Genomic DNA, 144,179 nt, shown 5'->3' with positions numbered 1-144,179 from the left:
GGATTTTCAATTATAAACGGGAACAAATTAGAGGCCGCATATAAACACACTCACCATGACGCTGTAAGGACAGAGATAGACTTTGTTAGCAAAGACAATAAAAGACAAATTAATCAAAATGAGAACAGAGTAAATTTTTCTCTTTGTCAGTCCTGTTCTGCCCTCTGTAAGTAGGACACCAGTGTTGGGGCAGGCAGGGCTGGCTCTCTGTGTCTGACCCCAACTCCTACACTTCAGTCCAGCTTGTATCACGGGGTCTGTGCTCATGAAGTCATGGTTTTAGCTGAAAGCAGTTAAAGAAGATGATGAAGGTAAGGATAAAGCAAGGCGAACACATTAAATATCATAGGACATGAATATCTTCGGACAGCAAAACTGAAGGGATTGATTTTTACTTTTGCTGTAGTGGGGCATGGGGGTGCAGACTGGGCAGATGAGCATGACAGGGGATCTGTCATTTGGACTATTCATTAGCAAGTATATAGACAATGCCACTTTGTGTCCTCATCTCCACACACACAACCCAAAGTTTGGACTGTGAGTGGAGGATGACTAACGTGAACAAGGACAGATGCGCTTTCAGACTTGAACTAATGACTGAGGAAAAGAAGAAAGAATTAAAGCCAGGATTATAGTTTAGCAAACAGACATGAATGCCTTGGAAGAATGCTCTTGCAGATGTCACACCGAAATGCAATGAGGAAAGGTACAAACATTGCATTTTGGCATTTTCCCCAGAAAATTCTGCAAAAAACCTCCTGCAGCTGAATGAAGGAAAGGAGTTCCACAAGAGCAGTGATACTCCATATCTTGACAGCACAATCTTGGCAGACTGCACTGGGAGAAAGCTAGGTCTCAATGAAGCTTCATTTGCTTAGGGTCTTGGAGCTGGTCCCCTATTCCAGCTGTGGGAACTTCAGGATGCATCATACTGACGAGCTCCTGGGAGGAGCTGTTCTCCTACACAGCTCACAGCCCCAGCCAGCCGAGATGCTCTCAGCAGCACCTTCTCATATGCTGATAAACCCTGGCCTGTGTAGTACTTGTCTGCTCTGCTCAGAGCTGGCCCAGTGTCTCAGCTCAGCCAGAAAGTGGTAGGTGATGGAAGGAGGGTGGAAGAGAGAGCTATGGTAGATGAGAATGACTTTTACATGGTCTGATAGTGGTTGGACAATGGAGAATGCTTTAAACTAAAAGAATAGAGATTTACCTTGGATGTTAGGAAGAAATACTTTACACAGAAAGGGTGATCTGACACTGGCACAGGCTGCCCAGAGAAGGCTGTGAATACCCCATTCCTGGAGGCATTCAAGGCCAGGTTGACTGTACAGCCTGATCATGGCAGGGGGTGGGAGCTGGGTGGACCTTAAGATCCCTACCAACTTGAGTCCTTCTGTGATTCTACAAGTCCATGTCTGATAGCTTATTGCACATGCACCCTTTTTTTTTCTTTTTGGTAATGTTTAGTGTAAATTTCCTCCTTACTTTCTTGCTTAATGTGTTTAAAATCTTTCAATGAATGACCAAAACCTAATCTCTGTCTGCTTTCCTACAGTTTCTCTTCTTGCTCTCTCATTTGAACAAGAGAAATCAGTTGTCTTTGCAGTATGGAAAGCCACAAAGGCTGGTTTTACTTTGTGTAAAATAATATTTGGATCTCAAATGTGAACAGGTCTGTGTTTTGGTTCTAGGCTGTGTAAACGTACAGAGCATTCTAAAACTCAGGTCCCTCTCCAGCATGCTCTCCAGAGCATGGCACAGAAGCCTGCCCAGGTTTGTGTTTAGCTGGTAGTGAGAAATGAGTGCCAGCTGTAAACTGCTGCAAACCTTAGAGAAAGAACATGAAACTCTTGTCAGAAGCTACATTTCTAAACCAGCTGAGTATTTCAGTATTCTACCAAGAGCAATCTGCTTGCATAGCATCATCCTTAGGAAAGTACATCCCTCATGACTCAGCTCTGCAACTTGCTGGGGGATTGAAAAGTTAATTTCTGAAAGGCAAAGCCAGCAGCACCATGGTGTGTGGTTTGATCAGAGAAAGCGAGGTCTGAGCTGTAGCCACAGCCATGCACTGAGGCATGAGGGCAGGAGGGCAGGAAGCAGCTGAGAAGTAGTCATGGTGGCTCCTGCCACCTTACAGGCGGCAGGAGTTTTGCCATATGCCTGGGTTTTCCTGGAGAAATACCAATTGATAATGTAAATGGGAGCTGCATTCAGCTATTCTGAGAGTGAAACTGATTAAAGCTGTGAGAATTTGGGCAGCAAATAGCAATTCTTCATAATTAAATATTGGGTTATAAGAACAGAGTTCACTGACATTTCCCTTAAGAGGGTTTCTCAGTTCTAGGATAGTGGTCTCAGCTCATACATACAGCTCAAAACAGGCAGAACACTGGGAAGACGCAAGTCAGAGGGAACAATTTGAATGGAGGCCTCTTCCAAAAGGGCACACTGACCACCACTCAGATGGTCAGGCTCATCCCTGAGCTTGCAATTTCTGAAAGATTCTACTTGAAATCTAACGTGAGGAGGTCTGATGACATGTTTCATTAAAAGGAATTTCTTATCCAGAAAATATATGACTTTAAATATTACATATTTTAAAAGATTCTCTGAGGTTCTTCTACCATCAAAGGCTCACAATTGTGTATGATTGTGCAATCACCAAAAAGTGCTTCCATGATCTTAGGTTCATTGCAGATCAGCTCCCTTGGTTTTAACTTTTGACTAAGATTATTCTTATTTTCAACAAAAACATTCCCAAGAAGTTTTCTCAAGGTAGATCTCCCCCCTTCACCCCTTCCATTCATCTGAATATCTGACTGCAGCAGAAATGCTAAGTCAGGGCTTGAACCAGTGGTTGAACACCTGGTGGGAAGGCAGGGCCAACCCAAAGGAGCTCAGGTGCAAGCAATGCTTCTGAGTGACTGGAAGGGGTGCAGCCAGGATCCTTCCCTTCCCAGACCTCATTTAAGAATTGGCAGTGGACACAAGGGTATTTTGCTTGAGATTCCTGTGTATCAGATGCCTTTCAAAGGTAAGGGTTTTTTGGGTTTGTTTGTTTTTCTCCTTTGTTTCTGCATGTATAGCTGCTGTATTTGGGCTGGTCCTTATCTGTTGCAGCCAAAGACTTTACCACCTTGCTATTATGGCTGTACTTCCATCACATTGTACCATTATGCTGACTTTCTGCTGCCTATTTCCAAAGGAAAGCCAAAGACCCTCAGATTGATTAAGATCTGTTAATCAAAAATGGCAGATAGCAAGTCTAATAATTAGACTTGCTATCACATTATTAAAAGAGGCATTAGAGAAGCAGGTATGCTTCTCTCACATGGGCACTTTCTTATTACATTGACATATTGTGATTTTTCTTTTTCCAACTAAAAGGGATTAAGAGTTGCACCAATATTTGCAGGAACAAAATAGGTGGTAGTAACAATTGGAGACAGAAAATGGTCAGCTCAGAGGCCCATCAGCATGCTAAAAGAGCCTTGCATCATGACAGAGACTGCTTTTGGAGAAGTTTTGCTGTTACCTCCCTCTTGTCTTTTGTTCCTCTTATGCAAGTATGGCAGAGGCAACGCAGCATTTCTAATGCTGGTTTTGATGTTATTTATATGGAAACCTTTGCTGTTCTCAGTTATCATACAAATGGATGAGTGTTGCTTTCCCTCTGCTGTGCTGATACTGTACTTATAGCCATGCAGCCTACTATTGCCAGCATATTGGGCAAGGCATGTGTGGAAGTGATATTTATTTTCACCTTAGAAATGAATGTACACCATCTCCAAGAGCAATCAGTGATGTAGAAAGAAAAAAATTGAGTTCTTTCACTCAAGGTATTGCAGGAAATTAATTCCAAGTGAGCACTCAATTCTAGCTCCCAGAGATATACACACCTATACTGATTAATGTATAGCAATCTATCTGCCTAAACCCCAGCATCTGCTTGGAAGTTCAGCAAGGAACTGCTCTTATTACAAGAGGCTGTTACTCTGGGCATTCTCAGAACTGTATCGAACTGTATCAGCATTTCTATAATCACATTTGCACTCATTGTTGCGGAAGAAATGAAGTATTTATTTCTGAAAAGGAGAAATACGTTTTGGCATGCCCAGTGAATATTGAAGTGATACAATCTGTTACAATGCAAAAGTGAGACTGCCTTCAGGTTCTGGGAAAATGTGACTGATAAATAGACAGCAAACACACTGGAAGGGCTGTCTACTGTGGTCAGGTCTGAGGGAGCTCAGGAGAGAGCATATTGACTTCTGTTTTATTGTACAGTAGCTAGCTGAAAGAAATACTCTTAATACTTTGTTGCGTGTTTTTAACAAATAGATTAATATTTCACTCATGCATGTTAGATTCATATGTATTTGCTAATTACAGTGAAATGGACAGAAATGCAACTTTAGAAATACGTATTTAAGTTTTTCAAAGAATGCAGACTCTCAAATGAAGGAGCTTTGGAGGTACTTCAAGTCACATAACAGTGTTGCAGCCAACAGGTTTAATAGAAACTTCATGACAGAAAGAGCATCAGTATGTTTAGCTCAGGCTCTCCTACAAGACTTATTGCAGAGAAGTGGCACTTTGCTAATACTACTGCACAGCCATCTGTGGACTTAGAAAATTATGCATACGAAGAATTCCCTACTGAGAGCTCAGGGATGAACGTGCCTTCCTGCCATTTGCTGCATGTAGATACAAAAATGATAGAACTCCTGTATGAGATTGCTGTAATCAGCCACCTACACATAAGACACAAAACAAAGAAAACCTGAACACAAGCCAATACCTGTCTTGCCAAGGTCCTGCCTACAAACACTTTAATATATGAGTTGTCTGTGTATGAAAAATAGACTTGCTTCAGGCTTTCTGACTGAGAATCAAGGCAGCTTATCTCAAGGTATGAAGGATCTAATTAATTATAGACAATGGACACTACGAATTCATTTTGGTCCTTTTCTCGGCGATGAATAAATGATATATTTCTCAACCCCTAACAGATCTCTGAAATGGACATATAGGTAACTTAAGCCAGTGGATGGCTCCTGAACCTCAACCACATATTATTTCTATGAGCAAGGCAAAGTATTTCCTCAGAGCTATAAACCTTTTAAACTGGAGAGTGGCTACTGCCTAGATAATAATAAGAAGGATTTTCTATGGTCTGTTGTGACTTATCAGATGAAAATACAAAGTTCATCCAATATCTAGGATCATTTTTCTTTTTAAAATTATGACACAGTTACATATCTTTTGTTCTTATGGATACTATGGAAACAGACTGAGCTTAGTGCAGAACTATTGGAAAATTTCTGTCTGATCTCTAGAGAACAACAGCAGATCAGTGGGTTCAAGAAACATGAAAAAGTAACATTTCTCCAGGTGAAGGAAATCAAGCCTTCTGTAAAGGTGGCATAAAGGACTTTCCTAAGGACAAAAAAGTCTTTACAAGATAATGTGAGGATTCAATAAGTTACTTCACAACAGCATTCTATATACTTTCAGGGAATCTTTGTATGACTGGTCTTTTTTAAAATTCATTTCAGAATATTTCATATATTTATCGAGTGCATTAAAGTTTATTTAGTGGCAAAACAAACAAAAGCTGGCAATGAGTCATCACAAAGAAGCAAAGATTAATGATGAGAACCTGTGCAAATAGCACAAATATGAGAAGCTGCTGAATGATAACATAATAGAAAAAATAGATGAGTTGGTTTGTTCCTAATATGAAGGTAGCAAGGATAAGCTATAAAATCAATGCCAAACTGTGTTCAGCAGGCGGTGAAGATTCTTATCTCTGTTCCATAGTGTTTTTGTTAGAGAGGTTGTGAGGTCAACAAGGACTTGCATGACCTTGGATGTGTAACAGGAAAGGGTCTCTGCTAAGGAGAACTTTCAGTAACAGGTACTGGATATCAGTGCTGCCCCAGGTATTAAGAGTGATTATATTACCTACAATGCATGTAAATTATCTGTAACAGCTAACTATAGGTATGTATAACACTGTACTGAACAGGCATGAGATGTGCATTCTCATTCAATCAGTAATTTGCCATTAAAAAGTCAAAAGAATGGGATGCATAAACACAAGAACATCCTCACATCGGAAATATACTTTCTGGATTCTGCCACTGAAGGGAGCAGCATATTAACAGATGAAGGTGGATTCTCAAAATCTCACTGGAAAGGCTTTTTTAGCTTGCTCTGTGCAGAGCCTCTTGGCTCAGATAGACAAGGACTGGGAAGCCCAAAATTAGCTACCCAGAAGCAGACACTAGAGAATGTTGCTATTTATTATTTTAGGAGCAAAGTGGCATTCAGGATTCTTGGAGCAAGAAGTAAAGCTACTTGCAAGATTCAAATACTGTGCCTGAAGTTAAACCTGGAGAAGGAAGGGAATAAGAAGCAGACAGCCGTAGAGCTGCAGCCACAGCCAAATCAGCATAAAAAGTAAAGAGGCACAACTGCAGAATGGAAAGACTTTCTAGAAAAGCTGAAGGAAAAAGTCTAGTCTGGCATTAATGTCTTCACTGCAGAACTGTTAGAGTTGAACTGGCTGCAAGAGGCACTTCACATGTTCAAGAGATGCAATCAGCATGAAGCATAATGTGTAATGTCACTGTTTCTCACCTCTTGAGTGCTAACATAAAGCCAACAGCCTGTTGGAGAAATGGCATCAATGTTATGGTAAGGTTTAATTACTAACAAAGTGCAAGACATTTAAAAGGACAATTTTTTTATTTTATTTTTTTTCCCCATAATAAAAAGTGAACAGGTGGAGCAGCACTCAAGAAAAAACAAACCTGCTATGACTGGGAAAATCCCTGCTTAGAATTCTTGTATAAAGCTACTTTTGAGTCACTCAGGATGCAAGTCCAAGCCTCACGCAATCAACAAAATGGTTACAAGCTATTTAAAAATTCCGTGTGGAAAATGAAACCAACAAGAAGGAAAACACCAGGAACAAGTGTCGTCAACACACTGGTGAATGGGAAATTGCAAATACAAGCAATGGATGTGGGCTTAGTTGAGAGAAATGTGCTTTTATTGATCTGTTTCTCTAGAGAAATAGGAGGAGGAAGAGAATAACATCAGTGCTAAGATAGAAAGAAATGGAAGAGTTCTTCCCAAAGAAACTCAAGGTATCAGAACTGTACACAAGAAGAATCAGATCTCCAAGATGGGAAATAGGTTTGATTTGATTAGCAGTATAATCAGCCCATGTATTTAGGGTGATGACTTAGTGCAAATGATGTGCTGTGGGAATTAAAGTGAGAAATCAAACTGCTTTCAGCTGTAGGTATGACACAATAGTAATCAAGAAGCATTTGTCATTAAGGTCCTTCATGACTGTAAAATCTTCAGTTAAACTTAAGAGTTATTTATGACTTTTTCCTTCAAAGTAGAGTCTGCAGAACTAAAAGTGTGCTCCAGGAACTAGAGATGGAGTGGTTGAGGTCTTGAGTAGACAAAACACTTGCTTGATGTTTACTTTGTCTTTCAATTCTAATCTTTGCAATAAGTCTGCATACAGTTTTTCTGAAGAGGAGTTTTTCTGCCCAGCAGGCACTGACAACAAATTCTTAAAATATGTTCTGTGTTTGATTACAGAATACTTCAAACTCACTGCTATCAGTAACCCAGATACCATTTTCTATAAAATTGCGGAGTTGGATTACTAATCTGGTAATCAAGTATGGCTTGTCTTTGGTTGCTCTATTTATGAGTCTGTTAAAGTTGCATTCTCTAAGTTTTTGGTGGCTTTTTTTTTTTTTTTTTTTTTTTTTTTTAAATGTAGAGTAGTCAGAGGTGGTATTGTCTTCCCATACTTCCATAAACCTTACAGAGATTTTCTCTTACAATCCATGATATTTAGCTGCATGGTAATCAAAACTATTGCTACTTCTACTCTCCATATATATTCTTTTGCTGCACTCACATCAGTACTGAAGTACTCCAAGTATTGACATTCTGGTGTACTTAACCTATAGTGAGTATTTGCTTTTGCAATCTCTCTTCTAAAAAAACAAGCAGCCATTTTTCTTTTTCTTCTCAACTAATTATTCATGTCTTCTTAGTTTGATAGAGAAGGGAATTTATGTCTATAGTGGACCCAACATGTGTGAGAACATCATTCAATCTTAAACCACATCAATTCTATCATTTTTCCAGATGTGCTGGTATAGAGAAGAATAAGTCTTACAAATGAAGTTATACAGAAGGTTGCTGTGTTCTGCTGTGATCTTATAGAGCAAACTTTCAAAGTGGCATACTTAGAATGCCAAACAAATAAAACCCACTATGCAGCTTATGTTATGTTCCAGGTTTTCTTCATTGACTGTGTGAATGCCAAACACAGTGCATCTTTAAAACCAGAAAAAAACTGTCCAGCTAAAGAAAAAGTAGATATAGAATTCCTTATAACAAAAAGATAATGACAAAAGAGCCACAAAAAATACACTTTGGTAGACAGCACAGTAAAATAAAACTGAATTAAACAATAATCAACACGTGTCAAAGCTGCCTAGAATGTCTCACAGGAAATGAGAGCAGCTCAGTTTAAACATTTCTGTCAAGGGCACAGAAGGACGCATCTAGGATACATTTGACTGTTGTCAGAGCCTTCATCTTTGGTCCAATGATCCTCCTGACATCCTATTGATATGCTCAGACTACAGTCCAGGCATGCCTCAGAAAGATGACATAGTGCTGTTTGTGTGTAGCTCTTTAGTCTCACAGCAAATACCAGGGAGATCCAGACTATCCCTCTTCCTGTCACCCTTCTGTCAGAAAGTGGGCTCTTTTCTTCAACCCTGTCCTCAAGCTATGCAGATATTCAGATATGATACTGCAGGATTATGGAGGGCATCAGACAGAGACAACTATCTTACTGACTCATTCATTAGAGCTTAAATTTGGACATGGGGACAAGTCTACTGCTACTTGGTGACATAAATGAAAATGACTCATCTGTCTATGTGGCAATGAACTGAATAGCTAATAGACACCAGGAAGCAGAACACGGAGTACAAGTTCCTCACTAGAGGAGTGGAAGGCCCAACTTCTCTCATTACACAGTATGTGCCAGATGAATTCTGTTGCAATGTGGTCCAGTTATGCCTCTGCTCCTTGAATAAAAATCAATCTTAAAGCAAATAGCTCAGTGCTCAAACATTGTATTTGGAAGAGACAAATACCAATGCTAGTTTCAGAGCACAAGGATTGGATCGTGACCATTGGTTGTTATCATTATTTATTGAAAGCAGCTCCTCATCAGTTCTTGAGTTCTTATAAACTAACTTTCTGGTACGCATCCAAACCACTCTGATTACATTTCTTAATAAAAAATCAATCAAAGCAAATACAGAGAGGAAATTCTCCTCTTAGCAGCTTGAAAAGAACAGAAAAATTACAAAAACTCAAATGGATCTAACAGCTGAGAAGTGTGTTAAGAACAGAACAGATAAGGGAGTATTTTCAATATAAAAACAAACATGAGTTTGCAATTCTACACACTGCACATATAAAATAAATGATTAAAGACTCTAGAGCCTGATAAAGTGATCTCTTCCAAACATCTAAGCTGGATGCCCTTCTTTCCAAAAAATTTCTCATCTGAACATTTGTCAGTGAATGAACTGCAATTTACCTTCTTAGATTGTGTGTCTGCATAAGCCTAAATTTAATATGGTTCAGATTATTGTTCTAGCACTTTACTACACGTTCCCCTTATCTTGTTCTTTAACATCCAAATGTATTTTTTGAAGTTCCTTTCACCTTTAAATCATCAGTCTAATGCTAATATATTCCCATGACTATGCTGAGGTCATTACTGTATATTTTAATAACAATATTCACTGTACATTCTTTGTAAAAGGTCATTAGGCTACTTTGTGAGTATGGGGACAGATGATTGAGTGATGAAGTATTTAAAAATGATTTATGCTATTAAGCATTTTTTGTCTTTTTGATTTCTTTTGTTAAATGCTCTTAGTTTCCATTGCAACTTCTTGAGCAGTTTTCAGAGCTTTGTAGAAATCTGAAACAAATGCATGTTCCATAGCCCTACTGCTGGATCACATCCATTGTTGCATGCCAGATAATGCTCAGAGCATTTCCTTTTCTGAGCCTGGTTTTTGGAGAATTGGACTTCTTTTTCAGTAAAAACAGTACAAAAAGTTGAGGAATTCCTTTACTCATTCCAAGTTCACTCTATGCACCACATTTGATTCTGATCCAATTAATTTAACTACATATATTTAAGAATGATTGCACCAGTGTGCTGACTATTGCCTCTGTACTTTACTTCTGTGATATGGTTCCGACACTTGTAAACTCTTTTCAGGTTTTTTTTTGTTTTTTTTTTAATCTTTTCTCAGATACAAGGCAGAAAAATTTTTCTTTTGAGAGCGTAAAAGCCTTTAAAGAGTGAGAAAGAGTATTCAGTCACAATGCTTTGGTTCCTAAACTAAAAAAGAATCAACGAAATATTTTCTCAGTTTAAAAGATTATTTGGGTAACTTCTCTTCCCAAAAGAAACACTAGAAAAAAATGATAATTTCCAAATATTTACTTCAGCACAGCCATATATCATGCAGTGTATCCATGAGTCTACCTTATCACTTTAGCAGCAAATTATGCTTCCAGAACTAGTATTACAAGCAACAATTCTCAAAGTCATATTTTTTTCTTATTTTGCATTTATTTTGACTTGATTTCTATAAGCGGGACTTGTCACTCTGGTTCCTTATAATTATTAGAGATTCCAGCCACCTGCAAATAGTCAGCTACAACTTTGCCTTGATCTATCTTACACAAAAGTAAGATGATTAGCATTTTAAAATTACATATTAGTGAGATTTTAATGCTGTTAAATATGAATATAAAGCATAATTAATATATGTCAAAGCACAGTGGCTGTCAAATATGTGACTGTTCCTTGCTTCTAGTAGAAATTATCAGGTTTATGTGTTGTAATTAGTGTTAATACTATTAATTACAGCAGAGTAGTAAAGCATACATTGAGGCAAAAAGAAAAAAAATAAAATTGGAGTTGATGTAAGGACATGTGCAAATTTATCAAAGCTGAAGAAGATAAAATTATACAATGTCTCTTTGGAGAAGGTTCTTTATACCTGGGCACGTTATGATTTGAACATGACTCCTGGAAACTGGAGTTCTAAGAACCTGTTGGTTTTTGTTTTTTTTAATCACCTATTAGTAAATCAAAAGTCTCCATTCCTACAATAAAGCAGTGGAAAAGATTGTCATTTTTTAGTCCAAGGGCAATTTAATTCAAGAATCATTAATGATGAATTTTATTTACTTACTAAAAGAATTTTTTTTAGCACATTGTAAAAGAAAGGTGGCCTTTTAAAAATGAAGGTGCCATGGGTTGTACTCTCATCATCAAAGAAATAATTTCAGCTGATATTATTTTTTTATATTAAGTTTTTATTGCTAGCTATATCCCCTGTTTCTCATGAGGTTTTGGAAAAGTTAAAGATGTTGGTGATGCTTTCTTTTGCCCATTGTGAGAAGAAAGGAGGAGGTTAACCTGGAATGAACAGAGAAAAGCTTTTCATCAGAAACACTGTTGTACTCTATCATCATAGAACGAGAATTGCAGATTTATTTCAGCCTTTCAGAATGACAGTGAACTCTCTTTCCCGGGGACTCTGTCACTAGGTTTCCTTCTGTGCAACCAAGAACTCTTTCAGACTTGGCAGTCTTGTTCAGTTCCCCTTTGGCTGCCATTTTAGACTTCCAGCTTTGCAAAGGGTTATGTCGTGAATGCTGAAGGTTGGCTCCACACCACATGGCAGCTTTCTCTCTGAAAGCAATTTGAGCTCCTGAGACAAAATAAGAGGAAACTTTCTAATGCTGCAAAGTGTACATAATCCAATAGAAATTAATATCATTGGAACATTTTTAATTGGCTTTAATTCCCTAGATCACATCATAGAAAGACTGTAAGGATAATCTTATGAACTCTTTTGACATCCTTGGGTGAAATGTTCTATTACAGAGTTACGCTAATTGAAACTTGGACAAAATGTCCTTGTACTGCTACACAAACATTGAGAGGAACATGGTTTTGACAAGATTCTTACTTAATCCCTTGATGACTTCCTCTCCTGACTCAAACCTACCTGTAAAAACAGATGACAGTTACACATGAGACATATTAGGAATACAGCTTTTCCCCCAAAAAAATGGAATTTAGGTCTCCAAGTGTATGTCACAGCCAGATCTATATTCTCTCTTCACCTCCAGTTACTCTCCCTATTAGCCTTCAGACCTCACTCATGCTCATGAACTTCCATATTTTTGAAGAAATGTTAATTTGTTCATCCAGTAATTTCTTTGCTTCTGAGGCATCTCATTCACAGTGATCCTCTTTCCCTGCAGTGTGTACAACAGTGAACCCTGACGTAATTCTTGGTCATTTCAGACACTTCTGTCACAGGGGTGTGGTATGGGGAGGTAATCTCTTTGCAGGGATTTAGTGGAAAGACTAGGAGGAATGTAGGCACTTAATTCTTAGCTCCTCTCAACAACACTATTTATCTCGATTTTACTGATGAAGTTAAGGCAAAGAAGTCCTTCAATGAGGTTTATGAGGTGACACTGTCTGTCAGCATAATCTTCCTTCATTCACTGGCCAATTCTCCTGTACAGCAGGAAAGAAGAGGTTTCGCAACATTAAGTTTAATGCAGAATTACTGTTCCAGTGAAGTATGGAAGTTTTAGGAGCATTGTCCTTTACTTATTTCTTTCAGGGCTTGCTCACTCTGGATTACCTCTTAACCACGAAGCATCAAAAAGCTGACCATCTCCAGCTCAGCCATGCATCATGTAGGAGAGTATCAGGGCATGGCATCGACCCATATCTTCTATGTCCCTTGAGATTCAGTATAAAAAAAAAAAAAAAAAAAAAAAAAAGCAAGTAAGAGCAAACAACAGATATGGAATAAGAAATGGGTGCAAATTTCTACATCGGTTTTGTTCCTGTCACTGTTTTCAGCTGAAATTTGTAGCTATCTGCCCCTTCATCCCTACCTGTAGGCAATCAGCAGGACTTCTTTTGCTGAAAGACCTTTGGGTTTCTGTTAAAAGCATCCTAGGAAACAGTATAATAGCATCCAGCATATGGAAACTACCTTTCTTTGCACGGGAAATTGAGTCATAGCAGCGTTAATAGATAAAGCAACTTATTGCCAATAGTAGAATTCCACTTACCCTGCAGAATTGAAAGAAAACTGATGAGCTGGACATTTCTAGGAAGAATTGTTTGGAGATTGCCATTTGGAGACATCTGCAGAGGTGCTCAGTTACATGTATGCCTCCAAAGATATCTCAAATAACACTAAAGACTTCAATTAAAATAAACATTGGAATGCTGTAGAAAGTCTAGACAGGAAGAAGCGGTGAATAGAAAGGTAAGATAGCAAAACCAGGTACAAGGCCAGCATATTAACTGTGCAGAGAATAAGAAACTTTTCTGAATATTAAATTGCATTGCTTTCCTGCTACCAGGTTAGGGGGTCATGCAGTGTGCAGTGTGATGGAGAAATGGGGAAGAAAATAGCAGGTGTAAAGCATGTTTCAAACCATCTGAAAACACAGAGCCTGAGAGTAACTCTCTGCACTGATTTTGATTTTCTTGGCTGCAGGCTTATTTAGCATCCAAGGAAATACAGAGATTGCACTAGATATAGCTAAATGAAGCACAGCAGAGAAAGTACTGCAGCTCCTGATCCAGACCTATGATAAACTGATTAAATTAATTAAGGATGGAAACAATACTCATAATCTGATCATTGCATTTTAAACTTGAAAGAGAAAACTGCGCCTTGGGGAAGAGAGTGTAGCACCAACGAAGAATACAATAAGCTTCAAGGCACCATCTTGCCACGTTACATCTAAAACTACCACCTGAGAGGCTATGTTGCATGCTAAATGGTTGTCTTTGTAAACTCCATACACAGGAGGCTCGTCTTTGATACTATCACAAGGCAATTTTTGACAAAATAAATCAAGATCCAAGAGGTAGTGTTTAAAGGGAGTCTGAGTACATGGAGAAAGTGTACATAACCATTTTTCCAATAAGAGAAAGATGAAATGGAGCAGGGAGATCTCCTCCCACCGTCTATTAGCATGGGCTACATCTGTGCTGGACTCAAAGGCTTCTCTGCCTACAGCCTTGAAAATTTTAGCCCACTCACAATGGTTTGTTGTTGAGATTCTTTATTTGACTACTTTTAGTTGGAATGGACATATCCTGCTGATGGGCTTCACACTGAACAAAATCAGGTCATGTTTCTGTCCTTGATTTTAAATAGCAGCTGATTTACAACTGTTCTGTTTCAGGAGTGCTGTTGTTTTGGTGGTGGACTAGATTCCCTGTGAGACCTCTGCAGTGGATTGCAGTTTTTCCCTCCATCCTACTTGTTGTAGGGCTTATCAGACAGGAGTAGGGATTTAATTAAGGTTTAATTAACCACAGATATAATATTGGCAAGAATACCTCAGCAGCTAGTCTGAAAACATTCATTTTCTAAGCTATATAAAAGACAATCTGATTGATTTTGCATGACCAGGTTCAAGGCTGACTGAATCAGATCTAGCTATTTTTTCATTTTTGTGTCATAATCTCCTGGGTCAGCAATTATAATAAGGAATTGCATTCTCTGACTCAGACTGAAAATAGCAGGCAAATCTTCATCTACTCAAGCACTTGCGAGAAGATGAGAGTAAGTCAGGTTGATGGTGGGATGTGAACTGTTTTGCTGGAATACAAAATTAAAACTTCCATTCCAAGCTGGACTCCAGCTGGTGAAAAGAATAAATAAGGAGTGGGTATAACATCGTAATATATCAACATGGAGTCTTGCTCAGGTGTCACAATGGCATGTTGACATTTAATAGTAATTAGATAATAAATAGTTGAAACACTAGCTGTTATGATAGCTTTCATTGCAGAAAGATTTTTGCGACGCAATTTGTTTCATTTAACAAAGTTCAGAGAACTGAAAAAACAAAAGCCAACACAATTATTTCCTCTTCATTTTAGCATGTAGTTCAAGTACAGGTGCCAAGGAAAACAAGTAATTTAAATCCAATGTAGACAAATGTATAACTTCAACTGTGTTCAAGTTACAGTTTTATCACTGGCAGCAGCTCTAGAGGCACAATGTTATAATCTGCCTGAAATGTGTACACGTTATTTTAATAGGCAATGTGAGGCCCAGCTACTCAGGAAGGCGTAGGACTCATCTCCATGATACGTGGATGGATGAAAGCTGCTCTCCCAGCAGGGCAAAGCCAGTAGTGCTCTGTGGAGTAGTTTGGGTCACATTTCAGTCCCTTTTATTAGTAGTTGTTTATTTGGGATGGTTCAACTCAACCAAAAAGCAGCAAAGTGAAGTAGGATGGTAATATTCAAGATAAGTTTTACTATTACTGTAACAAATTTATTTTAAATCAGTATTCAGAATTTTTTCTTGAACTAGAAAACTTAATTTTCTGAAAAATGTTTAACTGGTGTGTCAAAATGTTTTATGGATTCCCACTTAAAAAAATGGCAACAGTGGCTAGTGTCAAGACTTGTCTCCACACACATAAAAGCCATTTTTCCCCTTATGTGGTAAGCATTGTTAACTTTTTATTGTGTTGTTCAGTGGTAGAGAAGGCAAGAAATTGAAATGCCCAAATCAAGCAGAGGAACACTTTGTTTTACTAGGGCACAGAAGAAAACTACTAGTCTCCAGTATTTAAGTAGTACAAATCTGGTAGGAAGAGCAGTTGTAGTCTCCCATTACTCACTTTGCCAGAAGTGCCATCTGTTTGCCAACAGATAATTCAGGCAGCAAACCCAAGGTTCCCAATGAGCCTAGGACCCACTGGGTGCTGCGGCTGATGAGCAGTGGGCAACAGCTTTCTGGCTTCTCTGTTGTCAGCAACTGCGAAATTGCGAGACCCCCCCGCGGGGTCTGATGTGCTAAGCTCCCTCCCTGCTCTAATGATTGATGTGTGATGTGGGCCCCTAGGGGCGTAGACGAAGTAATTAGGCTATATAAGGTAGTTAATACGTGTAATAAACGCCATTTTACTGCTCATCATATTGGTGTCACCTCAGTAATTGGCCAAGCTGCGGTCTCCTGGGAAAGCGGAACGGGCGCGTACTGCAACACTTCTCATTCCACCTCCATGAATTTCAGAACGTGGAAGAGATGTTCACATTCCAGGTGTACACTGCCTAGGCCTGCTCTAATGATTTAGGATTTGATCTTGAATGGTTACAATTAAATGTTTTCCACTGGAAGGTGGCTTTCAACTGACAGCAATGAAGCATTAACATGAAGGTTAAAAAATATTCTTAGAATTTTGTGGTATAAACCAAAATTCTAGACAGAATAAATTTCACTTGCAATATAAAAAAAAACATCCAGGAAGCAACTTTAAAATAAGACCCAGTAACAAATTAAGTGCAGTGTCTAAAATAAGTTCTACTTTCCATTAAGTCTATGTTATTTCATCTTCCCTATTTGTCAGTTTTACAATGCCAAGAATTTATTTGGTATAAAAAAAATGCCAACATTTTTGTACTCCCCAGTGATACGCAGAAATCTGGCTGGATACAACAGAAGCAATACATTTCAAAATAACAAATTTATGCTTCCTAAGATGAATTGTATGAGACCTCTGGGGGAATATAAGCATCCAGTTCTCTGAATTTACTGTAAGCTGTCAGAAATCCTGCCCTTTCACTTTATGTAAATAACTGCTACCAAGATCACATAGTAGGTTTCCTATCATCACAAAAGGACAAAAATTGCTCTTTGGAGAGCCCAGCATTTTTGAACCATTTGGCAAAAGAGGGAAAAAAAAAAAAAAAAAAAAAATCCTGTGAAAGGCAGGTACCTGCAAGTTGAGTTATTCTGCTTCAGAGCAATAAGCAGCTCTTTCCTGTATGCTTCTCTGCCTCCTATAATGTGGCATCAAATATTCCTCCACCTCGAGCCTCCAAAACCACCTTCCCATGTATGTCCCACATAGTTCACAATTTGGAATCCTTAACTAAGATCTGTAAAAAAGAATCACATCAGCAAGGCTTTTCAGATATGGAATTAAATCTGTTTTGCACATTACTACAGACAGCAAGCAGTTGGCTCTTGTGGGAGCTAGTTTCTCACTGCTGCCTGTATGGTAAAGCACCTGTGAAGATAAAACACTGCAACCGAGCCAGGTGCATAGACATCTTTTACCTTCCTCTGCAAACAGCTGCTGGATGGAAATGCTTCCTGTAGTGGGAGCAGCTTTCCACGACTTGGAAAATTGTGTCTTAACAGACCAGGGAAGCTAATCTCTAGCATTTCTTTGTGCTAATTAGTTTCCTCTTACATTCCCTTTCCTTAAAACAATTCTGTGGAAAGAAGCAAGCCAGAACAACGTCATACAGCCACAGATGTATTTTGTATTCTACTGCATTGCAACACAGCTTAATGCGCTGGCAAGAAGCCTCAGTCAACAGTGAACTTAAAGGGAATTTCTCTGTGAGAAAGAGTCCCTCTTACGTAGACTCATTTCCTTTAGTTCAGCTTTACATAAAACCAGTGTTTTATGGAGACTGAGGTTTAATGGAGATGTGGAAACATTAATAATCTCTATCATTTCCAACTAAAATACCTCACATACGTGCGTTATAATGGTATCTTCTGAGAGATTATGCTGAACCATGGGAATCTTTTGAGAACACAGTGACATATGACGAGAAGACCCTTGATTCAGAGATTTCTCAGAAAGCTTACAAGCACAGGATTTAAAAGACATTTCCAGAAAATAACCACATTGCAAAAGGTACTAATACCTCTAAGATAAAAAAATGAAGAAAAAAAATACAGATGGACTCTATACAGCTAAGAAATAATGAGACAGACTACGGAACAATCTCAGGAATTTCCCAGTCTGTGCATGAAGTTGGACTTCTCTTTGAAGGCTTGAAACCTGATTTTATTTCATTTGAAAATGCACATGTTGGGAAAAATTATAATTAACATTCGTAAAGTTTTCTCCTGAAGTAAGACATATGCAGTACCAAACTTCATCTTCTTCATAACTGACAGTTGCATTCTATTTTGTGGAAGAGATACTTTGTGTGGACTACTGTTTTCCAGATCAACTCATCAGTCCATTTGTATGGACTTCAAGAAAATTGTATGCTGATGTTTTCATTGCCCAGAAACAACAGACTTCAGTAGGCCAGATGGGAATATATATAGTAAAGCACTAATGCAGCATAGATGCAGAGGGTATTGATGTTCTGAGTGTTGACAAAAGGTCCTCACAGAGAGCCAGGACTCCTCAGTGGTTGTAGAACCTGCATCAGTGATTTTTTTGTGGGTTTTTTTTTTTTTTTTTTTTTTTAAAGTTTCTAATTAAACTGGAAATTAGCCTCTTAAAAACTGCTAGAGGAAGTATTAAAAATTGGAACTATATTACCTAATACATAAAATGCTATTGAAAAATCTAGTCTTTTATTAACAGACATGTTTAGTCAAATGGGCAAAAGCTACAGAGTGCACTCTGCAGTCAAAGAAATGAGCTGAATTAACTTTCTTCCAGGTGCTAAGACAGAAAAAGGCCATAGGCAGATATTATGCAAACGCATTCCTACACAGGAGGCACTCGGATGTGCAGGATGCATGATTTTCTAGATAAATGAATGGTTTGCCTTAAGACATACAATGTTCTTTTCTGGCTTACTATTTCTAAGATGCCTCAGTTGGTATCCATCACGAACTATCAAGGATGTTCACCATAATCCACTGTCTGACCCCTATACCACATGAATGAAGATGAGAATGAGAATAATTAAGACTTTGCTTATCAGTCAAGAAGAAATTTCTCCAGGATGTAATCAAAACAGAATATTAAGGGATCTTGGATTCCACCTGTTTAATGAATTCTGATGAGTTTACAACTATGATAATACTCCAGTATAAACAATCTGCTTTGGTTCGTCTTCAAAGTTTCCATCACACCTAATCTGTTGTTTTGTAGTATAGCTAAATAGAAAGTAGCTGCTCAGATTCCAGGAAGAATTTATCTAATCAAGCAAGCTGGGAATTAAATGTGGTTCCTAGCCACTAGAGCAGTGACTTCAGATACCATTCTAGTCCCTAATAAGGACAATGTTCCCAGGAAAGAACTCACTACATTTGAATAAGGGCCACAGCTGATGCTGCTCGTGGTTACATGACAATGGGAATCGGTTTGAATTTATTTCTAATGTTGCTACATGAAAACATTTCTCTTTTTAGGCTACCTCTGCTAGCCAAGCTTACCTTCTAACATTCACATAAAGCAGTTTGTAGATTTAGAAAGAAATGTTGTCACTTTAGTAAGACTTTCTTGGGTGATGAATACATACAATTAGAGACGTCAGTGAGGAAACAGAGCATTACAGAGCATTTTGTACTCACAGATCTGTAGTATAGGTCCTTGTTTCTTATTCCTAAATAACTGTACTCATCCTTCTTGCTGTCCATCATCTTTTAATCTTTTGATTGACTTACTAAACACAGAGTTCTTCAAAACTTTTTGAAGGATGAAATTTTGTTACTACCAAGACCTTCTCTTTATAAACCACAGTATAACACATCTATTCAGTGGTTACTGAAAAAATCATTTCACTTTTGATGGTCTTAGCATTCCAAGATTCTGAGCATCCAGCTCTTTTAGTTATACTTTCAGGGCTTAGAATTTTTCATTATTTATTTATTTTGAGGGGGGAAAAACCCACAGCCTAGGTGTTTACTCTTAAACAGACACTAACAAGAAGACAGCACAGAATCATAAGGGTGCTTTAACCCTGCTATTGGATTTTCCCCACTTGGCAATAAAGTTGAAGACTTTCTGAGGTATAAAATAGAAACTTGAGTAATTATTTCAAAGGCTCATTAAAGCAGACAACCAGAAAGGACTGTTTTCCAGATACTTTCAAACTGCTTATCCAGCTCAGTATGGAGGAAATTATTAAGCTCAGTAGCTTTTTCATCCTGCCGGCTGTGGTACAATTTTGAACTCTGGAAATAATCAAGTCTAATTGCCTTTCAGAAATATGTTTTGGCATTCAAACTGCTTCATTGTGTGAACTCTCTTCCGTGTCCCACAGATGCTAGAATCAATTCGAGAATAATCTCTGGGAGAGTGCAGTTCAAATGAGACAGCTGCTGAGTGCACAATCATCTCAACACATTTGGTCAAAGATAACATGCATTACCAAACAGTAAGCATAATGAAAAGTATTTCCTTGATCTAAGTTTTGATCAGTGCACCTTTAAAAAGCTAGAAAACACAGATGATTACTTAAAAAAAAAAATAAATCCATATCTCAGAATAGAAGAAAAGTGTAGGAAAACCATTACATGACAACTCATGACAATAACCATTCAAGCAGGAAGTTATTTGACCCAAGAAGGGAGTTATCAGCCTTTAAGGTAATAAAGAATAGGCAAGTGCAGCTAGTCTAGCTCTAACATGAACTCATGGGAAGTCTTGCATTAGGATTTCTTGTTTCTTGATCTGTTCAAATTTTGTTCAGAAAAACTTGCTCTGTCTTCATGCCTAAAAAAAGCATACCTTCTAGCAGCAGAGTAGTGCTGTTATTTCCCCACTGCTCTGTGCTGTTACTGCATCTGAAGGAAGTTCTCTTGCCTGCTCCCAGTCCAGTATGAGTATTTAGTGAGAGAACTGTTACAGACTGGTTAAAAGCTAATAGCTAATATCAAAAAGAAGAGCTTTTTAACTTAAATCTATTTGTCTGCTTTGTTCATTGCATAGCCAACATGAAGGTATGTATTAACGAAAAAAAGACAGAAAGAAAAGAGAGAAAGAAAGACAGATAAAAAGAAAAGCAGGCTGGTAGCAGCCATGGCTGATCTGTAACAAAGAGGAGAAGCAAACAGTAATGATGGCTTAAGGCAATATGTTATATTTAGAAGGTAATTTCATTTAAGTAAAGGTAGCTTGGACACATTTGGAGAAGTAGATGCGTCTCTTCAGTGGAGACACAAGTGAGTCAGAGAGCAAACACTAAATCCAAGCAAGATTAGACTGGAAATATAGAGTGACTAGCAGCATTCAAGGTACACTGAAATGACTTACAGGCAAGAACCCTCCAGTACTTACAGATACAAAACATACATGTGTTCCTTTTCTAAAACATGGGCTCCAGTTGAAGCATGTCAAAGAGTTAACACATGTGTTGCTGAAGCACACTACACAAGCTACACTAGTCCAGGTCAGCAAGACAGTCCCTGGCAGAGTAGCTGAGACAGCTTTGCTTGTGGGTGGATATCAGAGCTCACCCCAGAAGGGCCATGGATAAATAGTCCATCCTGCAATTATATATAGCTTCCAGTAGAATATCACAGCAAACAAACAAACAAACCAACAACTACTTTTGCCTTGAAAACACAAATGTTACTCTTCAGATTAATTCTACCTGTAAGAAAAACATTTCTTTACAACAAGCAAGTTGTATATGCATTTGTATGCCTCTGAAATTGATAACTAAAGATGTAATTATTTATCTGATTCTGGCTAGAAGGAATTGTAAATTACAAGTCTTCATAATGAGACTTCACAGTTTCTGAAAGAACCTAAAATATTATGAAAATTAATACCTTGCAGGAGGAAGTCTGAATTGTAATTTTTTGGTTCACTGCTCACTGTGAAGAAATCACAACAGAAGAAACAAAAATTTTTCTTTTACAATTGAAAGAAATACTAGAAAAGACTGGCTATTAAGACTCATTACATTTGTTCATTTTTATGAGCTCATATACACCATACCATCCTTCAGTCAAAAAATTCATTCCAATTATCAGCTGTCCAAGGCCATATTGTCCAACACTGGTGCATACATTAGCTTTGTAGCTACAAAAGTTATGGTGAGGTTGCTAGAGCAGTTAATTTTCAGCAGATTACACAAGTCAGCTGATCTAAATGCACAATAACTTGAAGTAGTATGACTTGAACATTAGCATCTGTATACCACATCTTGATTCATGAAAAACATGCATTCACTATAACTTCTATAGAAAAAAGCAGCATGGTCCCTCATAAGTCAAATGCATCTTGACATATCCGGAGAATAAAAATATCCCAAATCATTCCTTATTTTAAGTATTATTTTTCTAGTGAAAAATGTATCCATTAAAGCTTATGTATTTTGAAGAAAATACTTGACTTCAGTAAAGTAACAATCAAACAGAAGTTTTTGAGATCAAACATATGAATTTTGACATTTCCAAAACCAAAAATGCAGCTCCTTTTTGAACAGTTATTTGGTATAAGCCATACTACAATTACAACTTAATGTCTATGTAGAAACATGCTAGAAATGTCAAGCATCACATTGTGTCATTGTTGTTTGAGACCAACCCATTTATTTCCTCTCTCTCAGTTCTGGAAAACCTATCCCCAAAATGACAAAGGTATTGTCATTGAAATTGTCCCTCCTGATAATGAAGTCATTTCTGCTTTCTCAGATACCAGTGTGGGAGATTTTACCCTATGCTGGTCTGGACATTTTATGAACAATTTTCCACCTGGGTAGTAGTTCTGCTCCCCTAACCCACCCCATGTGCCATCCCAGATTCCAGTCTAAGTGAGCTTTTACCACACATTCTGGGCTCTCCATAGCCATAAGTCTCCTTTCATTTGGTTTCTTGTACACAGTTGACCCATCCACTTGATAATTTGTTCCTGTTTTGGCAAGACAGTAAAGAAGCTCTTGGTGCTCAGTCAGCATCTATGGATCTGTCATAACGCACCTGGCTTATGGGCTGAACACAGAAGAAGAGTTGAGGAGGAGAATAGTATTCAATGAAAAATTGCAGTCTACCAGGATCACTAAATCAGTGTTGTAAAACCACGCTTATTTTTGTGCCTCAACAAATGATAATCGCTTTTCTCTTGAGCACTCCTGACTATTTCATCATCTTATCATTTTGCTAATGGGTTTATGGATATTGCATAGGGCTGAGTCAGCTGTGGCCACACTGCTGATGTCAAGAATTACTCACGGTTTTTACTGAGATGTCTGACAGAGGATTCTCTTACACATCACTAGCTTCTCCTCAACAAATGAGGCAATTAACAGTTCCCTAATTAGACCCCAACCAGCAGTGGGTTCACAACTAGCGCTGATCAGAGACAATTGGATCTTTTCAGCTTGCTTGCTGAAGAGCAAGTCCACCTCTGCATACTTGAGTTTTAATAAAATGTACTTTTCTAAGACTCTTATTATTACTATTAATAATATTATAGTCAAGAAAGTTACAGCACAGTTATCATTTAAATCCTTTAAAAACCAGAGTGAGACTTTGGGAAAAGGCAGTAATAAAATACTCCAAGCATGCCTTATTAGCAAACTTTCATTTGAACAACTTCACCTTTTTTTTTTTTTTTAAAAAAAAAAAAAACAAAAAAAACAAAACAAAACTGAAATCTTCAGATATGGAGGCACAAACAATTAGCCTCTTGTAGTTTAAAGACAGTGTACACACTGCTCAAGCAATATGGAAGAAATATTTGTTTCAAGAGTTCCAACTATCTTCCTTAACCACAGACAATTCAGGTTATTTGATAAAAAAATAAATATAAAAATGGATGTAGTATTTCTGAATTTGATTCTATTTTTCCCTGTGACATTCTAAATGGGTCAGAACAAGTAATTCTAGCCTACATGCCTTAGCTTCTTGCATCCACAGAACACCTGCCAGATAATGCCAACGATATTCCAGTAACGCACTACTCAGACATATAGTAGAACTTAATCATATGGTAAAGCCATAAGCCAAGCCCCCTATTCAGGCAAAAACAAAACTTGGTAAGCACTAAAAACACTTATTTTAATTTTGTATGATTTTTGTTTGCAATTGTCTCTAAAGCCGAAGCTGAAAGCAGCTAGTAGACAGCTGAACATAGTCCAGACTGAAGTACAAAGTTTGGCAATAATTCGTCATTTATTTCTTCTGCTAGTACTGATGGAAGAAGTACTCCCAGGGAAAAAAAAAAAAGTTGTGAGTAGTTTTTCTCTCAATTCCCTCAACCCCTGAATAACCCTACCTACAAACTGCTGCATCAGTCCTAGACATAAACATTCAGCAGGCAAACCACTTAGCTTTGCATACAGTCCTGTTGCAAAAGAAATGCAATCACAGCACAGTCATCACATAATCACATTTCTACCTATGACACATCACTATTCTGAGCTGCTGAGGAAGCCCAAAAGAAGCTTGGCAACACAGTAAACTTAGCATCTCCAGCATTACACAAAATTACTTACTACCAGGGCTGCTTTGAGCCTTGCACCTTTCCCCTGCAGAGCTCCTGTTCCAAGCAAATGAGAAACCATGTGGCTCTTTCCATCTATTTAATTTACTTGCTGTTAGCTTATAATGGCTTGCTAATAGCCCTTACCCTGGAAGTGATTAGCACATTGATTAGAAAGTAAATAAGCTCAGTAATCATGAACGTGGGCCATGATGCTCAAAGAAAAAGCAGGGACTATTCTATAGACTGATAGAACACAGTTGCTCACCCACCCCAAGCTCCCAACAGCTACAATATATTTTAAATGGTTTCTCACTTGAATCACATGAATATATTTTTTGTCCTTCAAAGAATAAAAATCAGCTCTTATTCCCGCATGGTGTTTCTACAACATCTTAGATCTATAGGAAGATGTTTCTACACTGCTATCATCAATTTAGATGCTGACAGAAAACAAAAGCACTAGCAAAATGGTTTTCCAATACCTTTTATTCTCTGTTGCTGAAACTTAACGCTCTGAGTATGAATGTTACCCATAAGGTAGCCTAGACAGCAGATATTTTGAATGCATAGCTGCTGTAAATGGCCATGATGGATGATTTTTTAGGGCCTGTTTCCCCTATTTGTTCTTTGTATATGTCATACATTTAGAGCTTTTCTTACCCAGAGATACTCTTACTGTAGAAAAAATGTCTAAGTCAAACTTGACTTCAAATTTATCAACAGCCACAAGATTGTAATAGAGAAATCTGTCAAATTTGAAATATTTTTTTATTAGTAGGAAGTGGGAAGAGCAGCAAAATGGGCAAATTCTGCCAAATTAATGAAAAGTTACTATACTCCAGTGACTGACAAAAATATGTATTAATTCTGCTGAATATAATATTTCTGACTTTGTGTGAAGATACATCGATCCTAATTATGAACACTTTTTTTTTCCCATTAAAACTCTGGGGTTTAATCATATGACTAGCAATTCTATATAACTTTATTGGTATTGTTATATGTACACCACATAGCACGTATTTGAATAAAACCTGGGCTCTGAAGTCTTTAGACATTCAAGTCAGAAAACCCAGTCTTTGTCATACTCTTCTGTGTAGCTACCAGAACTGAAAGTTATTGGTACATACATCAAATTGAAATGAGGTCTATATATAAGGGTGGAATTTTCTATCTTATTTTCATACCTGATTATAAACCTTATGACAAGGTGGATATTTGTAAGTAATTGTGCCATTGATGCTTCTGCTAGTGAGCTGGCTGCAGTCAAATGGAATGGTGCTGGAGAAGGCAATTCTGCCCTTATCTCCACCACCTTCTTCCAGATCTGGGAGGTATTTTTTTCTGTTGAAGAAATGTAGTGGCCAGTCTGACAAAATAATTCCTGAACACTTATTTAGGTATTCAGGTATATATGAAATACATATTCTTTTCTAGATCATCTAAGGACAACATTGTTTGTCCTTATGCATGGAAGACTGAATGTAAGAAGCACAGTGCAATGGTTCTGTCAATGACAGGAGAGAGGTTTGCAACCTTGGCTGTAAACAGAAACAAGCAATAAACCAGCCACGAATCTTGAATCTATTGGACAGTAACTGCATGGCCATTTAAAGCCAGACAATGATCACAGAAATCCAATATTTAGATGATTCAAATAATGCATCTGTTCATACCTCCAATATGTACAGTGTACTAAATGTTCACAGACAAAATAATTGCTTTTGCAGCAAGTAGTGGTAAAAAATTTCTTTATTCACCAGAGATTGGGAGATTAGCTACTCATAGAAGCATTAAGATTGAAAAAGAGCTCTGGGATCATCTAGTCTAACCATCAGCCTATCTGCACCATTCTCACTAATCCTTGTTCCTCACTTCTTTCATTTAAGTTTCCATTTGCTTCCTCTGCCTGTAGTTTAACAGCACTTAGTACTTTGGTAGTTCCACACTCTCTTGACTGTTTGGATTTGTTTCCATAAGCACATGTACTTTCTTCTTCATAAACGCAATTATTCTTGTCTTGCTCTTCCACAGTACTAAAATAAAAAAAAAATTATGGTTGCTTTTAATTCTCTCTTAACCATTTACAAAACCATAGCAAAAAACTAATAATGGAATCTAATCACTTATGCAACTGCAAGCTCAATTTTTGCACTCTTTTAAAATTGCAAAACTAAATTTGTTTTGAGTCACGAACAATAATATCAGAAACACTTTTGAATTGCTGGAAAGACAGCTGTGCACATGCCAGCCTACATACTGCTGAACAAGTAGGTCAAGGTACATGCATATATGCAGTCCTATTATGCAATATGCTGTGCTCAGGATTTACTCCCAGAGCCTCCTTTGCCATACGGAGACATTGCTGCTGCACTCCCTCTTCTGCGTTCCACTCCCTGTAAGGCAGACTGTAGCACCTAGCTAATAATTTTTAGTTGTGGGTGACAGAAACACAAGGGAGAACAGCACTACACTAGTGCAAATTTGAAGATCTGCATACAACTGCGAATGTAGCCCATAGCGAGTATATTGAAAGTAAAGGTGGCCTAATTTGGTGCTACATAACAAACAAAAAGCTTAGCAGTCTGATTTGCCCCACACACCAGTGAGCCACCATTCAGTGATAAACCTAACAGATATAGTTCAGTAAAGTCATATACCAGAATTGACAGTAGAGTCATGTGTTATGGATTATTTATTTATTCTCTGTGAGGAAATCTGCTGTCTTAAAGCCAGTGTTGCTTCATGATGTTAGAAATATTGGCTGCTGAATTAATTTTTCATCTGTGAATTTACCTGATGTAATGAAGTGTGGATGCTTATTATTTGTCAGCACAATGACTTATATATAATCGTTACTAAGAAAGCTGCTGGGTATCTCAGATTAAACTTTTTGAAACAGACAGAGGAAGCCACTAGCAGAAACCAGGTGACAAGTGGAGTGTTTGAACTGAAGCCATGAACGTTGTCAGCAAACTGTTACATGTTTGATAAAGTGTCCAGACTGGAAATATAATTTGAAATCTCATAAAAAAGCTGTAATTCCCTGTGAAACTGTCCCCAATGGATTTCTTCCAGTGACACAAATGAAACACGATAGGAGGCAAATATTAAACATAAGATCTAAGTGGACCATGCCAATGCAACCTCAAATGTGACTGACGCTTCTCTTACTACATTGCAATGATTTCACCCCAGTTCTGTGTTGGCAAACTAATTGTTTCTGCCCTTCAGCAATGTGGAAAAGGATAGACATTGCTATGAAGTATGAAAGATGGATTAAAATGTTACGTTTTCTTTTGGCTCAATCTGCTCATGGACTTATTAATCTTTGACAAAACCTCTGTGTCTTTGTCCACTCAGAAAAGCTCTCTGATTTTGTGTGTCGCTAGAAGATAAAATAGGATGCTCTTCAGAAATTTAACATAGGATTTTGTACACTAAAGCAAAAAATCATTAATATTCCAGTGCACTGTGCAGACAAGTTATTCCAGACTTTTCGAACTAAAAGTCAATAGTTCGGAGACAACCTGATTTCTAGTGGAAAAAAAGAGTTATTTTGGAAAGGAAGAACAGGTTCTAGCAGAAACTGAGATATTTGATAGAGCATAACAACAAGCCTGCGTCTTTAATATAATGGAGAAAATGCCAAATGTATTAGCAAATATTAGAGACCTCTGAAGGAAAGAATAATATTTATGTATTTATTTTCAGGTGACCAGTGCTCAAATAATTCAAAATGAATGGTTTCATTGATTCCTATATTTCTTCTCAAGCATTTTTAAGAGCCAGCTAGCAATAAGGAATGCTAAACAATGATCTTTTCATTTTAAACATATTTTCATTTCCACTAGAGCTTTTCCAGGTGGTCAGCTTCTATTTAAATTATACTTCTTTTTACATGGAAGAAAGCAGTCTGAGAAGGAAAAGTGGCTTTTATCAATGAAATGAGTGAGCTGGACACTTCACTCCTCTTGTTCTTCTGAAGTCAGTGGCTGGGGCTCTTTTCCTCTACTGGAGGAACTTGGAGCTCATTCCCCAAGTGGTGCTCTTCCCTTCAGCTAGAATCCAGTGATGCTTCCCAACACCACCGAGATTATTCCATCATTTCTTACACTCCTTATCCTGCAAATTGTGGTTCAGGTTAATTTGCATAAATCAATTCCATTCTCAGGACACATTTATGAATTCATTTACATAGCTGACAACTGCATTTCAGTGAGAGATTCATAGCGTGGCTTTTGGTCTCCTGCTAATTGAGGTTAGAAAAGTATTACTGATGTAAAAGTAATAATAGTATCCTGCAATTCCGTACAGACCTATTAATGATTGAGCTCTGGGAAGAAAGCAATCGTTTCATGTTCCCTTCTTAAATGTCATTTAAAATCCCCATTAGTATTCCATGAAATACAGCCCTATCCATCAGTGTGTTATGGTCTCTCTGTCAGAGTTTCAACTCTTTTGCTGTATGTTCACAGTATACACAATTTGATTTAACTCTAAGTTTGTGCTCCCCAGAGTTTAAGCTGTTAAAAGACTGAAGATGAACAGTCATGCTCTTTTTAGAAACCTGGCTAGAACTTTCTGCTATGACAGTTCACATGTGATACTTTTGAAAGTTGGTGCCTTTCTATACGAAAACTTTAAAGAAACTCAAAGACAAGTTGTACCAAGTCATAATGAACACCTCAGTTTATAGTTGGCAAAAGTGCATCAGAGTGGATCTTATTCTCATTTTAAATTGTCTATGATATTCACATCCATTGCACTCTGTGAGTATCCAGCAAAGATGCAATGTCTTCTGACAGTTCTGCCAGATTCTTTTTGAGAATTCCAATAGGCAGAACACCTGAGCATCACAGCTCTCTTTGCAATCTCATACAGCATCAAATCCTTCCTCTTGTAACTGTATGGGTCATATACAAGGCTTTAAGCCTATCTCAGCCTCTCCACATGTTTTCTTCCTGCCTAAGTAGGTCTTTCTTTCCCTTTCCTATCTTGTTTCCTCAGCAGATGAGACTTGCCTCACTGTATGGGGAGGATATCTATATCCCAGTCAGACTTCCTCCAAAGAAAAATGTCTTTCTTTTTATATTAATATATATATATATATTCTGAATCTGTGAAAGCCTGGTGGGTATTGAATATGTCTGAATTATTTGATAGGGAACTTTGCTCCATAAGACTAGGACAGATTATCATGCATTTATTTAGCCCACAGAAAGTCAAAACCTTGAAGAGACTGAGAGGAAAGCTCTTTTTATGTAGCTGCCCAGTGACATGAGTGAACTTGCAAACTTGTCTCCACGTTCTGAAGCTTAGTCATAAAATCAGAAAATCCAAGGCAGGTCCACCATAACATATAGCTTCTTTTATCGAGATGCAAAATGTTTTTAATGGAAAAGTTTTTCCATTTTATTCTACAAAAATGAATAAATTGATTCATTTTAAAATATTAATATATTTTTTATTGTTTTTGCTTTTTTTTTTTTCTTTAACATTTTTAATTCACTGCTAATGTTTGGCAGAATATATAATGCTCAAAATGATTTATGTTACAGGACTCAAAAGGTTTATAAGATGGCAGGGAGAGGTATCATTGCCTTTATATGTGATTTTCAAGGTAGACCATATCATATGACTGAATTGTAATGCAAAAAAACAAAGTCCTCTCCACTGACTTTGGGGGAGGTATCATATCCTAGTGTATAATTTACATGATGGATCAGGTCATTTGATTCTATTGTAATGCAGATAGCAGATGTTATTCCATGGAATTTTAATAATACTTTCCCAAGGCACTCTGCATTTCACAATCTTAGAGCACGTTATTAAAAATGATTAAATAAGCCTCTTTATGGCTTTGGCAAGAAATCCACATTTTAGTGGATTTGGGAAAAGAGAGGAACAGAGATGTTAGAGATTTGGCTCCATTTCATTAATTTGTTTTGCACGTTTAAAGTCCACTCTCCATCCTGCACTTCACTTCACAGGCACACTTTCTGCACTGACATCTGCACTGCGCGCTGCAAGTGATATAAGAAAACACTGCCTAGGTAGCAGGCTGAATGCCTAACTCCCTGGGACCATGTCTGGAGCACAGAGGCAGAACTAGATCCAGCCCTGCCCACTTAGCAGGTCACTAAGATTTCTCTCTGAAATTTGGCTCAGGATATCCTTCCTGTCTTTCAGGTTTCCTTTGATTCATAAAGCATGACTCAGATCTGGCAGTGGTAGATTCAGCGTGTCATGTACACAAGTGTGTTGTACATGAACATGTACAGCACAGGCAGGACACATCAGACTTGCATCAGGACTGCATACCCACAGCAGCTCCAGTGCTCTGTGCTCCAACCTTTGGCACTGGAAGAGCTAATCTACAAGTGCTGAGCACATTGCAGGCACTACAACCAAGTGCTTCAGACCTGCTGTCATTGCTCTCTGCTTTTGCTGTCCTTTCTAGACTTCTTTCTAGCATTAATTAGTTAAGAACTGGAATCTGTAGAAAGAGCTTGAAGCAATGTGGAGTCACTCACATTGCAGTTGGTCACGATTTGTCCAGACACAGAAAATTTCATCTCCTAAAGCAGAACCATCCAGAATCATCTGCACCCTTACTGTGGTCAATGATGATCCATGAAGGAGGAATGTGGTCTGCAGTTTATAGCACTGAGTGGTCTGCACAGCAGACAGTGGTCTAGACTTCTCAGCAAGGAGCCTTCAGAGGAACTCCTGAAACCAGATCCATGACCACAAATCCTGCAAAAAACAAGTATGCTCTGGAACCCTAGGAGAATACTTTGTTTATACAGAAGACGGGAGAATGCCTGGTCATGGGCATACAGACCTGTATTCTGAGGTGTCCCTTCTGAATACCACCAAGTCTGTAATGTTTCCCCTTAACGTTAGCTTTGTGTCACAGCTTTTGTGCCTCTTCCAAAGAAGTGCCTTAAGGAAAAGAGAACTCCCTGTCATCTTACCTGTGGCACTGCTCAGGTCTCACATGCACAGCCAAAAAACTTGCAGCAGGTCTGCTTCTTCAAGTTGTTCCGTAAAGCTAGTGGGATCATACTGAGGTGTATACCAGCAACACACCTGAACCTGATTCACCCCTACAATCCTGAACAGAGATGCTGGGAAGACTCAGCACAAGCACAAGATCCCTCTGTTCCACCTTCCAGTCTGCTCCCGTACAGTGGTTGGAAATGGCTGGGAATACGTAGGTAATCTTCTCAGTGAATATGCATGTGAGTGCAGAAGCCAAGAGGTCAAAAGCAAATGATGCTCTCATGTGGGCAGTGAGGTGAGTCATGGAGATGGCACGATGCAGAACGAGAGCTAGAGGTTGTTACTGGGTTAGGCTATTTAAAGAACCTGCTGTGTAAATGCATATGAAGTCCTTCAGGCTGCAGTGTCCCATTGAGAAAGTCTCTGGAGCATCCCAAAATGAAAGTGCATGTACAACTTCCGAGATTACAGACAAGTTCCCATAGACAAATGCATTATATCCTGATCTTAGAAGATTTCATTCTAGGTAATGCCAGCCACCCCAAAGCATATTTTACTATAAGAAGACATTAAGGTAGTCAGGCTAAGCACTAACAAAATTCATCTATGTTAGAATATACTGGTTAAATTTTGGTGTGAAATTATATTATATTAGAGATGCTAAAACAGAGTGCTCTAGGGAAATACCATAAATGTCAGCAGAGGATCATGAAGATAGATAACATGATTACTAAGGCATAGCCATTAAATATGCACTCAATGCATCACTGAAATGACAGCATTTATTCTTAATAGAGGAGATTATCCTAATAATCTTATTTAAAGGAAAATGTTCTTTATAAATGAAGATTCATGAAATTCAGACATGCACATGTACATTTTCTTTTCCATCAGTGGGGTATATGAACTCAGTGTTCCTGTAGTAAATGAACATTTGCATTTTAACTCTGTGAGTTTCCCACAAAGGTACAATTGAAAGAATTATCATGTAGCATATGGATTCAACTCAAGAGCATCACTATGAGAAGAACTAGTCTGTGTATAACGTTATCTCCAGACTTCCAAATAATTCAGAGGAAAGTTGCTCTGTGTAAATCATCAACCTGATATTCTCCCCTCTTCTGGCATCTCAGGAAAGAGATTTGGGTCAGAGGGTTCAGTTGAATCATTAGATTTCCTCGGGAAAGGGTCTCAAAAATACCAAGTCATCTTTGCTTGGCTATGCAGAAACAAGGACAGCAATTGTATAAGGAGATGGTGATTATCTGAGTAGCAGGGAACAAAATGGTAACTGCTAGGGTGGATAAGCTGAAAAAAACCTCCTCAGCAGCACATAAAAGGTAAAGAAAATGGGCCGGATAAGATCACTGCTTAATTTGCCACAAGTCAAACAGCAGGATACAGCAGGCCAACTGACAGAGAGGAAAAATGTATGGGCAGCCTGCTGGGCTTTGAGCTGTTAGCCAGGACACAGTCCATGACAGCAGCGCTGGTGGGCCTTGAACCAGGGAGCAGCTTGCCCTTGGGCATGAACTGCTGGACCTCGAGACATCCACAGAAAGCTGCAGGCATGGTGCTTGAACTGTGGGTAAAGGGAACTGTGTGAACCTTTTTATCCTGTAGGCAGCCTTGCAGACCTTTTGCCTAACATGAATCCTAAGGGGAAAAAAAGATTCTTGTTATTGTCCAATTAAAAATTTTAGGTGTCTAGCTTGTAACAACTATACAGTGAGTGTTTGTATGTGGTGGGACACATTTGTAGATTGTTATTGAATTTTAACTTACTGATCATGCATTTATTTGCTTGTACAACTACGCTAATGATTTTGTTATTGTTATTTTCAAGTGAATAGAATTACTTCTGTTAGTGAAAATGCTGTGGAGGCAGAAATAGTTCTTCATGGTGTACCACAAAGCATGATCTATGTTTGCTTTTAACTAGATTTACAGAAAGTCATGAAAAGAACCTACAGCTTTCAATTCTGAAATAAAACAATCCTTTCTACACAGTAATTAATGTTCCCTTTTGCACTGTAGTTACTTCAGTTTTGATTCCATGCCATAAAACTTCTAAAATTGCCACTGGCTTCATTAAAAGCCACATAATGTTCTGAAATTTTCAATAAAATTAAGTGTTTTTTTTTCTTTCGAAATGCATTGATTCATCTTTATGGATTACAATGCTATATTCTCTTCCCATCTGTCAAATAATACAATTGTAGAAATTATCCAGTACTAGTTCTTGTGGCTTAACATAAAGCTATGCAGAAATCCACAGCTAAACTCCAAAAGAGCCACCACGGTGCAGGAAGGCTTAGTGTCCATTGACACCATGCTCCACTACAGGCGATCAGCTCTGCTGCTGTGCTCCTTGCAACATGCCAAGAAAACAAACCTTATAAAGGTGCTTCGAATGGATAATTTAATTGACATGGTCTTTCTGGAGAACAAGGGACTTGCAAGATCTTTTGCAGATTTATGTTCAGGCATTAGTCTCTCTAATTAGTCATCAAACTAATTGTTTTGTGCATGATTTGTTGACCTGTCAGAAAACTAATGAGAATTAAGGAAGTACATGATGTTTTTATTTTTCAAGTCACTCCACAGTGGCTAAGCAGAAAGCTAGCACAAAACTAGCTCAGAATCAGGAATCTTGATTTGCATTCTCACTTTTTCCTTTCTGGACAACAAAGCAACTAGGATGCCGACTCATTTGTCTTCAGAAGTGTGCTGCAGGAAAATGCTCTGCCCAGATACATGTCTGCAAAGCAGCTCTCCCCTCCCTGAAATTCACTGTGCTTAAAGTCTCTGCTTTTAATGAATTCTCTGCTTTGACTGGTAAAAACCTTTCCTACGTGTCTGAAAGGTCAAAACAAACAGAACTCAAATAATCAAATTATTACTTAATTGCATCTTATGAAGCATTGGAACTGTGTGCTCCAGTCATCCCATACATTTGTTTTACTGAAATGAAAAATATTACTTCCACTTCCACTTCTTATTTTAAATGTATTAGTGCTCTTCTTTAGACATTGCAGTTATTAATGTTCAAGCTACTGCAATGGCTTTGAATTCTTATCACTCATTCAGCTGATATTATTGCCCCGTCAATGCTGACATCAGAAATGGTACCTTAATATGAGAGAAAGAAGTCATGACTGGAATTATTCATAGATTGCACAGCACACACTGCTTGGGAGATAGAGAATCAGAGGAGCTGTGTTTTTTTTTTAATAAAAATTTATAACTCGATCCAAAGTCAATACAAAAATTCTCCACAACTTCAGTAAATTTTGATTCTAACCCTCTGTAATGAAATTTAGGAGGGAGACTATTAGTCGGGCCCACAGCCTTCCTTCTCTGCTCTGATGCAATTTAACAGCACTGACAAAAAATCTATAAAAATGCAGCAGAGGTGTGTGGGAACGTTCCCCACAGAATCAAACAAGAGATGGAGCAGTTTATACTAACAAAAAGTAATGAAAGGAAATAAGAAGAATCACAGTGTTTAGCAGAAACAAGTAAGTAAATAATAAACATATTTAAATGTTATTATCCACAAGGGAAGATAAAGCTCAGTACTTCCCAAACATAGCTCAAAATGAGGAGAAAGAAGCCTTCATTGTGAGTAAAGAAATGGGTCATGAAAGTGGAAAGTCTGCATTTTCTTCAAAAATCTTCAATTACAGCTGCTTTCTGCTGATGCTGCCTAACCTCTTGCTTCTCCTTCTCTCAGCTGTGTCACTGCTGAAGTGTCCAAATTGCCATTTTTTTGAGGACTCCCTGAGGATAATCTTCTGCTAGGATTGGGAAAAAAAAGAGAAATACTGAATTCAGTAACAAGAAAACAATGTGATATGGATTACAGCTTTGAATGTATATAATACACACAAAACTGGAGGCTTATACCAGAAAGAAATTGTAATCTTTGATGGAAACACATTAAGACCTGAAACAGCCTCGGTTCTTTTTGACAGTATTTAATAAAATGTTGAATCACTGTGATGGGTGAAACTGAGAGGTTTGTCTGTACTTGCAGTGATTTACTTATGTTCGCATAATTAAAGAATATCAATAATGAATGTACAAACTATTCTGCTTGATTCTCATGATTAATTCCTTGCTTGACAGTCTAGATATTAACAACAGCAGCCATGATGAGCCTCCTTCAAACATTCATTGTCTTAAGAAGGCATGGTTTTACATAGCATCACCTTGTCTTCTTGACTGCAGTACTTGGGGAGTACAACCAGGAAGAATAACACTGATGATATACTAAGTTCACTGTCAGTGTTATGGGAGGAGGCACCTGATCGACTGGACTGACTTCTTTTAACAGAAGCATTTTGAGAATTCTTAATTGCTAAATGGCATTACAGTAAATTAGGATAATAAGTAAAAAGGATACTGATGAAGGATGCTGAAAGATGTTCTTTATTCCTTTTTGAAGGCACCAAATCTTAATTATTTTGTGATCTAGTCTAGATTCTACATGGTAAGTGCAATGATTTTATTCGGAAATGTCTCATCAGCTTTTATTTAATTATGCAATTGATCAAACTTGAACTACCTTTGTTTTATTATTATTTTGAAAAATTGTAGCTTACTACTTAAGAAAACAGCAGTTGAAGTATTTGGTACTAACATAATGCCCTATGAGCTTTTCAGCTCTCAAATGATGACTGTAACTTGCCGGGTTGTTTTCACAGCCTGTCAGTGCTCAAAGTAGTGTTAATCATGCTGACTGTGACAACCTGTTTATCAAACATGTAAGAATAATGTCAGTCTGGTTGGTAATTAAATAATTCAATGATAATACTGCCACTATCATTATCGCATTAATAAGACTCCTTTGCTGTACTTTGTGTACTGGAAGTTTGATTATATGGTATCTGTTCACACAGCTTCTTTTTGTTGTTGTTCCCCCTTTTTTTTTTTTTTTTTTTTTTTTTTTCTTACTATTGTTTTTGCAATAGAGTCCTGGAGTAATCTACTAATAAACTGTTTGCTATGTAAATTTATTCATCTAGTCGAACAGGAGCCAGTAAATATAACCAACAGATAAGAGCAATAAGAAATGGCTCCTGTTGGAAAGATATGTAGAATATCCCTTTTATAAAGAAAAAATGGAAAGAGAGCAATTGTTGATCAATATGTTGGGGAAAGGAGAGAGATTGGTCATGTGCTAGTATGGGCTGCCCAGGGAGGTGGTGGAGTCACCATCCCTGGAGGTGTTCAAGAAACGTTTAGATGTTGTACTGAGGGATGTGGTTTAGTGGGAAATTTGGTGATAGCTGGATGGTTGGACTGGATGATCTTAGAGATCTTTTCCAACCTCGGTGATTCTGTGATTCTGTGATTCTATGATACACCTATACAGGCTGCTCACAAAAACACAGGACAGATCAGTTTGCAGACTGCTTAAGGCTTAATTTTCTTATTTGCTTTTTCTTCCTACATGTTGCCTTTGATTCAAAAAATATGTTGATCGGGCATCTCAAAACCACTTTGACCACTTGTGACTGTGATCCAGTGCATAAAAGAAAAAAACCAGCAGAAATTCAATATAATAAAAATGTACTGGAAACATTAATCGCGCCAATACCATTTCCACGCTTTGCTGCGAAGCGCTGAATTGCGGTTTACGAGCGGCACACGGACTCAGCACAGCGAGGCACCGCAGCGGTGCTCTCTGACCGGCCGGCCCTCCCCTCGGCAGCGCAGCGCCTCCCGCCCTCCCGCGGCTCGGGACTACACTTCCCATCGGTCCCCGCGCACCGCGGCTCCCAGCGGGCCGTGCGGCGCGGCGCTGTCGTGGCGCTGCCGGTGAACGAGGCGGGCGGTGCAGCGGCGGCCAGGCCGAGCTCCGCTCCCGCTTCTTTTGGCTCGGCCGTCCCGCTCCTCACCCTCCTCCTCCCGACCCTCCTCGGCGGCTCCGGGCACAGCCATGCGGCGCGCGGGGCTGGGTAAGAGCCGTCTTGCGTGGGGACCCCAGGGGCCTGCGGGCCGTCGCGCCGCTCGGTGCCGTAAGATAGATGCGATGCGATGCGATGGGCACGGCACTACCGTGGGTCGGGGTTTAGGTGGGATGGGCGTCCTGCCAGTTTTGTTCGTGTTTTATTTAATTTCAGTCCTTCTGTATGCTTTCCTGCTACGTTTGGGTTAAACAGAAGGCGGATCTACTTTCGGTTTAGCGCTGGTAGAGTCTGGGGGAAAGGCCGGGGTCTCTGCGGGGTGTGTTTGGAGTCCCGGGTCTGCCCCTTCACCCAGCAGCCATGTTGATGACTGGAAGGAAACTTTGACCTCGCGTGTTGTTTTCTGGGACCTCGAAGTGCTGTCACGTCCCCATACACACAGGTGGTGTGGTGAGGGGATGGCTGAGTGTGTATTCGTGAGAGCAGGCATCTCCAGTGGATCGTTGGGGGCTTGGGTTGGAAGGGATCTCGAAGCTTATTTAGTTCCAATGCCCTGCTATGGGCAGAGTTGCCAGCTGCCAGATCAGTCTGCCCAAGGCCCCATCCAACCTGGCTTTGAATACCTCAAGGGATAGGGCACCCACAGCTTCTCTGGGCAGCAGTGCCAGCGCCTTATCAATCTCTGAGTAAATAATTTCTTCTTGACATATAACCTTCTCCTCTTTTTGTATAAAACCATTCCTTCTTGTCCTGTCACTATCTACTCATGTAAAAAGTTGATTTCCCTCCTGTTTATAAGCTCCCTTTAAGAACTGAAAGGTCGCTATCAAGTCTCCCCACAGCCTTCTCTTCTCTAGGCTCAACAAGTCCAGCTCCCTCAGCCTGTCTTCACAGGAGAGGTGCTCCCAGCACTCTGATAATCCTTGTGGCCCTTCTCTAGACTCCTTAAAGCATTCCACATCTTCTCTGAGGTGAGGGCCTAGGCCCAGATGCAGTCCTCCAGATGAGGCCTTATGAGGGCAAAGTAGAGAGGAACAGTAATCTCCCTTGTCCTGCTGGCTACCCCTCTTTTGATGCTTTTAAAGGAGTGAGGGGATGGGTGGCTATGGAAGGAACAAGCTGGAGCTGGCCTTTTCTTGGCAAGGCTCTTACAATTAGTGCTATAAGGGGCATCCAGAAGGTACTTCTTGAAACGCCTGCTGAGAAGTTGAACAGATGATTTAGATGTCTCTTAGGACCGTTATCAGCTGCAGTGAAATTTGCTGGTTTATCTTCATATGTCAGCTGTTAGTCCAACCTTTTTATTCCATGGGCTGGAAGTACAAGCTGCACACCAGTATGTCTGCTTTTGTTTCCAGCTACCTGGTACCTCCTGTTTAGCCTGAGATGGTATTATGGTTATGTCTATGGGCATGTCCTGGCAATTAGTGGTGTTGCAAGGCAGCCTGTAGACGTGCCATGTAGGAGTTTGTAGCCTTCCTTTAAGTAGCAGTAGCCAGGCTCTACACAGAGCCTCCCATTTCCTCTCTGGAACCATAGAATCCCAGAATGACTTGGGTTGGGAGGGACCTTGAAGACCATTTAGTTACAACTCTCCTGCTATGAGTATTAACTTACAAGCATTCAAAATTGTTTGTTACTTAGTAGGAGGTACTGTAGTTAGATGTTTTTGTAAAGAAAAACAATAAGAACAATCCTGACTCCATTAAATAGCATAATTTTTTAGTTAACTTTGGCATCAGTAGTTTTGATTTCAAGGGGAAAAAACCCTGAGCTCTCCCTCTGATGAAGTGAAAAGATGCTTTTCACCCTGTCTTACTGTGTGTATTTGTATTAGTTTAACTTACAGAATAAAATTTAAAAACCATTTTACAAGTGCAAACTTCTAAATTTTGAGTCCTTGAAAAATTATCATTATGTACACTTAGCAATGGCTTTATGGCTTGAGACAAAAAGACATCTATTATCGAAGTAGCAGTATAGTTCTTTTACAAGTATGTATGCAAAGCACACAGTGAAACTGAGATATGGATTTATCTATGAATGTCATTGTGTCTATTCTCACACTTTTTCCTCAAAAAGGAAAATACCCAAACACAGCACTTTGTAAAGCGTGGCATTGAGACACTAATGTGGCATTCCAACTTGCCATGTAAATACTCATTAGTGTTACAACTGGATTGTTAGTAGAATCAATCTAGTAGGATATTTTCTGTTTGCTTTTCTTGTTTTGGATTTGCTTCTTTGGTTTCAAATGTTACATTTGGGGTCATAGGCTGATTTCTGTCTAGGCTGTACTCAGCCTTCTTTCTCCTACCCCAGTGCTGCTGCCCAGTTGCTGTCAGTAGGGGATCCAGTAGGTGCTGGGGACAGTGTGTGTTTGGAGCTGAGGAAACCAGCTCCAGTTCTCTTCTGCTTACTCTCTTTGCAGGATCAGTTCTCTGGAAAGCAGTCCTGCAGCCCATCACCCAAAAGGCAAAGGCAGGAGAGTAGAACTGCAGGATGCTGACAGAAAGAGCAGTGTGCTCTTCTGCTTACAGGCTTGGCCTCTGGTCTAAGGTCCTGTTTGTAGAGTGACGTATAAGGATGAGCATGCTCTCTCCTCCAAAGGCAGGTGTAGCCAAATGTTACTTGTAGCTCTTCTCTCTTATTTGAATCAGGCTTACTGCTCTGTGTAGCAACCTCAGCGCTGCTTTCACAACTTCATACAATATTTAGATTGATTTCCATAAAAACCATCTGAAAACACCCTCTAAGGAAAAATATAGCATTTAATTGCCAACATTCCTCAATCTTTACCTACTTTGATTTGCAAGATTACTTCAGTGTTTGAAAGAGGTTGAATCTATGTCTCTTGCAACATGCAACACCTCTTCCCAGATGCCTGATTTCTGTTAAGGAAATGCATTTTTAAATGCAGAGTGTTTTCCCACGAGTGAAGAACACTTACTCCAATTATATTTTCTGTCTGTAACTACTGGCTTTTTTGCTTACAGGTGATGGGGCGCCAGCTGGTAACTATGGCTATACTAACAGTGGGTACAGTGTATATGAAGAAGAAAATGAAAGGTTAACAGAAAGTCTGCGCACCAAAGTCAGTGCAATAAAATCAGTAAGTACTTAATTATAGCCACATTTAATTAAAATAGGTGGACTTGTGACTTGTTTATAGATGGTGGTGAAAAGCAGCAGCAGTAAGAAGTTGTGAGGTTGTGCCACAAAAACATAGAGGTTGTGGCTAATGGAAAGCACTGTGGCTGTGGAGGCCTTGTCCTTGCTTCACAGTCAGGAGTTCTAACAGTTCAAGGAAATGAGTAGTTGCTACTCAGACTTGACTGGATCTTCAGTTTTTGAAATAAGTATTTATTTCCTCCCCTGAGGATTGCTGACAGAATGCTGCACTTGTTTTTATAACTTAAGTTTCTGTTTTTCAAAGATGCCAGATATTTCTTTCACATTTCACCCAAGAAAGCACTAGTGATATGTATTTTAGAGCAACTTTTCTAATTTATGTATAACTGATGACTCATATTTAAACCTCTTTTTTTTTTTTTTTTTTTTCTTTCAATAGCTTTCTATTGAGATTGGAACAGAAGTTAAAAATCAAAACAAATTGTTATCAGAAATGGTAAGTGCTTTTTCACTAATTTTCTTCAAATGTGGGGCAGGATGTTGAAGTTAGTAATGTAGAACATTCTTCTGTGTAGTTTGAACGTTTGTATAAATGTGTTGACAGCTTATTGCTGACTATATATGTAATGTTTTTGTTTGTTTTCCCCTCTCTTCTCTCCTGTTCTGTTTCACTGAAACACAGGATAATGATTTTGACTCTGCAACTGGACTTCTAGGTGCGACTATGGGCAGACTAAGAAGGCTGTCCAGAGGGAGCCAGACAAAACTATTATGCTACATGATGCTCTTTGCATTATTTGTTTTTTTTGTAACATACTGGATTATTAAACTCAGGTGATGCATGTTGTCTCAAGTTTAAATTGTGTAATTTCAACCATCAGTCTTAATTAATGACAACGTTGATTTAAACTGCCATATTCTGTTGATAAAACACAATGAAAGTATTGTAAATTGCATTAGTACTTAATGCAGTGTTATATACAGTTTTCTTGATGTATTGAAATTTCTCCCACTGTCCCCTGTTTTGGGGGGGATTATTTATAAGTACACAGAAACTACTGGCACTCTTAAGTTGCTTTTTTTAGAATAAAAGAGTTTACAGAACTGGTTAAAAAAAATACAAGAGGAATCAAAGAACTCCCCCAAAACCAAAGGTTGTTCAGATATGAAATAATTGCAGAACTACGAGGCCTTCGCTTTCATTTTGCTTTTCAATCTGAGCCATGCTCTAAATTAGAGCTCCCTAGGTTTCAGAACTTCTGGGTTTCAGAAGCATGACCAATAGTTGGATCTTTCAAAATTGGTTTTATCTGTAGGTTTTTGGAAGGCTGGCTTGAGAGTAACAAATGTAATGGTGGTACCCCCCAAAAGTGATTTTTGTGATGCTAGGTTGATGGGTCTAACGGTCTGCATGTTTAAGTAGCTTAAACATTTTGTTTGGAGGAGAAGTTACTTAAAACTGGATCTTCCTTTTAAATGTGACAAATGATGCTTGCCTGTCTGTTCTGTTAAGCAAATGCCTTTGATCATTTGGTTCAACAAATTTGGATACAATGCAAATGTTTCCTTTACATTTAAAGTACTCAAAACTTAATGATTCCATTGAATCACTGGAACTTGTACCATTAGCTCATTTATGTTTCATTCTGTGAGAACCCTCAATCTACTCTGCATGATGTTTGAATATGAGGTTGAATATTTTAGATTTTATATTGATAAATGTAAATATTATGAAGCACCTGTTGGAGGTGGTAGCGTATTAAGGTTGTTACTTCTAACACTTAGCTTTAACTCACAAAGTAGTTTCTAATAGTTGAAAGTATCACATCACTGGGTTCGACAGAAAAATGTTGTTTTCTAGACCTTGAAATTGTATCTACATTTTTAAAATAATTTTTTTAGAAATACTGTATAGCATACTGCCATTAATAAGTTAATTATGAGCTGACAAATAAAATGTCCTGGAGTATTCTTGTTGTTTGTATGCATACTTTCCTGCTGTAGAGTACCATTGTTTTTTTGAAATGGTGCTGCTTAAGCAACTATACTTGTGTGATGGTGAACTCTGTTCAAATACATAGAGCTGTATACATTTTACACTTTTCATGTTCACTTTCATATATAACAGGAATATTATGTCTAAATCGCACATTCTGTAGGATGTCTTTTATAAAAGTAACTGAAATGCAATTGTTTCTAGCCCATTTAATTCTGGACTGTTAAAAGGTCTACAAGTATCAGAACATATAAGATTTGTTATCCCGATATTAATATTTATATGAGAATTGCTAGGCTTGCTAAACAAACACAGTATTCTCAGAGAAAGTCAATAGGCTATGATTTGCCATCCCAACTGAGAGAATGTAAGGGTGCCTAGCATTCAGGGCAATAATTATTGATGTAACTTTGACATCCACACTCCCTTGATATTTGGTCATCGTTTATAAAACAATCTTTGTGTCACGTGGTGTCTGAGCAATTTCTAGGTATTTCTTTCTTACCAATAAATGGAAGTAGTATTTATCTGCATAATGTAGAGTAGAAAATAGGTAGGTGCAACTAGTTACACAGCTGAGACATTTCCCATATTTGTTCTGAACAATATGCTGTGCTTTCCCTTGCCACAGCATATGGGTAAAAAGCCTCTTACTTGTCCTTCAATTCATGTGTAAAACCAACAGGAATTTTGTTGTAAAAGTCAGACCAGATCAAAGGTAAATCGTACAGATTAGGATCCCTCTCCCTCCTTTTCTTTCTTTTCTTCAGTGATGTGATGAGATTGAGGGAGAAGGAATAGGAGGAAAAAAATGAGCTTGTGTCTTCCTTTCTTTGTTTTTCAAGGAGAATTCCAATGAAGCTTTTTTCTTTTTCAATAAGACATGCTGTCTCTTCTGCCTTTTAAGGAGAGTTGCCTGTGTTTCTGAAGGTATGGCTGATACGCAGTGAAGTGAAAAGAATGAAATATTAGGAAGTGCAAAGGGAGAACTGATGCTTCGTAGTAGATGTGTATTTCAGTGAGATTTTATTGAACAGATCGCAATAAAATATTGAAAATATTTAGTTTTATTTAATATTTAGTACACTCCTGTTTCAACTTGATTGTGGCATGCACATTTTATGGTCTCATTTAACTGATTACAGTGTTCACGTTTGCACTTTAATATTTTTCATTCATAATTGCACATAAAATGTGAAACCTGACTGCTGAAATTCAGGCCTCCAGACATTTCAAGTACTCCAAAAAAGTACAAGTAAGGTATTGTTTGCAGTATTCTAAAATTAAAAATCTGCCTCCAGTCCTACCAGCAAACATCTGTGTCAGAGTGCAGCACAAGAGTGAGAAGGTAATGATGGTGACTGGACTGGGGGGCTTGTGATTTTTGACTTGGTTTTGCTGAAGTAACTAATTTTGATGTTTACTTGCTAAAAGTGAGAGATAGGGAAGATACTGGGAACTGAGAACAAAACCACTGCTGGGTCTTGAATATCAAGTGGATATGGAATAAATATTTTGTGACTTGAAAGCGAAGTTAAATGAAATTAGATTATGTTACTACTGAAATTATCCTGGACCCATGTGGAAGTTGTGCTTCTTATTTGGTTGCGTAGATGAGCTAAAATGCAGCTGTACCTTGATTGAAGAAGACAAGATTTCTTTAGCTGGGATCACCAGAGCCCTCAAAGCTGTAAATCACTAAAAATGGAAAAAATCTTGCAGGCAATAACATTAATTTGATATTGGAAAATATGCATCATGATATTGGTGAAACACTCTGACAAGTGTTTTCCTGGAAAATTTACTGATATTTTATAAATACCATTCCTATTTCTTCCACGCTTGAATCATGTTGCCTGTTACCTTCAGGATGCAGTAATAACCATGCTCTTGCTTTCTTAAGTTTCTGAGGAAGAGTGCAGATGTGTTATTTCCTTGGAAGTGTTTCCATGTGTTTGCATATAATAGAAAGCATGGTTTCATCTGTACCACCACCTATTGACACCAGTCTCAGATCCCTGTAGAAATACAAAGAGCAGATATAAATATTTGCATACTGTACTGGTAGAACAATTGCACATGCTCATTTATTCCTCTGTACATTCATTATGGAGCTGTTTTAATTGCATTTAAATCCCTAGTTTATTGGTGTGTGCACGATGCGGACAGCTGTGTGTCACTACCATGAATACCCTGTTGACAAGGGTGTTGATAGTTGAAGGTGAGGAGATACAATTTAGCCTGACCAATGGTTACATTCTTTCAAAAGTAATCTTAACTTGGCAGAACACTGTATTTTTACTCTTCAAGTGAGCTACAATTTCTCTTAGTGTACAAATGCCCATGTAAGCCTGGCCAGAGCTCCTGCAGCTTCTGTGGAGACTGCTGGATAGGTCCCATCCCTGGCCTGCCATGTAAAAGTGTCAACTGGCTCTTCCTAGTTACCTGTGCACTGAGTATCTGTCAGCTGGCTGCAGAATGCCACATCCACTGCCTCCTCCTCATGAGTCAGTCTGTGATAGGTCCTGCAGTGTTGCCACTGCTCCTCTGCCAAAGCTGTATGTTGCTATCATTCAACAATTTTCAGGAGAAACTTTTTCACAGAAAGGGTTGTTAAGCACTGGAATAGGCTCCCCAGGGAGGTGGCTGAGTGGCCATCCCCGGATGTGTTTAAAAACTGTTTGGATGTGGTGCTCAGGGACATGATTTAGCAGTGGGCTGTTAGAGTTAGGGTGCTATGGTTAGGTTGTGGTTGGACTCGATTATCTTTAAGGCCTTTTCCAGCCTGAGCAATTCTATAATTCTATGAATTGTAGGAGATGAAGAAGATTTTAGGGGGCAACAGCAAGACATGCTGAAGCATTTAACTTTGCTTGTCTCTGTAAAAGAAGTATTAGTCGATCAATACATAGCTACTGCAGAACTGCATGGAGAAGGTACTTTTTTTTATACAGTGTGTTCTTCAACCAAAAAAAGCACCCTGGTCTCCCTAATGGCTCTGTGAATATCTAGCACAACTGTAGTTTAAACATGCATTAGTTTCTCTGATTTAAAAATGAACAGCTGCTCCAAGCTTATTTACTTTTGATATGATCTTTCTAACTCGACTTATTTAAAACCCACCATTTATATTGCTAAATCATCCTTCACAGTATTGCTTCAATTCCCTTGGCTAGCTAGAATGCTAACTACTGCACTTCAAGCAATTTTCTGAGCAAGTTTCTGTTCCTCTTTGGGGAAGAGGAAAAAATGAATGAAAAACAGTTCTGCTAAACTGCCTCTTCTTAATTCAATAGCATGAAAATTTCACACCTTCATACAGGTTTTGTTGAAGGCAACGGAATTGGAACAACGGTAGGTTACTTCTTCTTTGTGCTTTGGTGCTGCTTTTTGAAGCCAGAAAGCCTCTGACAATGCCTCCACAAAACTACTCTGTGGTGCAGATAAAAATCTTCCATTTGCAGCAGAAATCTCAGACTTGTGGCTTGTTTATATGAAGTTATAAATAGGCAGTGGTGAGATCTGGCTTTGGCATTGTATAACAGATATTTCAACTTATTAGATAGCCATTATGCAAATGCTTTTAAAAAGAGGAGTATTTCACCTGAGTGGGTGTGTGTATGTGTCTGTCAGTCTGTCCTTCAGAATTGCTGGTGATTGTATTTTTGTCTCTGTTTTGAGGAATATTTCCTCCAGAAACAAACTGTAGGCATCAACTAATGTTGATCCCTCTCCTGTGAGACAGGACAGAAGATATTACCTGGTTTAGAAGGACTGAGGTGACAAAGGATTCAAATGCTGTTAATCTACTAGCCCTCCTTCTAAAAATAAGACTTGCTTTTAATATAAGAAAACAAAACCATGGGACAAACTGTCCTCCCAGGAACACTGTGAAAATGCTGTGGAAGATTATATAGTTAACTTGCATATAAGCCATTATAAGTAAATAGTTTGATTGTTAATATCAGTGATATATTAACACAGTATATAAATATTTTAATATATATAAATATTAGACAGTTATGGTGTTAGGCAGGCTGCCCCTGGAATGCTTTTGAACAGCAACACCTTGCTTTCCGATTCCCACATTGCCATTCTGTGGCCTCCTGCACAGAACTGCAGCCCCTCAACTACCTGGAACTCTGGGGAGATGAGCACTGATATGCAGTGGCATCACTCCTATCAAGGACAGTAAGGAACCAGCCCCAAATGCACTCAACAGGTACAAGAGGTGTAATTTTAAGAGATAATGTTGAATGCTGTTTTCCTTGGAGACTGGAAGGATCAGAAGGCCAAAGCAATTTGCCTGGGGAAAAGATAACCATTGCATTCACTGCCCCTCAACTCAAAAGAACCCAAACAAACCCAAACTGCAGTGCTCCGCACAGGGAGTTTCCTCTCATATCGAGGCATCCCACGCATCTGAAAAAAAAATCCATTTTTTGATGGTTGAAAAAAATAACCATTTCTTCAATGCTGACTTAAAAAACTTATGAGGGAGAGTAAGGAGCCCTTCCCACTGACCAACATCAATCCACATTACTAATACAGGACAGAAAGGACCCTCCACATCACCAAATGACGTTTTCTATTTTTGTAGTTAGCTAACATAGAACCTCCTGCAGAAATGTGAGGGACCCTCTAATTTACAGCCTGAATGTCCTACTAAGTAGCAAAGTCTCTGTGCAGTTTTAATTTTCATTTTTGGCTGGTGTTTGCACAAACGAAGCTGTGCTCATCACCAGGGCTGTTTTTCAGGCTGGGAAAATGAAGGACAGGTACCAATTGATCTCACACTGAACGCAAGGACAGCTTTTGTACTTGTAGCATGCTTCACAGACACTAAGGCTGCAACTACCATTGCACACAAAATCTATTTCTAGCACCAAGCCAATAAAACTATAGAGTGTGTTGTAGTTGTGCATCCTACCACCATTTACTGCCTGCAGCCAAGAGGCTTTGCCCACTAAGGGGGGCCTCTGAATTACATTTTCCTCTTGAAAGCCATATAACAATAGGATCTAAGAAGTTCTTACTGTTCAAAACTCCTGAACAAACCTGCAGGATCTTCAGTGCAGATGTCTTCACATAACTTGAAGCTCTGAGAAAATAAAATAAGTCTTTCTCTTTCCCTTTTTTAGCTGAGGCTGTGGGAGTTATCAGTGCCATTTTGACATGAAAAAGTGAGCACTCTTGAGAGCAGGGGTTTTGGTTACTTTCGTTCTGTTTTTCCTGTCAGCCTGACTTCATAGCAGTGATTCCCTCAGGGATGCTGCTCCTTGCTTTGCTAGGAAAGCACTGGTACTGCACCTTGCCAAATCCTAAAGATCTATGTGATTCAGATCATCACTGATTCCAAGAAGGCTATTTTAATGGTGCTTCCTGCCAGCACAAATTGCACTTGATTCAAAGGGTCAACAGCTTTTTTTTCCTCCCCTCACCATTATGTTAAAATTGCAGTACTGGCAAGATTTTTCTCCACAAAATTTACAGATGTATCCCCAAATTTAATATCGTGTGATCTCTTCCATCTTCAGACTCTTACAAGAGCTGTGTAGGAAAAGGTTGAAAACACGTATTTGTTTTCACAGATCACTGAGCAGTAGTTATTATTCTTGCCCCAACAGTTAGCTGCTGACTGCAAAGTAGATTTTTTTGTCAGCACACATGGATGGGCTTTGTTTTGTTTCACACAAACTGTGATAATTACACAGACTGACTAAAGAATAAACCAATGAACTGGGCTCATTCTAGTTTAGACATGTTTTATAAAGAATGAAAAAATAGATAAAATAATGAATGAAACTAATTAAAATATTGCAAATGTTTTTTTTTTTTTTTTTTTTTTTAATTTGGGGAAGATACAAATATAAAAATAATTTAGAAGGAAATGTATTCATTCCTTATTCAGAAATACTCTACAGTTAGATTTTAGCCATCCTTAATTACAAATAAGACTTGCAACACCTAGATGGCAGATGGAGAAAGAAATAATTTCTTCTGCAGCTATACATGCTTTATCTATTCCACTTGAACAATCCATTAGGAATTTTTAGTATTGCTTTCTTGAGTCTTTCACAGTGCACCAAGGAAAAAAATCAGTATTCTCCCCATCGTCCCCACAAGAGTAAAACCTGTGAGAACTGATAGCCACTGCAGACATTGTTTAATACTTTAAAATTATAATAGAATCACAGACTCATTAAGGTTGGGGAAAAAACAAACAAACAAACAAAAATCCCCACTTTTTAAAGTCAACAAGCTTGTCCTACTTCAACAGAAGTGTTTGAAGTTATACAGGGTGGTGACGCACTGGAACAGGTTGCCCAAGGAGGCTGTGGATGCCCCATCCCTCGAGGCATTCAAGGCCAGGCCGGATGTGGCTCTGGACAACCTGGTCTAGTGATTGATGACCCTGCATGTAGCAGGTGGGTGGAAACTTGATGATCATTAAGGCCCCTTTCAACTCAGGCCATTCTACAATTCTATGATTCAATTACTACTAAAATATTCACTAACTGAATTTTTTTATAAGAAGTTTTGAAATCTAAAAACTTGCAACAGACTTGCTTCTGAATTTTTCCCTCTCTCTGATCTATCTCAGCCTGGGCTTTCATATGGATGGGAACTTTGTTCAATAACTGATTTTTCCTAAGTCATGGGATCTTTGAGGCATTTGATGTCAGAGAGAGAAAAGCAGACAAACACAACTTCAGTCTGTCTCTCTTCTCCAAAATCATACTAGTAAGCTGAAGAGTGGAGATCCTAGGCTTCATTTTCTAATTTATGTGTTTCTATTAAACTTTTGGTCTTTGGGCTCAGTTCCATCTTTTCCAACTCATTCTCCTTCTCAGAATTCCTACAACTGAAAATGAAACATTTAAGTATATTAAATCAGTATAGCTCCTACATGGTTAAACAGGTACCTTCGGCTATGCCTTTTAAGAATACAATACTTTAGAAAAGACACTTGATCTGCAAACTATTAGCTACTAAAACTGACTGCTGTGAATAAAGCCTTTTGGCAGGCTGTTGTGCTGGGTCTATTTAGTATCTCCCCAGTAACACCAATGACCAAAATTCAAAGACTTAATGCACTAACCCTGCATTACGCTGTGCACTATTTGAGGATTAACAGCCTGACGTGTTAGAGACTAACATTTCCTTGGAACTTTAGTTAGTATTGTGCAGCAAAAATCCTTGTACATTATGACAGGCTGTCATGCTGTGCAGTTATTGTAAGCCCTGCGTGCTACTTTACAAATATCACAGTGACGTGAGTGGTTACTCAGACTGCTGTACAAAAAACACAACAGCTTTAGGAAAGTTGCGGCTTTGCTTATCGTTACAGATTAACAGGATTCTAACTTGAACCTGTAATTGTTTATTTAGGTAATACTCTACTTCTCCCTGGTGCTTATGGTTACTCAATGAGGGAATTTTACTGATTCACAGAAAATGTTAGGGTGTAAGTATCACGCTACTTTTGGCCTTATTTATAAGTGTTTTTTTTTTTTAGAAGCAGAAAGATACATTTCTTTAGCCAGCAGACACATTTGATACTAATAGGAAATAGTCTGGATTTCTTCTCGGGGAAAATGTGACTGTACTGAGGTGCTTAGAAACTGTACTGCAATTCACATGGAAAAAACCTGCCTGGGGTAGAAAATCTAAAGACAAGTCAAAGCCATACAAACGTACATGACTTAGTGTCTACATTGGTGGCAAGTGCTTTGAGACAAGCATTCATTATATTCAAAGTGCCTACCACAGTAGCTTTCAGCATCTGCTTCACTGAGGACCACTTGCTACTAATAAAGAGGTGATGACAAAGGCAAATAAGAAAAAACTTCCTACTGACAACTGGCTTGAAACCACCACCATACAGCAGACTGTACCTTTCAGGAATCCACGAGTTGAAAAAGTCTCTGATTTACCACAAAGGCATTCCATGTTCATAAAATGCTCTTAAAGGCAGAAAGAGTAACTCCTACTGTGTTCTGCTACTCTGCCATTGATGGCAGGGTGGTCACTGCAGAAAGGCACACTCAAGAACAGAAAGTTTAGGTGCTCCATTTGCTGGAAGAGAAAGTGTCTATGCTGTTAGACCTTGTTACAGCAGAAGGTATGCCTCTTCTCTCTTCTGTACTGGTTTCAACAGAAGAGACTTGACATGAAGTCACTGATAAGTTTACATCACTCTTTCACATGCTGTTTCTACTTCTTTCAAATAGCCCTCATTACTCAAAAAAAAATAAATATATATATATATATATTAAAAAAAAAATCTATTATAAAGAATTAAGCTTTTTACTGGTTTATTTAACATGATCTTTTCTCACTTTACACAAATACAGCATTTACCAACAGAACCACTACTTTGCCAACCATTAATGAGGTACTTTGTTACAAGGGCTGAACTGAAATCTACTTTTGGAAGAAAAATTAAGTTCCATCTTGGTCCCCTGGCTCAATATTGGATGGGGCCAGAATTTTCCTAACAGCAGCCAGAAAAATAGTTTGCTTTGAGGGAATTTTGCCATAGAAGTAGATACACTGCAAAATTTCAAAGGCCTAGCATGGGCCTTTACAAAAAGACTGTTTTAATGATCTAATGACTTGCTGGAAGCAGTCACAGCTCTCAGATGTCTCACATGGTACCTGGTATGACTAATTACATGGAGACTGCTATCAGGAATGACTACCACAGGCCTGTAGGCAGGGCCAGTTGCATCTCTTCGTGGAGTGAAGCTTACTGCAGGAGCCCAATGCTGAACTCCACTTTCAAACATATATTCGGAGTGGAGGTGTGAAGAAAAAAATGAAACTGATTTTCAGTGGTCCCTCACAGTTAGGAAAACTACTGCTGTTTTATTTTAGCTCTCTTCCTGTAATCAAGATTACAAGAAAAGAGCAAAAGAAAAAAAGAAAATCTCATTCATAGGCTTTGCCTTTTTTTCCTAGTCTTGGCAGGTGCCAGAGATTCACTAGGGAAAACACAGACTTTATTTCCTTTACCTGAAATTCAAGCTAACCTGTGGGTAGTTCAAACCACATTGTTATAATATGACCAACATTTGGCAAAAGAACAGCCAGCACTTGCATGGTGTGGTCAACGACTGCAGTCTGAGCCCTAATATAAATCAGTGACACGCTGTTCTGTGGAACAATACTATTCATGTAAGCCAGGGACTGCTGGCCCTTTGATTGAGTGATCTTTTAGCAGAATATCTAAGAGGACAAATCTGAGTAAAGAAACATCCTGGTTTCACCATTTACTTGCTTACCTGTAAAATCTGCTCACCAGAACCTCACTGGTGAATCCCATTCCTCCCCAAAACTGGAGGCAGCTGTCAGTGACTTCACGGGCCAGGCGACCTGCCTTTAGCTTAGCCATGGAAGCAAATTTGGTCACATCATTGCCTTCCACATAGAGAGCTAAAAAGGAAAAAAGATTACATACATACAGTCACTGACCACAGTCTGGCAACCATCTCCCCGTATTCCTTCAGCCTGACACTGTTCTTGGCATTGCAAAAAGCACATCTGAGGAGGCAGACATGGGAACTCACCAATGGTACGGTACAGCAATGAGCGAAGCAGCTCCACTTCGGTTGCCAGCTCTGCCAGCCGGAAATGTACGGCCTGGTTCTGCAGCACGGACTGACCAAACACTTTCCGCTGGCGAGTGTAGTCAATGGTTTCTTGTATTATAGTTTCCAGTGGTGTCAAGACTTTAAGAATCAAAACACAGAAAAAGACATTGTTTTCTTCAGATCACAAAATGGTTTGGGTTGGAAGGGACCTTTAAGATCATCTAATTCCAACCCCCTTCGATAGGCAGGGACACCTCCCTCTAGACCAGGTTGCTCAAAGTCCCATCCAGCCTGACCTTGAATGCTTCCAGGGAGGGGACATCCACAACCTTACTAGGCAACCTGTTCCAGTGTCTCACCACCCTCACAGTAAATAATTCCTTCCTAGTATCTAGTCTAAATCTCTTCCAGTTTAAAGCCATTTCCCCTTGTTCTGTTGTTACATGCCTTTATAAAAAGTCTCCCCAGCCTTCCTGTAGGCCTCCTTCAGGTACTGGAAAGAAGCTATAAGTTCCCCTTATAGCTTAGAGAACCTTCTCTTCTCTAGGCTGAAAAGCTCTAGCTGTCCCAGTCTGTTCCTACAGGGGAGGTGCTCCAGCCTTCTGTTCATCTTTATGGTCCTCCACTGGACCTGCTCCAACAACTCCATGTCCTTCTTGTGTTGGGAGCCCCAGGACTGGATGCAGTACTCCAGGTGGAGGTCTCACAAGAGCAAAGTAGTGTGGCAGAATCACCTCCCTGGACCTGCTGGTCATGCTTCTCTTAATGCAACCCAGTTTCATTTTCTTCTTGTTGAAAATGACATTAGTTTTCTTTCAGTACAAACATTTTTCAAAATGTTATTTTTTCTAAAGTAAATCACTTCATATGATCAGTATGGGGCGTAGTTTCAATTCTTAAAACTGGCATTCCCTTGTACCTTGATGACAGATTTCTTATCCTCGTTATACCTGAGCCCCAAACTCAGATGCAAGTGAAAGGAGGTATAAGGAGTGCAGCAAAGTCAGAGAGAGCACAGTGTGACATACGTAATCCTTATCCTTCATACGTCATTTGGAGCTTTTATCACAACCCTGTGGCAACTCCTGCTTTCCATGCTACCTGTGTCCTGAAGAGCAGATACAATCCGAAAAGAAAATCTGAAGGCAGACAGTGTGCACACTGAGCAATGGTAGAAATGGAAATTCAAGAAAGCTTTCAGGGAGTAGGCAGAAACATATTCAGAGGTCACAGAACATGAACAGAATACGATTGCATTCTGTGATCTAATCTCAACAAAGAATGAGGGGGAAAAGTATGAATCTTCATAGCAACTTTGAGTGAATCCTGAGCTGTGCTTCTAATGAAAACAGAATCAAGAGAGTACACTGCCTGAAGACAGGTCAGAAATGGGAGAAACTACTCTGAAGTAAGAGAATTAGTTTGCTGCAATTTTTTTTAGTTACCTTAGTGCAACCCTGTTTTAAACAAGAAAAGAGAGACATTTTACAAGGCAAACCAGCAGTCAGTGAAGGGATAGGTTCAGTCTCTTGCAGCTTAGCTCGGATAACAGCAGCTGCTGAATTTGTGGGGAATTTGGTTTGGAAAATGTGGGCCCATGTAATCGTGACTAACAGTAGGGAGGGTAAGAGTGGGATGAGCTCACAAATACATTGTTATGAGAAGTGTTGTACTGTCTCTTTTGAAAATAATCAATCTACATTCACTCTCATTTAGAACCTGAGACACAAAAATCTGAATACAAAATGCAATATAAAATTTAACCGAGCCTTGTAGTACTATAAAATCCCTTTCCCCTCCTGCCATGGCTCTACACGCAACTTCCTCACAGGAGCATGGCGTGCTTCAGTACTCCATTCTGCATGAATTTCAAAAACACTTCTACCTAAAACTTCATCCCTATACTGCTCTCACACATTATCCCTACACTGTTCTTATATGCAGCCTTGGGCTCCCACCATCAGCCCCTCACCGCCATCATTCATCAGCTCCTCCACAGAGCATTGTTTTTTGCATCCTGTCCCCACCATGTTGCATAAGGTGATTAGCTTTTCTTATTCCTTTAATATTTTTTCCCTCCTTAAAAAAAAGCTAGCCTGAATACTTATTTTGCCAAAACATACTTTTAAAAATGTCTTGATTTCTTCTGTGCTAATTCTACGCTGCTGCTCTAACATTTGTTTTCTGGACAGGAACTAATTGCTCTTTTCAGGTATGTTTCTTGTATGGAAGGAACACCCCTGTTTTCTTAAAGGATGATAAAACAATACTGTAAAATGTAAGACACTAATAGCTTTTTTGCTTGCTGTGGTCTTCAGCTGCAGAGATGCTACAGAAAGAGCAAGAAGTGTCTTAGCACCTCTTGTTCCTTACCCCAAGCTGGGCAGCATAGAGCTGAGCCTGAGCTGCTGGGAGGTAAACCAAACTGCAAACAAATTAAAGAGAGGAGATTTCCTCAGGACAGGTATTTAGAGCTATCAGCATAGCTCTAAAATGGCAAAGATCGACTCTGAAGCAAACACTAAAGCAACGCAGCGTGTAATGAATAATCAGGACTGACAGCAACTCCTTACAATGTAACAGCTCACAATACTTTACCAGTAAGTACAAAGAAATGCCACTGTCAACAGTGGAACCTGTTTTCTCTCTGAACTTTCATCTGTTCACATGCATTTGTTTTCTCTTTTGTCATACAGTATTCTTCACATCCTCGGGCAAACTTAGTCCCAAGGGTTTGTGCTGACAGCACATGCAAGGAACATCACCCCGGGACAGCACAGGGACTGTGTGGTCTAGCAGGCAGTGGAGCATTGTGAAAGCACTCACAGTCGTTCTGCAGCTGTCAATCTTTTCCTCCTACTTCCATTCAATTTCTGTTACCCTTCTTGAAACTTTCGGTCGTTAGAAACACACTTTGATTTGTTATGTCTCCACCCAATGCAGAACAAAATGAGTACATTTTTCTCAGGCAACTGCTGATCCCTCTCTGGTGTAGACAGATGTTCAGCTTGGAGCTTGCTCTCTTACAGACGCTGGTTGCCCATGCAAAAGGATCTGTCATGCTGCTTACTGGCCGTGACTCAATGGTGCTCATAAAACTGAGGCTATAGAAGCAGAGAGAATTCATTAGAGAATTCATTCTGCTCTCTCATACACTCACTGAACTCCCTCTTTTCCTCCAAGTTAAGCAATTCACAAGAAAACTGTTTGCTTTTTCACCATAGTGACATTCCCTTCCTGTGGTCGCTGTGACAGGTCCTCAAAGTGACGGTGTTTGCTGAGTGTCACAACATGGGGCAGATACGTGGCAGCTCGTCCTCCTCAACGAAGCAGGAAACACCGTGACTTTTACCAACACCTCTGACAATGTGCCACTTGGAAGAAAAGATCGCACTTGTGACCCAGTTTTGCAAAGTAACATTCTTGAAAAACTTGATAAAAATAGAAAGCCTTACAGGTAATTCATTTTCCATGTATGTTTTAAATTTGTTTCCCTGAAAATTTATTTTAAAAGGTTAAAAAAAAAAAAGAGAAGGAAAGAAACACCCTACACACATTCTAATATTTGGCCATGAGGAAGATAACTAATAAGATTGAAGCACATATTTCATGCTATATTTTATACTAAAATATTTTATAAAAAGAAAAACAACTCTCCAAAGTGACAACAACAAAGAAAGAAAAAAAAGAATTGCAGCAAACTGCCTCTGCCAAATTTTAGGGAGCAGTCAAAGCAAGCATGCCAGGATCAGTCCCTCAAGTGCTTAAACGCAACCAATGCTTTTTATTGTCATATGAATAGCCATGAATAGAGAATGAGAAGAAACGTCCATCTGAGGGCCAGAAAAGAATGAACATGTGCCAACCTAAATACAAAATTACTGAAGGCATGCACATAGTCTGGAAATATTGGAGCCTTCAGCAAAATGCTTGTGGTTGTAAAACTATCTGCAGGACTGAAAGCTTGCAATGCCTGTAAAGTTGTGGTGTAACAAACCACATTCATCAGACAACCGGCTCTGATGAACACTTTTTCTCTCATTTACCACTACTGGTTATCTCTGAAATTTGCAATTTGACACAAGAGGTGGGCTTTGTCCTCACTCCCAGAGCTCTTCATCCATTTTACATCAGATTGTCTGTGGATAAATACAAAATCAACTTGGGGCACAGTAAGTCCTGGTTCCCTCCTAGCAAAGACACTGTGGGATGGAGCTCCATCTCTCTTGGTCGCAGCAGGAACCAAAGATTCCCTTCCCAGATTGTTCATCATCATTCTGGAAAAAAGGAGAATTGAGACCTGCTGTCCCACTTCCTGAAAGACTGTGCTGGTTGCCAGGCTGTTGTGCAAAGCTGGACAGTACCAAGCTGCTGGTGGTTTCAGACATGAGTGATCTCACCTGCTGGACTTTGTGTTTTGATGCTGTCACTACTCGTCACTCTGCCTGGAACATGACTAATGCTGCTGGCCGCTCTGCTGCCTGGGGAATGTCTCTGCAGCCTAGAGCTTCTCATTGTTTTAGCTTAACCTCCAAACTGAGCATAAAAGTGCATAATTAAGTCCATACAGTCCACATATATCTTGGCTACATTTCAGAAGGCAATCTTTCAGGCAGTGTTCTTTTTGCTTAGAGGAGAACTCTTTCTTATTCCTTTGGTGAGGCAGTGCTTATGCTGACCAATCATGCAAATGGGGAGTGGTCAAATGCAGTTACCAAAGGTAAGAAGAGCACAAGGTGCAGAACTGTATAAATCAAAACAAATCTTGACAAGATTTCAGTGTGCAAAACTGTTATAAGTTCTCCTAAGGTGGCGCAGTAACTGCTGTTTAATAGCACTGTCATTAAATAGTGAAAGATTTCTTTTTAGGATGACACTTATAGACAAATGAAACAGAAAATACATCTGCAGAAAAACTGCCTCCTGCCATAGGGCTTGATTTTGCCTGATCTTCTGATTCTTTCAGATTCATTCCAAACTTTGTAGAACACATGTCTGTGATAAGCAAAGAAACATGAAGTCAGATAACTGAGATACTTTGATGGCGGCCACCAGAAATGAAGAATAGCCACCTATGAGGCATAAGCACAGCTCTAAACCAAGGCTATTATGGTACCATCTGCTTACAAGGATAAAAAACTGACTTAAGCCGCTCTCTGTACCAGATCTGTCACATGTCTGCCTCAGCAGGAATACTCTTTTACTAGGGACTACCAAAACTTGCCTGTTCAAGGCCCTGAAGAAACTCATGTGGCTTTGAAGTGCCTTGTCAATGAGAGGACCTCCAGAATCACAGAATTGTAGGGGTTGGAAGGGACCTCCAAAGATCATCGAGTCCAACCTCCCAGAAGCCCCTTCCAGCTGGAATCCTGTAGATCTCCATCTCCATGATCACTATCTGTGCACACACCTGGACATACAGCATCCAAGCTAGAACCACAGCTGTTCTGAGCAAGTGGCCTTGGCACAGGCGCCAGGCGTTCAGCACAGTGGTGCAGACCTGAGATGGCCCGGCCTGCAGAGGCCATTGCAGCAGTACTAGAGAGCTGATCTGAGTGCCTGCAGTGGCTGTTTGCAGGTGATGCCTAAAGATCTGGAATCAGCCCAAATTAAACACGGGGAGGAAAAACGACAATAACAACAGAAAAACAACATCAAGAAGTGGTGAAACAGGGAATATTCACCTTTTACAACCAAGTAGAAGAAGAGAGCCTGACTGCTTTCAAAACACCATGGAGCCCTCGGTTATAGCACAGTCCTTGTTACAGCAAACCCCAATTTATGCTTTTAATAATACGCATAAAGAGTTCCTATTGCATGGATTGGAACACAGCTTCACTCCCATCTCATAAATGTCCTGAACAGTGTGCAAAGGCAGGGCCAGTACAGGACTCCTTGCTAGTGTCTGCAGCAATCATCACATCCAGGTCTGACATCCCGCTCTTTGCTAGAACTACCCTCATATTTACTATTTGTCTCAGGCTGAACTAAGAGGTTTTGCCCAGACCAAAGATGTTTTAAGCATCTGAGCTCCAAATTATTTGGTCTGGGATCAGTCCACAACAGGGAGTCATTTTTTTTAATCTGGTCACTGAATCAAAATATCACTTTGTACAGTTGCCAATTCCTCAGCCACACACAGGCACTAACAGGGTACAGAGGTTACTTACATAACCTTCTTACATCTTCAATCTTTTTAAAATGAAACAGTTTTTATGTTAAGTTAAATGTGCAGATGCATGGGACAAGGGGGAAAGTTTGGATACGGTTATCTAAAATATCCAAAATCTTTGAATCTCAAACATATGGATTTGGCTATGGCCAATAACATACCAATAACTAGAATAACAGAAATTCTACGATAGCAGAACTTTGGGGAAAAGCATTTGGTTTTACACTGTTACATTCAGTGTATATTGAGGTAAAACATGCATAAACAAAGTTGTAATACTGTCTTTACACAGCACTACATTCATTTTCTACAATCTAGGGTAAAGGTAAACATCCTAGTTTACTGTACTAGAGGAAAAGTCACAATCTTATTTCATGTTTGTATTTTGATAGCCTTTGTACTATATTTATAGCTGACATAACGTGATGCTGTTTTTTCTTATCAGCAGAATGCACTGAGAAAAGGAAGAAAACCTCTGCTAGCCTCTGCCTCAGAAAATATTTTCTTTGTGTTTCAAGTTTTCCTGTAGAAAGGGAAGATTGTCTGTAGCTACGCTGTGACATTTCAGAAACAGAGGTCATAATTTAGAATAAAGGAAAGTGCTATTAGTCATGCAGTAAGGTGACCCATGTGTCCCTGCCAGACCCCTGCAGCACAACCGATGACTTACCAGTGGCTACTCCCCACAGCCGCTCTTCTTGGAATTGCAACATCTGATATGTAAAACCCATTCCTTCCTCACCAATTAGGTTTTTGCTAGGGACTCTTACGTCTTCAAAAAAGATCTGAGCTGTGTCCGATGACCTCATGCCCAGTTTGTCTATTTTCTTAGTAATGTGAATGCCTGAAGAAAAAAAATAAAAGAGTATTAGAAAGGCTACAAGAAAGATAAAGCCAGATGTACAAAAATAGTGTTTTTAAAAAGTGAAGTTCAGCAAGGATATAGCAAAACCTATCTCTGAGAAAACATTATAGTATTCTGGGAGGCAAAAATAAAATAGATCACATCCCATTTCTAAGAGTTTTCTCAATGTTATTTGACTAGAAAATCAGAAATCGCAACCTTAAGGATCTTTTAATTATATCCCCAAATAATAATCATTTACCAGTAGTAATAATCTCACTTCAGGCACATCTTCAAATCGTGCATGAAGTGCTTTATTTATCTGCTATGTTTGACTTTTTGTGCACTGCAATAAAGTGTTCAAATTCAGTGTAGTAGTATTTTCTGAGTCCCTATACTACAGTGAAACAGCAAAAAAATATTTAATAACGACAGCAGAATTGTGTTGAAATGTTACTAGAGAATTTCTATACTCTCTCTTTCCACCACATTTATCCTTCACTTTCAAGCCTATTTTGACCTTCCCTTGTACCTACAGAAGAGTTTATAATCACATGATCTCACTTGTGCCCAGTAATAAAAAGGTTAGACTCCAATTTATAAACACAAACATCCAACAGTTCTGTATCAACTACAAGTTTTGTTAAGGCTATATATTTTATGATGGCCTGTAATTACTATCTAGTCCATTTAAATAGGCAAAGGTTTACAAAGATCGTGATTCACTTGTTTGAGTTTCCACATGGACATCCTTTGTGAAGAGGGCTTGCTTCTCCACTGACCTCCCTGTACGGCACAGACTCTGACCCAATGTGCAGCTGCCTACTGAAGATGAACATGACTCCTGTAGGAAAATTTGTTGTTATCTCCATTCAGATCTCAAAATTGCTTCAGGTTTGGCCACATAAAACTTCAGCTATGTACTCCCACCAAGAGGTACTCCTCCCTGGTTGTCTTTTTTCTCCCATCAAGATTTTTCTTTTCCCCACAGGTTCTTCCTTGCTTTTGCTCAGATGCAAGCATGGCTTACCATTGTACCATGACAGTTAGACAGTCATCCACTGATTTTTAAGTTATAGCCCTTGAAATCTTCCACCTTTACCTCCTCGTGTTCCTGGAGTTAACATGCAAAAATTCTGCATAGAGATCAACAATGCTTCATGGTAAACTGAAGCCAACAATCAGATATAAGAATTTCTGCAGGGAGCGTCAACTACATTTGCCAGGTCAATATACGTAGAAAAAAAACATTCTTTCAACATATGTGCCTTCTGCAAGAAAGCAAACATTTAACTATCCACAGACATGGTATTCTAACCAGTTTTGTAGTGGGGTGAAATTCTGGTCGTTTTTTTTTTTTTTTTCCCTATTATTTTTTATAATCCTCTCCTGGTCTCTGAAGTGGCTTAGTAGGAATTATTCACCACACAAACTGCTGTGGTGTCCTTCTGTACATAGTCGTACCCTGTTATCTTTCATGACTTGAGTGCGTTCATTTAGCTCGGAAAGCAAATGGTATCCTAGGCTCCATCAGAAGAGGGGTGGCCATCAGGGACAGAGAGGTGATTGTCCCTCTCTACTCTGTCCTCATGAGCCCCACCTGGGTGCCCAGGTCTGTGGCCCCCAATACAAGAATGACAGGGAGCTGTTGGAGAGGGTCCAGAGAAGGGTCGCAAAGATGATCAGAGGGCTGGAGCACCTCCCCTACAAAGACAGGCTGAGAGAGCTGGGCTTGTTCAGCCAGGAGAAAAGAAGGCTGCAGGGCAACCTCACTGCAGCATTTCAGTACCTAAAGAGAGCCTATAAACAGAAGGTGAATCAATTCTTTGAAAGGACAGATAACAGCAGGACGAGGGGAAATGGTTTTAAGTTGAGGGAGGTAAGATTTAGGTTGGATATCAGGGGAAAGGTCTTTACTATGAGAGTAGAGAGGTGCTGAAACAGGCTGCCCAGACAAGTCGTGGATGCCCTATCCCTCCAAGTGTTCAAGGACAGGTTGGATGGAGCCCTGGGCAGCCTGGTCTAGAATTAAATGCGGAGGTTGGCAGCCGTGGAGCCACAGGGGGTTTGGAGCTTAATGATCCTTGAGTCCCTTCCAACCCAAGCCATTCTATGACTCTATGACTTCTACTGAGCATCTCTTTCTGAAATAGAACAGATCTTTCAGCTCCTACTGACAGGAGACCTTTAGTCTTCCAGGCAGAAGAAATTGGCAGTCATTTATTTCAAATTCATTCTCTCCAGGAGCACTGAATAAGATTATGGGAAGTTTAATCTCTCAGCAAAGCAGAGATGAGATACTGACACTATTTCAAAGTGCCAAGCCTGCTCTCAGAAGAATGTCCAGATATACTTCACACCTTCTGCCCAAGGTAACTCCATTGGCCAATCTAAAAACAGATTATGTGTCAGGAATATTTGCTTTGATAGGTGTTCAATGGAGGAAGAAAATCAGGGCAGCTCTATAAAACTCCTTGACTCTCACACTGAAAACTACCCAGCAATTTGCATCTACTCATGCCAGAAAAGCATCTGTTTTCAAAGCAGCTTTGTTCCTGTATTAAAATCAGAGCTACACAAACACACTCTGAAACCATCTACAGGCCAAAATGATTTCTGGAACATCTTTTCCTGCTGGAACATTACTGCTTGCTTTCTTTGAGAGTCTCAGATATTTTGGTCCACTTCCAGCCATATGCTCCCTGCCCTATGAAGATGCACTTAGTGCTCTTGTTACTGGGATGTTTATTAAAGACTCTGCTGGAATAAGTGCAACTGCTGGCAGTTCTCTGTATTGCTAAATGAATCCAACTCAGTGCTGCCCACTGCCCACATAAGGTAACAGCTATTGAAGGAAACTCATACATGAAGGAAACTCAGGTTTGGTTAGAGGAGTTAGATGTATTAACAACTTCCACTCACACTTCTTACCAATTTGACTGTGTGTTCATCCTTCCTGAATCCAGCAGCATTTCTTGTTTGTTGTGCCTTCCCAGTTTCACTTGCTGTTAGATTATTTCATGAATCTCCTTCAGATGGAAGCCAAGCTTCATCAAACCCATGTAGCACCCTCTCTGTTGCTAGCACATGCTTTACATTTTCTCCTCAAATACACCAACATATAATCATCTCTCTACCTATGAAATGGACACTTTGTTCCTTTAATTAATTATTTTCATTATCTTCAAAAGTACTATATAATAAAAATTACCAGCAGCAGCAGCAATCGTCTGTCCAAATAATCCCCAGAACATGTCTGTATTAAATAAATCACAGGCTATCTGAAAACACACATTTCAAGGCCAAGTGCTTGACTTCCCAAAAAATCACTCTAACAAACCTATTTGTGCTTCTTGTACCAGTATGACTGAGATGGATTGCTCTGTCTCTTCCTGGGACAGTTCTTTCTAAGTGTCTTTGATTTTTCATTTTCTCTCACTTCTCCAGCCTTCTGACAATCTTTTTTTTTATTTCTTTTAGTCTGTCTTAACAGAAAGTAGTCATTCTCTCCTGCCAACATTTAGTGCTGTTACAAATAGAAAGAGACATTTTAAATTGCAACTTGAGAAACATGCTCTTTCCCCCTTTCCTGGATGTTCTCTTCTTTATTATCCTCTGTGCAATCTACTAAGTGCTATCTCATGACCCACAGGAGAAACCAGTGCACAACTACATCCCAGATGAGGGCTGCTAGCCATTTGTCTATATACCTAACATGGACAATTTATACTTTGGTAGAGTCTCTTTTCCATCACATGAAAAAGAGTTCATACTTGCTAGTATGAGGAATATTTACCTGCCTAATGCAAGTACCTACTGTGAATCCATACCAGTTACCCAAATTCCCTTTATAAGAGGTTTTCAGCAATGTTTGTCAAATTTAGGCCATGATTTTCTTCAACACACAACAGACACTGCACAAACCTACAACTAGAAGTTAACCCCATTTCGTATCTCCTGTAACTTCCAGTTGTTGAAGCTAATGATTCATTTCAGATTTTTTTTTCCTTACATCACGGTATGTATGAAACAACTGTGTTTTTTATGAAAAACACGGGACTCCTATCTCCTACCAACAGCAAGCACGGAACAAGTTACTTCTGTGCCTTGAACCTTGTCTTTCCCCTGCCACACATCCTGGTGACTGCAGCAGTTAGTCAGACATAATACGCTTGTCCTCCACTGTGGTCACTCTTGAGTGTTGTCATACATATGTCTACAGAAGCATGATAGTGCATCTTTTTGACGTCATCCAGACACTTCCTGTACAGTCTTGGTCTGTTGCCCTCTAAAGATAATGATCTTTGGCAGATACACATCCTCAGGATCTATCAAAGCAGCTGGAGCTTCCTCCTCACATCTGTGTCAAATGGCAGCCTTGTTCATACTTTTCCTCTTTGTATCCCACCCAGATTTCATTTCTGATGATTTCTATATCTCTGAACACTACTTTCAGCTGACTTTCAATTTTTTTCCTCAAAATCTGTTTACCCAAGGTAAAGCAACTCTGTGTATAGGTAGTGTGTCTAAAAACAACCTCTTAAGGCTACAATAACTCACGTCTTTCTGGAATAAGTAAAGTACCTGAAAACCAAGACAATTTCTGAATATTTGATCCACCTGTAACGGTATGTTGGTATTGAATTCAGAGAAGCAGTATCACGTACATATTCTGACTCTTTCATGAAAAACCATGAGGACTTTATGCAGATGGCTGATAAGTAAGGTCATCTGGAAATTCAGGGAGATTCTGGCTGTGAGTTACCACATTCATTGATCACTTATTGATAAGGCAAAAAGTCAACAAGTGAATCAGCTCAGGTCAACCTCCTGTTCACATTCCAAGCCAGCTTTGCATGAAAAGTGGTTTAGAAAGTCACAACCCACTAGCTTCGTCCTAAAGCAATTTGCTTACTCTGACTTACTCTATATTTAAATTCACTTATAAGAAGTTATCTTAAGATGTCCCCACCACTGTCTTTTGTAATACTGGAGACCTAGAATTTCGTTCTCAGTCTGAACCCACAAATCAACACATGGATATTTGCTTCACTGCCATTGTGCTTTTTCTACACATTAAAAGCTGATAATGATACATTTCACAATAAAATACTGCAAATTGAATGAACAAAAATGCCACACATTCGAATGTTTTCTTACCACCATCATCATACCTGCAATGCCAGTTTAAAGATTTGAACTTCCTAAAAATCACCAGGACTTTTTTTAAAAGAGAGAGAATTTGTTTAATTCAATGAAAGTTTTGTTCTGGATTCTTTAGGAATGTGTAGGAACAAAAATTATTTGAAACCTTTGAAAGGTAATAACTGCTCAAAATTAAATTTCAATGGATAGAAAATTGAAAATATGTTATTTTGAGGACTGTTTCTCCAAGGACTGCATCTCCAAGTCTTTTCTGAACAGAAAACCAAGATAAAAGTTCTGTGGATGTTGTTATTCTAAAAAAAAAAAAAAAAAAAAAAAAAGATTGGCTCTATTTTTAATGATTTCTTTAAAGCATTAATTTTCTCCTTGGCAGTAACTTAATCTATCCATTCTCAGAAAATGTTATGAAATACTCCCCTGCTAATGCATCTGAAAAGCTTTTCTAGATTTATTTTGGTCAAAAAGAATTTTCCACATAATTTGGTTTGGGAATCCCAAGCTGAAGTCTGCAAAATATTCAATTTCCTTCTCATTTGTTCACTCTCTTCCTTTTCTGTGGGAGCACGAGTACAAACGCATTTCAGAGTTGTCTTTGTATGACAATGAAACACTTAATTTAAAAGAGCATTAATGGGTGTTGTCTCTTATCTGAAACACCTTTCCTTCTTGTAACATGCACAAACAAAAGCACCAATAAAATCAGCTCAGGAGGAAAAGATTTGCATGTCATTACCAGGTAGATTCATCGGCAGACATATGAGAGATTTATTTCGATGAGGATGCCCTTCACTTGTATTTGCCAGCAGGCACATCCAGTCTGCTTGGCACCCAGATGTAGTCCACATTTTACCACCATTTATGACATATTCATCACCTTTTCTCACGGCTGTTGTCTTGATACCTATTCAAAGCAAAGGAAATGAAGAGTTAATCTTGTGAAAGAAGAATAAGCTGGTTTCTGTGTGACTGGCCAAGTGATTCTCTTGCTCTCAGACAACCAATATTCACTCCTGACTTCACTGCCATCTAGGCTGCAAAAGGCAGGCCCACATGGATGAGTCTCCTTGAAGGTGTCCCAGGGAAAGCAGCCCACTTCTCTCACCCTCTGTTAGTTGGAATCTTCATCCCAGGGGATAAAAGCAGAAAGCTTTCCATAACTAAATTCAGTTACAGAAAACTCAGGCCAGAAATATTTTAGGCTGGGATGATCTATTACACGTCTGTCACTGTGTACATTAGTCACTGAGAAAGCCATTAATTTCAGAGTCCCAACTTAAACAAACATAAGCTTTAATATCTGTGTATGCCTAAGGATATATACACACACACGCACTTCCTGTGTGTTCTAGGTCAGAATGGCGTAATAAATTCAAAGTTAGTAGGTCTTTAAAAATGTGAAGTTGAAACGTAAAGACCGTCTGTACAACAAGGAGTTCTAAACACCTGCTACCCCATGATGTAGAAAAAACATCATTTTCACTTATGAGCACTCACATCACTGCAAGCAGCCCCAAATGCAACAGCAAGAGTGAATCATTAGTTACTGGTTAAGCTCCAGCAGAATTTCCAAAGAGCTATCTTCCCTGAACTCAAATTTCTTCCACTGAAACCCCAACCAAAGAACGCTCTGCAACAATATCCAGCTGCAGGTTGCTGATTGTAAAAAAAAAAAACAAAAAAAAAAACAAAAAACAAAACAAAACAAAAAAAAAACAAAAAACAAAAAACAAAAAAAAAACAACCCAAGTGCTTTCCTAATAGCACTTGTATTATGAGACCATAAAGCGCATAAGAGGCTATATAGTGAGGTAGGCAGTAAATGTGGAGTGTAAGAGTCAGGCAAAAAGCATAATGAGCAGCCACATTTAATTCAGTTGGTGACTTGGATGCACACCCACCCTGATCTTCACGTGAACCTTCTTCCCAAATGTCCTAACCTCAAAACAAATTGATAACAGGCACCTACTCTTCATTTACAGGATCAAACTAATGACTACCTGGAGCTATAGTCTGCATGACTGAAAAGATTTGTTAATGTAAAAATAGGGAAAAAAAAGCAGCTGAAAATTGTGTAATGACGTAAGACAAGGAACTTGTGGATATAGCTGTGGATAAATAAACTAGCTGAAGTGTAACATTGAACAGCAAGAGATAGTACTACTGCGGATAAAAACAGCAGCAATCTATGCCAAATCTGTCCAAAGGACATATCGTAGATTCTGAATAATAATGAAGGCCAACAAAGTGAAGGAATCCACTGATCACAGTCATATGTGGACAGACATTTGACAATCATACAAGGAGACTGAACAACATGTGAAGGATGCAAGAGAGCTGTGACGAGACATGGTACAAGTAGCGTAAAAAGGATGGGAAAATACACAGCGATTTACATCACACAACCCTTTGTTATGGAACAACTACTAAGAAGATTAGATTGAAGTTGCCTGGAAGGTCTGCAAAGGAACACTGAGCACTATAACGCTATCACAGATAATAACAGTATTTGCAAGACTAACTTTCCAAATACAGATTAAAAAAGAAATGCCTGACTAATAGGAACATACAAGTAGTCTCAAGTGTGACAGCCAACAGTTTGTCTCAAGTACTTGAAAAGTGACTGTTTAAAATCAGCTTATGAAGAATGTAGATTTTCATTACAATATTATCAAGCCAATAAGTAGATTTAACACTTAATCTACAGCACAATTTGAAAACCTGCTTAACAATTTACTAGAGTTAAGAGGATCTGAGAGATATGGCTGTAAGATCCTTTGGCATTTTTCACTGTAATTATTCTCCCCAATAAAGCATGGCTACAGGAAAAGGCTACTTCAGTCACTAAGTTTTGGCATGTCTACATCACTGACCCTATGGTGTTTATATTTCAACAGCCTATAGAATCATAGAATCATCAAGGTTGGAAAAGACCTACCAGATCATCCAATCCAATTGCCCACCTACCACCAATAGCTCCCACTAAACCATGTCCCTCAGTACAACATTTAAACATGTGGAAAAGCTTGTGCCAAATAAATAACCAGGGCAATTTATTTCACCATTCAAATCACAGCAAGAGACTTAAGCTTTCTTTTCCAGGGTGCTCTTGACTCAAGTCAAGGCAAGGTTGTCTTCAACTCTGAAAGTCAATCTTATGATCACAGATAATCATTCATGTAATAAATTAAGAGCACATATGTAGAATTTTCATCATCAGTACAGGAAGAAGTTTTGTTTTGTTTTGTTTTGTTTTTTAAAGTAAAAAAAAAAATCAGGACTAAAGTGGAAATGAACTTGGCAGTATGAAAGTGGTAAGGAACTTGGCAGTATGAAATAAATAAGGTTGCATTAATAAAGTGTGACATGCAGGGAGGATACTATGGAGCTTCTCTTTGGACATCAGTCTTTGATTGAAACTGATTGCATGTTTCCAGTGATGACCTTTAGAAGAAGAGCAGGAATACATCTGTGAAACGTATTGGTGAGACAAACCTGGGAGACATCACTAACAGATAACTCAGGTGTTACCCAGAAAAAAAAAGGATGATTCTGAGTTTTCCAAATTCAACATGGCAAGTAGGTGCAACTAATAAGAATTACTGCTGTTATCTTCCAATATTTCAGTGGAAAAATAGTAAAGATAATGATCACCACAGTTAACACAAATCACAAGCCAAAAAATTACTAGTGGTGCTCATGACTAAGTGACCCATTTAGTTACCCTTTAAGAACACCATAGGGTAGTTTCCAGATTTATTTCAAGGATAAAATCTTTAACGGTAGGTGAAAAAATATCACTTGTCATCCTGCAGTCTTTTTAACTGTGACACTGACAACCTGGTTTCATAGGATAAGCCTGAGTATACTTGAAATATTTCTTTAATTTCATTAATCAAACTGTACCAATTTAAATCATAAGCAACACGCAACTGAAAAAGTATTTGTTTTTTGTTGTCTGGAAGACTACATCCAGAAATTACAACCATATTTGGAAAGTCTTGATAATCAGGTAATTTAACTACAGAAGCATTAGCTAAAATAAGCGATGTGTTTCCTACAAGAGATAAATATAAATTTCAAACTATTTTACAAAAAACAAGCCTATAAATTTATGGATTTTTCTTATTAACAATGTTAATTAGCTAGAAGGGAAAATGCCTCTGGATCATGCAAGGAGATTCATAGCCCCTTCATTTAACTTTCTCCATGTAATGCTGTAACACAATAGAAAACACAGCAATGACACCATAGTAGCAAAGTCCTAGGTTGCAGCAAGGAAGAACATGCTCAAATGTGACATTCATGGACACAGAAACAAAGAAATTTATTTACCTTCAGAAGGCCCCAGGTACACAGGGATCTCCAACAAGATACCCTTGCCTCCACTGCCAACTCTTAAATGAGATCTGGGAAGGGGAGGATCCTGGCTGCACCCCTTCCTGTCACTCAGAAGCATTGCTTGCACCTGAGCTCCCCTGGCCCCTTCCCACCAATCACTGGTTCAAGCCCTGACTTAGCATTTCTTAGCATTTCTGCTAAGAAATTAACTCCCTTTGGAAAAGGCACTTGTTGCACCTCTTTGCTGTAATACTTAACAATCAGTTTTCTGTCTTGAAAAAACAGTGTGATCTGGAATGAGCAGATGGTCATAGGCATTGGTTTTGCTGACCAAAAACTTCTGTTAAATTTGTTGATTTTTGTAGAAGTATTAATCTCTATAATTTGTAAGAGCACAGTATGTTCAACTTAGCCATTCAAAATAGCAAGATGTATACAGTGGTTTCTTGTCATTCTCTTTTCCTTTAAGCACACATTCCACAATCAGGTGAGACATCTCCTACTATAAAATCTGCTGTAATTTAATTATCTACTGTCTCAGGCACTTCAGAATGGTAGGTCGACTTGTTGATGTTTTAAACATATTCTTGTACTCAAACAAGAAAAACAGTTTCATGCAAAGTAACTAAATCACAAAGCTCGTGCATTTGATATGGCAAATTCTTCACTATTCCTGAATAAAATAACTACCCATTCAGAGACAGAAATGACTGGACGGGGTGAGGTAAGAATGAGGTAGAGGAACTTATTGCAAAAGTGTGATGCCATCAGTTTCAGAAGGGACTAGCTCTGCAATCTGTCCACATTCAGTGGGAAGGTCTGTATTAAGGAAGTGCAAGCCTTGTCCATTTGAACAGGGCAAAACTGTATCACATACTCCTGTAGGTTTGCACAACTAATGGTGACAGTGCAACTGGAGTACACCAATCGGGAGCTTGGACAGAACAGGCCAGACAGCAGAAGGACAAAAACACTAGAGAAATCCAGGGTCAGCCTAACAGCTGAATATTAATCTGTTCTGCTCAGCCTACATCTATTTATTCACTGACAAACACATTCAATTTATTTGCTTTTGAATGAATCAGATGTTTGTGGGGATGCCAACACAAAAAGACATGGAGCTGTTGGAGAGGGTCCAGAGGAGGGCCACAAAGATGATCAGAGGGCTGGAGCACCTCTCCTACGAGGACAAACTGAGAGTTAGGGTTCATCAGCCTAGAAAATAGAAGGCTTCAGGGGAATCTTGTAACAGCCTCCCAGCACCTGAAGGGGGACCATAGGAAAGCTGGGGAGGGACTTTTTATAAGGGCATGTAGCAACAGAAAAAGGGGAAATGGCTTTAAACTGGAAGAGGGTAGATTCAGACTAGATATGAGGAAGAAATTCTTTACTGTGAGGGTGGTGAGACACTGGATCAGCTTGCCCAGTAAGGTGGTGGATGCCCCTTCCCTAGAAGCATTCAGGGCCAGACTGGATGGGACTTTGAGCAACCTGGTCTAGAGGGAGGTGTCCCTGCCTATAGCAGGGGGTTGGAATTAGATGATCTTAAATGTCCCTTCCAACCCAAACCATTTTACAGTTTTTTGATTCTATGTATTACTGCTCCTAGAATATTACTTTTTACTTTTTTCACTATTCCAAACTTTCTTTTGTATTTCTTATAAATGCTGACAATAAGAGCAGGCATCAGTGAAGCCATATTCCTTCCCCTGAAATACCAAGTGGTCTGAAATTGGTAGTTTGCTAGGTTAACTTACTTGCAACATCTGATCCAGCTCCAGGTTCACTGATTCCCAAACATGCCACAAGATCTCCAGATATAGTTGGTGTGAGGAACTGTTTTTTCAACTCATCAGAACCAAATCTGCAACATAATAAAATGTCAGGATATTAAAAGCTTTTCGAGGTAAACTTTATTTACAGGCTACTCACAAATTTTCTTTTACTCAGTGATCAATTTGTCTGTGACTAGGTAAAATCTATCCTGAAGTCAAAGAGAGAAGGGACTTTGTGCAAAGCTATGAATCAATCTTCACTGGAAGTGCAGCCACAACCATTTTAAACAAGGCTTATACAAACATCTTACTTCGAAGGAAATTTGTGGTTCTAATGCTCCAAATCTTATCTTTATGATTGCTGCATTGAGAGCTATCAAACACAAAGACATGTTGGCTCCTCTCTCTGCATACCTTCTGGTTTCTGTACCATCTCTTTGCTAGGTTTTAGTAGTGACTAAAAAGTTATGCTTCTTGTCAAAACAGTGACCAAGCCAGCAGCTAAATCTGCCAGCTGATGAAAAAGAAACAATATGTGCATGTGATAAAACCTTTCCCCTCAGGAACCTAATCTTAGCTTCCTAGGAATCTCACAAAATACCTAAACTCAGTGCTCTGGGCTACCAGCTGCCTGCCCTGTACACCAACACGAGGAGGACCAAACCTCTTTTTGTGACACCACAAGCTTTAGCAGAGCAGGGTTGCTACTTCTTCAACAAGATGGTAGAAGAACCAAAGGCACACCTGGGGACAGAAGGGAGCTGCTGAGTCCCAGTCCCTGGGAGAAATGAAGAAGCACTCTTGGACGGGGAGGAGGAAAAACAAGGATGAACAGTCTGCAGAAAGACTGTTGTGTTGCATCCAGTAGTGAAGCAATGCCTGTCTCTCCTTTGTCCTTTCCCCTTCAAAAGGCAGAAAGGCTGCTGAGGGTCAGCCAGCTCTCCCCAGAAATGTCCCTCTTCCCTTGTAGGATGTCGGCAAAGGAGCTGGAGGGCTCTTGTGTAACAGTGCCTTTTTTATTAAGGCTCCAAGAAACAGTGACTCCTTCTCCTTCACTGAAAGAGATTTTTTTTTTTTTCCTAAATTTAGCTGCTTTTACCCATTCAAAATGTGGTTTCATGGTTGATTTTTTTCTTAAGCAACTTTCAAGTTTGGCCTTGGAGCCTGAATGGTTAGCTCACACTCTTGTTCTTAAACCTCTCCTGTCCCAAAAAGAGAAGTCCTTGGATTGTGAGACCTCTCCTCTGTGAGCAGAAATCCGTAACAGCCAGGAAATAGATGTTTTACAATTAGTGATAATGTGCCTTCCTAGCTAAGAGGCTTCTTAGGTCAGTGTTTCAACTGATCTCTGGCTTGCCAGTTGCTTAAGCAGGCTGCAGCTAGCTGGGCTCTTCTACAATACTTGCACCATACTTCCAAGGCTGACCCCTTCTCTCTGCTTTCTGCCACAAAGCAGTCAGAGGCCACAAGAAGCCAGAGACCAGAGTGGGAGCTGGCAGACACTCTCCCTTTGTGCACGCAAGGAGCTCAGCTCCCAGTGCTGTCCTGGCCCATAACAATCATAGCTGCAGTCCCAAATAAACACAAGAAGTAAGCTTGCAGTGTTCAATCCCCTGGTCTGTCATACAGTGCAGTTGTTTTTTCCATAGAACATGATTGTGTGTGGCCAACTGAGAGCACTCTTTAAGCAAAACAAAAACCAAACGAAAAACAACATAAAAATTTAGATGATAAGACGAACTGGCAGCACTGTCTATTAGGGTGTTCTGGCAATGCTTACTGATGCTTAAAACTTTGCCAACCTTTAGTTATTTGAATAGAGGATTTCCATGGCAAGAATTTTCCTCAGAAAGAAAATGTTTGGGATTTGACAGATTTGTTTGCTTGTTTTAAATTCAAAAAAAAAAGTTCAGCTCTTCCCAAAAATGAGGCTGGAGAAGAAGTTATTTTGTAATTAAAAAAGTAGTCTGCCAATGTTACCTTCTGAAGATCATGCTCTGCAGGAAGGATGTGCAGCCCAGCAAATGGCCAGCTATTGTGTTAGAAGTACATTGCTTTTGTTAAATTCTACCCACCTTAAATACATCCTGGAAAGGTATCAGGTTTGCATAAATGCAGTGTTCACTTCTTTCCAGTTTAACAGCTCCAGCATGAGAAAACTATGCAACGAGACTTGCTCTGACTCAAGACAGACCAGATTATGTCTGCTTTCTGGGCTGAGATCATACCCTCAAGCATAGGGTCACACATCATTAACTATGAAGCTTTAACATCCATCTCAAAGTCATTTTTATGCAGGTGTGCTCCTTACTGATGTTGGGTAATCCAGAAGTTCCACATGTGAAATTCTAATACATCAGAACTACATGAAAATAGTCCACACTTTGTTAGTAATATTAGTTGAATGTCATGAATATAGACACAAAAATGACAGTGATAAACAACCTCATAAATGGTGGGTAAAAGGTGAAAGAATTATGATGAAATACAGATGTTAGAATGTATTCTTGATCCACCCAGTTTTGTTTAAGTGCTCTGCAAATTAGAAAATGGAAGCCAGTTTTGTTAATCTCAAATATATAAAAAATGCTGTTTCTGACAGGTTTGATTGCTATATTGAATGAAAATATATCTATTGCACATCACTGTTCTGACTTAATTAGGTCGATAATCACCTTGTTAGAGCTGCAGATCTCATTCACTTTTGTTTCTTATTCTTCCTAGAAAAAAATGCTAAGCTGAATTGAATTAATTAATTAAGCATAGGAGGTTTTGAGTAGAACTAACATTGTTTGATTCATGATTAAGCGCAAACTGAAATTTTGAATATGAGCAACTTGCAGGCAGCTCTAGCACAGCTCTCAGCATTTGATCAACTGAAGCTTTCTTGCTGGAGCTTAAACATTTGAGAAATATAGCCTACTCCAAATTCTCACATGGGCCTCTGGACCTCTTGAAAGGGAATATAATACTCCCCCTGAATACAAGAGATTTTCTAACCAGTCATTTCAAGGACAGTTGTGAGAGACAACATTGATCCTGATGCACATTCACATATTCAACAGGGCTGAAGGTAGGCATTAATGGTGCAGCAACTTCAAAAGAATTATTCAACATCAAAGCAAAATAAAGCAAAAAAAGCTTTCAGGTGATCTATGCATTATTCTATATTATGTCAAAGATGACACAGGAATTCACTCGTGGACTTTCCAGGAATAGAAGGATTTCCTTCACCCAAAGAAGGTCACTCTGACCTATGATCACTTAATAGCAACAGGTGAATTTCTTCCAGTTCCCTCTCTATTCTGTTCCCATACTCAAACTACTAAGAATACATTTGCCACATGCCATGCTTTTGCATGATTTATGTGTATCCTGCACAGGCATCCTACCATTAAGTCTAGTCCCAGCTCAGCAGTATTCCTTGGGTCCTCAATGTACACAGAAAGAAGCAAGAGAAGATGAAAGGCAATAAATTTTCCTTACAGGCAGGGAAAGAAATGCATGGGGAACAGCATCAAGCTCCCTCAAGCAGTGGGAAAGCCTCCTTAGGATCAGCAATTTGGCTTTCAAAGGCTTTAAAAGAATCCATACTGCAATCAGCTTTCTTACCTTATTTCAGTTGAGATAAGAAGACATGCAAGTTTAAAAACACCCACGTTTAGAAAGCTTATTTACTTATCATAAAAGGCAGCATAAGGAAAAAAAATAAGAAAAATATACTCTGGCTCCCAGTTTTTATCAAGCTTTTAAGCTTGAATTATTTGAAGACTATATGAAATAAATTGCTCAGCTTGAGCTGCAGAGACATTCTGAAAAGAAAACAGATGGGAAACCCAGGAGCCCCTTCTGACTATTCCAAGGGTTCTGGTAAAGAATGACTACGTCAATCTTCTATTCATTTAGGAATGCACTGAACTACTTATTTTGTTTTGCACTGAAGTGCGGGCATTGTGAAAGAGGAGTCAAATTAAAGATTACCTTCTTGAGAGAATGCAGTTTTTAGCATCGCTGGTGTCCTGCTGCTCCCCCCCACCTGACAGGCTGCAGAATGGCCAGCTGTCACCATAGCCTGCAGCACTCTCAGAGAGAAGGACAGCAGTGTGACTGCTTTCAGAGAAGATAGTTAGGAAGCAGCTGATTGGCTTCACACTGCCCCAGGGTACCCATATTACTGTGGTCATGGAAGCTCTTCCACCACGTCTGCACCCAGATGTGGACAACATCTAACTTTCCACAGGAGTTATCAGCACAGGCTGCTCTACCCAGTGTGGGCACACTGCTTCTGGTCTGTGCCAGCTCCAGGCTTGGGAGGAATTGGCTTACAGCTCCTGCACCCAGAAGGGCACAAAGGAGACTTGGAAAAATAGGACAATGAGCACTGGTGGTAGAAATATTTTAGATCTCCTCAGAAGTCAGGCTTCTCAGATAACTTTTCTGTTTCTCCTCACTTAATCTGCAGCAGTCTCTGTGATGGCTCAGGACAAACCCAGCATGCAAACAAATTCAGTGCCAAATGACACGGACTACACAGGGTTGCTGAAGGAGCTCAAAACCGAGTTTCTCCTATGCTGAGCTTGTGGGCAAGCCACCCAGCTGTCAGATCACCTCTTCCCATTTTCACCATTTCCCCAGATGATTCAGCAGATAATCCAGCATTCCAGAACCGCTATTCTTACTGTCAGCTGTAACTTATTTCCCTTACAGCAAACAGGAACAGAGACAGTAACATCTTCGTGTTTTTGACACTAATTATCAGCCACTTTTCAGCACAGAGAAAGAATCTGCAGTGCGTAAGTCAATGAAATAGAAAAGCAGTCTTCCCACTGAAAAATCCTCACTATCTTTACTGTCTTCCTATAAAGTTTAGTGTCTGTTGATGAGATAAAAGAGCTTTATGCTGATGTGGTTATGGATGTGTCACACTATAGGTTTTTTTACAAGCCCAGGAAACAGCATTTCATTCACTGCTTCAGCTGAAAGCTGCTTCCTCCGCTCTGCTTGTAAGCATGAAAGCAAGAGAGGCACTTTATCCAGAATGAATTTGAAAGATCTGACAGAGAGTTATGTTCAGAACCAGACACATCACAGGCCAGGTCACTGTTGACAGAACATTATGTATTTTGTTCTCAAATTTAGAAATGCTACTGCTTCACTTAGAGGAATCTGAAAATAACAGAGCAGTCAGTCTGGGCTTCTTTCAGTAAAGCACAATTATTTTCTTCAGTAATTGTCTGCACAATAGAAGTGCACATAATTCAAAATCTGCAGTGTTGCTTCCAAGTACGATCATGCATATAGTCTTCTGAAGGTTGTCAGTAAAAAAAAAAACAACAAAGAAGTGAAAGGTGGAAAGAGCATGAACAAGCAAGCAGATATGAGTAACATTTTCAAAACCTGCTTAATGAAACCCAAATTTGGGAAAGTCAACAAATAGCTTTCAGTCTTCTTTTAAATTATTTTTCAGGGTATGATGTTTGATTTCTGTATTAGCTTACTTTGTGCATCATCGATGCATAACAAAACTTAGCTAAAAAATTCAAATTCAAAAATTCCAAATTCACTTTCTGTGAACATCCTCTTTAGGATCTGACACAAATGTATGTAGTTTCATTGCTGTACCAGAACAGAGCAACATAAAGCCAAAAAAACTGCAGTGGCAGAAAATTCTATCTTCTTTTACCCGCAGATTTTCCTAAAACTTCGAGAATAAAAGGCTATCAAGGAGGCAAGATCTTTTAAAATATCAGTGGTTTAGCGTTGTATTTTTTTTCCTCCACTGGACTATAAATAAGTCTGTTGCAACAGACATAATGACCTCCACACTTTCAGCAAGATTTTGGTCCATTACACAAAGGAGAACAAAATTTCTAAAAAGATATTCTATGGTTAAGATCTCCAAAGTCACACATAGCTAGTAGAAGAATAGACGGACGGACGGATGGATGGATGAATGACTGGGAAGAGAGTCCAAATTCCAGTTGGATTTAGAAATATTTTCTCTAATAGAATGAACAAACAAAACCAACAACTTCTGTGCAAGTACTCTCTTATATATCTGTTTAGTAATGAAAAAAATCTGGCTTCATAATCATTATTTGAAGTTAATTCCCACCACCACCACCTTCCAGAGATTTTAGATGAACTCATATCCCATGGGCAAACTGCTGGAGCAGTTTGTCATGTGTCACTTCCCTCTAGTTTTGCAGACTGTTGTTTTGAGGCAGAATGTCTGTGAAGGTCAAGATGGAGACGCAGACAACTGCTTCTTACTGAGGGAAGGAAAAAAAAGACTGTAGGAGCTTGAGTGAAATAAAGTGATAAAAGATGAACACTGACATGAGCTCATGAAAAAAAGTATGATGAGTAATTGACTTGAATGGGAGTGTTCAGGCAGCATAATACGTGCTAACATTTTAGCAGGATTTACACCAATCCTGATAATTATTTCCAAAAAGTCAGAGCTGGCAAGGAACACCTTGAAATACTGGAAAAAAACAAATAAATTTAATTGTTAAAACACAATTAGACTCATTCTAATAATTACTACTAAATGTGACCTTAGTATGACTGCACTGAGATATCTAGGTAAGAAAAAAAAGCGTTAACATGGATTCTGGAATCATGACTGATTCTAGCACCAAGGTTCTGTGTTTGGAAACAGATAACTTACTATTAAACAAGGCCTACCTTTATTATATAATACTCTAATATTAAAAATGTGCGTTCTCTCCCCTAAATTAATCTGTGTGAAAGACAGGCAGAAAGAATGTCCATTTCTGAAGCCTTACTAATGAGCAACTACAACATAATCTGGGCAGTAATGTTTCCTCCTACTCTAAAACATGTGGTCGGATGTTTTTTAAGCTTAAACACACAACAATTTGAGCTTTAGGTTAAACTAAACATTTTGAAAATCACCTTGTTAGCGCAGGAGTGGCCATACCAGCTTGCACCCCAATAGCCATAGGGATACCTCCACACCGGATACTTCCTAGCTCCTCTGCCACTGCAATGCTATAGGAGAAGTCCAAGCCCATTCCACCATATTCTGGGGGGAAAAAAAAAATAAAATCTATCACACTGATGTTATATATTCCATGGAAAAAAAAAACATCTGTCACAGTGATGTTCCACATAGGCATAAATGACAAGAAAAAAAATGCTGCTACTGCAAAAACTTGCCAACTGCAATTTACTGCTAAATTGTAAGTATTTGATTTTATCAGACTTCATTTCAGAAAAGTGATGTCACAGTTTTCTTTATAAACCCTGAACTTAAAATTCTGTATCAGGTCACCTCTGGATATGTTACATATCATCATTACTTTTACTGGAAAGGGCAGAAAACAGTAATTGCTGCTGAAAATGATATCAATAGGAAAAATCACTTTTTCTAATGAAGAAATTTCCACAAAGATGTGCTTATATTATATTTGCTCTCATGCCCCATTGCACTCCAGTGGAACCATCTTTCTCCCACTGAGCAACCAAGTTAGCAGAAAGCAAGACCATGTGCAGATGTTGTCCACATGTGAAGTTGCCTCTGTAGCTCAAAACTCAATGTTAAACAGAAGCACAACACCAAACCAGCATACTTCATATCCTGGCACCAGGTCATTGCTGTCATTAAAGCATTTTTCATTAATACAAGGTTGATGGCCCAGGGCCCAGGGTGTGCTTCCTCCCTGCATTCCATTCTGCAAATTCAGTTAAAGAGGATATTATTCTTCGTCTCCTTCCCCGGCCCAGCATTGATAAGCCCCCACACAGAGTAACAGAACAGTTCTATGCTTCTATGATGGATGAAGTAATTTCTATCTGCACTAAATAGCTTTTATTCCAGAGGAAATACTGAGTGAAAGAGCTGACTGTTGGACGTCATTAGTTGACTGAGTAGTTCTGGTTGCATAGTTTTCCTCCTTTTTAATCTTTTTTACTCATTTGAAGGCCAGATAAGAAAACGTCAAATAAACAGATATACAATTTCCCTCCCCAGTACTATCTGAACTCACTTCTCTTCTGATCTTAGACATTTTCAAAAAACACCATTAATTAAAATTAAAAACATCACAGTTCACACAAACAGTACTTTGTATGCTATCATCTATTTCCTAAACTCACAGAGAGTGCCTTTGTGTATCCTTTTCTACAGAGAGAAGGAAAATGGTAAGTGGGAGAGACTAAATGTGAAGTTTAATTTTCAGTCTGAATAGTCTGGATTATCAGCATTACATAATAGTTACCTTTCAAAATTTTTATCTGAAAATAAAGCAAGTTTCTTAAAAACATAGGCAAAATTTAAATTCCTACTAGGAGCTTCTGCAGTACAGTGAGAAGACAGTAACATGGGAACACCTTTAGCATGGTAGATAATCCAATACAATTCCTTCTTATAACTACAGGAGAACTTTTAACTATTTAGTACTCAGCATGGGGAAGCGAGGGGTTGGCTGGAAAACTTCCTGTTACAGAAGTACTTTCTTGATAAGGAAACATTCAGCAAACAGGAAAAGCACAGGAGTTGCAGTTGTGTTTGGCACTACACAAACACTTTCCACTTGATTTTGTTTTGTTTTTAATTTTCTAAAATAGTTCATTACTTTATTGCCAAACCACAGTTGTTACTGATTTTGTCTTTTGTTTCACCTAGAAAGCATTTATATCCCTTTCTGCAACGTGCTTTCAGAAATCAAACCCTTTGTTCCATGATTAACACAGAGAAAGTTCACTAAAGGGATGTTACATACACAGCAAACCCCAAAAAGAACTGTTTTATGCAAATGTGCACCTTACACACATCCCTTCTTTGTACATTAACTCATAATATATTACCACATAGCAGACTTACAATGTCCTCATTTAAGAGTAGGTATTAAATAGCACATTTCAAAAATAAAATGCTGCAAAAGAACAGTTCTCAAAGTGGTGATATTCGATGAATTTCCTTTTTGACAGAAGAAACAGCACAAAGACTTAGAAGCTGAGAATCTGAGGGGGAAGCCCTAATAAAAAATCACAGAAGGCTTGGGTTGGAAGAGACCAAAATGATCATCTAGTTCCATACCACAAACCATGGGCAGGGCTGCCCATGATGATCACCCACTAGATGATGATGCTCCAAAGACTTTTATTGTTGAGATGGATAACATAGGAGACAACCAGAGAAGACGACAGGCACAAAGGTTGAAGGTAACACCTAAGTGTATCAATTCTGCTCCAGAAGGCAAGGACAAAAGCAGCTCATGGAGAAATGTACATGCTTGATTATAGGGAACAGTTCTTTTGAAGGTGTCTTGGGAGGAAGGTAGACACCCTTCACCACCCAAGGTGCACCACCACACATCCACACCACACTCACCATCACTGAGGTGGCCTATGGCAGCCCACAGCTTCCTTCAGAACAAGCACTTACCTCACACCAAACAGAACAGCTAGATCTCATTTCCACCTCATGAAGAGATAATAGTGAACGTTGTACAAAGTAAATGCTTAATTCTGAAAACAGAATTTTTACTGTTGGTGGGCAGGAGGGTTATATTCATCAGTTCCATATACAAAATGATACTTTCTACAGTTATCTATCCAGTGCTGCAATGCTACTAGGTTGATCAAACTTTCATTCAGAAAAGCAAATATTGTGCCCAATATCATTTTTGGTGAAAAATCCATGATTAAAGCAATCAAACCAATTCCAGCTTTGATTGGTTTTACTATATGTAAATATGACCACTTCAAACATTTCTAGGGTAAATATTTCATTTAAATTGAGCTGATTGATGTTGAGAGAACTGTTTGGCTATATTTCCATTTTTAATTTGCAAGAAATATTGAAATACCGAAGTGAAGCAAAATCAGGCAGAAAGTCTAATGCACTACCATATATATAATTCAAAACAGGTAGAAAAAGGCAACTCTGCTATATTCAAATTGTTGCTATTTTGCTGACAATAGCACAACTTCCAGCTGTTAAACAGATTCATACGCTATGTTGTCCATTGTTCGACTTCAGGTACTTAACACAAGGAAATGGAATTATAAAACTCAAACTAAGCACACGTGAACATGCACATAAACAGAAGTTCTACACTGCAGTCCATGGGAGGGACCCGTGCTGGAACTGAGGAGACATGTAGGAGGGTAGGAGTGGTAGACGGGTTGCTATGGACTGACTGCAGCCTCCACATCCACTGCCCTTGTGCTATTTAGAGCTGGGGGACGAGATACAGGAGCTGGCAAAGGAGTGAAGTTTGAACTTTGGAAAAGAATGTGACGTTTTGTCTGTTTTGTCTATTTTTTTTTCCCCTTCGCTGTACAAATCTATTTTAGTTGACAATTAATTAAATTTATTTTTCCTAATCCAAATCTGCTTCAACAATGATGGTAACTGGTGAGCAATCTCTCTGCCTTTATGTCAACAATGTGCTACACTGGTAAATACAGTAGACATTTTTCTCATCATGTGAAAATAGGAAAATCTATACAAAAAACAGTGGAACAGCAACGAAATGCACCACATGGGTGTGGGCCTTGCTAGAGGCATGAACATGTTTAAAGAGGGTCTATGACACTGCTTTGGAATGCCTGAGCAATGTATTTTAAACCAGTGGCTCATAGCAGTTGCACCAGTTACCCTCTGAGGACCCTCACAAACCTGTAAGCCAGCCTTATTTTCTAAATGGTCATGAACATGTAATACAACTAACTAGCAGTGTACCATCTGCATGTATCTTCAAACTCAAGATAGCAGAGCTCTCTAGAAATCACAATGAAAACCTAAACTGTATGTAAACATCATTACAGGGAAGGGAAGGCTAAGCTGCAAAATACTGACAGCATAAAAGAAAGAAGCACAGGGAATAGTAACTGTGTGAAAAGATGCAGCAGACACAAAATAAAAATGAAAATCCAAGATTGCGTGCTGCCCTAAGCACCAACTGATGCATCAGCTCCAACTCAGAGTAACTTCATGCAATCACTGCTCAAAGACTCCTCAGTCTTTTTTGCCTACTTTTAAGATGATTATTTTTCCCCTTCAGAGCCAACCTAACACCAACTTCACAAACACCTACTTAAACTCTCCTGCAGTTTCTTTTTTTTTTTTTTTCTTTTCTTCTTTGAGGTTAAAAAGCACAGATCCCAGTTATTATATCTTTAAATATGTCAGTCCAACTGAATACCACAACATGAAGAAAATAGGAAACAATCACATGGAAAAATGAAATCAGGAGGTGTATTGGCTGAATATCACATCTCCTGAGCTTTGATGGCAAAGTCATGCAACTTCTCATGTGATTTCTATTTAAGCGAGCTCATAAACAAGGCATAGCCTTGGTTTCAAGAATATCAACTCTACAGCCTCCCTGCTGCTTGCAGCCAGTCCACCAGCATGAGCTGCCAGAGCCCTTCCACACAGTGAGCACACACATTGCTCCAATCTGCTGCATTTGCACCCAGCTTAAGTTCATAGAATCATAGAATATCCCAAGTTGGAAAGAATCCAAAAGGATCATCCAGTCCAACTCTTTTCTCCACACAAGACCATCCAAAAATCAGATCAAACATCAGGTTAAGTTTGTAGATCGATAAGTTATGGATTTGAGTTTTATTCCCTTTGCTCTTCTCTAGTTTGAAGGTTGCCTCCCTCCTGTCAAGCAGGTACATGTTACACCAGCATTCTTCAGCAGGGCACATGCCAACCCAGTCCTCCTCACAGCACCATGAATTCTCCCAGTTCCTAAGGTTTGCCTTCGGGTAATCTGTTACCCCACATACATAGTGCTTGCCCTTCCAAGAGAGTAACTGCACAGGTCTCAGCCATCTTCTTTCAAATGTCTATATTCATCCTGAACTGAACATTAATTGATTAATATTAACATTACAAATAATCTCACTCAACAAGAGTAATGCAGGTACAGCATCTTTATGCACTGCTGGTATGCTACACAGGACTCTTCCTCTCACAAAAAGAAGTATAACACTATCGCATTACTGTGCATTGCAGCACATTTTCCTCCACGAGGATCTGAAGAAGTGTGAAAACATAAATAGATATTTTAAGGAACCTGCAATAAAGTACAGTGAAGTACAGACACACAATATGCTATAAGTGAACAGGTCAAAGCAAACAGGAATCGATTAAACAGCAGATAGTAGACAGAGCCCAAAGAACTCCAGTTACAAGCACATACAATTGTGAGGACTTTTTGGGTGCTTTCTGAAATGGTGTCAAGATCTGAAAGCAGAAGAAATTGCATGCAGTTTTGTTGCAAACCCTCTGACCAAAAAGTAGGCTAATTATTTCCATTTCTGCAAGGCTGCAGGACACACAGGCAGTATTCAAAGCATCCAGAGCTCATTCTGGGCTCTGTGTTCTACATAAATAATTGAACTGAGAAGCAATATTATGTGAGCCAGGGATTAAACATTTATTAAATTTACTACATATTAACATTTCTATGCCAAGACTCAACATGAAGGCTGACTATTTACTAGCTCAAAATTGCATTTAATGTTCTTTCCTACAAAAGCTTTTATTTGAATTCAAGCTGATAAGTAGCTTTTTGGGAACTCATATTTGTCTGACAAGGAAAATGTTAACCAGTCAGTTCGCAAGGTCACATCCGAAGACATAAATTTTTACTAGATCACATTCCAAAACTTTCAATCTCCACAAGGTATTATAAACTGAAAGGGTGTGTAGAGAAATTTGAGAAATGCTGGCTTTGAAAAAACTCCAGCAGAAAAAGGCTTTAGGAATGTGTGTAGTGAATAAAACAACGAAGTTAGGATATCTTCTGGAGCCAGCAAAGCCAACAAATGAGGTTTATTTCAGCAGCACAGCATTCAAAACAAAAACCCACCACAGGAGGCTTCCACAGGACTTCGATTAGTGCAGGTGTTCAGGACTAAGTGATATTCCAGTGGCTGATTCCCAAAGTCCATGAGGAGCTGGGCCCAGATACCAAACCCTACTATTGCCTTCCCAGAACACCTGTCACACTGTAGATCAACACATTCTTAGTATAGTCACAGACAACTATGAACTGATGTCCCTCTGTCATTAGGTAAAGCAAAACAACACAAAAGCATCCCTATTTCTGATCATATTTTCAGTTTTCCAGGAAACATCATGAGTATGAACTGTAAAAAAAAACTGTAAAAAGACTGTAAAAAAACAAAAACACACAAGAAAAATGAACGAATTCTTTATGACATGAAATTCCATTCCCATTTCAGTTCATTTGTTTGCTTGTTTTTCTGAAGTAAAATATAAAAGAAATAATAATTTAAAAAAAAATCTGGGATGAAAATGGAAGATTTTGCACTGTTATTGCAACAGTGCATTTCTTCCTTTTTGCCAACAAAATCAACATTTTGATAAGTGACATTTCCCTACTTGATCTATGCTCAGTAATTTTAATGGAAAAAAATTAATTAAAAACTTTGTCTCAAGGAGTGTGGACAAACACTTTAAGCACTAATCTAGAACTCAAAATACCTGTTCTCATTTCTACCTCTGATGTTGTGTACATCCTTTCCCCTACAATACTAGCCATGTTATATAGTAAAATAGATCATCCTTCTCCATTTGTAAAAAAGCTAACATAACAGAATTCTAATCTGAACTGCAATCTCCAATGGGAAATATATTATCTCAAATATATTATCTCACTATTTTCTTTTATGTACCTTGAAATTGGAGGGCATGTCTTATAGGAGACACTGACCACAGGTGAAAGGACTTCCAGTACAGCTCAAAGCATGCCAGAAATCAAATCCTCCATCTAATACTGTTTTCTTCAAAAGAACTTTCTACTCAAAATATTACGTAATTTCTACAAACAGTCCATCATCCTTGGTGCTATACTACAAAATAAAAAAAAATATTCAGATTATCTGTCTATTCTTTTTGAATTGGTTCTTAAGTCAGTGGCAATCAGCATTGAAGGCAGTTACAGCCAGGAAAAGCAAAGCATTCCAAGTGGGAATGACAGCACCAGCTGCAGAGCAGATAAAGCTGTAGAATGGTTTTTTAATGAAAAGACATGTCAAGCTATTACATACCTAAGAGATAATGTTCCAACTGACACAATGAGGTCTGTAACATATATACCGAATACTCTGTGACAGAAGGAACTTCTCTGTTCTTTTCTGTAGAAAAATGGGATGAGCTTTTAAAAAAGCCACATCCACAGAAAAGCCTGTCTTGTATAAGTACCTTTTTAGTACATAGTTTAAATGTAATTTTTTACAATGGAAAAAGAACATTGATTTAGCCTGTAGGAAATTTAACTATGTAGGAAATTGCATCTGCAGTTCTGAATGTTTAAATGCTTGCAGCTAAAGTCAAACCTGTCCTTACTGTGAATACTCTCTGTAAAACTTACACAGCCTTCAGGAACTTGAGCAGGGATGTTCAGCATGCATGCAGCTGCCACTCAGGAGCTCTAAGAACGTCAGAGGCCACCTATTAATTTCAATCTTACTTTTTTTTAAGTAGCTACACAATAAATCTTATCTTAAATTCACATTGTTAAAATATCACACTGGAGTAACAGCAATAAACGTATTCTTCAGGAAAACAATGCCGTGACTATGTAGTCACATGGTACATTTGCAAAGAAATTAAATTTTATTGCATATGCTGAATAATTCTAGTGAAGCATATTAAATCAAAACACACGTTGCACTGCATATATCTCTACTTATGGGATGATTCTGAAACCAAGCTTTAAAGCATTCACATTCAAAAATAAAAGCAACAAAAAGAGCTTGTATGTATAGAAAAAATTCCCCCAAACTAGGAAATCATTGGAGGAGGTGTTGGAAGACCTGTCTTAAAAGTGCTGCCAAATACCTGAGCAGTTACCTTCATGGCTCCATAATCTCACCGGTAACACACCTTCCTTTCACATCACAGGAGAAGTACCAGTGGGGCTGAAGCCATCACCAGCCTTCCCACATCACTCTCACACATTTACTGGTAGATGGAAACTGGGGATGATGGAGGAGGGCTTGCTCATGATGGAAAACGCTCTTGTAAAAAGCTACATACTAAAACTACTGGCTTTTAAGTTTGTGTTGTACCATGCACTTCCCACTAGCTCTAGCTCATTGCAAAACAACTTGAAAAACACGACAGGCTTGGCAGCCATCCAGCAGGCAGCAAGGGTTTATGGCACTGTCACGTGTGCAGTCTGTAACTGAGTAAATGAAACATCTGAAACCACAAAGACAGGGTCAACTTGTGGGTATGTAGGTGTAGGAATCTCGAGAAACAGAACCCACAATTATAAAATTAGCACATGAAGGCTTTTTGGCAGGTGTTTGAGCGTTACATCTCTCTTTCCATCTCACAAGCTCTCCACGCCAACATTTTCAGAGGCATTATTTTGGAAACACATCCAACAGCCACAGGAGAGTTTCTGTGCTCTCCCAGCTGCCTCCAGCCAGCTGTGACACCACTGGCTGCTGCAGCCCATGCCCTCACTGAGCACAGCAGGGCAGCAGCAATGGGAGCAGCGCAGGACCGCATCACACAGGTACAGTTCGTTGTCGTTGCACAGCTCACCATGCAGCTCCTCCACTAAGGCTGCTGTGCAGCCTTTATTTCTTCATCCCCATGGTCTTCTAGACACTATTTCAGTTTAAAAAGCATTTTCCATCACCTTGTTTTTACTCAAAACTAACAGTGAGCAGAGAAGCAGTGGTTGTGCCTCCTTTCTCTCAGCTACGTAATTATCCTGAATCATGAAGTATGAGAAATTCTACACCCAAACCATTAATTTACACTCAGCTCTCCTTGTACATTCCAAGTGGTTGGGGATAGAACAAAACCACTGTTCTTTGAAGGCTGAAAGGCTTTAAAATTATCAGTAAGGTTTGAGATTATACTATCCTTCACTGAAACAGCAGGAGAGTTACAAGAACTTTTCCTCTAATGTGAAGCTGAAATTCTCTTTCCATTATAAAAAAATAAAATAAAATAACAGAAAATTAAAGTATATTTAAATTAAAGTAGGACAATATTTTTTCTGTCTGAAAAAGATCACAGTACCTCCTAGGCTACAGTCTGATCACTTCGGGTCAGGAGACATAAAACAAATCAAACAGGAACTAAAGCACATTTTCTTATTTCAGAAAATTAAGAAACAAAATAAAATACTGGCTCTTTTTAAGTATTTATTTTTTGCTTAAAGTATGCCAACATGGTAATGCCAATTGTAATAACAAAACTACAGACTTCCTGTTTTTATTACTACAACGCATACTGATGAAGAGTTTTTTATTTCTTGTTTAGAAACCTTCTCATGTTCTGACTGTAGCTAATACTTATTTCTGAATATTAGAGTAATACTGATAAAGAATAGACTAAATTGAGAATTAATTAATTAAAGCATGAAAAATGCACCAAATACAAGCTTACCTAAAGAGTAGGCTAAAACATCAACCTTATCAATTATACTTTCAAACAAACTGAGGCACTATTTTCAGCATTTTAAGGTTTACATAAAAGAATCAGATCCATTTTCTTATTGTGACGTTTCTTCTTACGTGTTAGGAATATTGTCTTAAAGAAAGAAAAAAAACACCAAGGAAAACAAAATAAGAGAAGAAAGAGAGAAAAAGAGAATGAAAGAGAAAGAAAATGAAAGAAAATGAAAGTAAAAAAGAAAGTAAAAGAGGGAAAAGAAAGAGGGAGGGGAGGTGGGAGGGAGGAAGGAAGGAAGGAAGGAAGGAAGGGAGGGAGGAAGGAAGGAAGGAAGGAAGGAAGGAAGGAAGGAAGGAAGGAAGGAAGGAAGGAAGGAAGGAAGGAAGGAAGGAAGGAAGGAAGGAAGGAAGGAAGGAAGGAAGGAAGGAAGGAAGGAAGGAAGGAAGGAAGGAAGGAAGGAAGGAAGGAAGGAAGGAAGGAAGGAAGGAAGGAAGGAAGGAAGGAAGGAAGGAAGGAAGGAAGGAAGGAAGGAAGGAAGGAAGGAAGGAAGGAAGGAAGGAAGGAAGGAAGGAAGGAAGGAAGGAAGGAAGGAAGGAAGGAAGGAAGGAAGGAAGGAAGGAAGGGAGGGAGGGCCCAGCACTGGGTAATGCTGAGTATGGAGCCCTCACCTTGCAAATGCAGGGTGCGCCTAACAGCAGATGGTTTATGATGACAAAATTGTGTTTAAACAAAAGGGAGAAAACACCCCTACCTCTCACCCTTGTTTACATGATCATCCACCTTCATTTTTCATCTCCTTGCATAAGCAGAGTGGCCTTTTGCGCATCTTTTCAATAAATGGCCAGTGAGGCAATTCTGTGGAAGCTAGCATACCATCAACTTTCTTTTAGAACATCTTAGTACTTAGAAAACAACCTTTAGCGATTCCATCACGATCCATAAAGCTGACAAAACGGCATAGAAGTGGATGGCATGGAAGGAGAAGGTAATTCAAAAAAATTACTTCTGTCATTTAAATTACTGTGTAGGTTATGGTCTCTACAGAATGGTAGATGCTGCAAGACTTACAGAGGTGTGATAAGTAAGTCTCTTAATAGAGGAATGAGAAGGTTTTGCCACAAACTTGAAAAAGACACAAGATCTAAAAAAAAAAAAACAACAAACCTGAATCTGGGAAGAAGGTAATTATTTAAGGCAAACAATGGAGGAGTAATTTCAGAGAAGTATATGGGGAAGGAAGGCAGACAGATGGGTGGAGTGATGCTCTCCATCACAGAGAAGTACAAGGAAGGAAGTGTCCTGGCCGTTGTATTTTATTTTTAACCTTAATTAGGAGAATCAAGGAATGGAAGGAAATACGAATCCTCCTGGGCAATATGGTATGTGCTGTAACTGGAGATTCCTCTGGGTAAAGGAAACCCTTAGCATAAATGAACTACTGCCCCTTCTGAAAGCAGAAGTCATCAGGAAAAGAATTTCTTACTCCTGGCACAGAGGTGATGGTCACTCCATCCTGCTCTCAGCATCAGTGCCGCTGTTCCTGCTCAAACATCATTTAGGTTGGATATTAGGAAAAACTTCTCAGAAAGAGCAGTGAGGCACCGGAATAGGCTGCACAGGGATGTGATGGAGTCATCGTCCCTGGAAGTGTTCAAGAACCATGTATATGTGGCACTGAGGGACATGGTCAGTGAGCATGGTGGGGACGGGTTGGTGGTTGGACTGGGTGATCTTAATGGTCTTTTCCAACATTAATGATTCTATGATTCTTTGATTTACCTCCTGTTAGTTCTCCTTCCCACAGCACAGAGTCACAATATCCGCACTGTGCCTGCAAAAGCTAGGAAATATCTGCTACTAAGAAGTCTTCTAGACTGCTACCTGAGCCTCCAAATGAGAGAAAAGCCACTTTTAGGGGTGTGGTGGTTGTTCCATAAAGTGCACTTTAAGTCTTCTGATCCCATAGACAGTCTAACTTAATTGTGGCTGAACGAGCTGTCACAGGGAATGACCATAAGGCCAATCTCTTATCTTTTTTTCTGTTTACACTTGAGATTACTTCTCATTATTCTTGCGATAAATGGCTTCACATCTTCCACTACTTTCAATAATACCCCAAGAAAGATTTCTTTTAAAATAATATTTTTTAAAAAGTCATGTTTTAAAGTTTTAAAGAAATTCACAAAAGAATTCACTGAATATTTATTCCTGAACTTAAAAATTATTTAAAATATATTGCAAATAATTCAATTTATAAAGGAATTACTGGAAATAATTCAGCCATAAATTGACTGTCTTTCTACATGCCTGCTAATTGAGAACAAGTTCCTAAACATACATGTGAAATTGTTTAATAAACACTTTCTCTAAACAAATGTATGGAGATAATGAAGACAAATTATCTGTTGTCATTAACAACCTGATATTCACTTTTCATTATCCACTGTGAAAAGTGACACTGTCCACTGAGAAGAGATTTTTATTTGTGTCTGTATCCAACTGCAAAGGAAAATGTTTTTGCTGTTGATTACAAAACAGGAAGACAGACTTGTGAACAAGAGAAATAAAGCCAAGAAACTCTACAGATATGTTAAATGCAAAATTAGTGCATGTAGAGTAAAGAATATTAATTTCTTGAATTTGTAGCAATATAGTTCTTAAGTAGTAATGTTGGCAATATGTTTTTATCCTTACTGCCTTTCCTAAACTAAGTTATGAAAACTTGACTTGAAATGACTCATTGCATTGCTATTTCACTGTTATTTTAAAGACAGAACCTTTACAGTAATTTTTAAGTTTCATGGAAAAAAAAATATTATTTAAAAATCAGAACAAAAAAAAAAAAAAAAAAGGAAAAAAATCATAACAAATTAGATAGTTTCACAAAATAAAAAGCATCACTGACAGTTGCAGCCCCAAGGACAAGAAGTCACAAATGCAGCTGATTCTGAACACATTTCTGTCTCCTTGGAAAGACCACACTGTAAAGTTACCACTCTGCACCAGCTCTAAAAGTGAATGGTGCTGCTCGAAGTCTGCTGATGATGGCACTCCTTCAAGCACTTCTCAACATGTATGTATTGGTATGGTACTTTTTGATATTAGTACAGTGGCTTTTGGTCATTCCTTCTATTACCTTCACTCCATGACTGAAGTCATGATTCAGAAGAAGGTAGATAATACATAGCCCAGCAGCCAGAAGATGAAAATAGAAAAACTAGGTCTTGACATATGATACAGATTTTCAACAGGGAGGTAACAGCTAACCACTACAATAATCTTGCCACATTGCATGCCTTAGCATGCCAGCCATTTGCCTACATAACTTCCAGTGTGGTACCTTTTAAAGCACTTACAGACATATACAACATTTCAACTGCTTTCCATTGTTTTTTTTACCCTGACACACTGATTTTTTTTTTCCTAGTAATTATCCAAGTGTATAGCCAAGAAGTTTGTTATTCTTCACCAACTTTTTGCACGCATCATGGATATGATCCATAGAGATCCAAAGGACAAAGGCCAAAACCTGCTTCTCTAATTTATCCACAAGTACCAGATTTGATTATTTGATTTCTGCATGGAATTTTATTATCTACATTAAAACTGAAGGTGAATGACATATTCAAGCAGCTCCCTGCTTGCCATTAAATCTGAATTAAAAGTCAAAGGAATTAAAGAATCCCTCTAGAAGAGCTTATATTCTCCTGGCATTTAATACAAGTGGTATGTCTGTAGCAGTAACTTTTCCAGCTTTTAATGAATATGTGAAAATCTCAGTTTTGCCTAGAATCATAGAATCATAGAATGGTTTGAGTTGGAAGGGATCTTTAAGACCATCTAGTTCCAATTCCCTTGCCACAGGCAGGGATACTTCCCTCTAGACCAGCTTGCTCAAAGCCTCATCCAGCCTGGCCCTGAGTGTCTCCAGGGAGGGAGAACAGATCCAGGGAACGATCTGCTGGCAGTTTTTCTTCCTCTGCCATAAGCAGTTCCTCCTTCTCTCGTCTATGCCTGACATGCACAGGAATCACCCGCTCCTTTAATCACTCCCTACCTCAGCAATGGAGCTCTCTTATTGCTCCTACAAATCAGCTCTTTGATCTTTCTGCATTTCTTCCCTGAACTCATTACAGTTTGCCAGAAACTTTCAGGCTAAGACATGCCCAAACAAGAGGTGCTATCCCAATTTCATTCAGCATCAGTAAAATAAATTGTTAATTTTGAACTTGAGTTCTTTTGTAGATGCAAATTCCCTTAAGCACAGCAAAAATGGGCTTCCTCTTTTTTTAAGCATTCACTAGCGATCACAGTGATGGCCCTTGCAACAAGTGCAGCACAGAGCTGCAGGCAGCAGTCTTGTAGCAAAGAGAAAAATGAAAATAAAGAGGGAATGAAATTCTGCTCTTGCTTGCATAAAAGGACAGTGATAGACTTCTGACAGCAGAGAGCGGATTGGTGCTGGTTACTGAGCTCAGAGATCTTCTAATGGCAGAGGCACTCCTGCATCGCAGCAAAGCTTTCCAACAGCCAAACAAAAGCAGCATTCAAAAATATAACTTTTGCAGATCAAAAGAGGGCTTACTAAAAAAAAATTGAAATCATGCTCACTATTTAAAAAAAAAAATAACTCTAGCAAAGCGTAATAAAAAGTCAGTATTTTTGGTATTTTTTATTTGTGCAAAATGAAAGCAACATAAGAAATAAAGCTGACTGAGCTAAATGAATGAAATCAGACCTAAGTTCCTTTTATTGCACTAAGCACAGTGTGTGCCAGGAAAAGCTCCTCCAAGAAAGATGCCAACAGCCACCCTTGGTCTCCCACGTGTTTCAGGGGACAGTTCTGCTTCCTGCTTCTGCTTCATGGGGAAGGCATTACAGTTTGATGTTGAGAGACAAATGTGGAACAGCTCCAGCTCTGAGGTTAGGAGCGAGAACAAACCCTTCGAGCATGCTGCAGCAACACCTCCTGTGCCTGCAGTCTCTTCACCAACAAATGACCTCTTATCAATAAAGAAGTCTTCAGACTAACACCACAGGCAGGAACCAAGCAATCATCAGGAAACAAACAAACAAACAAACAAACCCCACAGCATTATTTTGGAAAAAAAATCAGTATTTTGCTTTTCCTTCTGAATGTGAGAGATCTTAGCCCTCCCCTTCTCATCATCTTCTGAGCACACCAAGAGTCTCCGGTGCATGTTCTTAATGTAAGAACATTAAGAATGTAATGTAAGAATGTAATGTAAGAACATCTTAATGTAATGCTCTCTGAGATTACTTAGCAAAAGCTTGCACAGAACTGTAACAACTACAGAGCATGAGTAAGTTTCCTCACTGTAACCAATCTGGCAAGTTCCCAAATTTCACTATGACACACTTATTGCAAATGTACAGTAATTTCCAGCTGTCCAGCAGTGAGAATGCAGACTTTAAGAGTGTGTAATTCTTCACTGAAGTTTCACAAGCTGATAAACTTCTTGCAAACACTTCTCCAACCAGCAGTACCTTCATAGCCAAGGAAAAGGCACCCCTACCCTATCACAAATAGGTCTTCCTCACTGGCCACTAACACCTGGAAACTTGACTAGGAAAGGGCCTCAGAAAAAAGATTTGATGCCCAACAGGCAATGCAATTGCCTTTCCATTTAAAATTCACATTAAAAAAAAACATAAACAAAAATGTCCAATAGTACTTAGTTAAAGCCTGGACAATATATGTACGTGTGTCTTAAGACAATATTTTTATCATAGAATATCCTGACTTGGAAGAGGCCCACAAGGATCACTGATTCCAACTCCTGGCTCCACACAGAACCACCCAAACATGCTATACATATTACCCATCTCAAAGCCTCTCTAACTCATGTTACAAACACCATCACAGAACAGCAGCACTGAAGACTCCCTTGGTGCTCCTGGCAGGTGCTGTGCCACCCACCTTTCTCTGCTCTGCAGACGACAACTAGGGGGACCTAAAGGAGAGTGGGAGCTGTGCCTGATCTCAGCCCACTCCTCAGCTCCAGCCCCAACCAGCACCGCACCCTGGGTCTCTACAGAGAGCGGCTTCCCACCATCAGCCATCTGTAGTTCTGGGTAATTAGCAGGCGGAGCATTAGTCCAATTAGTTTCAAATTAAGTCTTTTAAAAACTCACGGAGAATTACAGCAACGAAACCGTGCTAATTAAATACTGAAGCAACAAGTGGAAATAAGTATAAGGGGAGGTTTCTCTATGCCCCACTCCCATTGCTCAAAGGATTTAAGGGCATTTGCTGGAACACATTAATTGGTTCAGTGGGCTCCTCCTTTACCCTTAAGTTTTCTTTAATATATCTGGGCAGTGTAAAATATGTATAAATACATGAATAATGTATAAGGCACTGCTACTGAAAATATCTTCATAAAGATTTCCTTAGGAAACACAACTGCAGCTAAACCTTTTCTAAAATGTCAGAAAAGCTTCACTGCGGTATAACTAACACAGAAAAAGTATATTCAGCAATAATAGCATACAATCTGAAAGCAATACTGAAACACTGTGTGAACAACGTGTGCAATATGTAGAAAAAAAGCATTCCTCCAAAAAGTAACACAATTATTCTTCACCCAATAATCAATATATGCAGTATTATAGTAGCCCAGAAATATAAAGTGAGAAGCATATTTCATAAAAAATGAATCAGATGGGTAACTTGACAGTGATCACTGAAACACAGAGGATAAAACCGCCACTGAAAGTGGAAAAGGGGGTAAAAATCTTTTCTGTAAAAATTTATGGCATCAATGATGAGCAATAGTTAAATTCTGCATTCCAAATCTAAAAGAATTACACTGTGGTATCTCTTGCCAGCATACCAAGGGAAATCCTGTCCAAAAGGCAGCTATATGAGACGTGTTTCCTGCCTGTCAGTCCAGAGCTTGTTAAAGTCAATAAGGATGCTGCCATTAAATCCCTGGGAGCAGGATTCATCCTGTCCTGTCCTTTCCTGCTCTGCTCAGCACCAGCATTACTGTCTTGGGAGACAGGGCAGACCTTCAGCATCTAAACACTTGGGGTCCAACTGATCTTGTTGCTTGGCTTAAGGCCGCATGGAGTAGCTAAAGGCTTGGTAGGAACCTGCAAGCAAAGATGTGCTAAGGAAGACACCAGAGAGGAAGCACAATGTTTATCACAGCACTTCCTTTATGGAACTACAAGGGCAATTTTCAAACAATTGAAACAGCAAATACATGTGCCTCACCTCTCTCAAAAAATATTAAAAGATGTAAGTTTATGTATTACATAGAACGTTCAATGGGAAAAGCACAGTTACCAGCACCTAGGGAAGTTTATCTTGCCTGAGGTTACGTATATAAAGGTGATATTTGCCCATAAGCAGATAGGAAGACTCAGGTGAGAAGCTGGGAAGCTCTCTGCTGCTATCTGAGAGCCTCAGCCTGCAGTCTCAGGGTTTAAAGCACTGCCGCAAGAACAACCTACAATGCTGACACATCTTCTTCAAAACAAGCTTAACAATAACCACTGGAGGCTGCGTCCCTCGAGCAGCAAGCTGTGACATGTCTCACCCAGCCCAACCCAGCACTTTCATTTGGCTTTTATCACCCATGTCAAACATGGATGTTTTCATCAAGTCCTGCACTTCAGAGTGACTTCCTATCATTGAGCTTTTTTTCGCCCTAAATGATCGGATCATTCGTGATTTGTTACTTATGAGTGCAATTGCATCCGATCATTAAAGATGCATTTGTGGTATCCTTCAGATTCCCCAGGGCCAGAAATGAATGAAATATGGATAGCACTGCCAAGTGATTTCACAGTCTGATGCCTGAGCAGTAAGAACATCTGTAATATGTTTTGAAAGCATGCCCCCTCTCACCAAAATTAACCACTCTCCCAACAAAAAAAAACTTGACTGAAAAACACCACAGACAAAGACAGGGAGGGAGAGGGGAAGCTGGGCAGGGTATGGGCAGATGCTGGATATAAGCTCTTCTCCACACCCCTTTTCTGTGGCTCTAAAGATGCTCTAAACTGGTTTCTATTAAGCACTTCTTTATAATTAGTCACCAAATCTCAGATTTTTATTTCTTTCCCTCAAAAAACATTAGTAGGCTTCAATAACTAACTTTAAGGATATTTCCTTGTCAGAAATTGAACAGCAAAGATTTGTGGTTAATTTTGAGAACTGGCTGATTAAACTTATTATTAAATTAAAAGCTGTTTCACAATGTCAAAAAGAATGTTCTATATAAGAATCTGCCTTTTGATGGTAATTTTGTATAATTAATGCCAGTTTTTCATGTAATCTTTTGTGTTCTGAAGTTTATTCTGTACTCCCACATGGAAAATGAGATCATTCAGCATGTGGAGACATTTACAGAGCACAGCTCATTACAATCCACTGAATCCATAAAATACTGAAAGGAGAATTATTTTAAATCTCAGCTCATCATCCCCTTTCAACATTATTAGCATTTTCACTCAAAAGACAGCAGAATGGATGACCATAGGTAGACCACCATCTTCCACATGTACTGCTTTACCTACAGAACAGGACACTGCAAGTTTCCACCTCTGGTTTTCTCCATCTCACCTTGTAGACACGCATAGTGTAGCAGGCAAGGGGCAGTGGTCAATGCAGAACTATCAGCCATGTCAAAACACAACTAGTGCATGGAATGGACCTAGGTGATGCTCAGTGCAATGGTAAAAATTTACAAGTTTAACAATCATTTGATTTGAGTTTGGAATCTTAGACTTCTTCAAGATGCTTGCTTTAACAATTAAAACCTGTTAAAGCTTTAGCAAGATCAGAGCCAGAAGATACTGGAATTCTGTACATTTATATGTATTACATGAAAAATATCTGCTTGAAAATTACCTTTGGAGAAAGTCTAGTGCATGTCGTTCCACTCTACCCAATCCCCTCCCAAAACAGACAATGGAAAGATTTCTCACTACTTTCCCTAATTCAGAGGGCAGCACCATACAAACCATACAAAGGCCCAAATTATGATTTATCACAGACAGACACAACCCTGAAATCATGTCGCACAGGGGTTACACAGAACAGTGACCCCATGGGTTGGGGCAGCTCTGCACATGAGAGTGCATGGGCATGTCCAGTGGGCACCTCCAAAATGGAGTGTTTCTTCAGTTTCACAAGAAGCCCCCAGAAGAACTCAGAACACCTTTCAAGCATTTTGCAGTTGCAAAGTTTTCAAAGACCAGTACCTACACGTCTCAGACAATATTCTAGGAAAGAAGAAACTGGATCCTCAGCAGTAAAGAATAAATCAGAGAAAAAAAGCAAGGAGCATTTGGAGTATAGTTTCAAAATAAGTTTGCTGGATGGAACAGAACATTTCCTTTTGAAATGACTTTTCCTTTAAGCACTTTCCTCCTGGTATTTGTTTCATCCTGCATTCTTCTGGCTCCACATCCTGCCCTGGAACTATGGGACTTGATGATAATCCAACCACAACTAGGGCAGAGACAGAGGACAGGATTCACAAAACTGTGTTTGGAAGATAAGAAGAGAGCACAGATAACCACTTTTGCTTTGGAGTGTTATCAGGCTTATCCTAATATCTCCTCAGTGTGATGACTGGGGAGGCCAGAAGAAACCTGCCCAAATGCAACACACACATTCTGGTTTCTTTTACAGGTCCAAGAGCCCACAGGTTTTACAAGCATAAACCAAGACGTACAGTTTACACAAACAAGCAATGCAGTCAGCGCTCAGAGGATGTATTGGGTTCAACTTAAACCCAGCACAGAACACAAAGATGCCAACACCTACTGCCCTCTCCAAACACAGCACCGCTGCCAACCTCAGCACTTAACTCAGCTTTTCAGTAACACAGAGCTTGGCACGTGCAAAATAGAGGAGTGTGTTGTTTCAAGGAGGTCAGCATACAGGCGGCATGGAGAAGAAAACCAAGGGAAGCTTTCAGCTGCTAGAAATGATCACATTTTCTGCAGTTCTTTTGTGTTCTTCAAAACAACCCAAGCACAGCAGCACTGGCCAGGCAGTGAGGCTATCCCCCTCCACGGTGCCAGAGGACTGGGCTTAACATAAAATAAATGCAGCCAGAGGGTGACTTTATTTGTTTTTAATCATGCGCCAAGTATGACACCAGCGCGGTGTCAGGAAGCATCTGGATATATTGGAAAGAATTTCCTGATTTGCCACGAGTTAATGGCTTTTTTCTGTTTGCCACAGAAGAGCAAACTGAGCTGCTTGTTCAGCTGCATTCCTTTAAAAGAAAAGGGGCAGAAGTTCAGTATTCTACCTAAAACAAACAAACAAGCAAAACAACTCCAAAAATCTGTTGTAAACAAGGGCTTCCATGGTAGCTGGGCTTAGCCTGAACTGCTGAACTACAAGAGACTAGAGAAAGCAAATCCCTATTAGAATGCTGAAGTGAGATACTGTATTTATCTTCCAGAGTAAAACTCCTGAAAAGGTTACAGAGCAAGAATAAACAAAAGAAAAAAAAGAAAAAAGGTAAAAGAAGCACAGTGAATAACTAGCTTAAGGAAAAAAATATGCAATTTCATTCTTAATAAGCTTTCCCAATGAAGCAAAGTCCATCTGTCTGAACTTTTCTGAAATGGCACTGGGCTTTGCAGAGTAAATTCATAACGAGTAGATGACATAAAAACAAACTTCAATTTCTTCAGCTTTCAGGACCTTAAGGTTTCCAGTAATGCTAACAGTACCTGATATTAAAAGAACATTTTTATGCCCAGAACTTCATCAGTTTTTCATTGTACATAAATATATACACACATTACACTCTTCTCAAAGGAAGTTGAAAGTGGCAAACTGCAGTTGTTGGAGAGGTCACACATGAACCAACTTGAGTTCCCTTAAGAAAGAAAAGCAGCAAAAAAGAGAGAAGACATTCAGTAGGAAATCACAGACAGAGGTGGCCGAAAACAACTGTTAGGATTTAAAAAACAAATATGGGTAGCAATGACTATAGAATTATAATCATAGTAATTCCAATATGCGAAGGAGGAGAAAAGTGCAAAAATAATGTGTTTCATCTCCAGTGTTGGGGAGCAGACCAGGATTTCTGGGTTACATGTACAGGGCAGGACAGTTTATTACAGTCTTGCTCCTGCCCTGTGGTGTTTCAGGTATTTTGCAGCTGACTGCTGGTAGAGATCTTGGGTGATTTGAAATACAATTGCTCACCCTAAAGTAGATGTGAATGGTCCAGCCATCTATAAATGTATATAACAGCTTCTGGATTCCTATTAAACTTTGCTTCCTAGGATTTTTTGGCAGGAGTTTCATGGGTTATGCATAACGTAAAAAGAAAAAATAAAGAATTCTTTTTGTTGCCCTATTACTCACTGAACTTTCACTCCACCAAGAGACCCCACTATTGAATAATAAAGGGAGGGTGAGCGTCACAATCTCAATCATTTCCTCTGACGTATAGAACAGGGAGCCAAAGAAACGCTGACTAAAGTCACCTTCACAGATTTTTAAACCATTTAATGATGCTATAAAAAACTCAAGTAGCTGCCCCTGTGATACTCACTCAAAGAAATTTTCCATTAATTCTGCCCTTTGCTTCCCTGCTCAGCAAATGAAGTGAATTTGTAAACGCAGGAGGTTTTAAGGGAGTGCACATTTTCTGCTAGCTTCACAGGCCAACAGAAAGTGTATATATCATGCTAAAGGTCCCATGTCAAGAAAACTCTTACCAAAACATGTCTCATCACCAAAAAAATTTCTGTCACTGAAATGGATATTGACATACAGCCAGCAGATAGCAGAGCAGAGCCATTTCACCATGAAGAAGCTAGACAGACAGCTGAAACAGGCTCTGTACCAGTTTTCCTACACACTGCTCAAAGTATTAGTTTGTTCCATTTCTAGCTGATGTTACAGAGCTAAGCCAGCACTTTAGCCAGGGTTAGGAACCCCTGGCTTCATTCACTTCTCTGGATGCATTAGCAGCTGAGAGGAACTGTACTTGTTTAAAATAAAAAAATAAAAAAATGACATAAAGTCCAATTTCAAAAACAAATCTGTAAAACAGAAAACAGTATTAAACTTAATTTTGGTGTGCAAATAATTCTGGTGTTTAGAAGAATGCTTCCCTTATCCCTTGTCCTACCCAGTTGGACAACTTAAACACTTGAATAGCTCTGTCTTAACAATTAAGCGTTCTAAAAGCGTTCTCTATGTTGTTGGAAAACAAACAAACAAACAACAACAAAAATAAAAACACCACAAAAAAATAGAAGATTAAGGCACCTAAAGGGGTTCTTGAATGGATAGATGGATAATTATATATATTTTTAGAGGTTTTAATTCAGCTTTCTTTTTCTGTTTTTTGTTTGTTTGTTTGTTTGTTTTTAATCAATAAACAGTTTTGCTGCTGTTGTTTTCTGCTCTTCAAACAGTATGAAGTTGAAGCCTTCAGATGACTGCGGTTTTGTAATGGCAACACAAAACCAAATGCCTCCGGAAAAAAAAAAAAAAAAAAAAAAGCGTTAAACAAATCTTCACACACTCTTGTGGCGCCTGCCTTTTGTTTCCTTCTAACACTCATTACACCTCAAACACCTGAAACACCACAAGGCAGGAGCAAGACTGCAATAAAGTGTCCCACCCAGCACACCTAACCCAGAAGTCCTGCTCCGTGCTCCTTTCACCCCTAAAGACTTACATTCTTTAGCATAGCCTTGAGGTTATGTTATTTTTCCATCTTTGGTTTTCACTTTCCATTGTACACCAGCCCCCTGTGCAGGTTGCTGAGACACTTGATCCATTTTGCCCTGAAAGTAAACTATGTGCACTTCCTTTTATAGATTGTTCTTTTAAAGCAAGCGTGAAACCAGATAAACATCACCTATCAATGCTACTACTGTAGGAGGCAATGCAACATACTACATTAAGCTTCCGCTTTAAAGTAAACATCTTATCATCTTATCTAAGTAGGACTTAAAACAACAACAAAAAAGCTTCAAAATGGCACATTTCCTTATATTCATTTTTTATGTCATGTGCATCCAAAAAGAAAAAAGAATCAACAACAAATCAAATCATTTCCTCTTGCTATTACGCAAAATTCAGAGAAGAATAGCTATCAGTCCCTCATATCTTATCACTATCCTCTTTATATGGGTTTGCAGCTTGCAGGAAACATTTGTTTTTGTTTTCCTTGGATGTTATAGATTATATTAGGAAAAAAAACAGCTAAAGTGTGAGTTCCTCACATCAAGTAGTTTGCAGCCAAGACCTGAGGAACCGAAGCAATAAGAGTGAACAATGTATGTAAGCACACACTTAGAAGAGCTAAAGGTTATCTCATGTTGCATGATCAAAAGTTTAATGGGTACCTGGCAGGTTGAGGAGCACCAGGTTTTCTAGTCAACCCCGTAAGACAGCTGCCCAGACAGCGTTGCCTATGTGAGAGTCCATACATTTCTCTTATGACAGACTTAAAAAGATTGTATACCTGTGTATTCTAGACCTAATTGTTTTAGCAAACTGCACTGAAATCATGTCTCCTTAAAGTATAAAGTTTAAGTGTTTATTCAGTTCAAGCCATCTATTTGGCAGACCATTTTAAGTTTCTAGGAAATGGGTGACAAACCTAATTGTAAAATACTCTGAAACATGAATAATCCTTTCTTTCATGTGAAAATAAACCAGAATAATGATTACTCATTTAGCAGTGAACAGAAGACGACAGATTAAATAAATTTATGTCAGGCAAGGTCCCTGACCATGGGCTGGAAGAAAAAGCAAGTCAGCCAGACATATGACTTCTGTCTCATGTGGAATACAGCAGGTCACAGCTCAGCCTGGGACACAGCCAGCCTAGAGAGAGGCTGGCCCCTCAGTCCCTGGGAAATGTTACTGAGCTGAATTTTGGTGCTCATAACAAATTTCAGCATGGCGCTGGAAGATGGGATGTGATTTCTTGTAAGGGCAGCACAGGAGAAGAGGACACAGTGCTCCTCTGCTGTGCGTATGCACTGCTCTCAGATGCTATAGGCAGGCAGTATGGACAGCAATCACATTGGCATGCTTCTAAACACTCATCCACAGCTCACTCTTCATTCAGTGGAGGCATATTTCTCTGGAGAGAATAAAAGATGATGAAAAAAAATGAACCTAGGAAATAACAAGAAAAATCAGCCAGTACTGGTTACTACTCCAGTCTGATTAGCTAAGAGACCAAAGTGCCCAAAAAAAGGAGCAGGACAAGTAGGCTGTGACTGCCAACCATTGAGGTGAGGACAATACACCTGGGGCATGGTGCTCACTTGGCTCAGTTTGCAGCTGGATTGGAAGCTGACCACAAGGTAACCATGTGGGGGCAGCTCTAATCTCCAAGTGACCCCAAAGCCAGCTGCAGGTTTCAGTGCATTCAGATGCATTTCCCATCAGGAGTCCCCACAGTAGTTTTGGTTATGTGATAGAAACAAAAATCTTCACAAAGATTTCTTACTGCCTTCTTACTGCTACAAATTATGGTATCTTAGCATTGAGCTATAGTTATGTTACAGTGCTGTTATTTTCAACAGTAAGATTTGAAATATGAACCTTACATAGCAAATGGAGACAGGACTTTGAAATAATTTAAAACCAAACAACTGGCCAAGCTGACTAAATGGATATTTCATTGTCTCAAGTTTTACAAAGACTTTAAAACAACAAAAATGATTAAAAAATCCTTCTCTACCTATAAAAATCAATGTATAAAATGAAACATAAATGAAATATAAAATGAAACATTTACTGCAGTATGTCATATAAATGTATAACATATATACATACAGTCACACTTATCACTACAAAGTACTATTCAGTACAGAATATTACTTCTCCACATTGGATACGTATTACAGCTGGACAGAGCATTTGCACATGCCTGAGACTCTTGTTGCTTACCCACCCCAATGAGGAATTCACAGAACCCTCAGAACTGCAAGACACACAGCTGATAATGCTACACAAATTGTAATGGCACAAAATCCCTGCTTGCCTCCCCAGAAATGAACCAAACCATTGTCTTGCAGTGGTAAGACTGCTCAAAAGAGCTATACTTTTGAAGTTTTAAAGAATCATTCATTACTATCTCCAGTGTACCCCGACTTAAAAAAAAAAATTAAAAAAAAAAAAATCATGTGATTTTAAAATTTGATTAATTAACAAAGACTCTGAAAGAGAATGGATCGGTTCTTTGGACTGACCACACATCTACAAATCAGTGCAGTATTTAGTCTAAACCTGTAAAAGATTTTCAATATGGTTGCACCACTTCATCAGAGCGCATGTTACAATATGCCTCACACCTTTTAATAGCTTTTAGAAACATTTCAGAAGAAGAAAACATTTTTTTCTTTTTCATTTCTTACTTCATTTGCTAGAGGGTATCACACAGTCTCTGGTGTGCCTATCAGTACTACGTGAAGGTAAGCAATGAAATCACAATAGACCTAAAAGCAGAACAAGCATAAGACCCATGTCACATAACATCACAGAAGATGTGTTCGCTTCCAGGCTTATTGTGAAATGGTGATATCTATGTCACACAACACAGCATGATTAAAAATACTGCCATCTCAGTTCTCTGCATCATTAATTCAAAATTCACTTGTTGCATTCCATCAAATTAGAAAGCTGCAAGTGTATAAATCTACATATTAAGCACAAAGGAGCTTCACTCTTCGTATCAGCATTATTTTTTCTTTTTTTTTTTTTCTTTACCATGTAGCAAATGAGTACAGAAGTATGCACACAACACTTCATATCAGGTTGTCAGACACACATAAAACCATAAAGAGTGGGCCAGTGCCTCAGACTGTCCTTCTGTCTAGGATAATTCCAGAAACGATTACCACTTTCTCCACAAGCCCAGTTTACAGCAGGAGAAGTCCTAGCACTGTCTGACAAGGATAAGGACAAAATTCACAAAAGTGGCTGCAGTGTTAGCTACCTGTCAGAAGAGGAGAAAGATACTGCCAAGATCCATTTTTCACTTCTATTTAAAGACACTTCACTGGTATGGGGAACTCTGATCTCCCTTACCAGCAGTGGGATGATTAAGGGCTTATGCAATATCAGCATGGATTAGATTATTAATGATACCTAATAATGATGTAATAATGATTTTGCATTAATTGGGTCAGTAGCAATTAGAAAAATTATATCATTATAGACTAGATCAACATAAACTGATTTATTTTTCTTTTTTTTTTTTCCCCTCTCTCTCATTTCCTCTTATACAGCTACATGTGTTCTGGTTTATGCAGGACACCAGCTTCTTGTATTGCTCAAGTATCGGGCATAGAAGCACTAACCTAGGAACAACACACTTTCCTCAGGCCAGCTGTCATTCAAAATGTGTGATCTTGTTATTGACCTATAGGATCTGCAAATGTTGACAAGTTAATAGCTCCTCAACAATTTCTGCGTCAACCTCAGAATGACTGTTTCACAATATTTTTCTCTATTCTGGTCCCAGGAATGGAATCAACCTTTAGTCCCAGCATAACGCAAATGCAAATGAAAGCTATACTGCACAAAGTTTATTTTCCCACACTCACTGTAATGACACGTATAAATGCATTAAGTGTGCATTTATACTTTTCAGAAAGCATTCTCATTATGCCATCTAGGTATATGACAGGTGTCAAGAATCTAGAGTCACACTTACGAAACTGTGACAGTTTCTGTTAACAGTTAACTGTAAGCTAAAGAGACTTCTAATACCAAGGGTTTTCAATACAAAACACTTGTTGGCCCAAGCTTTGCCAAGTGACAGCCTTGCCATTTGATCCAGAGAAGCACACAGATAAATTCAATTATTTTAACTGAATCTTCCAAAAAGAATATCTTAGTTGATACTGTCTTGATCCCTATATTGAAGGTGTTGTAATATTTCTTATTTCTTTAATTTATTCAGCTCCTCTCCCTGATGCACATTTTTTTTCTATTCACAATCATAAAATTAAGAACATCAGATTTTAGCAGATATACCTCTTCAAAAACAAACTCAGCATTTCTCTATGAAACTGAAAGAAATTCTAACCGTAGGTACATAGATTGATCTTTAAAAGTAAGGGAACAGGGAGAAAATGAAAAAATGAGCACCTCACATACAGATAAAATATTAAAATCTACAAAATTTAATAGAATTGTTCAACTACAGCTTTTGAAACAGGTCCATCTCCATATAAATGGTCACAAGATACTACCAGGAATCCTGATTCCACTGTTTTTTTTCATGATGTTACAGTGAGAAATACCACCCAGTTTTTTTATTCAGTTCAGTGCCAATTAGTCCAATTGGTTCTGTCCCACAGGTTATATTAGGCTAATGTCTCAGTATCTAGACCTCAGAGCAGCACGCAGGTCCTCTTCATTGAATACAAAAAAACATTATTGCTGCAGTTTTAGCACCAGGGAACAGACAGAACTCTGGCTAGAGAGGATTCCTCTCTTCAGAAGCTTGAAGCATCAGCACAGATAAAAAGGCAGAACCAGTTAGGCAGTAGATAAGACCACAGCTCTGCTTCTGGAAATCAAGGATCTCATCCTGGTGCTCCATCTCATGTGACCTTCAAACAATGTCACAGCTGCCCTCAGACACCTGGCTGGGAAGGGGGGACCATACCATGGGCACAGGTGCTGCCAGCTGTCCCTCAGAAACAGGCGAGGCAAAGTGCTGTGAGCTGGATTCCAGACACCACTTGGGTCTGTCAGCTGTGTGAAGCTTGAGAGATGCAGAAGAGAATTCAGCATAGCAGATATGTCATGGAACACCAAGAGCTCACGTACTTAATTGCAGACACCTCTAACTTCTTACAGGAATTAAGTTGTTGGGTTTTTTTATTATTTATTTTTCCCCCCAGTATCCCCCAGTATGGAGTACAGGTATCAGCTTTCATAAATTCCTAGTCTGCCCCAGAAGTACTGGTATATGCATACCTGAAATGGACAAATTACTGTCTGGTCCTCCATTACAAGCCCCAGGTGTGAGGATTTGCTTCATCTCAAATACAAAAGCGGAATCCCAGGAACTAATCTGATCCCTCTATCAACAACAACTTTAAAGGAAGATTATCTCTTCCTCAAAGACTCACTGTCCTTCAGCAAGTCTGTTCTCTGCTGCTAGATAGCCAAACAAGCTATTCCCAAGGTTCCACTGCAGTTCCTAACCAGACATAAAGAATGAAGCACCCATGCTCCCCAGTCACGTGGAGCATCAAACAAACAAATAAACAAACAAAAAAAAAAAACCAAAAAAAACCCCACAAACCCAAAACTCAAGCATCCATTTCCTAGTCCGGCCAGGAGCAGAAATTTCATCCTGCACTTTCTCATTTCACAAGAGAGAAAAGAATCACCCACACAGAACTCCTATATATACACATAGTAATGTTTTCCTTGGCATTAAGAAGGTCAGACAATCACCTAAAATTTCTTAATTTGACTGAGATGTCCACACCACTGCCATCCATCACGAATTTTGTCAGCAATTCACTTCAAATAAAGCAATGACTAGTTGGGGCTTATTGTTCTTCAAAGGCTATTTCAAAGCTATCTCTTGATTGTAAAACAAGTGCACCTCCTAACTGCTGATTTATTGATCACTGGTACCTTAATACACAGCACAATGCCCTCCTCCCAAACATCTGGAGCACAGCTGGCTATGCTTAAACTCAAAAGAACTGTATTCAGTCCACTCCTGACATACAGAATGTTGGGAGGCAAATGAATTCTCTATTGGCAACTATATCCCTTTTCATTTCAATCCATAGGTACACCTTAAAAAGTTTGTTACAGTTAGTCACTGAAAACCACACAACTCCACTTCATCCATACCATGGAAAAAATCCCTTTGTAGTGGCAGAATTCTCCAATGTCCTTTTGTTAATTCCAAACAATAAGGCTTAGTATTACAGAAAGGAAAGAAAGAGACAGCCCCCCACGCACACTTTAAAAGTGTCTTCCCAGTACCAAGTGCTCACAAGGTCTCCTCTTACAAGAGAAACATAATCTGTGAGGAAAACAACAGAACTAACTTCAAAGGATGGTGCAGGTTTGTATTGTCACATTCAGTACATACGCACATACAAAAGGAGGCTTTTCCAACTGCACTGCAATCCATCATTTGAAGCTTGTTTTGTTGCATCAGATGCTCATCTGTTTCAGGTGACAAGAACACACTGCTTATTACTTTATCCAGTCCGAAATCTGGCATACATCCCAGTGCTATGGGAAGGAGATAATGTAAATCTATCCTTTCCCATGTATGGGAAGCCTTACAACACACTCTCCTGATTCTCCTCATGTGTTTAGGAACGTATTTCTGCAAGAGCACTGCAAACTGTTTGACAGGATTAAATTAAAGCTACTGTCTGGACATACCATCATAATCATTAGTGCATGTAAATGCATTCTGTTCAGAATTCCTACAGGACTGCCAGTGAAACTGCTAGAGAACTGCTAGAGAAATACCCAGCACAGGCAATGTTATTGCTCATGTCTCACAGCACAGCTGTATGCAGACACACAACAGAAGACGCAGCCCTCCTGCAAGCTTTTTTTCCTCCCCTTTGCTTTCCCTGAGCCTTTACAGTAGGATTTCTGTACTTCATCATCTGATAAAAACAATCTTCAGTCATCTGCATTGGCATGCAGAGCTTTACAGGCATCTAACAGCATATTTGGGGCCTGTGTCTTTGGCAACACAACCTAAAATTTACTAACAGCCAAGGCTTTGATTTACAAACCATAAGATTATAAAAGACCACATGGATGTTTTCAGCTTTTACTCCAATATCTCATCTAATCTGCACATAAAATGCTCCAAAAAAAATATGTCTTGCCCACTTCCTTTATGGAATCTCCAATGGCCAATTATCAAGGCTGTTTAAAATATTTTTGCTGCCTACCCTAATATTTTATGTCTTTAGTTTTGGGACTGTCAATACCTCAAAAGCCCAGAAACTTTATAATTTGAGGAGAAACACACAGTAAACATAAATGAAGTGTAATAAGTATTTGGAGATGCTATCTTTTTTCCCCTCAAACTAAATACTTCAGGCTGAATGAAGTGATTCTGTAAAACACATATTGCACATAGCAAAATGATACTTTTTATTCACAATTAACATTTACTTTTTCACCATTTATTTTACCAGTAGAAAGAATTTCCTAATAAAAGAGAATAACATACAGTCTCCCCCCTTCCCCCCACCCTCAAGGAATAGCAGAGCAGAAAAATGATTTAAAGAAAATTATCATTCCCTGGCAGAGGACTGACCAGAGAGCACAGTAGGTTAAATGCACTGATCATCCTCAGCGTTCTCCAATTATACATGTGTATGGCTTGGCCTTGCCCAGTGTTTACATAACCCCTGCAACTAACATCTTGAACTATTGTACTGCAGCAAATATCACTACAAGCATAAACAACTGCAAAAAAAGCATCCAGGAAAAATATTGACAAGTTTGTAGCCCACAACTGCAGATGGTGGGAATTGGTGGAACCTTTGCAATACAAACAGTGCCCCAAATCAGTTCATCATACAGAGAAAGTTTCCAGTGATAAGTGACACATTTAGGGCATGTTCCCTTAAAAAAAAAAAAGGGAAAGGCCTGTCTCCCATCTAGCAGCTCATTGTTCACAAATGGAACAGTGTTTACACAGGAAGAAGTCCAGTTTAAGCAAACGGGAAGTCCAGCAGATGTTTCCTTCTATCAAAGCAAAACAAGTTTAAAACAAGTTTGCGAATTGCTTTTGCCCAATCAGAAAGCTTCAAAATTAATTCTACTGAGGGGAAAAAAAAAATACTCAACAGAATGACCTTGGAAAATAAAATCAGAAAAACTTTTATTTCAAAACTGCAGCTGCTAGAATCAACTCTTTTGAGAAAAAAAAAAAATTGGTCTTCTTTACAAATGCTTTATGATCCAGGTTTGGAGGAATAAAAGGAAAATTGTAATTTTGGTCTGTTCTGGAAAAGGAAAGTAGGGCAGATTCCTACTCACACGGCTCCACGTCTCAAATGCTCTCCAACCAATCAAACCAATCAACCTCTCCTCTTCTCCTCTCCAGAGCTCTCCCAACACCCCCCAAACTTCTGGCTGCTCTTTACTTCCTCATTTCTCTTCAGATCTTCAAGTACCTCTTCCTTGGTACACAGCAGTTAAATAATAGAAGTGGCTGGGCAGAGTATAAAAGGTACAGCTCTCAACTTTTTCTTCACTTTTTTTTTTTTTTTTTTTTAATTTTAATTACAGCTACCAGTACACACTGGTTACACAGCAAGCATAAGTACTCTAAAAAAAAAAAAAAAAAAAGATGAAGAATTTCATGCTTTCCCAAAATAAGTTCTGTTGAGAGCATGATGTTACCCATCGGACTGTTTCACTGATCATCCCATTCCATAATTTCAGAATTTGCCTGATGTTATTGTATCATTACAGTGGTAAAGAAATCTTGCAGGAGCTGTTTCTTTTTCTGTAGCTAACATCTTGCTCCAGAAAAATCAGATGAGAGTGACAAAGTAGCACTGAGAAATTTTTCCAGTTCTTTCAAGCTTTTGTAAAATGCAACTGCAGAGCTCCAACAAATTAGACTAACAACTAGATAGATACAAGTGTCAAAGCCAAGGATAAAATACTCTTAACTACAAGTACAGCAAGTGCAGTCAGTGCATGCAGCTTTCTGCACCCATCTTTGCCTCTCCAAGCCCATTCTTCTCTATATTTCATTCATCTCTTTTTCTAACTACTTTGTGAGTATTATACAAAGTTCCCACCTCCACAATATTCATGCATGGCATGCTTGGCACTGAGGTTCCTTACCCCAGTGGAGGCCTCTGCACATCCTAAAATGTACACAACAAAGTCAGAGCTATAATATGGAAGCAGTGAAAGGCACCATTACTACAATTAACACGAGCGTTAGCAGTCTGAAGTAGACCACGCCATGACATAATTCAGATCTGCCTGTCAAACAGTTATGGCAGAAAGTGGAGGTGTTGTTTTTTTTCCTCATTCCTCCAATAATCCTTTTTGTCCTTTAAGCAAATCTTAAGTGTAATCTCAATCCGTCAGCAGTTCTGTAAAGAAATACCAGCTCAGATCTAATTGGATTTGTCAGAAAACGACAGCTAACCAGCTCTGCAAGCCCTAGCTGAAGGAAAATCTTCCAAGTGGGAACGTAGAAAAATATGAAAGTTCATTTCAAGAAGAAAACTTTCCTCTGAAAATAACTGGTAAAAAGATACAGTTCAAACCCTGTCCCTTAGTAACATAAAGATGTGGTGTGGCATAGCTAAGGTTGTGTGAGCTGTTCTATATAGATGATTATTTGCAGTTAACTGTTCAAACGTCACTTCAGGTTGCTTTGAATTTGATAAGATTGCTCAATGTTTGCCTATGCAAACTTGCTTTTATTTTATACTTTTAAACCACGAATAAGAAAATGGGAGAAAAAAAACAAAATTCTGACAGGAATACATAACAGTAGTATTCAAAAATAAGTATCTATTACATTGAATGCAAATGAAAAATACTTGGAACACGCATTTTAGCTGAAGAGTTGAAATACCTCCCGCACCTCTGGGCTTCTAGATGTTTTCTCACAAATACAAGAAAACAAACATGAACCTGATTGTTTTGTTGATGATTTGTTCTGCACATGTTTCTGGCTTGAATAGTGTCAGAATAGTTCAAGGACAGTCTAGAATACAGTGGCCCAAAGCCCACACAAGCATCCCCTCCAAATGATGAGACACAGTGCATTACAGTGCTGCAGAGGTACAGGTTAAATGCCTATAATAGGCCAAATCTTACAGTGCTTTCAATGCATTCAAACTGTGATTTCCTTAATGATGACCAGATCCAGAAGAAAGAAAAGTCACTAGATGGCCTGTACATTGAGAATTGAAGTGACATTTATTTCACTGGCTTTAAAATGACAATCACTAATTTTTTTTACATTTATATTTAGGAGAATATCAACTTGATCACTTAAAAACACCATCATCTTCTATATCTGCACAGTTGGTAGGCAGCATGCCTATGTCTCAGGAATAAAAGTTATCTTCACACTGAATTCAGAAGCAGGTTTTGATCTGGGGCAAATGCTATATGAAATGGTATGGTTCACTGTCTCCATCAATAATCAGGAGCTGTACACTCTCCTACCTGTTGGCTTATCCACACCAAGGAATCCAGCTTGGCCCAGGGTTTTAAACACTTTATGTGCTGGGAACTGTCCTTCTTCTTCCCATTTGTCCACAAAGGGGTTAATCTCCTTGTCGATGATCTAGATTTGAGAAATAAGTTTAAAGTTACTGGCAGACATTCTTACTGAAACAACACTGACTATTTTTGTCTAAATAATTAAAAAAGGAAAAGAAATACACAGGGAAAATTTTGAAAGCACCCACTCACAACTACTACAACAGATGCAATGGGGTAAATTCTTTTAGCTATTGCAACTAATGCAACAGGAATTCAGCAGGACTGGTTTAAGCCCAGGATAATGGCAATTCCCCATCATCAATTATTATCTTCTTGGGTACTATTTCTAGAAAGCAACAGGAAGAGAAATCTGAATTGTCCTCAGAGGGACACAGCCAAGGATGGATGATGGCCTGTTCACGATGACCACACACAGCACACAAGACAAGCAAGTAAAAGGAGCTTCATCTCCCTTCTCTTTGCTCATCCTCCAAAGCCTCAGATTTTCATGGCCATGAAAAGGGAGCAGATTGGCAATCTGCAGTTCCACAGCTGAGTTCTGAGGAACTGCTCAACAGAGCCAGCACCATGCCTCAGTCCCCTGCACTGTGGTGTTGCTTCTCATGCCCACTGACCTTTCATGAGGCAGATGGTTTCAAATAGCTTTCATAAAGTGTCTATGATATGGCATCCACCCCTTTCTAGATCCACAAGCCAAGCTGGGTGCTGGCACATGCTTCTGCTGGGCCTCCAAGTGCCTCGTGCAACTGAGTCAGCACACACAAGAGCATTCAATAGTAAAGCAAAAAAGCCACCAAACCACACCAGAACAAGTACCATTTCTCAATCTAATGTCCCTAGTTCATGACCACAATTTTACTGTTACACCATTCTACACAGAGAGAATTTATTATTTTAAGAACTTCTCTTAGTCTTTTCTCCACGCTAAATAAACAAGCCCTGTAGTGCTAACTGTTCCTTAAGTTGGAAGTAGATCTCTTTTCCTCTTGAAGTGCCGTGCTCATGAGACCCTGTAGAGTGTTCTTCTCAGCTGTCTATTTATTGCACATTCTTCAGAGAATTTCAGACCATATACGGTTGCTTTCTGCTTCTCCGCTGGTCACAGAAATACAGATACTTCACTGTTGGCTACAGAAAATTACTTTTTCTATTCTCCTACTAAATTCCGAGAAATATACAAGCTCAATGTTCATCTCACTCAGTAATTACCATCTCTCTCTCCTTCTCTTATACTACCTGATATAGACCTCATGGCCAACACTAACAAAATACTCACCAGGACACTAGGACAGCCTACCTTTAACTATCTGTGTTGCCATATCCACAATGCTCAGACAGCAGCATGTGTGCCCTTCATGCTGAGTAACAGGACGTGAAGCACGTTCTGGATTGTACTTTTTGTAACACGTGCTAATGCTGATCTGAAAACACCCAGGGAAGTGCCCGAAAGCAATTATGAAGCCTATACAGAAGGCCAACCTGGTGTTTTGACAGATCTTGGCAAAAGTTTGATGTGAACATACTAACACAATTCTGTATTTGTTATGGCTGGTATCAAGCCAAGTGTTTCGCACAAGAAACTACCTTTGAAGTTCTTGAAGTCAGAAGAATGACGGAGGCATTCAAGAAGTTCTTTACATAATTCCTGCATATTATTTCCTTCATATTATAACCTGCTTCCTTCTGTGCTTTTGAGCAGAGCTCAAGCTGCTTGACAGAACCAAAGTTTAAAAACTAGCAGGTGAAATTTGTCATGTCTAGTAAAGCAAGATCTACCTGGCATGACACACACACACAAAACAAACAAACAAACTAAACGGGGACAGCCTCACTGCAAAAACTGCACTAGAGTTTATGTTTCCATAGTCAAGAAAAAATGAACATCACAGTCCAGATATCAATATCCAGTTATTTCTTAGCTCCTGAACCATCCACTTTAAACTGTGTTTACGATTCGCAATCGTAAATAAGACTCTAAACAAATTAACCTACTTTCAAACAAGAGAAATAATTCCTTCAGAAGTATTATTCATGAAAATAAGACTTTAGGTAATTTGCATAGAATCAAAGGGGAGGAAAAAGTTATGGGTCAATCAGACAACAGGCAGCATCAGTTGGAGAGAGCACCTGGAGGAACCCCTCTCCTTTTGCTACCACATACAAACATGCTAGAGAACTGTGGTGCTGGTCAACCAGCTGATGCTTTAATACTGATCGCACTTTCATGCAAAAGCTGACAGAAAGAGACATTCTCTGTGAACAAAATAATCAATTACCAAAGGAATTTGCACACATACAGAACTTGTACTTTAAACATTGCTAAAGACAGATGTATTTGGAAGCAGATCAAGTTTGCTGTATGTTTCATTTGCCCTTTCCTTTGGTTTTTGCCAAAAGGTAATGTGTGATCCCAGAGAATTACATCAAGCTTCAATCAATTTATATGGTAAGTAATTAATTTTGAATTAACTTACATTTTCATAGTGCACACAGCTTTCAGAAGCAAACACTAAGCACTGCAGGCACCTTGAGCTAAATCATAAGGGATACCTGCCACATATGGTAATTACACAGAAAAAAAGCTTTTAGCAGTAGCCAAGACGCAGTCTTGTTTATTTTTACAGGCTTTATCACGGAAAAGAATGTGGAAATCGTAGCTGGTAACATTCAGACATACACCACTAGGATAGTGACTACAGTAAGAATTAAAACACCTCTCAGCAGGTATTTGGGATCTAATGCCTATTTGGGAGCCCTATGTCTTTTCTGCCTACTGATAGAGTAAGCCACAGCAGAATTCTGCTCTTGTCCTGGCAGTGAGGACATGGTTAAGTCTTGTGTGCAGGAACAGAGGTTTTTCAGGCTGCTTCAACAGCCCATAAAAACATAAAACTAAAGGACTCAACTCTGGAGACAGACTTGGCTCAGTCTATATCTCCGTGATGCAGACTGTCATGGTTGGTATAAGCCATGAATTATTTTTAAAAACACTGTGTGCGCATGTCCAGTCAGAAACTGATTAAGACAACACACTCACCTCATGTTCAATGGTAGTAAGAAAAATAAAAGTGCCTTATATTTCAAGTAGTCTTTACGAAGTGTTGTGAAAACAGAACCTGTAACTTTCTGCTCAGGAAAGAGAAAATTGAGCAGGGGAGTAAAGGGAGGAGAAAGACTGAAATACACTTTTTTTTGTTGTTGTTATGGATTATTTTAATCTCCATCTAGAAGAGAGAATGAGAAATATCTCCCCAGAACATTGCCAGATAGTTGCATGTTTTTCTTATTTTTCCCTGGAAGTTATTGTACTGTTTAAATGAGTAAGAAACAAAACCACACACGAGGATTTTCCTTTGCATGGTGCTCAGTATTTTCTGCTGACATTGTACCAGCAGAAGCATTAGAGATTGCCATTTAATTCTTACTGTAATCTAAAACAAATATCCTATTCCTAATGGTAACTGTAATTAAATCATTTTGGGTACTGAGAGTGTCTACAGATATTTTTTACAACCACTAAAGATTTCTTTCCATTATTCACCATCAAGTTTACCATTTAGCAAACAATTCAAATCTGAAATTAAAAATAACATTCAACACACAATATCTCATACCTGTCTCTTATAATACTGAACAGTGGTAGTACAATATTTCAGCACACAATAAGTAGGACAACGTATAACCTTGAGTCTTACAAAAAACAACAACAACTAAAAAGTAAAAATACATTAGTATGTATTCCTACAAAAAGAAACTTTTACTAAAATGTCCTGTGAGTTACACCTGAGATTAGGCTGACTTACTAGAAAAGCAAGAGAAAATGTCTGACAAAAAACATGCCTTTGTACTTAGAAAATTATATGGATTTTGAGTTTGTTTTTTTATGACAATGGGACTTTCTATGAAGATTATAACATTAGGTAGGGATGAGATTCACCTGTCTAGAAGAGACAGGACAATCTTTGGCAGCAGGCCAGCCAACCTTCTGAGGTGGGCTTTAAAGTGAAGGAGTTGAGGGAGCAGGGTCCAAAATGGCAATGGTCTTTTCAGAGGTGCCCAGCCACAGAACAAGAGACAAACTGAAACATAGAAAATTCCATACAAAAATGAGGAAAAACTTATTTACTTTGAGGGTGACAGAGCACTGGAACAGGCTGCTCAGAAAGGTTGTGAAGTCTCCTTTTCTGGAGATATTCCAGACCCACTTTCCTTTAGACATTTTCCTGAGCAACTATTGTTGTGAAATTGCTTTAGCAAATGGCAGGACTAGATGTTCTCTAGAGGTCCCTTCCAACCCCTGCAATTCTATGATTTAGAGGTGCCATATCACACCAGGGTCAGAGGAGTATTTTTGTTTTAAATCAAGGTGAGATAATGATTAAATCTTTAAAGTAATATAAGGAACGAGTAAATAAGCAACAAACCACTAACAACATTTCTTCCTTGATTATATCATGACAATTAGCAGAACGCTGACTTGAAAGAAAGGAGGCAACAGACTATAGAGACCTTTGCCTTTGATACCAGTCATAATTAAAGAGAATAATGAACAGCTCATAGTACAACATTTCTCCTTGTAATTGAATTCATAACCTCTGGCAGCAATGAGTGCAAACAACACTGCACAGTGCAGGCATTGGTGCTAAGGATAGGCAGTGCTTTCCCAAGGCTAAGAACTGAAAGAGTCAAGGTGGCCAAATCCATTGCCCTGCCCATATGTGCTACCAAAACAAGCCCATAGAAATCACCATGGGATGCACCAGCAGCACCAGAACATGCTTTCCATCTGAATATCCTGTTAGCCTTTTTCCTGAATGCAGCAGGAGCCATGAGCTGTTGGGGGCTACATCACCCAACTTAGCCTGGCCCTGACAAGCATAGCAGTGACAAGCACCGGCCTGCAATGGTTGGCACCCAGAAGGAAGAGGCCATGGCTCTGGTCTGATGAGATCACAAGCAGAAGTGGAGGCAGCGTAGGACATCATGGACCACAAGAGCTACAAATAATCCCATCGCACAAAGATGACTTAACTGCACAGCCACAGAAATGATTCCCTGAGTGGAAACCTTGTTTACTTATGCCACCAAGTTACCTAGCAAGCTTCCTTCCGGCAAACAAAATCCAGCATCCTGAAGTGATCTTGACAGCAAGGCTACAACCCTCTGTTTCCTCTTCCAGTACCACTCAAGCAGTACAGAGTGATTCACCATAGATTTTCAAGCAGTTTTGCATGCCCTTCATCTGAGTATTGTTTCTTTTAATACTAATTGCTGTAAAGGTGCTAGCAACCCAAAACTATTGGTTCCTTCTCTCACTATCTTCTAAAACATAGACATTTTAATTGGCATATCTCAGGACTCACCTAGGAAACCTATGTGAAAACAATTCACCACCACATAAGGGTCCTATCAACATGGGACATATCCTAGAGGTTGCTCTAATACTGCTGCCTCCTTGCATGAGGAAGGCAAGATTCTCTCTTGTTCACGTGGAAGGTTTGGCATTCAAATTCAATCTACAGAGTTTACTCTGTATTCATTTAGGGCAGCTAAATGTACATTGTAACATGTGAACCTGCAGAAGAGTTTGTCCTACTTGAGTACACAATTTGGAAACTTTGCTCTGAGCAGTCATCAGACTGCTGGGAACAAACTGAGAGAATATTTTCCACAATAATACAAGTTTGAACTGTGCTTGACAGAATAAATAGTGGCACATCAACCACATTCGTCAGGGATGCTACATATACCCCCTCCTGTGCATGTGGGCAAACTTACACATAAAACATGAAGGTTTGAGGTCATTCAGCTTTCCCCTTTTTTCTCTCTCAATAGGCAGTACATTAAAAGTTCAGGAGAAAAAGCCAATCCAGTTTAGTGCTGTGAAGGTGGCTGAAAGGAGACTGATAACACATCATTGCTAGCACCTCAAGATGTTAGGATACTGCTTCTATTTTTTTTGTCCATTACTGCACAGTGAGAGTGAACAGACCCGGCTCACGTCCGCCTTTCTCTGCTGCCTTTAGACAGCTGTGACCAGAGCTGAGCTTCCAGAGAAGCTGACAGTGGATTTAAAAGTAATACTCATTAGGTTTATAGAAGATGAAAATGGAAAAATTCCCCGAGAGCTCAAAAATAAATGTCCAAAATGGGAAGACGTGTTTAAAATTTATTAATTATAATGCCACAATTCCTTTTTGTACCTTCAGTTATGCTGTGCCACAGGCAACAAAGGACTCACGCAGTGTGCTACAGCACTGGCTACCAAAGACTGCGAGATCAGCAAACACAAGAACAAATCGTTACTAAATTAAATTTTCCCTTTCCTAAAGGGGGAGGGGAAAAAAAAAAAAAGAAAAAAAAAAAAATCCAAACAAAACCCACAGGGAAAAAAAAACCCATTAAGTAAGGTTTGGCAGCATCTCAAGATATAACAAAACATACCTGTCCTCATCCATTTTCTTTTCAGCTGAAAAGCATGCACATTACAAGTATAATGCCATTTCTTCTGCTCTATACATTTGGCCATAATTGGACATGCTTCTGTTTAAATCATTGTGTTTCTTTCCTGTCAGAGACACAGTTCTCTGCCATATACATAATACATAAAGCAGAGTTGATTATTGCTTCAGAAATTTAAGTATTGCAAATCCTTTATTCCCATACATCTGGCTACAATTTTTACTTTGGAGGAAAAAAATATATATCTGAATCAACCACAAAGCTTTTGTCACTGCTTGCCTAGAACTTAAAAACCTACAAGTCCTATAGGTTGTGCAGGGCTGGGCAGAAGCATGTGCTGTCCCTCTGCCTGTGTGGAGCAGAAGGTGGCGTTTGTCACTCTGGCACGTATCATCACCCAATGAAGAAAACAAAAGGTCCAGACCAGGATGTGGGAGCTGAGCCCAGCTTAACCTTTCCTGAGGAACAAGATGCTGAAAGACCAGCTCTGGTTGGGGAGACGTGATCCCAGCTGACCCTCCTCCTTTCTGGCATTCTCCTCCCTGTCCAAAGGGATACAAACACAAACCCCTTGCACACTTGGAAGCTGTTGTAGTCCCTGCTCACTCCCAGCCACTCCTTCAACAGCCTCAATTTATGAACACAACTGAAAATAGGAGGGTCCCAGAATTGCTTCTCACTCCAAGAGTTGCAAATACCATGCCAAAACCATTTCTCCAGTAAAAGCAGGAAAGGAATATGTTTGCAAAGCCCCCCAGGATCAGGCAATCATTTAAGTGTTTATGTTTGGTTCCAGGGAATTTCTCAATTTCTTTCCTTTGACCACAGACTGTATTTATTTATTCCTCCGTCTCATTGATGGCATCTGCTACATCCTCCATTCAACCACACCACAATGGGCAAAGCAATTTGCTATCAGATGAGCATTTCTCACCCTTGATACTTAACACAACAGGGTTTAAGCCATGTTGGGCTCCATGTCCTTCTTGGACAAGAAATTCTGTTCCTTTTACCATGATATTTTTGCAAAAACTGTGAACTAATCTCTTGAGATATAGAAAATACATTCACGCTTATGGTTCCATGGTATTCATGGATATATATACCCCAAACACAAAAATGTAATCAGTGGATACCATCCAAGGAGAGATATATTAAAAATATGATTTATATTGGGGCAGAAAATAAGGTTTTTTCCTCATTACTAACAGTATTTACACAATGCCTCTGCACACATCAGGCTCCCCTGAATCTCTTAACTTTAGGAAACAAAACAGCATTTAGTAGAAACAGAATGGGTCAGGAAACACAAAAAGATTTGGGAATAATACTTAAAATACCAGAACTTTGATCTATCTAGCTACTCATTCAAAAAATGTGCCATCCCTGTGATTTACAAAGCTGCTAATGCACAAAACTTGTTTTCTTTCCCTCTGTTAGTCAGTAGGACATTTTGTGCACACACGGTATTATTATGGCAAAAAACTAGATTAAAAAAAACTCCCTTTTCCACCTCCCAACAACTTTACTAAGTTCAGACTTGGCCACAGTGACCACAAATTATATTCTTAGGAACTGTGATTATTCATATTTGGTTCTGGATTATATCCCTGTGCGAACAAAGCAATTTATCTCACTGTGGCCATTCCAGACCTCCTTTCCACTGCAAGTCATTAGGATGTCATGAAATAATATGATGGGATCCAACATGAAAGGCAAATGCCCCCGGATTTTGCCCATCTTTGCCACCTACACACTGTTACCCATGACAGAGCTCAGCATTTCATGCTATTACTAGGTTGAAGTGCAGCCTGAAATCTGGGTACCGTTGGAGACATTGGCTGTTTTGAGCAATGTGGCATGAAGCGGTGCCTGGGCTGGTTTGTCCAGGCTGACAGACGTCCTTCTTCAAGAGATTTCAATTAGCAGAGCTTCCAGACATACATGGTGCTTTTTTAACAGTCAACAAGTGGCAACAAGCATCTCCTGAAGTACTCTAGGACTTCCCAGAGCACCAGGGGGCCATGTTCAGATATTGTGGCCCACATCGTGACTGAATCCTTCAGATGAAATGGAAAATATTCAGTCCTAAGAACTGGCTTTAACCTCACTGGTGCCTTCACCTTTTCTTTATCTTGTGTCACTGAAAGAGGATAAATAATTCTCTGGAGCTACTAAAAGAATGGCTCTGTACATGCCAAACAGTAAAGGCAAATGATGGAACCCACCAGAGACTCACAACTTATGCCATTTTATGCACGTCCTAGCACTTAAACTATGCTCATCTCCACATCAGCTGAGTGCCTAGTAAGCCTGGGGTATCCTCACAGATCCAAATAGCTGACCTCACTGAAGGACTGCTAGTCCTGAATGCTGAATCAGCAACTAAAGATTTGGACTGTCATCTCAACCACAAGAAGCTTACACAGAATCTACTTACCACATTGCTCCAGCATCATGGGAAACATTTTTATTCAGCATGCTCTTGTTCCATCTATTTTCTGTTCTTTCGTTTTCCTTTTTCGTGGCTGGGATAAAGCTAAGCTGAAATAAAATGTTCCACATTTCTCTTTGGATGAGGTGATCAACAGAATTTTATTAGCTTCCCCTGGGAAAGGGCTGGTTTCTTTTCCAGGGTAAAGGAGACATTTCTAGTCTCCACTTCTGTCTTTGAAAATGCAATTATGACACACATCCTTCTGCTTATCCCACTGCAAATTTCTAACTACAATACTTGTGATCCTCCCAAGTCTGCCTGAGGAGCAGCTTCATTCTCAAACAGCATAGCATGACACCCATACTAGTTTTCCCTGTCTCAAGCTAGCTCAGCATATTTTGAAGGCTAAAGCACATAAAATGGCAGATTGCAGATAAGCTTGGCCTGCCTTACTGCTACAGACAAACCAAGGCTCTAATTTTTTATGACAAGCTATAAACTAACCACTGAAACCCACCTGAGGAAGGACACACCTCTGGTGGTGCTATCAGGGCAAGAGACCTGGGACCTTCTGCTCCTAAACAATGTTGATAATACAACAGTTGTTGACTAGGCACACAAGCCTGGCTGTAGGACAGAAAATAATTTTAAGTAGTACACCAAGAATCTCAGAAGTCTCCTTGCAGCAATCCACCAGCGCTCATCTGTCAAACCTGACCTAGGCTTTCTCGTTACCTTTGAGACTAAAGAAAAAAAAAAGAAAAAAGAAAAAAAAACATTCAGAACAAGTTGAAAGAACAGCTTTCAGAGCACAATGACACCCAGCTGGGAGCTGCCATGTTCATCAGTGTGCCCGTGGAGCAGAAGTAAAGATTACTCACACATTTTCACACTACTAGGACCTAAAACGATTTAGAGAAAGCTACATTTCCTGAACGGCCATAGCACAATCTGTGTATATCACAGGCATTCTCTCTGTCACAAGCGGCTTAGGTAGATACAATTTAGGTAGATACAATTTAGGTAGATACAAAGTACTACTGAATGTCTTAAGTGGTATTTCTTATTACAGTACTATATCCCAGCTGCCCTGATAACAACAAAAATCAACTGTGAACACTTTCCCTCTGTTAAATTACTGCCCAAAATTCTATGCAGTAGGAAAGGATATTTCTGCATTCGTCTACACCAGAAAGGGATCTGGCCTCAAAATGTTATACAGTGTTTCTGTTAGACACAAGATGACAAAGCTACTGCAAATATCCCAGAATCTAGGAATTTTGTTTGCCTTACTTATCTGTACAAAAGCTGTGAGGTTTACTAATGTCATATTTTTTAACTGTTTCCCTTCTCAAACTTCTACCTCAAATACATGATAAATACTGTTTCAGAGATCCAAGTCACATCTTTTGCAACTTCTGCTGTGTCTTTCCTTTCCCATTTTTCAATTTAGTAAGAAAGTATTTATTTGTAGCACCAACAGCCAATGACTTTGCTGTTTCAATACTGTTTTTTGAGATTTGCTATAAAAGATTGACAAAACAACTCCAACTACAGTGCTCCAGCAGTAACAGTAGTTATAGTAGTTATAGTTCAGTAATAATCAGCAGACTATCCAAAACAGCTGTATTATTTTGACAGATTTTTGACAGATTACAACAATTTTAATGGATATTTATAGTGAAAATTAGTATTTAATCCAGCTCTTTTATGCTCTAATACAAAGAGGCTCTAATTCCTCCATGAATACATATATATTAATGAACAGAAATTTGTGACACTGTAAATAACTGAAGCCAGACATAAAAGCCAGGAGTGGCAATAAACAGTGGTGTTCTTTTGTACAGACCATTTTTACAGGAATCCCCCTTATTCTACAGAGATGTAACACTGTGTAATCAGTCCAAGCCATCACCATGTGTAAAATGAAACTTTTTTATATTAGATGCAACTCCATCAAAATATATGCCAATCCTTCTCAAACGTATTTCCCAAAGCTTCTTATTACTACTGCCTGACGTATACAAACAGGGACATGCTAAAGTACATATCATATATGTATATGCATACATATATGCACATAAAGTAGCTTAAACCCTCTTTCCCTTCAAGCCTATACTATAATATAATTACTGCATCAAACTGCAGGATACCAGTGCACTGTAAGTATTGTTAACAAGGTAAAGAAAAGTTATGTTTTTCGATTTCCAAGAGGAAGGGTGGTGACCTATGAAGTAGTAAAGGAAACCACTCATAAGGTTATTTCAATGCCTTGCTAAAAACAGCTCCTGGAATTACAGGAGTCTCTTCCTCATCCTGCTCAGAACAATTGGAGAAGTACAGATCATTTAAAATATATTAATTTAACAGATTAAAAATAAAAGGAATGCAGACAAAAATATAACAGTTCTCACTAATGGAATTACACCATTTTCTTCTCTGATTTCACTGGCAACTGCACCTGGATTAGCCTAGTGAAAAAGTGCCCCAAATTAAATAATCATTACATTTAAAATGCATTCCAGATACTCAGTGGTCATTCTCTGCCATAGTGTTTACTTTTTAGTTTGTCTTGAATTCACTGGGGTCAGTTTTAACTTAGGCCAAAATAAATACTGACTAATGGAAGCTTTGGAGTAAACAACACTAGACTGGATCTGATGTAAACTGGTGAAGATTATTTTTTCTATATGATCAGAAACTGAAATAAGAGTTACATAAGTATTTTTTAAATTCTGGGAGTAACGGACAGCCCAGGACAGTCTAGAGGACAGAGCAAGGCAGGTGACTCTGCAGACATGCAGGCCTGTTACTGCAATACAAGCAAAACAATCCTGTATTATTCACCTGAGTGACAGAAGAGGATTCATCTTCAACTCTTTTACTGATCCTTTCCCTGCCAGCTCATTCCTGCTTTGAAGAATGTCCAGGAATTTAAATGAATGAAACTAACTTATAAGGAAGTTGGTCAAGCACAGGTTTCTTTGTATAACAAAGAAAATGAATACAATACTGCAAATGTTAAAGGATAAGAGGCCTAACTTTTGCCATAGAGAACTTGATGAATTAAACAGCCTTTGCAATATCCTGCTTTAACCCTGGAAGTATGAAAGCTAATTCCAAAACAAACAAACAAACAAAAAAACCCAAAATCCTGAAGAACTGTCTAAATCAGAAGTAGCCCCAATATCCTCTCTCCACATTAAGTGTGGAAAAAGAAATTTGGAAAAAGGGTAATTGTCCATAAAAGTGTAAGATTCTTCAAGTCATTTTAAAAAGCTTCTATCAAATTCTGGACATTATAGCTCCAAGGTCATATAAATGATCTAACACCAGGACACCCAGAGTGCACTGCTTTTAAAAAAAACTACAGTGCAGCACCAGCCAGGAGCTGAGCATTCACTTATAGGCAAATCAGGGGCAGTACCTCACACTCCATCATGCCCATCTCAGAATGCACACCCTGAATGCAGATGAACTTGAGCACATCACAATTCAGAGACAGATTTCTCCCACATGCAGGTTGTCTCACCTTGCCTTATCCTATCCCAGCTTGCCTGGTTCTGTTCTGTATCATTTCATCCCATCCCTTCTCCTCTCCTCTCATCCCACCCCATTCAATCCACTCCATCCTGTTCCACCCACTGGCCCCAGACCATCCCCACCAGTGGGTTCCACACCAGAGTTTTCTAACTTAAAAAAAAAACAAAAAACAAAAAAACAAAAAAAACTAATTATCCAACTTTGACAGGTGTTGCTTAATTATACCACAGCTTTTTGCAGGTGACACTGATCTCACTGCTGGGAACACAGATAATTCCCCGCTGCCATCATTATTCACAGAATGGCATTCAACTTCCATTTGACCTTACCCAAAGTGTCTCTTTCTCTCGGTTTATCATTCTGTTTCAAAGGAACCTCCTGTTACGGCCCTTCTAGAAACACCACCGTAACAGATGGACTCTGTTCCGCATGCCTTACGCTCGGTGTCCACAGCCAACCCTTACCCTGCGCTCTGCAGGAGCTGGGAGGGAACTGAACGCTCCCCCGCTCTGTGCCCCGGTCCTTCACGTCGCACTCGGGAAACCCAAGTTCCGCCAACACCCCGCTTGTGCTCCCTCTCCACGCACAGGCAGCACGGCAGCTCGGCCCCACTCGCAGAAATCCCCACAGTCCCACCACCCGACTTTTAAAGCGAAACGGGGAGCCACGCAGTACCAACACGCCGCACGCAGCAGCCGGGGCAGCGCAGCGGGCAGGCCGCGCAGGCTGCTGGGCTGTCCCCGCGGTACCTTCCTGAGGGCCGCCCGCAATGCGCCGTGTTGCGGCGCGTCGGCTACGCGACCTCCGTCCCGCCGCCCGCCGCCGCCGCGCAGTGCCGAGGCCCGCAGCGCCCAGCGCCCTCCGCCCCGCAGCGCCATGGCTGCCGTCGGCCGCTCCGCTCCGCCCTCTGTCCCGGGCCGCCGTGCCCTCTCGGGTTACCGGTCGGAGCGAGCGGCGAACAGGTGAGGAGAGCGGCGAAGCGATGAGACCATGCTTTCAGATTCATCTATTTATTTAAGAAAAAAAAGAAAAAAAAGGACAAAATTATCTCCTGCCGGCGCAGGCCCAGCAGGCTGGGGTCTTCTTTAGGCGATGACACAGCCGCCCTTCTCCTTGAAGGGGTTCTTGTCCTCCGGGACGCCCTTCACCAGCGGGTCCTCTCCTGAGCGCTCCTCGATGTAGTTCTTGATCTCCTCGGAGCACTTGGACACCTGCGGGGAGGACACACATGTTGCCAGAGCTCACGCACTCCTCAGCAGCAAGGTGCTGAGCTCGCACCTTTCCCTGTTTGCCCGCCCATTGGGTACCACAGGCCAGCACTCAGCCCATTGGCTGCTACACTGCACATCTTTCCCGATGTGACTCATAGTCAACACCCTCAGGATCAACATTTCAGCTCCACAACATGCTATCTGTCTACAACACATCCATTACTTCATACTTTTTTCCCAAACAAAACACTCCATAATGGTTTTTCAGTGATGATACAAATCCCCATCCCAAGTTCTATAGCAGAAGCCACCCGTCTTCAATGACAGTCACCTAGGAAATCATTTACTTACTGGCACGTGGCATTATGCCAAACAACAGCTAATAAAACAATGCATGAAGCAGGAACACAACCCACAGGCCTCCTTGCATGACAGCCCCACACAGAGGGCCCCCCCAGGAACCTGCCCTGGAGGAGGACCGGGGCTGCTCTGTGTCCCAACCACACACACCTCTCACTTCCCTTCCTGTGGAACAGACACTGTCCTCAGGTGCCTGGATAAGGGAAGCCTCTAAGCACAGCTCCCTGCTCTGTGCCTGCCAACCCACAGACACAAGAGCGCAGTCAGCAACAGAATCCAGCTGCTGCCAGGCCGACAGGGGCCATTATTTCTAATTTAAGGCTCGCTGCTTTCCTCCATAATTATATCTTACTCCATAGGTAAAGTTATGCCAAGTGAGATGGTGAATTTACCCGCTGTGTCACAGCCTCTGAGCCATCAGAAGTAGCTCAGGGTTAATCCTCAACCATAGGGTGTGCAGAATAAGGCCTAACTACCTCTAGCTGTGGTACAGCTATGACCTACAACACAGACTCTATACTCACTGTGAAGCTTTGGTACAGTGCAGAGGTGAAATTGAGGATGTTGACTGTGCTTTTCTGCAGATGGTTTCAAAATACCCATTTCCCCAGTCTTTTGGTTTATTAGAATACTAGAATATATTGACTAAGTATTAGAATATTTAGACTATTCAGAATATTTAAATATATATTTATTTACATAAAGAGTTTTAAACTCTTTTTAAGAAAATCAAAATCTATGCATTCTACAGAGTACTTCAGGAGCTTGGGAATGCTCTGAGGAATGACCCAGGTGCCTGTAGTATTCAGATGTGCAGTCCTTAATACTTCTGGATCCACAACCATAACATCTACAACCACTGACATTTAACTGACACATAAAATTCAATGAGGCATTGGCACTGCTGCTCAGAGAAGCTGCAGGTGCCCCATCCCTGGAGGCATGCAAAGCCGATCTGGATGGTACGCTGGGCAGTCTGATGTGGTGGGTGGACACGAGCCCTCAGCAGGGGGTTAGAACTGTGTGGACTTTAAGGTCCCGTACAAGCCAAGTCCTCATTGATTCAATGAGTCTGTTATAATTGTGGCTTTCTTATTTTGTTGGCTATGTACCTAGATCTAATACACAGAAACAATTCCACTGATCCCCTAATATAAACTCACTTTTAGTCTGAAATAGTTTTTCTAGATGTATTTTTTTTCCTGCTGGCATATAGAATTAATATAAATATAAATGGAGCAAGATCAATTGTGTTCTTCCATTTACAGAAAACGTGCAATAATACAACAGCAATAAAAACCACCAGAAACTATTCACCTGTGGAAAGAAATTACCAGTGTGACAGAAAGTATAGTGCTCCCACTGAACGCAGCAGGACGGAGCTGGGCTCTGGGGCACCGGCCCCTCAGCTTCTACCCTTCTCCCGGGGGTGTCCCGCTGGCCACGGCATCCCCCCACGCCCCGGTGCCTTTCACATAGGAAGGGAATTCTGCCTCTCCCGGCACGGCCGCTCAGAGGGGGATCTGGGCAAGAGCCGTCGGGGAGAGCACAGCGCTCCTCTTCCCTCGGCGGGGCCCCCAACACCCCCGCGCTGCTCCGGGACGGAGCCCTCCCGCTCCGCCCCGCCGGGCTCCGCACGGGGCTGCCCGCCCGGCCCCGCCGCCGCCCGACGGCACCGCGCCGGGGCTGCCCGGCCGCCCCCCGCCCCTGCCCCAGCCCCTGGCCCGCCCGGCTCACCGGCTGCCTCTCCAGCTTCACTTCTTTCCGGAGCTGCTCCACTTCCATTTTCAGTTTGTCCTTCTCGCTCAGATCCTCAATGTTGATCGCCGGCATGGTGTGCGCTGCCAGAGCGCGGAGAGAGGGAGGGGAGGAGGGAGAGAGGACAAAGTGTTACCGCTGGGCAGCGAGGCCGTCGGGCCCGGAGCCCCCGGTAGGGCGGTGGGACGGCGGGGCGGCCGCCCCCGGCCCGCCCCCGGCTTCACTCACCCGGTGCCGCCGGGCTGCTTCGCGGCGACCGCTTCCTCCCCACCGCGCCGGGCACCCTGCCCCGCGCCGCCCGGCCTTTAAACTCCGGGATAATCCCCTCTAATCGGATTACGGCCCTCCCGGCTCCGCGCTCGGGACCTTCACACTGCGGGGCCTCAGCACCCCGCACCCGGACGGCTGCCGGGACCTGCTCCCCTCCTCGCCCCGTGGGGCAGAGGCGGCCCGGGGCTGACCAGCGCTCAGCCCTCTCCTCCTGTACCTCAGTGCTGAATGGTCGTGTGCCGCTGGCGTGCTGAGAGAGGTGAGCTGGTCGCAGCAGGTGTTTCTCTTGGGCTCATTCCCCCAAAAGTTCTGTGTTAAAACTACAGGCAGATCAGACTGAAAGGCAGAGAGGAGAAGGAACAGCTGTCAGGTCAGGCTGTCAGTGGGACACATAGCTCTGCATGCCACAGCACTGCACAGAGCATGTAGGGTCCTGCAGCTGTGCTGGGTGCTTGGGATGGGGTACACTCAGAGTGGTGGGTTCAGAAAGCACAAGGACTGATGAAAGCCCTGTGTGCTTGCATACATACACTGCTGAGGTCCAGAGCCTGAGCAGAGGTCTCACTCTCTGCAACAAGTGTCCCTTCACCCTGTTTGCGCCCTGGCATCTCTGCTCTTGGCAGCTGCTTTCATATGACGCTAGCAGATATGGGATCAGCACAGCCGCAGCCCTTCACACCAAGCAAAGCTGCAGGCCTACGTGCAGTCCTTCGAGTGGGAGTGTATGAACCCATTTGGTTTTCAGAACCTGAAATGCCCCTGTAGGCAGTCATCCCCCTTCCTCCTTCTATCTCTGGCTATAGCCACAAGGACACTACCTGCCCCTCTCCCACCCACCGGATGTAAGCAGTACAGCAGGATGCCACGATTTACACCTCCTTCCTCTGCCACTGCTCCAATAAGTGTTCACAGGGTTTACAACAAACAGGGTTTGTTTGTATTAACAAACAGGGTTTGCTAATCAGATTTATTTCAGTTCACTAAAATCAGCTCCTCTTCCCCTCCATCCTTTTGGCTACTATCCATGTGCAGTTCCTAATCCCTACAACCTATGCTGTCATCCCCATGCCCCTGCTGGCCACAGTGCTGCTCAGAGCAGTGCCAAGGAGCTGCCGGCTGGGCAGCACAGCCCTTGCTGGGAGCATGGAGTGGGTATAGAGAATGGTGGGCACAGGGGGGCCAGAGCTGAGGGCTGCCAGTGGGAGCAGGGCATCATAGCCCAGCAATGGAAAACCTGAAGCAGCCACCTGCAGATATGACTACTTCTGCTGACTGTAGCTAATGAAGGCTCTCACCACTCGCTGTTAGTTGCTCCTCAGGTTCGTATGTTTTTACAAATACCCACCTAATCTAAGTGAACTTTGTTGCTGTTACAGCAGAGGAGCAGCTGAGTAAATGCCACACCGTGCTGCAGGGTTGATGGATAGACAGGTTTAATCCAAACTTTGTTTTGTATGTGTGCATGCACAGAGGAAATGGAAAATGGTATTAGTGTGACAGCACTCATTTTGCTGCTATTGTTTGAAGTGGCATTTCAATGGCTTCCTGTGCAATTCCAACAAAATCCAATGAAAGTTAAAGGCCATCAGTCCGATTGTATAAAAATCATCTGTGAGAAAGATGGCCTTTTTTTTTTTTTTTTCCTTCTGGAAATAGAAAATCTGGTGGTTGTTTTTTTCCTACTAGAGGAACCGAAGCTTTATTACAATCACTGCGTTTCACAAGTTTACCCAAAAATGAGGGCATGCTATTAACAGCCATAGTAATAAGATCCTGAAATATAGCAAATGTGTCCCATGGCAATGCCTCACATTGAACCAGGATTCTGTTCAGTTGTTGGTGTAGTTTTGCGTGTGTTTTTGTATGTTTCTGTGTTTTAACTAAAGCAGCTTCTTATTCTTGAGCAACTGGGAGATTTTTGAAGAGAAACAAGAGAAACCATAAAGGTTTTGGGGGGTTGAATTTGCTCCTCTTTCTTGTCTTTGTAGAAAGCAAAATCCTGTCAGGAGCAGCCAGCAATCACGCACGGTACATGGAACACAGTTTCCCTCGGGGCCTGCATGCCTGCTGGGGTTATCTTCAGGATAAACCAAGCCGTGATGCCTCCTGAGACCCATCCAGAGGTTTCATCCCTTCAGCTCTCGGCGCTTCCAGGCCCCGACGCCGGCTCGTTCTCTAGTGCTCCTGGTGCCGGGGCAGCTGAAGGCGGCCGGCTGTAAGGCGGTATGGCGGAGCCTCGCCGGCTGCTGCCGCCCCGCGCCCGTCTCGGGCTCCGCCGTACGCGTCCCGGATCCGTCATTAACGGGAAATTCTGTTCTGGCACCGTCCCGTAACACGGCCGTGGAGCCCCGCCAAGCCCCCCGCAGCCCCGGCTAAGCCCCCCCCCGACCCCGGGGCTCACGCAGGCGCGCGCCCCGCCGCCGACCTGCTGCCCCGTGAATCACCCCTTCCCCTCCCACCACACGCGCAAGGAGGGAGGCGGCCCGGGGAAGCCGTGTCGGCGCATATAAAGCGCTGCCGTCGGGCCGGGCAGCGCTGACCGTTCCCGGGACCTTGCTGCCAGCCGTCCCTCCCGCCCGCCACCGCGACATGGCCGCTGGCCGCCGCCTCCCGCTACCCGCGCTGCTGCTGCCGCTGGCCTGTGCCGCCCTGGCGCCGCGCGGCCTCACAGGTAGGAGCGGGGCGCGGGCGGCGCTCGGGGCCGGGGCCGCCGCCGCGAGGGTGCCCTCAGCCCCGGCCTTGTGTCTCCGCAGAGAAGCAGCGCGCCTGCCTGCTGCCCCCCGACGACGGGCCGTGCCGCGCCCTGGTGCCGCGCTGGTACTACGACAGGTACACGCAGAGCTGCCAGGAGTTCAGCTACGGCGGCTGCCACGGCAACGCCAACAATTTCCTCAGCTACGACGACTGCGAGAAGAGCTGCTGGACCATAAAGAGTGAGTCCGGAGCACCGAGAGCCCCCGGGGTGTGGGGGGCGTGCCTGGGGAGCTGCACCAGCCTGTACGCCGGGAGCTGTGTCAGATTGGAGTGCACGGGATGTACCACCTTCCTTAGAATCTTAGTATTATAACAAGCATCTATTTAATGCATTGGATTCCTCCTGTAAAGCTTATCCCACGTTTCTGTGGAGTGCAGGTGCTGGGACAAGCTGGGTCTTGCTACAGCCGGCGCACCCACACTCAGTGTGCAGCGCTGTGCTGTGGGGACAAGGGCACGAAGGGTTGGTTTTACTGAGGATGCAGTGCTGTGCTGTTGGAATGAGGACATGTAGGGGTGGTTTGACTGACTGTGGAACTGTTTTTGTTGCAGAGGTGCCTAAACTGTGCCGGATGGAGGCTGACACAGGGCCCTGCCGAGGACACATAAGAAGATATGCCTTCAACTTGAGTTCATTGAAGTGTGAGGAGTTCGTCTACGGGGGCTGCTACGGGAACGGCAACAACTTCAAGGACCTGCAGTCCTGTGTGGATCACTGTCTTCCAGAGAAAAGTAACGGTTGTTCCAAATCCTTAATAAACTAGATGGTTTGAAAGCGATACGAAGATGATACTTTATTTGGTATTTTGCTCTAGATACCTGCACAGTGGTTTTTTTTAAGCACAGTATGTTTCTGTAGCATAGATGCTTATTGTTGTCTTCAGGTTGTGGTGTGTGGCTGCTCTCACCTGCCTTTTACCGAGAGCACTCTATTACTCTGATATGGTGACTTCAAATTTGAGCACAGCTACACCCAGCCAGACTCTTGCCTTCTAGTGAACTGTGCACCTGTTAGATGAAGGGCAGTGAGATGGGAGACCTTTGCTGGGGCAGATGTCTAGGGTGCTGTGGCTGTCATGGTCAGGAAGGTGATATCCTGATATATGCAGAGGTCCTTTTATGAATTCAAGCCTGAGGGATGCTGCTGGGAGTGCTGAAAGCTCCACACCACCTAATTCAACTATCGATGGAAGACTTTTTGCCTCATCTGGTGTGGCTGTTCCCTGCCTCTCTGTACCAACTTTTAAGAGGAGAGAGGGTAATTATGAGGATGTGACTGTAGACGAATGTTTTCATAAACACCATCTGGTTAATACCTATTGCAGGACAGTGCCTTTGAAGAACAGAGAAATACCAGAATAGTGTTGCTGCCTGTGCTTTATTAGCGCTCAGTGAGATAGTTATTTTTGGTTGATGAGAAATTGTCACCATTTTCTTAAGCAAACAGAAAATTATTTTTAATTTCTGTTAGTAAAAAGTCTATAGCAACAGAAGTAAGATTTTGTTAAACATTCTAGTAAGAAATATGGTGAGGTTTTGTACTTCTTGCAGCAAGTGGGTAGGGTTTATTAGCAAAATTGTAGCAAGGACAGAGTAAATGGTACCTTTCTCACCTACAGAGGTAATTCCACTGGAATTGCTATTGTGTTCCTATAAACATGGAATCAGACTGCTGTCTATCTCCCATGAACATTTCTGCGCTTCCAAAAACAGCACTGCCTTTGGGAAATGAGGATGAATTTCACTTGTGAACTAAGCTCGTTTTCTGGGGCTGCCTGCTGCTTTCTCCAATGTATAACTCATAGGAATAGGATGCAGTAACTCTCTGAAGTCATTGGTAGCACTCATGTCAGTTCAATGGGAGTAATAGGTGTTTAACAACCAAACCGATTGCAGAGTTTTAATATGGTAGGCATAGAGATTATATAAATCATGTCCTTTTTCTTTTTCAAGCTGGCCCCTTGTTATGCTATAGCCCAAAAGATGAAGGATTGTGCTCCTCTTCTGTGCCCCGTTATTACTATGACACCACAAGTAAATCGTGCAAGGAGTTCAAGTACACTGGCTGTGGTGGAAATGCCAACAACTTCGTTACTGAAGTAGATTGCTACAATGTCTGTAGAAAAGGTAAGATTCCTTGGTATTTTGTCAGTCAAAAGCAGATAAACCAATCCATATACCAGTACTAGGTGTCCAGTGTGTTCTTTTACTCATCATTTTTTGTATAAATGTATGCTTTCTACAGTTTGGACTCAGTATTCTCAAAGAAAGGGAAAACTGAGATGCAATGCTAAATTGTTCATACAAGAAAAGAGTAATGTGTGGTGGTTATACAATTTTTAATTTTTAAATGAAATGTGGAGAAAGGCACACGAAAAGACATTAATTTAGTAGGGCCCACAAGGAATCAGTATTTAAACGGTTCTAAACACTAATTAAGGTTTTACTTTCTTCTAGATACTTTAAAGTGAGATTAAAGCAAGTTGTGAAATCAATTTACTTTTTTCTTTAGCATTTTTAGCAGCTAACATCCTCTCTTGATTCTCTGCTGCCTGTTCCCATTTCCCATTCCCATTGCTAAAGATTTCTGCCTCATCACTTGTGTTGAATCTGAGGCCATGGGGGGAAGGGTTGGGATGGTTTTTTTTCTTAATGATTTGATATAATGAATAATGAACCAGCTTCTTGTACTTGTAATTCAAAACTTGTTGTGCTGTTAGCTGCAGTAATATGTCTATACCCACTATTACAGATCTTATACTCTGATTGATTTGATATGTAAATCTATGAGAGAGAGAAGCATAGTTAATGTAAATCCCCAGAACAGTTAGGAAGCGGACATAGCACAAAACTTGAAAAAAAAAAAAAATTAAAAAAAAAATTATCCTAAGGGGGAAAAATTAGGGCTGTCTAACATATACTTCACATTCGAAAAAAACAAAAACAACAACAAAACAACAGAACACCAAAGCCCATCTCTGTTTTAAACATGAAACATTTATAGTGCCCAGGTACAGCTATATTTAAGGTGTGTGGAAGGCTTAAGTCAGTAGAGGATTATCCATTTCTGGGCTTGAAGTCCATGGCTGTTGAAGCTGGTAGTTGAAGAGCTGTGACTACTGTCTTTGGAAGTAAAAATATTGCCTGCCAGTTACTCATGGCAGTACTATTTCTGTGGCATACCACTCTGACTGTGTCTCTGCCATTCTGGCATTATAAGGGAGATACTAATGGTGTGCTAGGGTCTATCAGAGATGCCTATGATTACCTAATTTGCATCTATTACTCTCTGGAAGTGGTAGGGACAGGCTCTAGCCTAACCATGCAAAAAGAGAGGAGGAAGGAAATCACCTGTTCAGCATCTTGCCTTCTGTCCCTGCATACACTCAGCCACATCCACTCTGGGGGCTCTCCTCTACTCCCTCTTCACAGGGAAGAAAAGCATGAAGAAAAGTTATGTCTTGTTATTAGTGCAACAGATAGGAAAACTCAAAGGATTGGTTATAACTTGTGCATTTCAAAATTCAGTAAGGTGTGGTCAACTGAAGCTCATAGTTAAGGACATAATTAGTGTTAATTAACGTACATATACATTTCTATAGCTTGGGAGTGTACAGCAACATTAAGTAAATCTTTAAGGCAACTTAATCTATATTCTCCCCTTTCCAAGTTCCCCTCCCTAGTATCTTTCCTGTAACCTTTTGGAGTCTGAAGTTGTAATCGGTTAACTTCTCGTATGTATATATGCAACTGCTATTTAACTTGATCTGTAGCTCTTGAAATGACAAGGTACCTGAATAATTTCATTTTAAAAAACTAGAGTAGAAAACAGTTGCAGTCAAAGCAGATGAACAGGAAGCTGGATGCAGGACGCTGTGCAGATAAACAGGCAGTGCGGCAGCAAAGATTTCTCAGTCGGCATTGTCAAGCACTGGCTTTCAGGACTATACTCACATTCTTCGTGTGGCTTTTGTAAATTCTTCTGGAAATAACCCTGACTGCTGCCTTGGAGCATTCTGCAGCATCTTATGGAAAGCCTGTTCTTTGCAGGAACTCAGATAATTTTACCTTTTTTCCATCTCCCACAGGCACTGGTTATAATTAGATTTTGCCCTTTTGTTGATCAAAGAAATGAAGCAATAGTTTTCTTTTTTCTTTTGCAAGTAGTGTAGAGTGTACTTCCATTCTGGTGCTCCTGTGGGGCAGCTAGAATAGACCTGCATTCTTTCTCAGAAAAAGAACAAACAGCAAAAACAGAGAACAGTGCCATAGTGGATGCACTAGAAACCTTACTGTATGTGAGAATAGAGTGTCCAGAACTCATTTTACAGTTTCTGACATGGCTGTTATTATTGGGTTCAACTGGTTTAACATCATAATAAATAATAAAAAAAATTCCAAGCGGTGAAGAGTAATAATAACTTTGTCATTCTGCTTTGCTGACTACTTCCTTTACTTTCTTAGCAGGGAGTCAGAAACCAACCATCAACAAGCCAAGAAATCTACTCCGCAGAAAAATGATGAGAAAACTGATCAAAAAGCCTCAGACACATAACCTGAAGTCTTAAATCTAATGTGCCTTTGAGTGTTTGAAACACTTTGACTCTTTTTTTTTTTTTTTGTATTATAGTTTCCACAGATTTATACGTTGACATATAGTTCTGTCTTTCAGAACTGCTTGTTTTCCAACTTACTTTTTATAAAGGACTGCATTTAATAGAAGCAGAATGAACCTAATTATGGTTCTTCTACTCTGTTGTATTCACAGTAATACTTTGCCAGACATTTAGATTTCCATGTTTTTATGGGGGAATATTACTACTGCCTTGGGAGAATATTTCAGCTGTTAAAATCAGTTAAGACTTGAAAAAAGTTGTCTTAGTTACACTAAGGAGAATACAAAGCAAAGTCTCTGCAATGGAATTTTTTCTGTTTATACATCTTCTGCTTGCTAAAGAAGATGTGTGAAGAGAAGTGTGTTCAGAGGTTCATAGCTCTGCCATTTTTTCACATATTTTGACACTGTCTTTACAGTCTTTACCCCTTTACAGTCGCACTGATAGTCAAAACCTTTCAGCCTTTGTAACAAGAAATATAAACATAAATCTGGTTCATCCCACAAAAGAGAATTGGAATTAGGGATATTATGCCAAATACTCTGACAAAAACAATGAGTAACCTGCTTGAGTATTAAAAGGAAAATGTAGATGTTACTTAGTTGAAATTTCAAACACCATGACAAAGTCATGCTCCAGATTCTCTTGTGACAGAAATCAGCATTTTTCTTCTTTTTTTTTTAATTAAACACACTGAACATATCTGTTAAGGGTCTTGATAGTAATGTTTGTGGGATGTGCTAAAAAAAAACAGAAGCTTCTGCAAATCTCACATAATCTGAGGCACTGTTGTATTTCTTATGTTAGATTATGCCTGTGGCAATATTATTGCACTTTTATGTTTTGTGTTTGAGCCATGTCTGAATTTCAATTCATTTCACCTACAACGTTTTCTAATATGGATTGATATGTAATATCAATAAATTTTTTTGAAGAACAACTTGTTTTCTTTCATATGATTCTGTTAATTACCCTGAATGACTTGCATGCACCAATATGTGTTATGGAGCCTATTATCTACTAATTATGACTAGTAGAGTTTAGTTGGCTCTTATATTATTTCCTTATGCTGAAGTCTTCATGTGAAGAAAGCCATCAGACTGCACTGATGTCATTCATTCGTGAGCTTTTATGGCTCAGTTGGCTCCATTAGGAGCTGCTGTGGAAGGAAGGGCTGCCTGTCTCAGATGACTGCTGCTGGGTGTCCTGTCTGATGCTAGGCTGCCCGATTAGTGTTTGTAAGGATGGTGGGCTGACATGTAAAATTCCTTTTTGTTCCAACTAGAAGGTTTCAGGTGCCTGCTTTATCTCCATTTCAGTGAAGGAATGTGGTAGGAAAACTAGCCAAGATTTTTTTTCATTCTGATTTTTCTCTCACCCCTGTGCTTGCAACTGAAGCAGTAAACTGCTTGCTATAGTCTTCCTACCACACCATTTCTGCTACTTAGTCTCAAAAGAAACCACCTTATTCCAGTGGATCTTTCATCCTAGCCATCTCCTGTGACTCAAACCCGAGCTGAGGTGAATCTGGGGTGTGCTGGCACTGCCAGGATTTCAGCTGGGGCTGCTCTGGCCTAGGGAGTTATTACAGCTCCCTAGGCAAGATGAAACACACTGTCCAATGGACACTGCCCCCATCCCTTTCCTCAGATTGTGAATTTTGGCTGCTTCTGGCACAGGCAGCTCTGTGTCCCTCTGAATGCCCGGTACTATGGCATGTGAGGCCCCAGCTGCATTTGATATAGCTTGCAGACTGAGTTGGAAAAAGAAGCTCATTTCAGAAGTTGTAATTCAGTTTAACTGCCTCTGCAGTATAGATCTCCCTGTGCTCTTTCTTTCCATGCAGGAAACATTCAAAGTCCAAGGGCCTGTTTCTAGGCTACTCCATGAAATATCAGAGGCTTAGGTTTGAATCTCCTACCTACCTAGTACCAAATATTTTAATCAAATCATTTTTTATTCTTGCAAGTTTCCCTAATAGTGCAAGATAACAACTGTGTAAATTTCTTTCAGCCTCTCTTCTACTATTCTACCTAATAAAACTTTCTTTTCAGGTAAATGCCTTAAACTCTCTCTCTCTCTCTTTTTTTTTTTTTTTTTAAGAATTTCAAGAATTTCAGCTGCCAATGTGCTGCCTTGTTTGATGTGCTTGAGTTGCTCTGGTATCCCTCCAGCCTCCTGCTGTGCCTTTGACTAACCTAAATAATTCCCTATTATCTACAGCATTTTATATGACTCATGATTTACTTCCTTTTTCAGCTTGCTGATGAAACAACAATGGCCCAAGGTTGGGTCAACTGTTAGCATTTTGCCACGCTGAAAATTAATGCTGCTCACACCATCCTGCAAATTAACTTTTATTATAGTAGCCAGTGTCCAGCAGCTGCTATAGTGTGTCACAGCGCAAATTTCTGCTGCAGAGGAGGGAAGCAGTGATTATAATCAGTTGGGTTCATCTTGTCTTGCGCAGGTAGACTTCCACGGAAGCTCATGACTAATGATTTACTTGGGACAGTCATACCTGCTGCTTAACAGCAGCTGCTGAAATAAGCTGATTTGACTAAATGCCATTGCAAATATGATCACTGATCTTTAACTTTCCTTTGCAATCCACAATTCTGGTTCTTTTCTTAGTGGTATCTTGTGAAGAAGTGCATCAAAATTCCATAAAAAAGAAAATTTGCATTGATTCTTTATCCTTAGTCTGTGGCAACACTCAGGGAATGGCTTTGAAAAGTATTCCAGGAGGAGAGGAGCTTCTTCATCTTTATATGTCAGTAGAACTTTAAATGTCAAAAAGAGAAAAAAAATCCATGTGGAAATATGTTTTTTTTTACTGATAGGCTGAATGATGGCAGGCTAAATTTCAGTATGTCTCATTTTGACAGTGACAGCCCTAATAAATTACTTTCTCACAATTACATACATCAAGATCAAAATGGCAGTCAGTTGCTGTGTTGCTGGAGTTGGATTTCCTACTGCCAGAAATGTCTCCATTCCTCTATTGATCCTTCAGCTGAGGAGGTAGAAAATGTGGAATGTTTTAACGAACAGTTGTTCACTAGACACAATGGGCCAAAAAAAAATATCTGTGAACTTGCATCTCAATCACAGGTGACAGATTTGATCCCTAAGCTTAAGGTCAGCCATATGCTGAGGGCAACTCTCTGTTATCCAAGCAGTGACCAGAAATCTGTTGCACTACATAAATGTACTGCAGCTGTTGTGCAAAACTGCAAGAACCACAACACAAATGTGCCAGAATTATTGGGTATTTACATTAATGTTACTGAAAGCAAAATATACCTCATTATCTTTCTAGAAAGCTTTGTATTATTATGCATAACTATCACTGTTGGTAATTAGCTCAGAGATACTTGCTTCTGTTGAAGCAAACCTCATTTTTTATGGAGGTCCTGTATAGTAACATCTATCATCTAATAAATTACTTAATTGCTGAGATGTATTAATCATAATCTATAAAGCCTAATGAACATCTGTGATATTAAAAAATCCAAGTAAACAAGAAGTCTGAAAGTGTGTTGCTCGTGATATTAGGCAACTGATGCGATCATAAGCTGTGTCCTCAAGCTTGTGAGTATACAGCAATATTAACCCTTATTTTTTCTCATGCTTAATCCTCAATGAAGATCTTACTACATTAACTATGGGTAAAATTCTCTCACACAGCTGGCAGCAGAGTTACAACTTTTTTTGCTTGGTGAGCTTTCTGTGTGGTGAGGTATTGCTTGCTTAGTGAAGTGCAGCAGCTTTTCTATGAGGCCAGTGCCCAATTTAGATTTTTTAAAGCTTAATACGGAGCATAATACTAAAACTCATAGCAACTTATAAATGCTTATGAGTGCTACTCTCGCTGGGATATTTTTTTCTGAGTGTGGGAAGCCAGATAAAGAGGATAAATTATACTAATAAAAGCTACTTTAATAGTCAAGAGAACAAGTGTGAAAAATATACCTTGTTATAGAGCTTCCTGTTATTGTAGTAGTTTTCAATAAGCAGAAATCTTGATTTTTTTAGCAGTGTCAAAAAAAAGCGTACTGTATAAAAATGCATCCAGAAGAAAGCAGCAAGACTAGCAAGAGCTTCTGAGTTTTTTCTTTTTTTCTAGCAAGACATTTTCTCATTTTTTTTCTCTCTGAAAGCAGGAAGAAGTCAGATGAGAAAAACAGTGATGACAAATGGTATTTATTGCTCTCCCCGGGACATGAGCTGCCATGCTGGAGTACAAGGAGTCTGCACAGCTCCCACTCTGCCAGCCAGAGAGACACTCCCATGATTTCAACAGGACCTGAGGAGAGTCCAAGCATTGCAACAACCTCCCTCAGCTTCAGGACAGTGGTCTAGCACTGAGCAGTGTTCTCTGAACTGCAGCAGCAGGTGTACCTTGGGTTTATTTTAAGATTATTTTAAGATTATCTTACTTAGATTATCCAGTTCCAACCCCTTGCTGTGCGCAGTGTTGCTGCTCACAAAATCAGGCTCCCCAGGGTCCCATACAACCTGTTCTTGAGCACGACCAGTGATGGGGAATCCACAGTCTCTCTGGGCAGCAGTGCCAGTGCCTCATCACTCTCTGAGTAAAGAATTTCTTCCTATTATCTGACCTAAATTTCCCCAAGTCCTTCTTGGCAGGGCTGCTCTCTTTCAGTTCTTCTCCCATTATGTATACATATCTGGGATCGCCTTAACCAAGTGCAAAACCTTGCACTTGGCCTTGCTGAACCTCATTAAATTCATATGGGCCCATTTTTCAAGCATGTCTAGGTCCCTGTGAATGGCACCCCTTCCTTCTTTTTATCAGATTTATCAGCAGTTTTAACAGCTGCACAACTCAGCTTGGTGTCATCTGCAAACTTGCTGAGAATGCACCAGATCCCATTGCCTATGTCACTGATAAAGATGTAAAAGAGTAACAGAGCCAAGACAGGTGGTGTGGGGTGCACCACACATCACCAGCCTCCACCTGGACATGCGGCTGTTGGGAACAACACTCTGGCTGTGACCGTCCAACCAATTCCTTACCCACCAAATAGTTCACCCTTCAAACTCATGTCTCTCCTATTTAGAGATAAGGATGTGGTGTGAGACCAGCATGAGGCACTTTACCTGTGTTCTTCAATTCTTATCCCTCGGTGCAAGCCAATGAGCAAAAATCCCAGCAAAAATGTTCCCTACTTTTATTTCAGTGCCCACAGTAGTATTGGATGCTTGATATCAGAGACTGTGTGCTCTGGTGAAGCAATTGGTCTCTCTCCTTTGGGAAAGTACTCACTAATTCATTGCTTTACTCCAGTGTGTCTCCACATAAGATAGGCATTGAAATTTCTCTGAAGCCTATAATAGGAAAACATTGAAAATTATCTGTCCTAATATTAAAGGCATTGATTTGACTAGGTTTTATTAGGAGTTGTTCTTTGCAACTTTGAAAGAACTGGACTTTAGTATCATTTTCAAGACCCTCTTCTGTCAAAATATAAAGCAATAATGAGGTAAAGTGAGACTGATTTATCTTGAAGAAGGAATTTTAAAATCTTAGTTAGAGTCATTGGATAGCTTGGATGTTCTTCCTTCAGACGTATTAAGTGCTACTGTAAACCTAATCCACATGTCATTTTCATACTGGCAATTAAACTGTGCTCCTTAACTCATCTCATGGCATTTTTGCATCCTTTTATTGTTAACTAGAGTAAGCTGTGATGAAAGAAAACTGTACATTGTGAATTAGAATAAATTCTAATTTCCACAGAACTATTTAAAGTTGCAACACCTGGAAAATGTAAAAGCAGTGGTGAAGTAAAACCTGTTTTTTTTTTTTTTTTTTTTTTTTGTTGTTGTTGTTGTTGTTGTTGTTGTTGTTGTTGTTGTTTTTTGTTTGTTTTGTGAATTTTGAATCTTTTTCAAACTGAGACTGGTAAAAAGATTACAGACTGCACTCTGCGGTTATGCTGATGGAAAGCTGCTCTCATCTCCAGATATACAACAAAGCAGATCTTTGTAAACCTATTGAAATGGAGCTGGCAAAGCACTGTCAAACTCTTACTGCCTTGGTTTCGAGCAGACACCTGTATTTAATGGTCCCATTGCCAGCAGACAGAATTGTGCCTTTAAATGTGATAGCAAGCACCTAACAGCATTCAGAATTGAGATTTTATCCATGGCAAATTGCAGAACCCCATAGAAAGCAGCTCAGAGGGCTCCAAAAGGGAGGCAGGGCATGTTTCCAACACGTGTAAAAGGTAAATGAGCAGAATATAAAACTATCATGACTCTTATGGGCTCAAGAGATGTCTAGAGGTGTGTGGTGTGCTGATGCTGATGCCTTTGCTGGTAAATCTTCATCTGGGAAAGAGGAGTGAGGGTCTGGAGTGGCTCAGCAGACTTCTCCTGCTGTGCAGTGGCAGTTCCTGCTGCAGTGCTCCTGAATGCAGCACCTGGCATCTTGCTCTGTGGGAATTAGCTGGGTTGAAGCAGATGATATGTGGAGTTTGAATTTATCTTAAGAGTAACATAGTACCAGAAATGCAAATCAATTCTCTGAAGACACAGCCAAGAAACTAGGGACCAAGCTGAGTCTAGGCACCCAGGGTTCTTCCCATCACCACTGTTGGGGGAAATCCCTGTTCCCAGCATGAGTCACAGACCTTATTGGGTTTGGGGAGGATGCTGGAGCCAGTGCTGGGCACAGCTGCGTAGCAAATCCCAGCCGGGCAGGGACAGTGCTGGTGTAATCGCTCCAGGCTGGAATAGGGAAATGACTGTGGGCAGAGAGAGAGCCTGAGGACCAACATGTACTTACATCCTTCAGCATTACAAGATGACCTTTTTGGCCACACAGCAGTATTACAGCACTACCATGCATCATCTTATATACAGACAGCAAAAAGAAATAGGAAATGGAAACAGCTCTCTGTCCTCTCAGGTGGATCACATACTAATAGCAGACCTTCGAACAACACTGCTGTTGTCAGCAGCAGCCTAAGGGTAATACTTTTCTCCAACTTTTCTCTTTCTTTTTTTTAATCCAAAATCATTAAAAATAAAGAATATTTTGTTTTCTAGCTGATGAAATGTCTCAGTAGCACTGGAGCGAATGCCCATAAAGCACAGCAAAGCACAACTTCCATACGTTCTCTGCTGCTGAATGATTGTGACAGCTCTTCCTCTATTACATGGCATTTGAACTAAGCACATGTAAAGAGAAGTTATAATGCAAAAATAAATACATGAAATACCCAGGAATAGGATGCATTATGACTAGCATTCATTTGCTGTTTTAAATCCTGTTCATATTTTCTTTCAGACTCTTGGATAGTCATGCTCCAAAAGATGATTTGGACTCAATTTTTCTGTTTGCTTTGGTCATTAAGTTTCCATTTAGCAGTCATTCAATTTGCAGGAATAAAAAAGGTTTTCATAACCAACAACTCAACAACTCTGGAAACTGTTTTGTCTCAGAGAGACCTTAATGGAACATATTTAGTCTCTACAATGTCCCCTTCACCAGTAAAGTTGTCATTTCCTTGGTTTTAATGATAAGGGAGAACCAAATGAAGGTCACAAGGAAAGCAGCTGCACATGCTGTATCTGCAGAGAGTGCTGGCCGCACTGAAGTTGGAAAAATTGGAACTAGAAAGGATTGGGAAACAAAGACCACATTTACAGAAGTGTTTGGTTATTGGTACGTAGCTAACCAACTCCAATTGATAGAGTGGGAATTTCCCAGACACTTCAAAAAACGTCTAGTGCACCTTATCTCTGCCCCTAGACATATATTTCTATCTCTATTTATTGAGGCAAATAGCTTCAAAAATCTAGCTACACCTTTCATTTTCTGAATACCAGGTTGTTTGTGGCTCATTCAATTGTTCTGCTCAGAACTGCGCACGTTGGTGTGGCCCAGCATTCATACTCCTTCCCTACTTGTGTGCCAGCTGCCAGGATCCCACGACACTCAGCTGACTGGGTTAGAGGACCAAAGAATGCACAATTCGACCCACTGATGGGCAACTGCCTGGAAGTAGAAAAATGAAAACCAAGAGAATAGGTGAAAATATACATGGACATATAAATGCTTGACTTAGTGTAGCTGCTTAGGTGACCAGCAGAGTCCTGGACCAGACCCTACTCCCTGCTGGTTCCTTCTGCCTTTGAATGAATGAACTGAATTTGGTGAATTTTCTGCTATTAAAATTTTCTCCAAAGCATAACTAATTTAAATAAAGACAAAAATATATCCTTAAATTGCCTTAAATGCTGCAGTATGAGAAGATATCAAGACATGAACCACCTGTGGTCTCAGTTTTGCAAACCAGAAACCTGTCTGACATTTTGAGCAATCAAAACCACACCCTATTCCATTTGGCTCTGATTTATTGACTAAAAAGCTCTCATATCATTCCCTCCCTCCATGGTTGCTGGTACTAACTACAGTTCCAGATAACATGAAAGAAAATTTGCTCTGCCAAAGATGGCTGTGGTTACCATTGTAATTTTCTAACATGGTTATCATTTTCACGTTTCCACTTTCTGTGTTCCCCAGTCCAGAGATGAATCATACACAGGAAAAAAAAAAAAAAGTGCTCATATTAAATTGGTTTCAGAACATTAAGAAAAAAACATCCACCGCACCCTGTGATTAATTCATTAATCCATCTTTCAAAACAAGTAATCTAATTAGCTTGCAAACAAGAACATGACGCACACGTGGCTCTTCAAATGGTGTTGACATACTGAATAGCTCAGATTCCTGAGATACACGGCCTTTCACTTGATGCTTCCAGTTCCTGTAAGACCCTGGCCAAAATGCTTCTCCACTCAAACATTACTGGATGCAGGACATGGAATGCACTCATCTCCAATGCCAGGTCACACAGAATAGGTCTCATCATTTGGAAAAAACTGAAATTACAAGTGCTTCTAACCAGCAATCCTAAGCTGTTTAGGAAATAGGAAGATTTTTAAAGACCTGGGAGTTATCTTTTGGCCTTTTCATAAGCACTAAAAGTCAACCAAATTTCAACAGCTCATGCATATAGATACATCTTTATACACTAAAGAGAAGGTCTGAAGAAGTAGACTGACCAGCGAAGAATGCAAAGAGAAGTCTGTTAGCTCTGTTATGAATGCTATGCTGTGGCAAGAGGTCACAAAGTATAAAGAAGGGGTGGTGGTGGTGTGCAGCAGACTGAAGCTGAAAGTCATGTATACCTATCATCCAATTAGAAGCCAATCCAGAAAAAAGTACCCGGAAAAATATTGCTCTTCTATTCTTAATGATACAATTAGCTTTAAATAATTCAGGAAATGCAACCACAATAAACAAGCTTGTAGGTTTTTAGCCTTTCATTGTTCAGTATTTTTACTTTTTTTTTTTTTTTCATGTTTATGTCTATATTGTCATGTCATAAAATGAGATTTTTGTGAGGATGTGGTAGCTGTCAAGGTCTCTGTCCTTTCGGCTAATGGAGTTGATACAGCACTTAATTCATCCTTGATGTCATCCAACAAGGAAGACTTTATTTTCTGTTACTGACTTCCTGATTTTTTACAAACAATTTTGGGGGACAAATTATAATATTACTGGAAAATATTTCTCAATCATCTTTCAAAGTTTAACCCAAAAGAGTATTAAATGCTAGCTATGCTGTTCATTACCATCTTTATCCCAGAAATCTCTAGGGAACTCAGCCAGTTTCTGAGAACTCAGTTAATTAACTGCTGAAAAAAAGGAGGAAGTTGTAAATGTGAAGATGAAGACAAGGAAGGCGAATGACTACCACACTGACCTGAGTCTAACAAGATGTCTTTTGGTACACCTAATACTTGGTCAGTGGCTTAGATGGGTGGAGATTGACATGGGAAAATACATATATACCTTACATGTTGTGTAATGGTTCTTGCACTAGTTCCTTTTGCATAAGCTGAATCAGAAGGCCTTTTTGGGGTGGCTTTGTAGCAGATTGTGGGAAAGGCCAGAGATTTGAGTTCATGTGGATGCAGTCATGCAAATAAAGGAGCAGGAAGGTTAATGGGTACACTGACATTTGCCAGTGATCAACCTAAGAGTAAACCACAGACTGGCAGAATTCATTCTACGAATGCCACCCTACAAATGCCACCCTTAAGAACTTCCAAGAATTCAGTCTGAAATCAACCAGTGCACTCATAAAATGTGAAGTGTAGGCCTAATAAGCACCACTGTCTATCAAAAACAGAATTTCTGTCCTCTGTAAAGTTTGAAGTTCTTTTGAATTTCAAATATTTTCCTCCATTGTTGATCTGGAGCAAAAGGAAAAAAAAAAAAGTAGAAATATCAGACTTACAATGAAAAACTACTTTTGTAAGATTTAATTACATTTCAAACATATCATTTTTACTAAAAGAAGTATAAGAGTAGTCAAGTCAAAACAAAATGTGATGGATGGCAGAAAAATGCTTTCCTCTTTTCTCCTCTAATGCTGTTGACAGAAACATGTTCTCACAAAACAGCCTCAGTCAGACTGATATTCCCCAACAGAAAGGTTTTTCCTTTTGTAACTGTGTGGCCAAGCCTAGTCAGACACTTCATGTATATCTTGTTCATCTGTACTTATCACATCAATGAGAAATACTGGAATCCTGGCAGGTGAAAAATCAGTATGAGTATTGGACTGAGAAGACCATGAAAAAATACAGACACAAACAGATGTTACATCATTTGAAGTTCTACAAAGCCTAGGAGTCCTTTCAGGAT

The 144,179-nt window shown here is 39.8% G+C and overlaps 4 protein-coding genes and 2 long non-coding RNA genes across 10 annotated transcripts; 3 read left to right on the top strand and 3 right to left on the bottom strand.

The window, feature by feature from the left end:
- The first annotated feature begins 2,980 nt into the window (after positions 1–2,980).
- LOC128085284 (uncharacterized) lies at positions 2,981–9,970 on the top strand. The gene is made up of 2 exons (XR_008208875.1): positions 2,981–3,037; positions 6,322–9,970. It is a non-coding gene; the product is annotated as an uncharacterized LOC128085284 (long non-coding RNA).
- Positions 9,971–37,164: 27,194 nt separating this feature from the next.
- Positions 37,165–55,465, top strand: BET1 (Bet1 golgi vesicular membrane trafficking protein). Of its 2 annotated transcripts, none has more exons than XM_052692421.1 (4): positions 37,165–37,343; positions 40,289–40,404; positions 40,864–40,920; positions 55,272–55,465. In XM_052692421.1, exons 1-4 carry the CDS (start codon positions 37,325–37,327, stop codon positions 55,359–55,361), a joined length of 282 nt encoding a protein of 93 aa, XP_052548381.1. In that variant the 5' UTR covers positions 37,165–37,324; the 3' UTR covers positions 55,362–55,465. The 2 variants fall into 2 exon arrangements, with proteins under 2 accessions (XP_052548381.1, XP_052548380.1); XM_052692420.1 differs by lacking the exon at positions 55,272–55,465 and adding an exon at positions 41,107–42,395 and having other exon boundaries at positions 37,170–37,343.
- Positions 43,481–123,351, bottom strand: LOC128085269 (probable acyl-CoA dehydrogenase 6). 2 transcript variants are annotated; one of them, XM_052692412.1, is made up of 10 exons: positions 122,787–122,856; positions 109,956–110,076; positions 84,379–84,465; positions 77,233–77,362; positions 70,294–70,400; positions 64,932–65,099; positions 58,859–59,032; positions 51,993–52,154; positions 51,708–51,858; positions 43,481–44,438 (listed from the first exon to the last, which is right to left on the bottom strand). In XM_052692412.1, exons 1-10 carry the CDS (start codon positions 122,814–122,816, stop codon positions 44,348–44,350), a joined length of 1,221 nt encoding a protein of 406 aa, XP_052548372.1. In that variant the 5' UTR covers positions 122,817–122,856; the 3' UTR covers positions 43,481–44,347. The 2 variants fall into 2 exon arrangements, with proteins under 2 accessions (XP_052548372.1, XP_052548371.1); XM_052692411.1 differs by lacking the exons at positions 84,379–84,465; positions 122,787–122,856 and adding an exon at positions 123,207–123,351.
- On the bottom strand, positions 110,105–119,915 carry LOC128085280 (uncharacterized). The gene is made up of 3 exons (XR_008208871.1): positions 118,918–119,915; positions 116,460–116,583; positions 110,105–115,590 (listed from the first exon to the last, which is right to left on the bottom strand). It is a non-coding gene; the product is annotated as an uncharacterized LOC128085280 (long non-coding RNA).
- A 94-nt stretch (positions 123,352–123,445) lies between the features above and the next one.
- Positions 123,446–126,402, bottom strand: LOC128086630 (guanine nucleotide-binding protein G(I)/G(S)/G(O) subunit gamma-11). Of its 2 annotated transcripts, none has more exons than XM_052695456.1 (3): positions 126,274–126,402; positions 125,766–125,869; positions 123,446–123,668 (listed from the first exon to the last, which is right to left on the bottom strand). In XM_052695456.1, exons 2-3 carry the CDS (start codon positions 125,859–125,861, stop codon positions 123,543–123,545), a joined length of 222 nt encoding a protein of 73 aa, XP_052551416.1. In that variant the 5' UTR covers positions 125,862–125,869; positions 126,274–126,402; the 3' UTR covers positions 123,446–123,542. The 2 variants fall into 2 exon arrangements, with proteins under 2 accessions (XP_052551416.1, XP_052551417.1); XM_052695457.1 differs by lacking the exon at positions 126,274–126,402 and adding an exon at positions 126,015–126,154.
- Positions 126,403–128,584: 2,182 nt separating this feature from the next.
- On the top strand, positions 128,585–134,366 carry TFPI2 (tissue factor pathway inhibitor 2). Of its 2 annotated transcripts, none has more exons than XM_052695005.1 (5): positions 128,585–128,727; positions 128,810–128,989; positions 129,363–129,542; positions 130,764–130,937; positions 133,278–134,366. In XM_052695005.1, exons 1-5 carry the CDS (start codon positions 128,646–128,648, stop codon positions 133,376–133,378), a joined length of 717 nt encoding a protein of 238 aa, XP_052550965.1. In that variant the 5' UTR covers positions 128,585–128,645; the 3' UTR covers positions 133,379–134,366. The 2 variants fall into 2 exon arrangements, with proteins under 2 accessions (XP_052550965.1, XP_052550964.1); XM_052695004.1 differs by having other exon boundaries at positions 128,586–128,727; positions 133,275–134,366.
- Positions 134,367–144,179: the final 9,813 nt, after the last annotated feature.

The sequence above is a fragment of the Tympanuchus pallidicinctus genome, unplaced genomic scaffold (assembly GCF_026119805.1).
Source record: "Tympanuchus pallidicinctus isolate F22 unplaced genomic scaffold, pur_lepc_1.0 scaffold3, whole genome shotgun sequence".
Taxonomy (NCBI): domain Eukaryota; kingdom Metazoa; phylum Chordata; class Aves; order Galliformes; family Phasianidae; genus Tympanuchus; species Tympanuchus pallidicinctus.
Note: the sequence above shows the minus strand (reverse complement) of the source record. Positions and strands in the feature narration are given on the sequence as shown.

Excerpts from the sequence above, each read along its gene's own strand:
- TFPI2 (XM_052695004.1), top strand. The coding sequence starts at position 128,646 with ATGGCCGCTGGCCGCCGCCTCCCGCTACCCGCGCTGCTGCTGCCGCTG. Across the intron at positions 128,990-129,362 it reads GAGCTGCTGGACCATAAAGA|AGGTGCCTAAACTGTGCCGG; the intron begins GTGAGTCCGGAG and ends TTTTTGTTGCAG. Across the intron at positions 129,543-130,763 it reads TCACTGTCTTCCAGAGAAAA|CTGGCCCCTTGTTATGCTAT; the intron begins GTAACGGTTGTT and ends TTCTTTTTCAAG.
- LOC128086630 (XM_052695456.1), bottom strand. The coding sequence starts at position 125,861 with ATGCCGGCGATCAACATTGAGGATCTGAGCGAGAAGGACAAACTGAAA. Across the intron at positions 123,669-125,765 it reads TGAAGCTGGAGAGGCAGCCG|GTGTCCAAGTGCTCCGAGGA; the intron begins GTGAGCCGGGCG and ends TCCTCCCCGCAG.
- BET1 (XM_052692420.1), top strand. Across the intron at positions 40,405-40,863 it reads AAGTCAGTGCAATAAAATCA|CTTTCTATTGAGATTGGAAC; the intron begins GTAAGTACTTAA and ends TTCTTTCAATAG. Across the intron at positions 40,921-41,106 it reads ACAAATTGTTATCAGAAATG|GATAATGATTTTGACTCTGC; the intron begins GTAAGTGCTTTT and ends ACTGAAACACAG.
- LOC128085269 (XM_052692411.1), bottom strand. The coding sequence starts at position 123,335 with ATGGCGCTGCGGGGCGGAGGGCGCTGGGCGCTGCGGGCCTCGGCACTG. Across the intron at positions 77,363-109,955 it reads TGGTGTGGATAAGCCAACAG|AATATGGTGGAATGGGCTTG; the intron begins GTAGGAGAGTGT and ends TTTTCCCCCCAG. Across the intron at positions 51,859-51,992 it reads ATTGCTGTACCGTACCATTG|CTCTCTATGTGGAAGGCAAT; the intron begins GTGAGTTCCCAT and ends TTTCCTTTTTAG.